Genomic DNA, 141,664 nt, shown 5'->3' with positions numbered 1-141,664 from the left:
CTGCCAGAGCATGACAGAGCCTTTCTACTGGATGACATTCAAATTTCTTACATAGGCATTTTCGTTCAAAAGTAATACTTTTCTAATAAACACTTTGAATCAGTCTGTAGCTCTCACTGCTGAATGCCATCCTGGAGACATTGGGGTGGTCTGGAGATAAACAATGAATATTCAAAACTTCAAATCTAGCTTAAATTATGTTTTTTTCTCCATGTTAGCTCATACCTCCTTTCTAGAAGTGAATGCACTAACATGAAAAGCTGCTAAGTGTAATAGTACTTCAAAGAGCTTTAAAATCATGTCAAGAAGATGTCAACCACAGCCCTTGGCAAGCATTTGCCAATCCCCCCATACCCGGTGAAGAGGCTGGGCTGAGGCAGCTCCCACTCCCTGGCCCAGGTGTGGTCCCTCCCCATGCTCTGTCCTGCCCATCTGCTGCTGGAGCTGCTCCGGATCAGCCACTGACCTCAGGGTGCGAGCAGCGTGGCTCTTGGAGCTCAGAAATGTTAACCAGGTGGGTTTGTATTCTCCTCCAGAAACATGACTGTCTTATGAAATCGGCTTCCTCTACCAAAGGTTGTATGCTACATCAGAGGAATATAAAGTTGGCTTTGATACTGTTATCTGCATGTTTGCCTGTTTCTCAAATGCTTTGAAATACGCGAGATCTCCTTTTACAGACTGCATCAAAACACTCCCTTTTCTACAGGGCTCAGCAATTAATACTAATCTGAACTCTCTGACAAGTATCGAACATAAAAGGGAACGAGAAGACACAGGGCAGCTCTTCACAGGCTGTGAAAGTGCTTTTGGAGTTGCTGCGAGTAAAGTCTTCCTGGGTGCTTAGGCAGCTTTTCTACCAAAGAGATTTCCTGGGAACATCCCCAGATAGCCTGAGGATTTGTTTAAGATGCCAGAAAAACACCATGCCAGCTCTCACACTCTTCTGCCTTGAGCTCTATAGAAGGACTGTCCATTTCTTCCCAAACCAGGAAAGACAGAAACGAGTTTTCTTGAAAAAATTATTAAAAATGTATGAGAAGTTCACAAGGATGACCAAACAGGCATTGTTAGTGATGCTGACCTCCTGAGCAGATGTGATGCAGGAAGGGAGGAGGAACCCTCACCGGTGATGGGGTGTGCTGCTCCTTTGGCCCTTTCCTTCAAGCTCAGCCTCGTTTGCTTTGTGCCCTTTAACATAACCCAGTCCCCATGTTTTTGTTTTTCCATCTCTGAGCACATGCTTTGCTTTTAATGCTCTTAGCATTAAAAACTGCACACAGACATTTGTGACCACAACCTCAAAAATCAAGAGTGAAGGTAACTACAGATGAGCTAATCTGTGTATTCATCAAGATGCCTTTTGAGATAGCAGACTGCATGTCATTTCCTTTAAAGGGTGCTAGAAAGCAGGATCTTTTCCGAGAATTTAATTGTCTTTTAGGGCTCTAGGCAATGGATTGCAACAAATTGTTAAATTCGTACCTCTGTTTGCAGGCTATTTCACTCCTGAAGTGAGATCATTGCAGAAACAAAAGTAATACCAACATAGAATGATATTGAATTTTTTTTTAACACAGATCAACATCTTTAATGCTGGATTACTCAGTTAGACAGCAGATGTCTTTCATTTTGCTCTTTTGGTGATGTCCAAGTAATTCCTCTCCCTTCCAATAGTTCTCTGCTGCCCTGCGTTATCGCCCATCATCTGACCAAGCCATGATGTTCTGCTATCCTCTGCTCAAAATAGTATGGTCCTGACGTGGGAGAAAACAGGAAATGGATGATCTAACTCAGTGCATTACTCTGCTCCTGGCCAACGTAGAGGCTCAGAGAAAGAATGATGAGTACAGATAAAGGGGAAAAACACATTTTGGAGCTGTTAAGTGGAGAAGCAGTTTAGAGTCTACTCAATTCTCAGAGAAAGCAAAATTGCTCGCTCTGTTTAGAGAACCTCTTGTTGTCTTCTCCTGAACCAAACAGGCTTGTCTGAGTGGCTGCTGTTTAAAGCCTGAAGCTCCAGACACAAGGAGCGGGTCTCAGAAGCCAGGGTGGTTCCTCCCCACCACAGGGAGCTGGGGAATACGTGAAGGGCTGAATTTTCATGAGTTCTGAATCGGCATTTTCAAGCATCACAAAATAGCATCTTTCTGGGCATTGCAGATCATTTATTTGGATAATTAGTGAGGCTAGCAGAGACAAAAAGGGCAGTTTCAGCTGCCACAGGATAATCTCATGCCACTGAATTCTCACAGTACCAGAGCTATGCTCAGAGAAGCGAGAGTTGTGAAACAGCCTTACCAACAACATAGCAGAGTGGTATTATGGACAGATTCACAGGAGGGAGAAACCACTACATGGCTTTGAAAAGCAGACAAGAATAGGCAATTATAGTTCTATGGCTAGCAAAGGCGGCTTTTAGCTGCAAAGTGACATCTAAACTCCTACTGAAACTCTGAAGTGCTTCAAGATGCAGGGACTGAAACTTTAGCTGCACCTCTCCGAAAAGCAGAGCCACTCGCAAGGCATGGACACTGAACTGGAGGAAGCCAGAAACACACATCAAGCACAACCAGACCTCACTCTGCCTCCCCAAGGCCCACCAGCCCCAGCTCTCCGCAGCCAGGGAGGACTCTGTCTCACAGTGTTTCTCCTGATCGCACGCACACCAGGCTCCGCCACCCGCAGAGCCAGGACGCAGCCTCAGCCCTTCCATAAACCTCCAGGGCTCGGGTGCCAAAAAAGCCACTCTGAGGCATGATTCCCCTGGGAAATCTCCCCCGTTTACCAGCAGCTATGGGAGGCAGGGGCAGAAATAGTCCCTGCAGGAAATTATTAAATACCCAACAGCTCATGCACAAACCCTGGCATAGCCAACGCAGCAGGGAGCACCGTGGAGATTTGCTTCCCTTCAAGTACCATTTTCCAGTGATGTAAATCAGACTCCACTGATCTCCAGGCAGCTTTATTTGAGCGCCTCCTGGTATTGAAGCTTACGAAAGACAAGGAGAAATCTCTTTATTCTACACTATCTTGTGCAGCATAAACCTACTCACAGATTTTAAGACTGTGAAGAAATTAGACACCCAGGAAATGTTGGATAATCTGTACCTATTCTCATTTTCTATGCCCCTCTGGCAAGTCACCCTGCAGTTTCCTGCTGGTATGGTGCTAAAATAGCAGGGAAATTGTTTCCTTATGAATCAGCACAACCAGTATCTTTTGCTTGTTTTATCTGGCTGAATAATTTGTTCTTGGGAGGGAGAAAATTGTGCCCATAATCCCATGAAACATCCATGGTCAAACACCCACAGACCCAAGGGAAGGCAAGTAATTCTGGGCTGGGAAGCCAAATAGAGACAAATTTCTAATTATTCCTTGATTATATTATTATAATATAATATATTATTATATTATATTCTTCTTTCTGATTATTCTTTGATTAGGCCCTGCAGGCTTTGCTGAGGTACACAGGCAGCATCTCCACAGTCTTAAGGGGAACAAAGCACGGAGGATTGCCTGGATACCACCCTGTCATTTTGTCATGCCGCTGCTGTTCTGTATGCTCCCGTTCCTGGAACGGGGCCTGCTGGGTGCCACGGGTACAAAGCCGGGATGGCGAGCAGGGCTAATTTATTGCAGAGAGACCATTGCTGCTCTGCCTGTTTGGAAAGTTAAGAGTTGCTGCGGAGGCATAAAAAGCAGGATGTGACATGACAACTCCTCTGACCATGACCTTAAGAAAAGACTTATTTTTATTAGAGAATGAATGCAGACAAATATTTCTCTCCTGCTGGCAGCCATCTGTATGGTTTGCAGGCATCGCGTGCATAGGCCAGGTGGCTTTCTGCCCAGCTCCCTGGGAAGCAGGAAGGCAAGGTGACGGACAAACCTCTGCAGGGTTCACAGCTTCGGGCCCTGCGTACAAGGCACAAAAGCTCTCACCCCCATCGTGAGCCAGGAGGCCAGCGGAGCCACCGCAGGCAGGGAGCCCCAAGGGAGACAAGTCCCCCGAGGTGCCTGGGTGCCCTCCTGGGTGCTCTGCCACACACCCCGGGGAGTCCCACTGCAGCAGCTTCTCCAAAAGAAGCCTCGGGACAGTGTGTGAAGAAGCATCCCACAGACCTCTGCTTGGGGCAAAAGTGGGGCTTTTCCTCCCTGCCTCTGCATAGGATCTCACAGTGACTGGATGAGGGAGGCTGTGTACATTGTATGTATGATGGCATGAAAGCAAATGTTTTCCTATAGCAGAAGGGATAAGGTCAGCAGCTCGGGCAATTAACAAGCCTGGGATCTCATTCCTGGTCTGTTGCAGCCCCAGGAGCAGTGCCCACCACATCACTCTGAGCTGTAGGACCCGCTTTCCCCACGGTGCTGGCAGGGAAAGCACAGCAGAGCCCCACAGCACACACCGCTCCTGTGGTGCCCTTGGGTGGTGATAACTGGCACGGAGCAAAACCAGGGGTAAAGAAGAAGTACAAATTTGAGAAAAACACAGGCTGAAGGTTAAACTTCTGTTACATCTTTGTTTGCTGAGCAGCAGGTGATTCTGCGCTCCCTACGGCCTAAGCCATAAGCCAGTCTAGTGTGTTCTGACTTCGGTGAAAGCCTGGATCCTGAGCCAAAATTAGGAAGAAACCCACACTGACATTGGCAGTATTTTGTTCCTATCAAGCATGTCTCTTGCCTTAGTTTCTGCTACTTGTTCCTGGACACCAGCACAGCCCGCCTGGCCATGTCACCACTGCGGCACCGGGGAGGGACATGCCAAGCAGCTGGTGAGGGGCAGACCCATGCCACCACCCAGACGAGTCTCTCCCTGCAGAGCTGGGGATGAGCACTCCCAAGTCACAGATCAGCCACACGTCAGGGTTCCCGTCTCCTGGTGATTCCCCACAGCAGGCTCCCCAGGCACTCGGCCAGATCCTGCTCTCAGCATCCCCAGGCTTCACCCGCTGCCGGTGGTCCCAAAGTGCAAACAGACCGATGGCCGGGCCCCTCCGCCCCTGGGGCAGCTGAGCCTCTCGGGCTGCTTGTAATGCTCCACATACGGGGTGTCAGGGGCAGCACGGGGCACCGGTGGCTCCCGAGCAGCATCCGAGCAGCCCGGGGAGGCCAGCGCCTGCCCCAGCAGCAGCTTGGGTTTTTAAAACCCACGACACGGAGCCTCCCCCCAGCCCTGCAGAACTGTCACTGCAGAGCCAGCTTTTGAGTTTTATAGCAAGCCTCACAACAGGCACTTTCTTTGAAATCTGTCTCTTGCAGTCCTATCATTTCACAAAGAATTGTGGATTTCATAAAAAGTGAGTTTATAATAGTCCTCTTGCCTGAGAAAATGTGCCTTGACACAAGCTTAAAGGGCTTTTAAAATGCTAATCAAGAGGAAGCTGGAATTTATTACTGTTTATGATCGCATTAAACAGGGGATGCACATTCTTTACAAGGAGCTGATCAGAAGTACCACCTTGCAAAGCACTGAAGCGATCCTTTCCTTTGGGAAGACCACAGGGGACAGGCCCATCTGAAGGGCAGCACTGCTGTCCCCAGCCCCTCGTGCCCTTTAGATGCTGGTGTCCCTGTGGGATGACCCCAGTTTCCCCCCCTTATTAAAAGCTGGCCACACTGAGCTGTCCTGTTACTCTCACCTGGATCACTGGGATCCCATCCACATGAGCTCAGTCTCTCTGGTGCTTATTTGAAAGGTCAGGATCTGACTCATGACTCTAGTATGGCAGTATTTTTGGCTCCATTTTAATCATTTTCTCCTGTATGTCTCATGCACTGCCTGCCAGAACTTCTTGTCCTCCCTATTATGGTGAAAATAGATTATTAGTAATAGACTAATTCAGGAACTACTTTGGAATTATTGACGAACACAGAACCTAGTCCAACAATATGAATTTCTCATTTATCTTCCTCAGTCCAGTGCTGGTATGGAGATAAATGTTGGACCAGCCTTTCCACATTAGCTGAAGGGTAGAAAGCAAGGGAGATCACTTTTGTCTGCTGCTACAGAAGTTTATCTTAAAATCCTGATGTTTAATGTCAACTTGCCAATGCAAAAAGGAAGACAAAAACATCACTAAGATTTTTGCCATTAACTTGGGGTCTCCTTTCCATTTCCAGTGACAAAATTAACACTTTTCCATACTCTACAGTAAACCAGTGCCCTTCTCCTTAAACCCCACAGTCTCCCTGCTTCAGCTGTAGGTATTCCGGTCCAGATCGCATGAACTCCCAAATCTTTTTGACACTAATTTGTATTCCTCAGTCTAGACACATCATGCCCAGCTATTTCACTCCTGAGATCCCAACAATTTTAAAACTGCATTTCCTCTGCAGCAATTTTATTCCACATTATATTAATGTCTTTTATGTCTCATATTATTTGGCAAATGTTAATTCATACCCAGCCCTCCTGTAAAGCAGAGAAATTGCTATCATTAACCTTATTTTATGGAAAGGAGAGAGTGGAGAAATTAAGTGATTTGCTGAGGGCAAAGAGGGAGAATCAGTATTAACATGGGAGTAAGAACTCAAAGGCCCTGTCTCCGAACCATCCCTCTCCTCCGCATCCTGAGTGCCAGGCATCCTTTTTTGGGTAGCCAGAGAGACCTACATTGCACTTTGCTGACATCTTCTCTTCTGTTTTATTCCACATAACCTTTTTAATAAACACCAGGGTTGCCCAGGCATTAGAACAACAAGGAAAGTCTGCCTTGCCTTCCCTTCCTCTTCTCTCTGGCAGACCAGCAGCAACGTCCCTTCAAAGTTTCTGCATTCAGTGCCCCTTTTCTTCAGCCTGAAGACAACACCATGCCGCTTTGCAGCGGGAGAGTGCTCCGTCCATTGCCTGTAGCCAGTCGCTGGTCTTTGCGGTGGGACCGGCTGCGGCAGCACTGGACAGCCCAGGCACTGCCTGCACATGCTACCAGCACCGCACAGCTCTGCCTTCGGCAAGGGTTTACCATGTCCGTGGGAGCACACCGATACAGACCCCGCACATCATGCCAAGGTGAGATGATAGTGTTGTTCCCCGACACAGTCACAGCTCTGACACGCAGTGATGGTATCTCTGGTTTCCCAGAAGGCAGGGCTTTCTCAGCTGTTTTTATTTTTGCCAAGTGACACATTTGACACACAGGACCACTTAGCTGGTTCCCAGCTGTCACAGGGCTGAGCCGCAGCGAACGTGCCGACAATACTTGACACTGGAACAAAACAAGCGCTCTTCTCAGCAATCACTGGGTATCCTTTTTTAATGCTACATGTACTGGAAACTCGTATCTCGGCTGGCAGAAGCATGGATTGCCAAAAACTACTTCTCAGTTTGGGGAGGTGTCAGGAAAGATATTTTTGAAGTTCTGGACAAGCTCAGTCAGTGAAGTGCAATTACTATGAAAAGCTGTTTGTACAGAGGAATGACTCTTGCACACACACAGGATGCTGCACTCCTCAAAAGACAAAGTGTGCACAGCAATTTAGGGGACACACTTTCCTGTTACTAGTGCCTCAGATATTTATTCAGACTTGAGAGAGAGGAATATTATCTCACTGTACAATTAAGACACTTAGTTGTCCTTTTCTGTTTCTCTCTCATTTTATTTTGGAGGGGATTTCATTTCTCTACTGTTTTTCCTATTCTTTTGGGTATGTCTTTAGTTTTCCAAGAAATGCATCCATTAAATGAGTTTTCTTGTAGCCTGAGGTATGACTCTGGACAACCAGAACAGGGACTCTGGAGCTGGGTTTAGAAAGGCATACAAGTTTTTATCCTTGCCAAGGTCCCAGGGATGTGGTACCATGCACAATCTGGTGCAAGATCCTGTATTTCTTCCTGCAGCAGCAATGCACCACCTCCTGTGGGGTGCTCACGGGGCCGTGAATGTCTGCTCAACCCCACCAGATTGCGGCTGATGTGTCTTTTCCTACTTAGGTGATCATGGTGAAAAATGAGTTTATTAGTTTACTGCAGAGTAACTAACCGTTTTCTTAGACAATTTTTCATTTCCACATGGCTATGAAGTAGAACAGCTTTCCAGAGGAAGGCCTGTGTTTCAAACACAGTCCTCTGTGTGGGCATCTGTTGGAGGCAAGAGCATTCTCCAAAGAGGGGAGGTACACAGGCCAAAGCCCCCTCTGGCTTGGGAGATTTTCCCCCTGAGGAGGAAGGCTTCCCCCTTGCTGGGCAAGTGATTTAATTGCCTAGTTTCAGCACAAGTGTAGCTGTGAGGATCACCCCAGTTCTGCCTATGTGTATCTGGCATGCCTTGTAAGAGCTTGCCTGACCAAGCCCCTCAGAAGACACTGGTGGGAGGAATCTCTTTTCCATGTCCTATCCAAATTACCAGCTTCCTAAGCATACTGCTTCTTTCCAAAGCATGTGGCTTTCATGGGAAAACAAAGGAAACTGAGGTTATTAGGAGCAACCAGAGAGGCACCTTCAACAGCTAGAGCTTTTTGAGGCTGCTCCTGCTGCTGCAATATTCCCTCAAGATGGATGGTGACACATGCATAAGGGTGTCAGCCAGCTATGCTCCTGGCCCTTTAAGCCTTGATCTGAAATGTAATACTTCAGGAATATGATGGTTTAAACAATTTTAGTCAGTGAGTCAGTTCCGGATTATCAGGCTACAGCAGGAGGGTAGTGACTCTCCCTTATAAATTAGCAACCAACAAGCTCTTCCCTTTGATGAATGTTATTTTAAAGACTCATCTCACCTATTAGCTCCAAGTACACTGCCCATTAATCACTGCAAAGGAACACTGCACCCTCGTCCTCTTCCAACAGCTTTATTCCTGGGATGACTAGTTCAGCATCACCAGAAAAGAAGAAAGAGGGAGAAAGAAACAGAAAAGATGAGGTCCCACCAGACATGTGGGGAAGTAGGTGTCATTATGGGAAAGTCACCTCAAGTGATGGGAAGGATGGGAAGTAGCTTGCAAGGCTTTGAAAAACAGCTAAAGCTATGCCTGCCAAAGTTTTGCCTGGCTTGGGAAAAAGGAGTGGGAAAGGTCCTGTGCCAAAATGTGAGCAGTTCAGAGCCTGGGTAGAGTAGGCTCTGGTTGCCTCATCTGACAGCATCTTACCAATTGCCACCCACCTCTAAGTTTTTAGATGAGCTATGCTTATTTCCATTGACTGTTGCTGTCTCACCAGTATTTAACTCTTCCACTACTAAAGTAAGCTCCTCAGTTTGGCCGTGAGTCTTTAGCTCTTGTTCTCCACAAGCTGTGATTTACTGAGGAGGAATATCAGTTAAACAGGTGGTGACAGTAGATGAAGCTGCTGAGAAACAAGTGGCTTGGATTTCATATCTCAGTTTCTAGAAACTGAGAGAATCTGTGATCATCCCTAAAGTAAACTTAGTGATAGCAGTGAAGCGCCTCTGGGTATGACTGAGTAGAAAAAAGTCCCAGAAGTATCAGTTCAGCGAATATTTATTCTAACTCGCAAGGCATCATGGAAGGGTGGTGACTGCAACAACTGCCAAGATGTGATCTGATCTCCTAAGATCTCAGACCACATTTATTTGTGGTCTAATTCCACTAGTTTCTGTGAAGATAGAAAAGGTCTACCCTTCACATTCAGTATCTATGAAGGGGATTATATTTCAAATGAGGCTTGTATATTCACATACATATGTATGTATATATACACACACACATTTTCAAGGGTGAAGGGGAAACCGTGCTCTCTGACACTATGGAACCAGAGACTGATGTTGCTTCATATTTGATTCAGAGCACAGGGAGGGATTCACCCCTGGTTTAAAAGGACTCATGAAGCAATGGTTTTTGCCCATCTGGCAGATGCTAGGCCTTTTCAAGAACAACGCTGCCCAGATGCTCTGCTCCCTTTATGACGTGGTAGCAGAGGAATGCTGATGGCTTGTAGCTGATTGCATGCTCACAGCATCATTTCTATTTATTCCTCACAGGCTTCATGCCACCCTAATGTTGGCTCAGCTAGACAAGCTAAAGCATATGCTTATTTGGAACAGTGTTTTAAACTCTTAACTCTTCCAGGTGAAACCCATCTTTCCAGAAAACCCTTCTTCTGTCTTCCCAGGAGTCTCTCCAAACTTGAACCCATTCTCCTCCACTGAGACCCCTTCCTATACTGGAGTCTTGTTTGGAGATTGGTCATTTGAGGAGCTAGGCAAGATTTAAGAGTCACAGTCAGTGCTGGTCTCATAGACTTGCCCATTTACTCCATGGTTTGAGGACCCCATGGGCAGCGCTGCTCCTGGCACCACTTATTGTTGCTTTAAACTGTTAACTTCTTCATACTGGAATTTAATGATTGGCAAATCAGTAAAATAGATTGACAAGAGAAAGTAAATCTTCACTTGGCTTGTGTTCCACTACTGACTATCAGCAGAGAAAGTATTTCAGTTATAAACCTTACATGATTGTGAGATACTGCTGCAGCATCTCCCTCTGAAAAGGGCCCAAAGCACATTACCCAAGGGGAATTAGTCCAGCATGCCTTGGTCAAAATGAAGCATCTGACACCTACGGACACTCATGGGACGGTGAATTCTCTTCCCTGATCCCACAGGCCCAGGAAAAGTTTCATAAGGATTTTTAAAGCCCTGATCAGAGCTCAGAAATTTGTTTCAATAGGCTTTAAAATCAAGTAATAAAAGGCCATGGGGATCCTCCCATGAACTCCACTTGGGCTAGCAAAACACCACCATTAATTTTACAATTCTTTCTTCCCATTGTTTCCATATTTCACCTCCCAGATCTTTCTTTTTTCTGTGGCTTACATTGTATTACCAAGTGCTCCCTGAAGAAGTAAAAGGAGACTGTTACTAGGTTGGCAGGCTCATTAGCAAAGGCATTAAAATCAAATTTGAATGTTTTCGAATTAATAAAGCCAAATTGTGGTGTATCCAACACCTTTAAAATTGTACAGGCTACAGGAGGAAAATGCAGCAAGTGCCTGCCTGGCAGCACCGGAGGAAGTGATTTTCCAGAGAAAGAGAACTGCTGAGCAGGGCCATCTGAAGCAGAGGGAACAGTTTCTTTCATCACAGACTTGCTAACTTAGTAAGGAAACCTTTAAACTAAGATTGATGAGGTTGGTGACATGAGCCTACAGGTGGGTCCAAGCCACAGAGACCTGGAAGGAAGCCTAAGCACGGGTAGTCAGAGTAGGGACAAGAAGGAAAATAATGGCTCATTTTTGTTCACCCTCTTTGATGTCTGTGTCCTAATGAAAGAAATGCACAAGTAAGCTCTTTGCCAAGAACAGCAGAAGATTCCTATACAAAAAGTTTTCAAGCAGAAAATTAGTTGTCTGCAATAGGAAAATATTATAAAATAAGATTTTTTTTAAAGTCACTGCAGTAATATATTTTTTCCCAAAAATTTTTTTTTCACTTTAAGATTGATAGTGCTAGTTTGTATTTGAAGCTAAAGAGATTTGACTTTTCCATGGCAATTGGCAACCCCTTTTGCTGGCTAGGTCTCCTGTGGAACTAGTCTTTCATAAAAGATTTTGAAAGTCTTGTGCGACTGACAGCTCTCATACTGCCTTCGTGTACTCTTTTATCCCTTTCATCTCCTTCCTTAGATCACAGTGTCTCTGAAGTATCCCAGGGATTTTTGGGAAACTGGCAAAGAGCCTCCAGCAGAGGAACAGCAGAAACCCCTGGGATCCCTTCTTTTGCCCTGTGCAGTGGTTACAGATCAGGATCTTCACCTCCAGCAAATGAGGCTGAAATCACCAGGTCCACAAGCAGCACGGATGAGTCCGGTCACTGTTTTGCAAAGGAACCCGCAGAGGTACCGGCCGGTGGCAGGGTGCAGTGCCACGTCCAGCACATTAGTGAGGTGGATTCCACATCTCAAGTGCCTAAGGTCTTTCCTGCATGGGAAGCGGTGGGGAAGCTTTGCAAGCCCAGCAGGATGCGGCCAGGGACCCCCCAAGACACCCCTCACACCGACCACTCTCTGCAGTCCCCTCCTGGCAGGTTATTACACACCCAACAGCCCCTAATCTCCAAGCTGAAAGTTGAAAGTAATAGTCTGCTAAAGGGAACATATGAAAGGCTTTCCTTCAAAAACAGCACCTTCATGGGCTTTCCTCTGTTATTGTGGGTTTGCTTGGTTTTAAGGCAGGTAGATAATTCGCAAACAAATTTATAGTTAGAATTCCTCTTTACCCAGAGGCAGAAGTTTATATTTTTCACTTAATTATTTCTAGAAACAGCAGAAACAGTTGCTTGAGAAAACTGTACATGTTTTCAGAAAAAAGAGGAAAGCTTTCATGGTTCAGATTTGAAGTGATTTATGCTTTCTTTAAACATACATGCCAAAGTTTAACTTTTCTTTCTTTTCAACTGTTTTATACAGGGAACAAAAATAGAGATTTTCACATTTCAAATGCTCTATTTTAAAGTGTCCAACAGTCCAGGGTGAGACTTGCCAGCTGGATGTTAGTGACAGCCCCGGTGGAAGAGTGAGCAGGAGGATGATTGCATCCACACCAGCAGAGGCACAGGGGATCAGGACAAGCTCCTCCTGCTTCCTGATGTACAGCAAAGCACCGAGGTCAGGATTGCACCCTCCGCTCCCCAGACCTGCCCGGAGCCCAGGGCAGGATAAAGCTCTAAGTTGATTTAGCTGCACAACACCACTAACAGCACCCCAACAAGCACAATTGTTTAAGGATTTCAGGCAAGCAGTGCATAAGAGCCTAACACAAACATGATGGGGCTGTACAGGGAAACAAGAATCTCCGGCTACACAGAACCTGAGTGGAAAGGCCAAACGGACACCAGCATTGTTTGTCTCTTCAGGTAGACACAAAGGCATGGTAATGGGGACAAGAAGTGTTCTAATAGACCGGCAGACATCTGCTATCATAGGAAAGAACAAGATGATGCAGTTCATCTAAAAGTCTCAGACTACAAAGAAAATTGAGCCAACATTTATATGCACACACACGCTAATTACCAGGGACATTAGTACATCACATGAGTTTCCTAGACTGAAAATATCACAAACTGCATGTTGCTAGGTACCTTGCTTTGGGAACTGCTGCCTGAAAGCCCAGTCAGCTTCAGCAAGTTAAAGAAAGGCAAAATCCTATTCAATCACAGTGGTGACCGAGTTCACGGTCAGGATCCAAAACAACAAAGGCTAAAATATAGACTGAAAAAATCTTCCAAGAGAGAACAAACATTCTGGGGCAAGACTTAAGTGGTTTTTCCTGCTCAAAAGAAGAACCACAACTGAAGCAAAATTATCATATCAACTTTCAGCCCTAGCAGTGAGCCCTAGGGTAGAAGCCAGCTCTTCTCAGCAGAGAGAGCAAGAAACCAAAGCACACCCCCTAATCCCAAGAAGAGGCCTCCAGAACACATCTGAAACCTGTTCTTGGAGACACAGGGGAAGGCAAATAGTCCTTGAATTTCTGTTACCCAGTTCTACCTGGACTTACACTTCGCAGTGCCTAGTTCTCTCTAAATCAAAGATATTTCCCCAGAATACCTTTTGGTACATATTGCGACAAGAAGACACAGAGGAATCTGGCTTAAGATATTAATATCTATTCTCTTAAGTTTCCTAAGGGAAACTCATTATCTGTCCTGCAGGGCAAGAGACCAACTCAGTAAATTAGGGAAGAGGCATGAAAAAAACCAACAGAATTGTAGCAATGAACTCACCCTTCCCTGGGAGCTGAATGCGCTGGATCCGGCTGTCTCTGGGAGCAGTGGGAAGAGAGCAGGGTGCTGAGGAATCAGAGCCAAAGGAGCTGTGGGGAGTGGGCTTCTAGAAATAAGCCTTGGGTGATAAGGCGATGAGCTGCAGCTTGCTTGGGGACACACATCGCCAACACCTGAAGGGGATTGCCACCATCACACCTGGCAGGGTCATTGTCTTCAATAAGCTTTGATTCTTTTTCTCACATTACTCAACAGCATCCGCAGTGTCCTGTGGCATCCCTGTCATCTATCAGCATTTTGTAACCTAAAGCATGTGTATACTTCTTAAAAAAAGTCCTGATTTTTTTAAGCAGTGAGCCCTAATTAGCCGTCTCATCCACTGTCATCCGTCCTGACGGTAATGATGCTGTGCTGTCCCCAAGCTACATGCACGGTTAGCCTGCTAAACCAAGGGAGGGTTTCTATGTGTTTAAGCAACATATAATGCACTGTCATCGGCTTCATCTCATACAGGATAAAAATCTTTGGGGGTCACCTCTTGCCAGAAGTTCACTGTAACTCTGGAGTGTGTTGGAGAGAGGAGAAAAGGAACAATTCTGGGATTTGGGCAAAGTTGTTCCTTCCTGCAAAGCCCTGGCTTTAGCCTCTGAGCCCTGCAGCATCTCTCCAAACACAAGGAGTGCAGCCTGGGTAAGTGGCTGTGAGTAATATTGTTTGGCTGATATTTTTCTGAATTTATCGACTTTTAACTTTTTGATGACCTTCCTGAGTAAGTACAAACACTGTAAATTATATAACTCTTGAAAGCAGGAGCTGGCAATGTGCGATAAAGCAGCTGTCAGGAGTGTCATTCCAACTCGAGATGACAGCAGATTCAAAGCATTTTTAATAATGCTTCTGATTGTTATTTCTATCTAAAAGAAAAAAGGAGAAAAAAAGAAATACATAGCAAGAATTATGTGGTTTGCTTTTACAACACACTTTACTTGAAAGCTTTGTAGCTTTTCATACAAACTGAAATGATGAAACCTTTTTCCCATTGGTGTTCATGTAACAAGAAGGAAGCACTCGCCCGAAAGATTAACAGAAAGACCTGATCCCACATCTGGAAACTCAGAAAATACCCTGGAGACACATAAAATAGGGTAATATGCTGTAGGCATTAACGCAGACAATAACTTTTAGTCCAGGACCACTGGTATTCGGTACATGATGTTCTGCAAGATTGGGCTAAAAGATTATCCCCTGTGGGTCTCTCATTCTCGGGCAGTGAGAGGCAGAGCTGATACCCTGTGAACGGCAGGTTACAGCAGCAGCTGACAGGCAGGCTGCCCGGTCCCATCAGGCTGACCTGCTGCACGGCAGGCTCCCGTGCATCTCCAGAAACCTCTCTGTGACCTGTGTTTAGCTGTGGTACAACAGGCTACAGCACAGACTGTTAATTCAGCTCCACAGCCAAAGACATGTTTTGTTCCTTTCCTGAAAGCTGCGGAAACAAGTGATGATTTATAGTAATTTATTTATGGCCTGATTCTGCCACCTCTCCATACACACTGAGCCGTGCCTTGTTCCCCTTGCAGGGCTTTTGTGCTGGGGTACTAACTCCCTGGGAGTGAGTGGTTGAACCTGACCCTTGTCACTAAACACAGCAGGAGCTTTAGGTAGAAGAAAGAGAAGAAAAGTTAATGGCAAGTAATAGTGGCATTCATCTCTTAAAGCATTCACAGAACTTTTGCAAATATTAAGTAATTATTCACAATATCGAAGGTGAGTAGGTGTTAGTGAGGTGTGGGTTTGAGCTGTACCCTACTCCTTCAGAAAAGCTTTACCAAGACATTCATATGAAAAAGCTGACTGAAGTTTATGTCTTCAGCTTTCAGATGCTAAAACAGGGGTGAGAAAATGGGATTGTGATTGATGTGACAAGGGAAAGGAGCGAGGTGAGGAAGCGAGTGAAGTTTTAGCGTGGGAGCCGGCACTGCTTCCCTTGCGGTGTGCCATGGGGCTGACACACAGGGAGAGCTGAGCCCCGCTGCCGGCAGCGGCTGGGCCCTGTCCTTTCCCGGCGCCTCAATTTCCCTCTCTCTACTGTGACCTGTGCAGAGACTTAGGGCACATCTTGCCTTCAGCTCTTTCCCCCATCCTGTGCTCACGCTTTTTTCCAAAATAAACCCGAGTGAGCGCCGGGCCGGTTGCACCCAGGCAGGTGTCCTGCAGTGAGGCAGGAGATGGGCAGAGCAGTCCTGGCTCTCCGAGCAGCCCTTGATGCCCAATCCCCGCTGGGGCAGGCTTTCGTAGGGCATGTGGCTGCGGATGGCGACAGCTCTGCCGAGCCGGGGAGTGAGGGGAGATGACCTGGGGGTGCTTCGCAGCCTGCCAGCACCAGCCAGCACCAACCCGGGGGCCAGACACGAGCAGTGCTCTCCTGAAAGGCTTCTGCCCACCTGCCGCTGTGCGGCTGGGAGGAGGGAGAGAGGCAGGGCTTCTCCCATCAGCTCACTGTCACAGGTCCCACAGCCCTCAGCGTGGTCTGATTCCCCTCAGGAACATCATCAGCTTTTGCTTGCATTAGAGATGTCAAAAGGCAATAGCCAGCCTTGGCCTCACAGCACCATTGATTCATTTTCCTCCATGACCAACAGAAGCTGCTTACCTGGTGTCTTCTCTCCACAAAGCACTGTGAAAACAAGCACTGCTGCCGTCATTTCACACATGGGAAAAGAGCTCCCCCGGCACAGAAAGTGCCAGCGTGGGGTCATGGTTGTAAGATGACGTGTTGATGTTGTGTCCCCCCTCCCGTGCCTGTCAGCGTGCTGGCTGGGGGTGGAGGAGCAGCTTTACAGCCCTGATGCCCGCTGCACGGGAGCGTGCTGTGCCCCTCGCCCAGGCTGCGGCGGTGGGGCTCGCTGCCGCGCGGGTCTAGCTGGGCACCCGGAGGGACACTCCCCAAGGGCAGCGCAGCACGGCGGCAGACCTGCAGCGAAGGCACTTACAGCTCCTGCAAGGACAGGGAGACGGACAGGAAACCCGGAGAGCTGGCACGGTCCGGGCTGTAGAAGGATAGGGAAGAAAGCGTTTTCCTAAGAGATGGTGTGATGTTAGCTAAAGCCAGCAGGAGACTGCTGGACTGCAGCCCAGTGCCTGCCACGACGCAACAGGCAGAAAGAATCCATGACTCCTTTTATTTCTGTTACATCTCTTTTGGAGTTGTTACTCTTCTAAAAAGCACCTTGGTGTGTTTTTTCTTCAGAGATTTGCCCAGGGCTGTGCAGGGCCCTGATACTGTTTTTGAGGTGCTCCCTTTTAGGATCTCAAAGCTCAGGAGGATTCAGGACCTTGTCAAGTTTTTTTTTCAGCTGCAAGATTAGATGGCTGCTCTAGTTGCACCTCACTGCTCACCCTGGGGGGGAACAGTTTTCCAGAAACATGCAGGGCAATGAGCTTCGGGAAGAGCAATTTCAGCCTAGACATGGGAGGCTGCGTCCCCTACATGTTCAGGTTTAGCATCACTGAACCACATCCCTCCGTTCTCGAGGCAGCATTAAGGTAAATGACCCCTGTGCCAGGAGAGCGCAGAACAGCAGAGACATGCACACGAGCGCCTGTGAAAGTGTCACAGAAGAGCGAGTCTGTTGGAGGCGCTGAAAATCCCACCGGGGACCCCCGGCGGGCTTTCTGCCAGACGTGTTGCACTGACAGGAGAAGTTTTACTTCTTTTCTCGGAACGTTTTTGAAGTGAAGCAGCCTGTGTGGGGTGCCTTTCTGAAGCTGCTGCGGGCCCCTGGGGCGACGGTCGCTGCTCCAGGACAGGCTGACCCCACCACGGTGGCGGTCTCACTGCCAGCTGCCTTTGTGCCACAGTGGGCAAGTCTCGCTGCCTTCGTTTTTCCATCTCTTCACGGGCGTTAACGGCGTGACTCAGCCACCCCGAGTGCTGGGAGAAAAGCTGGAATGAGGCACACAAGCCTCTTTCTCCTGTGGTCCCATACAGCCACACGCACTTTCTCTTCATTCTGATCCTCCCAAATTAGTCCAACCTCCCTATCTCAGCATCGTTCAGTCACTCCTTTGGCAAAGAGGGACATTACTCTACTTTTTTATTCCTCCATAGACTTTTTAAAGTTGTCACTTTTAAAATCATTCTCACAAGACTAAGCCAACACCTCCTTTTCTGCTATTTTCTGCATAGCACTATGATCTTAGCATCCTTTCTTCCATCAGCTGATGGAAACAAACCTTGCATACATTGCGCTTTCCATATAAAAAAATACCGATTCTTGTGATTTTGTGACTGATGTAGAGGACTTAGGAGAAGAGTGGACAAAAGACAGGATGCCCACTCATGAGAAGAAATGGAGAAAAAAGATGGCACGTTGTTCAAAACAGCCTTCAGAGTGGCGATGAAACTCTGGAAGACATGTTAATTACAGGGGAAAATATCCGTGGGACTCCTCTGTTTGTTTTAACTTCCCCAGGGCCAGTGTTTTCCAGTCGTGGGCTTTTGTGTATATTTAGGTACAATATTATTACTCACAAATCATAACCTGGAAAGGAGAGATGTTATGGCAGAGGGCGAAAACTGATACCATCAACGTTTGGTTCAACTTCACCAGAAATTTGTCACCTACCTTGTCCTTTTTGGAAGAGTCCAAAGTTTTAAGTTCAGTGTATCAGTGGTATTTGGCTACTCTCCGCTTTGGCTGACCATTGCAATTTAGCCGTCAAGACCTATTTTTAGTCATATGAATAATGAAGAACTTTTGGAGTGGATCCTGAAATGTCCTGAGACTCAACAAGAATGTGATAGTGGCACTCAGCGGAGCGTACTTGCAAGTGTTTTATTTGTTCATTTGCACAGTGCCTTTTTATCCCAGTGTTTGTAGTGAGTCACATTTCCTCTGCCCACGGCTTCCTTGTAAAAAGTAGTATAATAATGAGGTACTCTTTTGCTAACTTAGTATTCAGCGTAGGTCCAGGAAGTTAAGCTTTTCTATTGATTGTTTTCTATGGTTGTGAGTACAAAAGCCTCTGCCAAAGTCCTCTCTGCCAGGCTGGCTGGTTAAGATCTGTCAGTGAAGTGTTTTGAACATAATTGCTCCACTTCCTTTGCTGATCTGTGCTATCACTTCTGGGAACTCAGGGCTCAGTGTAGTTATCCAGCTGGGCTGCATTAGGAGCTCGAGGTCAGGCTACCTTATCTTATTTATTTTAATGTGTTCTTTTAACTCAGATACAGAACTCCTCAGATGTGTGTTATGACTGAGGCCCAAGAGATCTCTGCCAAGGCAGTAAGCAAAGCTCCACAACTACAGCACTGGCATTAGCAACGAGTGGTTTAAACTGAGGCACATCCCTGAAGAAGGATGGTTGTCTGGTTTATCAGGAACTTGGGTTTCTTGAATTGCAGGTGAACTTCCAGGGACATGCATGCACACGCACAAATAATCTCTTATCGTGTATCGATAATCTCATCTCCTATTGTAGATGACTAAAATGCTCCGAACAGGTGCCCAAGTTGATCCTGTATTTCTCAAGTCTTAAGTTGTATTTTGATATGATTTTTCAAATTCTCCGAGAAATCCCTCTTCACTCATACCGCCACAGCACTGCTGAAAACCAGCGGTTTAATAAGAGGGCTGCGTGTATGATAACCTTCATCCTACTTTCCACTGCCAAAGCGGCTTGCAAGCTAATAAAGCTGCCCATCTCGGGTCACGATTTGGAGGCCTGGCTTGTTTCCAGCATGTGACATCCCTTGCTGGCTATTTCTGCTCTCGTACCAGACACCTCGGAGGAAGGCAGCAATGGGACCACTTCTCCTAGGTGGGGGTAGCACCAGGTCAACTACTCGAACACCTCGCTGGTCCCGTGCTCTGCTGCCAGGTGGAAGATGTAATGCTTGACATTTATTCTGACTTCTCCTGACTTTGCAGTGTTGTTTCAGTCTTGCCCACGTCTAACCTCAGCCAGCACCGCCTCGTCAAATGCCATCTCAGTCAGGCTCTAGGTAGTACTTCCAGTACCACTCGATGAGTGCCGTGCGGCAGAGCTGCAACGACGGGTTATTCCAAAGCGCACTGCCTCTGCGCGGCCCTCCGATCAAGCAGGCAGGTTCAGCGCTGCTGTCCAGCCGGCGCGTTGATAATTCTGCCACCGGACCCCGCGGAAATGCCATTTTGAGGGGCTCGGGGGCACGGGACCTGTCCACAGCTTCCCTGGGAGGAGCAGGGGCCGAGGTAAGAGGTACAGCGGGACCCGCGCTCCCGCAGCCGCCCCGCGCACCCGCCGCGGGGCCGGGGCCGCAGCGCCCCCTGGCGCCTCCAGCAGCGCGGGGGCGGGGCGGGCTGGGGTTGGGGCGGGGCGGGGCGGGGCCGGGTGGGGCCGGGCGGGGCGGGGCGGGGCCGGGCGGGGCGGGGCGGGGCGGGGCGGGCTGGGTTTGGGGCGGGGCCGGGCGGGGCGGGGCGGGGCGCAGGGCAGCGCTGACCCGGCGCCGGTTGCCGCGGTGCTTGGGGAAGTCGGTGGCTGGCTGACGGGCAGCGGCGGATCCCCGCTTGCTTTTCGCATTTTGGGTGTAGGTTTCCTTTACTCGCTCTCGCTCCTTCCTCCGTTGAAAAGTAAGAGGGGTGACAACCAATAATACCTGCTGAGGAAAGAAAATCCGGTCGCTTCAAGTGCAGCTCTTGCAACAACATACCTGTCAAAGCAACACACTGGCACAGAGACCAGATGGCCCATAGTTTAATTTTAACCTGTGATGGGATCAGGGCTAGTTCTAAACTTGTTGCTAAAATTACCAGAAATCTGCCCCTCATACTGTGGAAATCCAGGCGAGCTGTTTTCCCCCGGTGTATTTATTCTTTACCTGAGGAAACTCTTCTCATCCAACCTCTCTGTTTCTTCTTGCCGGTCGTTGCAGTGTCCTCTGGCTCTGCCAGCCATGGGCTGCAGCTGCACGACTCGGAGGTTCCTCCTGCCGATGCCAGTGGCGGGTGAGGCAGGAGTCGGAGTTACCGCAGTGCTCGCGGCACGTGCATGGTGAACCCCAGCAGATCTAGGGCAGTGCTGGAGTGGGCCGCCCACCCTTTTGACATTTGTGCGGAGGGAGCGGAGGAAAGCAAGCGCTGATGGTTGGGCCCTCACCCCCCTGCCACCGAGAGCGCTTCCAGCGACTGCCACAAAGCTGAAGGTGTAAATGTTATTCCAGGCCTTGCTCTTCTGTCTAAAAAGCATCTTTCACCCCAGCCCACAGTTGTGGCTCAGTGTCCACAGGTGCTGGAAGGTGGGATAGGTGCAGGTTGTGAAATTCCCCCCCACACCGAGGCGGAGAGCGGCCAAGACCTCCCCGACGCAGGGAGCGCAGGCGGGGACCGCATCGCCCTGTCCTGCAGGCAGCCACTCGCACCGCAAAGGCTTCCAAGGCTCAACATCTATTCCCTTTGCTTCTGGAGGAGCAGCAAATGGCACTTACTACAACAGACTTGAAGCCGAGCAGGAAGCCACAGGAATAACGAAAATCTTGAATGCTTTTTCATTAACAGTGAGTTCTCAAAGCCGCTTTGATCTGATCCTTGGAGCATTTTTCCTCCCCTTTGGACTCCATGCACTTTAAACACAAATATGTTTTCATGGAACAACGTTTTTATTACCTCCTTGCCACTGACACTTTTTGCTTTTCCTCATTGCCATGATGCTCTGGAACGCTCAACACAACAGTGGGTGGGGCCACGCACAAAGCCGGACACCGGACACTGAGAGGGACCCGCACTTTTCCCTGCCGAGTCATTCACAGTCCCGGGACACTCCAGGGATTTTTCTCCACCCTAAAAACAAATAGAACATTTGAACCAAGCTGAAAAGTTAAAATGTAACACAAACATTTGTCTGAAGTAGGGATAATGGAAAAAGAAGACAGCAGCTTCTTTCTCTCTCAACATGCTACAAGAAAACTTTATTAATATGGTTCTTTAGTAGGAGTACTGCAGTAAGTGGACGGGAGTATTACCAGGAACATCCTGAAACTCATTGTCATTCTGTTTAACGATGCTGGCTGTTGTGTTTCTAGGTGGCTCCAATTCAGAACCAGTCATTAATTATTAGCTCAGCTCTGGGTTTCATGGAAGCTCTTATGTAGATGAGACCTGCTATATTTTCATGCTTATTTAATGCAAAACTTCCTTTGGGAAATAAGGTGCTAAGTGAGCTTTGAATCAGCAAGGTAAAACCTACAGAAGTTACTTCCAAGTTACTGCAGGTCGGTCAGTAACGTTTGAATTGGCGGTGATGGGGCAATAAGTTTTTCTCACTTGCAAAGTCTGTTCCACACCTCATTGAAATATTCTGGAATAAAGCAAAGCAAACCACAAGAGAGATCAACCACTGCACTTCAGCAAACGAATGGAGGTGAAACAGCTGAAACAGCAAAGTGCAGTTTTAGAAGTAAAATAAATGAGCAGTGTTGGTAACACTAACCTTGCAAAGAATTACAAGACCTTCAATAGTGTCAGGATCTCAGTGTGACACATTCCAGCTGAAAAATAGACTCTGATCTTCCAGGCCTTTGGAGTTAGAGTGGGGGAGAGGTGAGACGTGTTGTGTGCCACCCTCCGGGTCCTCAGACCTTTCACGAGTTGCCAGCAGCTCAGTCCCCTCCTGGCTCTCCATCATGCCTCTCCTTGCAGTGTCTCCCTTTTTGAAGATGTGCTTTCACATCTTTCTTGGTGGTGGCACACCCAGGAACAACACCTTGCCAGTAAACAGCCTGTGGGATTTTAAGCGATCAACGGGACAGCTTTACACCAGATTTCTACAAGATGAATGTCAATACAAAGCCCATTTACTCTTGTCCACTTCTTGTCAGGTGAATATTAAAAATGAAAATTAATCAGGAACAGTTTAAGGGTCAGCGCAGATGCCACAGATGAAGATTTGCTACTTGATAAAGCTGAGAATTTTGTTCTCCTAGGAAAAAAAGAATGACTTCTCATTTTGTCATGTAAAATATGGCGTTCAGTCTTCCTCACCTTACCGGACACCAATCTCTGTGCAAATGATGGCATTGTGAGAGTTAACGCCTTTCTTGTAAAGAAAAAAATCATCAACAAGGAGCAACTCTTGAATCTGAGTCAGTGATCAAAAATTCAAAAAATGGACAAAGTCCACAGTAGAAGTAGAGTTGCTGTTAGTTTTACCAGCTTAATAATTATACAATTAGCTAATAATTACTCCACTGGCTAGCTTATCTCCTGCACAATGAGCACTGGATTATTTAGTAATAGCAATAACCCTAAACTGAGTCTAAATTTAGGCTACCAGTCTGACGTGTTTATAGTGTTTGGGAGGTAGAAAGCCTTACAAGTGGATCTTCAGAATTCTACTTATCGCAGTTAAAGACAAAATGAGAATGACCCTCTATGGATGGGTATATTTCCCCATTCCTCTCGCTTACGTATACCTCTCTCTTTCTACATCTCCCTGTTTTCAAATAAAGGCATTTGGTCTTGATTAAGAGAGAGACACAATGCTTTGCAGTTTGATGGAACTGTGAAGTGATCCAATTGACTGGTGCAGTTCTGATAGCTCGGGATGTGACTAATTCCCCCCTAGCCTGTGGCGTTGCGTCCTGCACCAGGAGGATGTGAGGACACCTACTCCGCCTTTCCCTCCGATGCTGGGGGCAAGTCTCAGAGCAAACACATTGTCTTCTGTGCCAGATGCTTGATGCAGACCTGCCTGAAATCAGTGAGGGAGGGCTCTTCCGTTGAATTTAAGGACCTCTGAGTCAGGTTACGGAGGAAGGAAAAGAAACAGATTCTGGACAATCACCTCAAGGACATAATACTTTTTTAAGGCAGGTCAGCATTGCCAGACTGCAGATTCTTACTGAAGAAAGCACTGCTTGTGTAAGGATTAGCATAGGATGTGCAGTTAGGAAGCCAATGTCAGCTTCCATCTGGGAGCAAACTGTCCCTTAGAGAAACCTTGCCAGATGAGGGACGTCTCTGCATGCCTGCCTTCAGACAGGCAGACTGTGGATTTGACCTTGGTGTACACCATGCATCCCTCCGTGCAAAGGCTGAAGGAAGCCGGACCCAGCTTGCTGTCCTGCTAAAAAGATGAGTAGAAAGAACAGACGCTGTTTGCTTTATTTGTTCCAGAGTAATGAGTTCTAGCAGTTCTCTGGGAGTGCATTGGGATACATGCAAACTGCATTATTTAATTTCATTGAATCTTTCCAATGTAAAAAGAAGAACGTTTGAATGAGAAGACATTTCATTAAATTACTCACCTCAACAATGTTGTATTTGGGTTTGTGGTTTGTTTGTTTTTTTAAACAAGAGACATTTTGTTTACAGAAACCCTCCAGACACTTACATTATGGAAATGCCATTTGCAGTGGTATGAATTCCAAGTTTTCCAGACAGTAAAAAACCCAGCTTAGTAGTAATATCAGGTTTATGCTGTGATTTACTTGTAACATAAAATGAAAGACTCAGAAGTCTGCCTCCACTGTGCCAGCTCCATTCAGATCTCCACTTATGCTTCTTTATTAGTGTAAATAAAATAAAGGCTCACATGATAGAGCCCATAGGAGAAAGTCTGTTGAACACATTTCTTGTAGGTGAATCAGGGAAGACATCTGAGTCTTGGGTGCTTGTTCTCCGAGGAGATTTTTCTAATTCAGTTTCCTCCCCTAAGCACATGCTTCTGCAGAGTAATTTCTGCAGACGTGCAGTAGGGATGAGAGATCACCGTTTGTATGAGGGGAGCATTGACTTGAAGCGCTAGCATTGGTAATGCCGGTGTGTTTTGCAGTATCTCAAGCCACATGAGGTCTCTGTTCCTTGTCCTCTCCCCTTCCCACAATTATCTTAGGAAGAAGCAAGATTCATGTTATGCTTACTCTTTCCTCAGATTCACAGTTTCTTTTTTAGGCGCAAATACATTCTCAGGTCACACCTCAATATTTTTGTACCTATCAAAGCATCTGGATTGCCAAATTTAAATAGTCTTTCACTCAGATTTGCAACTGTAGCAAACTGCCAGTCTTCAATGGAAATGCGAAGCTGTAGAAGCGTAATTAGTAGTATTTTGCACAGGAAGGACAAAACTCATTTTCCTTTCACTGTTGTTCAAGGCTAAAACCTTCACAGTCACGAAGGCTGAGCCAGCACTGAATGGACACAAGTCAGGAAACTGGTTATTCTTTCTGAGGAAGAGAAAAATGCAACTTTGGTGAATTTTCACAGCCATTAGTTTGAAGCTGGGCACACGCTCGCACTTGATATTTCTCACTGCTGCTCCAAATCCAGCCCTGAAATGCCAGGACTGGCTCCCACCATGACCTGTCAGACCAGCAGCTGCCTGCACCGGCTGTCCCGGCACCACCGGCCGGCGTGCCCACGTGCCGAAGAATCTCAGCTATTTCATTACGTATGGGGAGCCACTGCTCAGAACAGGGTAAACGCTGCTGAAAGCGCTCGATCACCACCCAGAGCAGCAGGAATGCAAGTATCAGTATTTGGGGCAAGTGCTGTGGCACATTATCAGATGCTCAGTTCCATTGAGCAGGGGAGTGTATAAAGGTTTACAAATGAACTCGTTTCATCTAGTGCCAACTTTTCCTGTCTCCTGCCTTTTGGTCTTAAAACCTGCCGATCTCTTCCCAGCAGGTTACAAAGAGGTCCCAGCAGAGTTACAAAGCAGGTTCCACCTCATGCAAAGCAGGGTGCCCTGTTCAGCAGCTGCCAAGCAGTTATCGCTGCTGCCCGGCGGGTTAACTCCAGGACAGACAGACAGGCTCACATGCTGGGGAAGGGCTGCCAGTCTGACAAGGAAGCCACAAAGGACACAGTTCTTGAGGGCTGGTAAAAAATAAGACATTATTGAAACTGAAAATAATTTAGACTTTAAAGACATGTTAATTAACAATGTTAAAACATGGCAATATAGAGTTTTCTTAGGAAACATAATGATGTGAGACATTCTTGAGGGAAAGCCTAGAGACTACAATGAAACCCTACATGTATCAGCAGAACAGGCACCTACTGGCCACTGCCCCTCTTGCTTCCACATACAGCCTGGCAAGGCAATTCAGACTTCACCGCCTCTGACTGCTTGCATACTGTTTTTATTCTTAACCATGAAGTTTTTCACGGAATAGGTAAAGAGCTGTATTTGTGTAGCATATTTGTGTGGACCTTACAGCCCTTACGTGAGTCTGCCGTCCACCCTCCCTCGCACACGGAGTGATACCCCCAGTTTGCTTGCCTACAGTGAGCCTGTGCTCCCAGTGCTAGAGGAACGGGTCACAGCCCAGTTCTCATCCCTGGCCTGCCAACTGACAGCCCCTGATTTGGAAGGTGAGGGAAGGAGGTTGGTCTCTGAGGTCCATAGTCCCTGAGGGCCTCCTCTGAATGTACCCAACGGGCCGTTGTCATCCAGCCTGGGGAGCTGCCCTGAAGTCAACCAGCTTAACTTGCTGGGACCAGCGGACATGACTGTCATGCTATTAGACTCAAACTGGTGTCTCCACTGGTACAAGCTCCATAAAATTATTTTGACTGTCAACATTTGAGTTCCAATTTAGTATGTCCTATGGTGATAACAGAAAGACGTCAAAAAAGAAACATGTAGAAAGTGCAAAAATGAAAAATTCCTCCAGAACCATTTCTATTTATTTATTGGGTGGCTGGTGATGTTTGTTGAGTGGGCATTAGTTTAGTCCTTAGCAAAATGACAGGTGGTGTATGTTTTAAGAAAGGGTTTGTTCCTCAGCTAGCTACTGCTTGAGAATAAGCTCACTTGCATAATTTCTTCCTGGAGCACAGGTTGCAGTGTAAACGGTGTTTTCGGGTGACTACTAGTAATCCTTACAGAACAAAACAAGTCACTGAAAGAAGAACACCTGCAAAAATGGAGTGAGTTTTTGCTGTCCTGTGTCTAAGCTGTGTTCCCGTTGTGATTTTGAGACATTTCCCCCTCCACCAGCAGGCACGGCCATCTGTGGGGCTGGAAGGAACACGCCTGGGTCGCAGTGAGGTGGATGGGCAAAGCTGCGGCATTTCTGTAACAGCAGAGTAAGCGGCTGAGGTGTGCTGGGTGTAAATATGAGAATGGCTGTAAATGTTGTTCATCTTGAACAAGCTACAAATAAATAAAAAGAAGGAATCAATATAGTGTTTCTATATGCCTAAACAGTCATCTACTTTAAAACAGTGTGCATCAGTTGGCGTGTGTATCATCAGTGTCGGTTCCCACATTTGCTTTGGCTATGAAAGATTTTGTGTGCTGTTAAGGAATTCTCTTAACTTTTGCTGACTGTTCCAATGAAAAATTCACTCAGCACCCCTCATTCTGCAGCCCACGTGGGCAGTCCATCCCTGGAGATTTCTGAAAACCTGACCGGACAAGGTCCTGAACAGGCCAATCAAATGTTGGTTAGCTTGCTTTGGGCAGAAGGTCGGACTAGATGGCCTCCAGCAGCCCTTTCCAACTCATTTTTTCCCACGATTCTGCAGTTACAACATGATGCTGCCTGGCCATCAGATGAAGGGTTTAGCTTTCTGCCACAATTGGCTGAACACTGGATATGTCTGTCTTTGCAGAGTTCCTCTGGGATGATGCCCTAGCCTTCTGGCAGGCGCTGCCTCTTTTATAATGGCAGTTTTCAACCCAGGCATGCCTGAAAGGGGGGGAGATGGACTGCAGAGCATGGCTCTGGGCTGCACTCCTTCGCCGGCACACACATAGCAAGGACTTCAACTCAGATCTGAAGCTCTCATTCAGCCAACAGTAAATGAAGGGGTTGTAGCAAGTGCTGCTCATGGCAAACCAGTGAAAAGCAAAGTACAGAGCATTGCTACTGTGGATGGCCCTACAGGAGATCAACACCACATAGCAGTTCAGGGGGAACCAGCATACTGCAAAAACAATCACCACCACCATCAGCATCTTCAGCGTCATCTTCTTTTTCCGTTGATGGGCATAGTATTGCTCCATGGTGAGGTCCCCGATGGCATTTCTCAGCCAGAGCTTCTTGGCCACCATGGTGTATGTGATGGAGATCACAAGCAAGGGCAGGACATATAAGAGAACAAAAGTAGTCAAGTCCAAATACTTCCAGAAAAGATCAGCAGGAGGAGGGAAGCTGGGGAGGCAGACCATTCGTATTGTTCTGTTCCTGCAGATCAAAGAGAGAAAGAACTGTCAATTCCAGTACCAGATGCACACGACACCTGGAGGACAAACATCTCAGATGTTCTTAAAAGTTTCAGTAAAGGTACAGATAGCAGAAGTCATTCAGTAACATGGGCAAGTGCCACTTTCAAGAGAATAATTTGCTTTAAGTTTGACCTTTGGCCTCAGTGAAGATATCTTAAATACAACCCCAGGAAAAGAAAAAAAAAAAAAATCCATATTGACATCTGTGCCCTCTAATGACAAAGAGCATCTCTCTTCTGTGCCTGCCTCAAATTACAGGGCTGAATCTCTGAGCCAAAATCAACTACAAACAAGCCTGAAAGCAATTCCACTGATTTTCATTGTCGTTTTGTGAGAAACACACTGCCTAGTCAAGGAGAGGGAAGACTTCTCTGTTTCACCATACTTTCTGTTTTAATAACACAGATGGAGAGATGTGTGCCTTAGAATCTGTGGGACTTTGATTAAGCTGCATATGTCATATTAAAAAAGCACTGTGTAAAGGTCTTACCCAATATAAAATCTTGTCAAAGTCTGATAAATGGCATGAGGCAGTGAGAAGCAGCTGGCCATAACCCAGATGATAATGATGCAAATCCCTCCTTTCACCATGGACATGCGCGGCTTGAGAGGGTGCATGATAACCTGCAGAGAACACCAATCCTGAGGATTTACAACGTCCTCAATTGATAAAAACGAGCTGCAAGCTTTAGGAAAAAAAGAGTGCATCTTTGCTTCATCCATGTCCAGGAGCAAACGTTTCATGCTGATCACTGAATAAGAAGCAGGCAGCATGTGTGCTTTCCAAGACAGCAAGGAATACTCAGCATGGACGTCAAGTGTGGCACAAGTTGAAAGCCAAGAGGCTGTTCTGGCTTGTACTATAGGGAGTGCAAAAAGTCTCCTAATTACTACAGACAAGTCTCCAATACAGATGGCAGCCACAGTGCTCACAACATTTGGCATTTGGTGGACTCGCAAGACAGAGTGACAAGATGCTTGAGAACCACAGTTGACTGTAATCTTTGGCCAACATAGCACGAACAAGCTTGAAGGTCTCTTTTACCCTGTGCAGTACTGGCTACAGCATGGTGTAGTCCAGGTGTGTTTGCTGCTAAGGAGGGCCACTTTATCTGACAATGTCTTGATCACTCTTTCAGCCTCACATTGCAGTTTGAAGCGCTGCAGCAGCTCTGCATCCCTCCAGTATTAAAAGACAGAAAGGAAAGACTCATTTTACAGGACTTTGGAGAGTGTAAGGGCTGGAAAATGCAGAGCTCTGCAAGTATTAAGTGTTACTGCTGGCCCAGTGCCCTGAGCAGAGAAACATGCTCGTGTAACCCATCAGCTTGGCTTCAGACATCACGATGGTTAGATATCTGTTGAGCTGCGTGCACTATGGATGTTTATATTAGGCAATGAAACAGTAATTAAAAATAGACCTATCGTCATCCAAATGATCTCATGGCTGATGAAGCCTTTGGTATTTTATTCATGCCTTTTCTAGCCTCATTATAAATATCTACTTAATCGAGCTTCTACAACTCCCCTGGAGCACCTGTCTGCTCTGGTACCTCTCAGGACTATCAATATTTTTAGAGGCAAGTGTTGATTTCTCTTTGCTCAGTGACATCTCCTTATTTCTATTTTTACCTACTTGGGCCCTACTAGCTAATTCCAGTTCTGAGGAATCTACTCCACTGAATTGAAAGGCAGGCATTGTGTTTGCCCGTAATTAAACAAACACTTCTTGATACCTAGCCATGCTTTGCAATCAACCCAGGATCTACTGATTAAAATGAATCATTATCAAAATGCTTTGCTTTCAGGAGCTGCAATGTCACACATAGAATGGGCAGACTACCCAACTTTTTGTGGTAAAAAAGACAGAAATGGATGATCTATACTCTGGCAGTCACTGTAATTTTCTGACACCAGATGGAACACATCTCTGATGATCAGAGTAGAATCCGTTATTGGTTTGAACTTCATCTAGCCATGTCATTTATCACGTGAAATTGCTTTTCAGTAACAACTGTTTCTGTGATTCCAGCACTGCAAGAAAAATACACAGTCTGCCTGAGAGCGCGCCTTGCAGGATTTGCTCTGCCAGTGCACAGCATTTATCAGCTTAAGCAAAATTACAAACTGTATTATACTTCAAGGAAACCCTTCGGTTTGCACTCATTGCTTGATCTGTAAGGTTTTCCTGGTTGGTATTTGCCAAAAAAGTATCGGGGTGGGGGGAGGAAAGGAGAATTTCTCACCTTGAACTGAAAGTGCCAACACAGTTCTCACTACTTCCAGTCTTAGCATCCCAAAATAATGGGGCAAGCCTAAAAATTGTAAGACTCTTTATAAATAAATGCTGAGAAAATGCATTGGCTTGCTGGTGTTCGAACGTCAGAATATATCTAGGGCTGTACTCCACAGAGTGGCTGGGGTGGGCAGGGACCCCTGGAGATCATCTAGTCCAGCTCCCTGTGCAAAGCGGGGCCAGCTAGAACAGGCTGCCCAGGACTGTTTCTGGTTTGGTTTTGAGTATCTCCAAGGACAGAGACTCCACAACCTCTCTGGGCAGCCTCTTCCAGTGTTTGATCACCCTCCCTGTAAGAAAACGTGGGGGTTTTGTCCACTGCCGTGAAAGCTAGAGTTCTCCCTTCTATTGCTTGATTCGCAAGACAATGCACATTTCCGGGTACTGGGATTTGAAGGGAAAAATCCATGTATTTAGCGCCTTATTTTATAGCAAACATAGGGGTGATGTATATCGCATACCTGACGCCGATCCAGAGCGATGGCAGCAAGGGTCAGCACAGACACGTGAACGGAGCAGTACTGAACAAACCGGCTTATGTGACACATCAGCTTTCCGAAAACCCAGGTACTGCTTACAAACCGCACCTGAAGAACAGACAAAATTGGATTAAAACAGTGTGCATTATCTGAAGAGTAGCAAATAGGCTTCCCTGGAGTACGGTAAGGAAGAAATGCTGTAATATAGTTTTCTTATGCTTTGTAGATGCATTATACTCAGTTTATCTGGGGAAACAGTGCAAGAGGCTTTGAAACAGAGGTGAGATTTATTATACTGAGCAAATGAATCCACCTAAGTGGTGCTCTGTGTATGTGTGTTTGGGTGTACATGTGTACATGTAATGTGGTTCTTCTGAAAAATGTAAAGAAAGCTTAGCTCAACTCCTGGATGAGGCTCTGTAGGAAAAAACAATAGCTTGCCTCCTTAAAAACAGCTGCACGTCTGTCATTGTTAAAATGTTTGAATTTGTGGATGCTTAAAGTTGCATGGGTTCAAAACTTAGTGAGATAAATTCATGAAAGAAAAAATCATTGAAATAGCGAGGTAACACCTCTGAGTTAGGGACTGCCTGTCCGTGGAGCATCCCTGCCTACCTGCCCTGTGGGGTCTGCAGCTACCAGCCACGCTCAGGAACAGGACACAGAGCTGGGTGGCAGAGCTCCAAGCCCCACTCTCCTCTTGTCACATTGTGTGAGACACATCAACAGCAATTTCAGAGGTGTCAATTAAGCTACACAAACAGAGAGGAAGATTTTACCCTCCGATTGAAAAAGCAACTCACACTTCACAAGCTGGGTTGTCTTCCTCATCGATCTGACCTGCAAGACCCGGAGCCATCTCCATCTAGGCATGAAATCCAGCCGCTCTTGGGGAGGGGAGGGAGGCAGGGGGAGTTTAAAGCCTCCCCGAGACTGCAGTGGCAAGAGCAGAGTGGCATTTCTTACGCATTCCCAGAGGGGTGTTACTTATTGTGGCTTTTCTGCAGAGGAGATTATTCCAAATAACGATTGTTGTCGTACTCCCTTGTTATTCCTAACCATGCAATATTTATTCCAAATTAACGTAGCTCACTCTGGAAGCAGATTAAGCTAATTTGAAATAAAGCACATTTGCTACAGAACATCTATCCACACATAAAATTAGTCAAGACTAGCTAATCTGTTTTCAAATAATTTAATAATTCCCCCATAAAGACAACTCTAGTAGTAATGACTCTGTCACTGAAACGGTAGCAATTTGCTGTGTCTTTGAAGTTGATGTAAAGCTGTTTCCTAACAGAGATTACAGTTATTTAATTACTTGTGCCTAATGTGCGACTGTTGTGCAAACACACGAGGGCACTATCCTTTCTCTGAACAGATTAAGGGATGCAAATCCCATCAGAGCAAGGCAGAGAAATCCCACCAGAGAAGCAGGATCAATTTAAGAAAAGGTGAATTCAAATTGATAATTCAGGAACTGCTTTTGGAAGGCAGAAGAACACTATGGACAGTGCACAACTGCAGCTCGTCCAGGAGGCAAAAGGAGAGGGGTGGAAGCCAAAAAGAAACTCTGCGCCTTAGCGTGCTGCTGGCCCATTCGATACACGCGTACACGGCTCTGACAGGCACACAGACACCAGCAAAACACAGACAAGCCGGATGCTCACCAGCGTGAAGGGGGTGTTCAAAATGGTGATCATCACGTCGGCCACAGCCAGGTTGACGATGAAGAGGCTGGTGGCGGAGTGCATTCTTTTGTTCTTGATCACCACGTGGCACACCAGGATGTTGCCGAAGAGCGAGATGCAGATGATCACGGAGTAGGCTACTATCAGCAGCGCCTTCACCGTCCGGCTCTGGGACTCGCCCTCATACTTCGTCCCACTGTCAAAGTCCCCCAGGTCCTCCAGGTCCAAATCGCTGTGGAAGAAGGATTGGTTAGGGAAGCCATACAGTGCAGAGAAGAAATTGGTCATGTTGTGCTTCTCTGCTCTCCAGAAGGGCTTGGAGATATACTGCAAAGGGAGCCATGTGTGCCTGCTCATGGCTTGGGAAGCAAAGTTCCAGCACTGCCCGTGCTCCCGGGCAGGCTCCGTGTTCTTCTCTGCCCTCCTGCCTGGCAGCTCAGGTGCTAAAGTCAGTGGCTGCAGGAGGGAACACATGCGCTTGCATTTTAAAAATCTGCCCCCTGGTTGCAAACTACATAAAAGAGTTGATAAATGGGTCCTTCTTCCTGTGCTGATTACACGTGGGCTTTGCTTCAGGGACTCTCCAGCTGCTGTTCTGTTTCAATCCCCTATGTCCTATACACAGAAGCTGATTTAGATGCTGAAATGTCAGAGATCCCCAAACACTTTCTCTCTGCACCTAGGAAGAAATCCTAGTGAATATTTCCTTCTGGGCACTCTTCTGCTTCTTTTCCACAACTTCTTCTTGGAAATCCGCTTTATTGGTTTGCCACACAGTCCTTCATCTGTCAGGTCTCTCTTTCCCAAGAGTTTGCAGAGCTTGTCAGAATCAAAAAAAGCAAGGGCAGCCTTTCCCTTTTCTTTCCATCCTCAAAGTGTGTCTGAGCTATACGCTGAAGCAGCTTTGCTCAGAGACTGAGTGGTCCCTGCTTTCCCTGTGATATATACAGCCTGCCAGATGACACATAGCGTATGAAATAGCCAATAGTGTATCTCTTCCTAGTTTACCCTGAGGTGTATTGCAACCCCACACATAGACGATGGGAGAGTCTGACATGTGCAGATCTAGCAGAGAAGCAAAATAGAGAGAGTGGATGTGCCCTGATCTTCCCTGCCTCCTCTCTCCTCCTCCTCCTTTCTGGGTACCCAGCACAACAGCTATGTGGGGTGAAGCATCTTTACTAATTTGCAGCATTTTTCTTTCTCTCCATTCCAGAGTTTTAGCACACAGAGAACATCCGAGGATTTCTGCCTCCGGAGAGCTCCCAGCTTTGTGCCTAGCATTGTCCCTTCTCGCTCTCCCATGGCATGGAGGACAGTGTAAAAAGTGAAACGCAACCTGAAAATGAGAACAGAAGTTTTAGCGTGCTGCTCCGTGTCCAGGGAGAGTCCTGCTGCAGCTTGGCCCTCTGTGCACTGAGCCAGGAGGTGAGGGAGAGCAGGAGCAAACAGCAGCAACATGGGCGGCAATACCTTCCCTTCTCCTTCCCGTCCTTAGCAGACACTGTCATTCGCAGAGCAGCCTCAGGATCCAAGCTCAGAAATTCAGATGCGAAGAGCCTTTCTGTGCTGCCTTCCTGCAGTGGGGCCCTGCGCCCCAGAGAGGGGTCTGGCAGCACCGGGCTGCTGGGCTGGCAGAAGGGGCTGCGCGGGGAGCAGGTAGGTTTTCATACAGGATTGGAGACAAAAGCCAACTTCTCATTTTTGACAGACTCGGCAGCCTGGCATTCATTGGGCAACACAGGATGTCTTTTACCATAAGTGTTTTTGTCATATGTGTCTTCAGAGACGTCACCAGGCTTCTCCGCCCTTCTTCACCGTCCCCAGACCTTTTTTCTCCTGGCCCACAGCTGGCCCATACCTGCACCCCAGTCAGGGGCTGAACCAGGCACATGGCTGGTCAGGGCACAAACCAGCAAGTGGGCAGTTTCATCTTTTTCTTCATAGTTTCTGTTGTGTAAGGATACTAATCAACTCGGTCAGGATTTTATTTGGAGGATGGTAAATCATGCATACGTCGCTTAGAGCCGTAAAGGTGGAGGGCTGTGGTGCACATAAGATCAGAAACGCGGCTCTTGCTACCAAAGGAGAAATGGCAACCATTTCCCTGCACGTGTCTTCTGGAGACACAGGCTGTCAGGAATTGCTGCTGATGGTTTGGTGGTGAATGCCACCATGTGTATATATGTACCTATACACACACATGCCCCGTCTTACGCCACGCTCCGTCTTACGCGTGTGGCGGGCGGGTGCCTGTGCCGCAGATGCAGCCAGGGTGGCCAGCCCCACTCGCTGCAGCCCCAGCGTGGCTGGGCGCCTGCGCTGACCGGCTCTGGGGTGGGCGAGCACCCACCGGCACCTCCACAGTGGCTTTACAGAGGCTGTGGAAACACGCAGGGCTCCATCCTTGGGCTCCTGCGCTGTGTGGTTACATGCTCGTTTCCCGGTGTTCCCTTTCGTTTCTTTGTCATGCATTAGAAGGACGACTTGCCAGAACAGCATTTAGATGCATATGCTTAAACCCAATCGTCGTGAAATGCCCCCTGTGCCAAAGGCATACTATTCTCGTACTACAGTATTCTTTGCAGAACTAATTTATTCTGTCAAAGGTTCAAACACTTAAGCAATCACATGCTGTTTTGCTGCAGTTATTATCCACTTACAAACACTCTGAGCTGCTTCAGCAGACTTCAGTGTTCGTTATGCATCATAACTTAACGTTTTTGCAGGGTCCTCTAAGTCAAACAGAGAAAGCAAGGGAGAAATATACTTTTTCAAACACATCCATTTGAATTGTGTAGAGTCAAACTTTGTTTCTATAGAATATTTTTGGCTTTCTCACTTTGACACCTCTTGAGTCAAAAATTTCTGGAAATTTTCATTCTCATGAGATTATTTCACATTTTCATTTTTGGTGCTTTTTTGAGACAAAAAGAAATGTCAAATTCCTGAAATTTCAATTGAGGTGAAGATTCATTTTCTGAACAGATCTAATGTAGACTAAGTGTTGATGAGGACGAAAGAAATCAGAGCTGTATTATAAAAATTCAGGTCCTTGTTTGGTCAGTAGTCTAGAAAATCTAAATATCAAAGAATCAAAGCACTTATATTAAAAAAATAAAATACATACATTTGTTGGAGTTTGACAGGTAAAATAAGGGAAGGTCTGAATTTCTCAGTTAAAATTTTCCAACACTATCACCAGATGCTGGTCACAGGACTAATGTTGTCAGCATACGTAATCTGACTCAACTCCTGTCCCTGGTTTTGTCATCTACCTGGGAGCTGATGTGTGCATTTTTTAAATATGAACTCGCATCTCACCAATCTGTTAGGAGAGTAGCTACATCTGGATCTGTCTGGATCTGTAAGCTCTTAGGGATTTCATCCCACTTGGGAACATTAAACCACCAGATTATGAACATTTTCACAGGTCATTGCTACGGTTCATTTTTAGACGGTGTTTCGCTTGCTCTTAACTTTTCTCACTCAGTACAGTCTCTGATGACAAGTAACACGGGACAGCATGATCTTTCCGACAAAAGCATGGACTGCGTTGTCTTTGCTCAAGGACACCAAGTCGGCTGTTAGGGATGAGTCACTGGACTTCGCGGGGTTCATGGTATCTTCCCAGTACTTGCCTGCAGGGACTTTTTCCTGTCTGACAAAGATAAGCCAGATAATTCAGCAGCCAGTTTCATTGTGCAGTATGTAAAAGTGTCCAGGGTCAAGGCTGCTCGCTCTTGCACCTGAATTTAAGCTAATTTTAAAGAAATGGCTTCTAAAGACATGATTCATTTTCATTACTGGACAGTACTTAACGATGAGCCAAATCATGATAGTAATGAAGTCTGTCCCCCCAGGCTGTGTTACCAGAGTTAGTAGGTATACATATTAAAATGCTTGTCCCTGTCTGCTCCCATGAAGATGTGAAGAAAATGCTTTCATTACTGGAGTATGGAGCTTGCAGAGATGAATAAAATTGTCCCTACAGGTCCCTGCAAATTATTTTATTTCATATTTATGAGGTATGTAAAGACCTCATAAGAGAAATACTGAGAATTCAAGGCCATTACATTAAATATTTTCCTAATGCAAAAGTTCCCATCACACTCCAAAGGTGCATATTTTGGCTTCTTGCCTGCATCTCTGTCCGTCCTTCTCCGAGCTCCGTTGTTGGTGCCAAGCATGGGCCTCCCACACCGGTGGGGAAGGGTCATGGGAGCAGCTTGAGAAAAAGCTGCTGCTCCAAGCTGCTCCCACTTTGGAGACATTTCTGCCTCAGAACACTCAATGAAGATCCACAGAGCAACCCGCAGAGAAACCTCCAAGAGCATCCTCTGTCCTCCCAGGCAAGGGTTCCCAGGGGACCACGCCGCAGAGAGGAGGGAGTGCACAAATGATGGCCAGACCTAAAACACGTCTTCCGGTGCAGTAATGAGATTTCTGCCTTGAAAAAGAAAATGTCTCTGCTTTGCCATTCAGAGTTGAAAGCAGCTGGAGTAGATGGGAAGTTTCAGTGCTTGAGTCTTGTCCAGAGGGAGAAAATTCAACAGCTGAAATTCCCAAGTCTAAATCAGCAAAAGTTCATTCAATGTGCCTGCTGCATCAGGCAGCTTTTTGAAAGATTCCTGTTCCCTAGAGAACTAATAGCTTACACTTTTCTGTTTTAAATACAGGCTTGATAAACAACAGAAACAATGAGAGCTATATATCAACACCTAGATTTTTTTCTTTCACTTGAAAGGTGTGTTATAACTAAGAGTTTGGACAGTCCTTGAAAACCATGATCTGGGAACTTTTTCTTTTTTTATATATTTGCTTTAATGCACTGAGGACACTGTATTCCTCTTCATTTGCAATGACTAGAACTGCTTTTGTGACTCAGAAAATGTGGGATGAACAGGCACAGAAATCTTGCAGGACTTTTCATGGGCTTGATAATAAGACAATAAATAAACCATGTTTAGCGATAATGGAGTGAATACCTCAGTCAGTAATGAATTAAATAAAGCAGCTCTGCAGTTCAGACAGATGCTAACAATTCAAAATCACAAATATCTTTAACTTAGGGCCTATTTACCATGCAGAACAGCTTAATGTCATGGCAATAGTAAAGCCTACCACAGACCGCGTCTGAAGACGGGGAAAGGCAGGTGACCTTTGGGAAGTCCAGACCAGCCGAGCTGCAGCATCCCGCTGTAGTGCCCAGTGCGAGGAGGGCCAGGAGGCACCGCAGCCTGCCTCGGTGCGCCAGCACCCGCCCAGAGCAGCCCCCTGGCATTGCTGCAGCTGCACCCACAGGTGGAAGCAATACTCCAAAATGCATTTACTTTAAAAGGCATTCAGAGCCCTTTTGCACCATGAGGGTGTTCTGGGGTGTAAGGACACCGAGTGCTTTGGAGGATGCAGGTGCATCAAGGTTTGGCTTCTGGGGAGGAAAAGCTCTGCTCAGCCCACAGCACCTGGCAACACAAGTTTTATCTGTGTGTTCCTTCATCCCCATTAACATTATTCACCATGGGCTTTCTCTTGCATTCCCCTCTAGATTAGTGAAAGCCATTGCAGATATAGTCCAGCTTTTACAAACTGTTTTAATTTACTGAGAGCAGACTTTTAGGCAAAATCATAAAATTTGCCACTCTGAAATAATATCAGCTGCTAACAAATTAGAAACATTCCCTGACAACTAATTCCTTCAATATCTGCTTGATGGCAACAAAATTGTTGGGCGTGTTTGGTGCAGATAAGGTTTATTTAGGGAGTCTAGTAAGTCTGCAGTTTGATCTTTGCATTGTGAACACTTAAATGATTCAGTGCAGCCCAAAAATAGGAGCCCTTTCTGCTAAGTGCAGCAGCCCATACCTCTTGTCAAAGTGATTAAATTCAGACCCAAACAGAATCCCTGCAGGTGTGACCTGCAAATGATTACACATCCGACCTGACATCTGCCGATCTGTCTCAGCATCCAGTTAATGCCACGTTTAATGATGTGAACACTGAACTAAAGCTCATCAATCATTTAGCATCAGCCAACAGAGCTGCTGGCAATGTCTCTGGCTTTCAGGACTACAGACAGGCAGTCTGGAGCTGGGAGATGTGGAGAAGACGGGCTCTGACCTGCAGAACCACATCCTCTCCAGGCATAGCAACGCTGCTCCAGAGAAGGGCAGCCTAATAAGCAATGTCAGAAAATCTGGTGGAGAGGTGCTCTCAAGAAGGGAAAGTGTACTAACTACAGAGCATTGTGCTTCAGGGCTGCTGTTGCCTGTGGTAACATACCATGACCCATTACCAGTGTTACACCCAGCACCATCAAGGACCTGCTAAGAATCAAGTGTCGCAGGTGAACAACTTTGCTGTCTGACATCAGCAATCTGCAGTAAAGAATAGCGGCTTTTGGTAGGCAGCCCCTTACAGCATTTCTTCTTTGTTTCAGGTTCTTTCAGCCCTCACTCTCAGAGTGAAAGGTTTTAGTCATTGGTTTTACTAATTCTCTCTTAAATATGCTGAAATAAATGGCTACACGGTTCTGTTCTCCCACTTCCCTTTTCATGCTCCTGCGCTCAGGGTCACTCTGCTGCCTTCAGCGCAACCCGGGCACGACACAAGAAGTTCATATGCAGGGACAGTCCATCAGTATTGGCCTACGACTCAGTTTGGATGTCTGCAAAATGGAGGAAAATTATTTAAGACAGTTGAGCCCTTTGGGCCTTCACTTCTGAGGCAGCTGGTAGGAGGTAAAGCCCTGTATCTCTCCCAGTAACCTACTCTTCCTACTATGGGATTCTTGAACAGGAGAAGCCAAATCCTAGCTCAGCATGTGAGTGCACAAACTGCTTTCCCGAAATCCTTATGCCCATTCACTCCCTCTGGGAGACCCATCACATCACTTGGGAAAAAGACCCTCCAAGGTGGGGACTTATTGCAGAACACCCTTCTCCAGGAGCTTGTGCCAAGTGACTGCAAATCTGCTGCAAAACTTTCCTCCCAGCTAATAGAGCTGATGGGGAGACGAATTAATTTCTTTGCACCATCTGTCAATGTACGTGAAATTGCCAGTTCCTTCTATTGCCAGGCTTGTCGATGGTTTTAGATGGAGAAGAGTCCATTATTAAGAGAATGTATTATGCGGAACGAGCTCCAAAGAAAAGACAAACCTATTCCAGCCAATTATCTTGAACTGAAACAGGATTCTGCTTCCGTGAAGAACGAGCTGAGTGGAGCTGGGCCCACGATCTTCACTGACACCTGGCTGAACGTGCTCAGGCTGAGCTCCCAGAAACGATGAAGCGCTCCTTTTATATTCACTTGCATCTGCTCTCCCACCACGTTTTGCCTCCACGTTTCTGAGAATTACAATGTGTAATGCTCCGCGTGCTCATAATTGTGCCCAAGGGCCAATTTCAGCCTACAAATCCTGTGTGCCACTTGGAGAGATCATAATTTTCCCTTTGGTCTGAATCGGAGACGTGATGCGGGCTGCCAGCTCTGCTGAGAGCACAGATGGTGGCTTCAGCACGGGCGGTTTGCTTGGCATTTGGGGTGGGCTGGGGGCAGGCGGCTGCCCTCGCTCAGCCGGCACCGCGGCGATGCGGCCGCTGCACCAGCACCTGCAGCCCATCTGTGAAAGCAAGGCTGCAAGGCAGGGCTTCGGTAGCAGCAGTTTATACCTGCTTACTTCTGTGGAGAAACAGCATCAGTAAACAAAGAGCTAAATGAATCATGCAATGAGAAGATGCTCAGCCAAGAAGGCAGTGGGTGGAGCACACTTTATTTAGTCTGCCAAAGTAAACATCATAATTACTTTCAGGTCTCCTTGAAGTACTGTGATTTCTTTCCAGTGGAATGTATTGCTTTGAGGTAAACAGACACTGTAGAGTCTTAGTGTCTTTTTTTCACAGAGAAAAAAATTCCTCTTTGTGGGGAAAAACGTGAAAGAAAGGTGCTGGGTACGGACTGTCTATCTGCCGAGGTACTTAATTAAATCTCCCGGAGATAGTAATTGAGCTTTTATTCTCATAGCTTTCCTGGGAGGTAGTGAAATATGATTCCCATTTTGCAGACAGATGACAAGGACAGATGATCAGACAATCTGTATGGGATTACCCAGGTCGCTGAATGCTTGAGTTGGGAGCTGAAAATGACTTCTTGGATACATTGGACCAGCCTTTCTGTTGCGCAGACTGGCATATAAGCATCCTGTAAAAATATCCACAGCGAACTGATGGCGTGCTGAGGAACTGCATGACCTTGTGATCCAAATGCTCTATTATCAGGGACCAGATTTTGCAAATGTAACTAGAAGGAGCCATGCACAGCACCTCATATGTTTATCCTGAAACACCTAATATACCCAGTTCCACAGCCTGGAACCGGTGCAAATCTTTCTGATATTCTGCGCTAAGAGATATTTGAGCATGTTTGCTGCTTTCTTTTTGCAACAGCAATTTAATTCAGCACAACCCTTTGTCATTTAAGAGGAGCGTGACCCTTTGCCGCCCAGAGCCTCTCTGCAAGCGGATTCCCTGCAGGCCATCGGAGCTGGACCACGGCCACTCTCCACCCTCAGAGGGGCCAAGGGAGGCTGAACCCATCAGCCACTGTTCATCTCGGTCGCTTGCAGCCTTCCTCATCTCAGCAGGACTATTTGTGAAAGCAAAAGTCTCTCCATTGAACTTCTTCTCAGAAGAGTTTACATTTGTTCATACCAGCTCACTTATTCGGGGGTCTTTGGAGAAGGGGATGTGTATAAGTCATCACGTTTTATTGCCAAATAAACACTTTTGTGCTAGATATGCAGCACCATTTCTGAGAGGGGACTCAGCTCCAAGGGACCCCCTTTTGCTCCTTTCCTAGGCAGCAGTCTTGGTTATGTGCATCCCTTGCTGGGAGAGGGAGAACTTCCCAAGTCAGGAGTGGGAGTCAGCTCTGGCCAGCAGCCTTTACAAAGCTTGGTACAAATGTACCTGACAGGTTTTCCGTGACTTCTCTAATGTATCTGCAATTATTTCCAATTCAGTGTGCCAGACACACAGCAGAGATCAGCTGTAGTACACATAGGTTATCCACAGCAAAATGCTCAAGTGGATTATAGGCACATAATTCTAAGCAGTGAGAAAGTACAAAATTATATTCTAAAATTTCATGTTATTTCCTATTTCCCGTGACTATCAAATGGCTGTAAAGTAAAACCAAGGTGAAGTAACCAAGGGACATGCTATCAATTCAGGACATGAAATTTGACATATGCTAATCCTGAAGATTTGCTCTTGACAAGGAAGGCTTGAGGTAGTGGAGACAAGACATACAGAGGAGACAGTCATCAGCAATGCAGCAGCTGCTGATCATAGTCCATCAGTAAGTGGAAATGAGCACTGCCAGGTTCAGGTAATGTTGTGGGTTTTTCCCTTTGCAGAGGATTCAACACCAGGAGAAAAAGCCTGACAGGCTGTTCTGGAGCCAGGTCCCACTGTCAGGCTGGCGAGTTGCTGTGGAAGCTTCTGTCACGCCTTTTTTTCCTGAGTTTGAAGAAAACCCCTCTGGTAGGATTGGGAAGATGCACTAAACCAAAAACTGCTCTGAAGTTTCTGAAAAATAACCAAAAAAATCCTTAGTCTGATTTTACTGGCAGCTACAAATGTGCAAATGGGAACCGAGAGTCCTGTTCCTTTAGTAAGTGATGCAGAAGACAAAATATTTGAAAGAAAAAGTGGAATAAGAAGCCTTGAAACACTTCCGAAGACTCCCTGGAGGCAGGGATGACACGAGCCTTGAAATACACAGTTGCAAAACCCCTCCTTGAACAACAGCTTTCTTTTTCAGAAAGTGACCAGAGAATAGGTGGTATTCTGCAGGTTATATTTGTGCTCTGAAAATGCTGTTTTTTCACTGAAAATCTGAATGAAAGGCAGGACATAAATGTATTCAATGCCAATCTGAAATTTTAGCTATGGACAATAGATTTCACGCCATTCAATTAAAAAAATAAATTTAAAAAATCTTTTTTTCCTTAGGAAGCCAATCTTTCTCTACAAAACCAAAATTCTCAACTTTGGTCTCTCAAGCCAGATTACAGTTACTGAGTGTGGCTGCTGCCGACTCACGGGGGTCTTGCCACAGAGCTGGAGGAGGCAAACAACTTCAGAGGACGCAGCCCTGTGCAGGGAGCACATCTTTCAGGGAGGAAAGTCATGGTAGAATAACAGTGGAAGCAGAAAACTGCCTCGTCTCAGGTATGTGGAAGTTAGCTCTGGAAGAAGCTCACTCTGAGGTAGCATTCCTTACCTTCACCTGCCCAGCACTCACCTACTCTACAGGGCCCTTTTACATCTCTTCTAGCCCAGGCGTCTCCAACTGGATTCTTTTGTCCTTATAATACTCACAGTCTCTTTCAATAGCTCTTACTCATTCTGGGACATTATTTTTTTTCTCTTCAAATATCTCAGTGTTTCAGGGGCTAAGTTTTTGAAACCCTGATTACTATTCCAGTTTGGATTAGCTCGCATTCATATTACAAAAAATATTTCTTGCATTCAGTCCCTTCTCTCTTTTCAACTGCACTTCATTCAACTCTGCTCCAGGAAAAGCAGAATTATCCAGTGCTTTATTTTATCTCCTTAACATTATTGCCACATCCCCAGCTACACCCACTAAAATTCCTGGCTTTCAAGAAAATAGAAAAATTCTACATCCCCCATTTCCTTTAAAGGCTAGTTACTGCATTCACATTCCAGAACGATCTGTGAACCCCCACATCTCTTTTCAACATCCAAAAATCCAGGGACAGAGACACCACACGCTCCAGAAGGCAAACCTCACTTCTGCAAACAGCTGTACGGAGATGGGGGCACCATCGGTAGGAAGAGCCCTTTCCTGAGAGCCGTCTCTGGCTCTCTGTGCTCCAAACGGCTCGTTGGCAAGCTTTATGTCAGTGTTTTTCACTTCAGAGCTCAAACACTGAGCACCAAAAAAGGGCCTGTTAGCTGGAGAAAAATTTGGCAGAATGTTTTCATAAGCACCCTTTTGCCTGCCCCTGCAGTGGGGAGCACAGGGGCTGCCAAGGGGCGCAGCTGGTTTTAAGAGGTTGTTGACCATCTCCCAGCTAAATTTTACCACCTTCTGCCCTGTGCCTGGACATCTCTTTATGGAGATGTAAACCAACTGCAGGAATTAGTAAGACCCATGGCTCCACTGCTGCACCGGCTCGAAGGGTTATGGTTTTAACTACCCATTTCTCACACCAATCCATTTCAGAGTGCAGCCCAACTGTAGCTGCATCAGACACACAAAAAAAGATGTTACTATGGTACAAGAATGAGCTGAAATCTCCTAAAATTGCTTTGTTATGTAAAATTACACAGCTGCTACCTTCTCTCTACAATATCTTAGCTTTCCTCTCCTTTGCCTCCAGGAGCCTGCTGCCTCTTTTTCCTCATTCTGGGGGGAAAGCCAGGTGGGTCACATCAGCAGTTAGCTCAGAGAAACTGCGAGTTAGGAAAAGCTAAAATGCAGAGCCTAAAATGCATTTACTTGGTTTTGGCTTTTGATAGTATCTCAGGAGGTTATTTTCAGAGCAGTTCTCCCTGGGTGATAGCAGGGAGGAGGTATTTCCCACGCATCTCAGGGGACGGGAGCCTGCAGCCCCCCTGCCCCACGGCACAGGGCTCATCCCACGGCACAGGGCTCATCCCACAGCACAGGGCTCATAGAATCACAGAATCACTAAGGTTGGAAAAGACCTGTAAGATCATCAAGTCCAACCTAAACAAAAAAAAAACCACACAAAAACAAAACAAAAAAAACCCCAAACAAACAAAAAACCTGCCCTCCTGGCAGTTCCCATGCAGAACCATCCAGGCTTCCCTGGAGCGATACTCCTGCCCGGGAGCCACTGCAGGCTCCTTGCGCTGTGCAGCAAAGCACAGGTCGCAGCAAGTGTTTGTCTTGCGGGACTTCAGGTGAAACTTGGATTTGAGAGAAGATTGGGGAAAAAAGAAGCAGAGTCTGTGTCCAGGAAAAGAAGTTTGATTTAGCTAGTCCTAAAGAACAAAAGATGTTACAAAAAAGACAAAACCCTCTCAAAGTATAATTTTTCCTTTTCAGTCTCGGGTTTCTTTTCTTGGTCTGTCTCCTGCCGTAGAGGTCTGGTGTGTGGCACAAGGACACGGGGCTGTGGCACTGTCCCCCGACCTGGGATAGCCCCGGTGGCACACACACACTCCCCCCCCAGCCCTGGCCCTGCCCGCAGGGGAAAGGGGAGGCCAAAGCCAGAATTAGCTCAGAACTGACAGAGTGGGTTTTCAAGGGTAGTGACTGAGCTAAGGCAGTTCTTAAAAACAGGCATATTTTCAAAGCGTGCAGAAAGCAGCAAAGTCTTTCACCTGGGAGTTCCGAGCTTAGGTTCCAAATTAGTTCGTATAAGTGACCTCTGGGAGTTTCTCTTCAAACAGAGATTTTCTCAGCCACAGTCCCTGCTCTTCAACGGGCAAGTTATTCCAGCAGCCCTCCTCGCTCCCTCATCCTCAGAGCTGGCTCAGGCAGGCAGGACAAACCAAACCCTGCGCTGCCGGCATCGTACCCCCAGAGGAGGGGGCAGCCTGTGCCAAGGGGGGGGGTAACCCATGCCAAGGGGAGCCGGGGTCCGAGAGCCCCCAACAGCAGCTGTCACCTGGGGAGCAGCAGGAAGGAGGTGACTCCCAGCTCATCAGCAGGGTCAGTTCCCATTACCTGGGCTGTGATGATTTCATTACTGTTTTCAATAATCTTGGTTAAATGCTAAGTGATAACTTAAGTACACTGCGATAAATTAGCCTCTCTTTGTTTACCACTCATTACTTCAGGGTGGAGCCTGAAGCCCTGAACACAGCAGCCCCATCCTTCCCACCGAAGGCAGGAGATGCTTCGGTGCTGCCCTGAATTTGGGAGCTCAAGAAGAAGGGCTGGGTAAGCAGCAACTCGTTCTGTAGGAGGAACTTCAGGCAGACCAACATTCACAACCAGCCTTGAACCTGTTTTTTCTGCCCCCGGGCAAGACCAGAAATGTCACTGGCAGGACACAGAGCAGGGGGAACAACGCACAGATCTAGAAGTGCCGCCTGTGGCAGCTCCTCCACCTTCACCCTGAGGAGCAGCCGTGCCGTGGCCTGCGCAGTCCACAGCTCTGCTCCTACCAGATGTGGGGCCTGACGGCCAAACCAAAGAGCAGCTGTTCGGCCACAGGCAGGGTTGCTGCAGGAGCAGCAAGGCTGGAGCTTTGACACGGCAGACGTACACATCCCTGCTAGCTGAAATGGAGGAACAGCTCTATTTTCAAAGTACCACCAGTAATTTGATGTGGTGACTAGGCACAGGCATGATTACAGGGTGAACACAGGGTGTGTTTAAAAAAATTACTGTATAAAAGTATTTTCAAGGGAAGACTGTGAATGGTTGGGCCTGATCCAGCTCTCCATTGTGCCGCTTCCACGTTGGGGAAAGCCTTCCCTCGGTTTTTCACCCCGTAGGGTGTTTCTGCCAGCCCAGTGCATGCTTGGGAAATTATCCCTTTTCCAAAGAGCTATGTGGATGTTTTCTTCTAGATAACGGGCTGGTGTGTTGCCACAGCTTTAAACTAGATAACACCTTCATGAAAAAAAGAAATTCTACTTCTGGTTCTTGTCTCTTTGCCCACAGGTGAGTTCATTTTTCCCCAACATGGTGGCACTGGGTTTTAACAGCACGGATCCCTGAGCAATCGGACTCGTGGCTGTGATTTGCTGGACCCCACAGGACACCTGCACCACAGGAGGGGCATCCAGGCAGGGCTGCTGCCGCAGCCTGGAGCCAGGCAGCCTGTTAAGCGCAGGAGATGTCAGCACACAGAGAAGCCCTCTCCCCCACAGCACGGCCCCCGGTCTGCGCTCCAGGCACTCTGCCCGCAGAAAGCAGAAGAGACGTTACCTTCACAGCACAACCGAGCCACACCAGGGGTCTCAGTGTGGGGCCAGAGGCCCGCAGGGACACGAGGAGGAGTGGGCGCTCCGGGGCAAGCCAGCGCTGGGGGTGTTAGCTGCTCCTGCTGTAATGCACCGAGCCTCGTGCCCACCGCCTGCCCCACGCCGGCTCTGAGCAGCTGGGGGAGCTCGGGACACCCCAGGCTGAATTCTCCACCCACTGCATTCAATGGACTGTAGGCACCAAAATGCTTTCAAGGAATGGGGCTTACCTGACCCATCCAGTAGCACAGGGGAAGCCTGACCACAAAATCGGTGTCCTGTCTCCATGCTGCTACTCCCAAGCATCATCCTCACCTCCAGCACTGCTCTGCCTTTGAGTCAGTGATAGCACCAGGCAGGTCTGTATCCCCCATCAATGCCATCTATCTCAAACTTTTCCCCAGTAAATCACTTTCCCCTTTAAAACCTTTCTTGAAACTCTTTAATTCCAAGTAACTTGTATTTTAAAGTTCTTGGCGATACTGTAAATTACTAGTGATCAGCAGAGAAATCATTTGGTCTTTTTCTCCCCAGCATGCAAGTATTTGAGAAGAGTTACTTGGGAGTGAGTGAAAGAGTAACAGGTTAAGCATCTGTGCTTATCTATTTCTCTGCAATGGGATCTACAAGAGTGAGTGGAAAAAAAAAATAATTCAAAGAGGCTCCCTCGTACCTTGTCCAGCTAAAATAAGTAAGGGACGAGAAGAAAATTTTCATGTTGTGTTCCCTGTGAATCAGAAGGAAGACAGCTCAGGAAGACCCATTTACAAGCTCTGAACTGTTCACTGTCCTGGAAGTAACTAATGTAACGATAAAGACAAAAATGTTCTGAAAGATAGATAAAGCTGTTGTTTTTCTTTATTGGGCTGTTGTAAAAGACTAAGGATTGAGTCACTGAAAACAGAAGTCCATTGGTGCAGGGAAGCACATGTTAGGGAAAGAAAAAAGCAACTGAGTCAAACTATCCTAAAGGTTTTGCTTTATGATGCAGTCTGACGAGACCTCATAAGCCTCCAGAAAACATTTTTTAAGATAGCGTCATTCATTTCTTTAATACCAGTTAATCTGAAGCAGGAATGATGCCATTGGGGCTGCAGTCATCATCATAACTGATTTCCTACAAAGACTACGATTGTGCCTAGGAGTTTAGGAGGCTCTCAGCTTGGAAGAAATGCTTGAAAGGAGGGAACTGCAGAAGAGAAAGAAATAAAGTTTGAGATTGTACTACCTCTTTCCTAACAGAATTTGAAAAGAAATACAAAAATCTGTGGGAGTGTTCTTCTGTGGGAGGCTTCCAACACAGACTACAGCTTCCCACATTTTTTCTTTTCTGCTGCTGGTTACTTAAATCAAGGAACTTCTCTTCAGGTTGGACAGGCTCAGGCATTAAACAAATGCAGACAGTTTGAAGGTTTATATTTCCTTTGTTCATCGACAGATCATACAGCAGTTGCAGCTGTCCTGAAATCAGCAGGGGGAGAAGCAGTGTTGGGGAGTCAAACGATCTAAGCTAGAAATGTTTCTCCCCATACACTTTTTAGTTATTTGGTTTGACTCATTACAACTTTACTTTGCAGGTCTGTGGTGACTTTGGAGGGGGCACACAAGGGAAATAAGGGAGGAACAAGAGCAGAGCTGGCCAAAGTCACAAGCCACTCACCTTCCAGAGAAGCTCCCAGGCTCCAGGTCTCTTCAAGCTCACAGAAGAGAGAAGAATTTGCTTTCAAACAAACAGGAACCATGTAATTTTATTCTGAAAGAGCTCTCCTGCAGCTTGGGTACTTGAGGAACTGCTTGCTATCAAGCAAGGCTTCTTTTATAAAATTGCCAGTTAATTATTCATCTCTATAAAACGAGCACCTGGGACTCTCTTTAATGTCTTAGGCCAGGAACAGCTGTGACTACATTAACGATAGTATAAGTGGCAGTCCTAGCAACAAAAAGGTGGCTTTTGAAAGGCATGATAGTCTGCCCTCAGCCTTAGAGCTGCTCATCCAGCTGGCCATGGGTCTGCCTCACTGGGCACTGTCAGGATGCTGCCACCGAGTTGGGCATCTGAGTGTGCTGCTTTAATGCTCTGCTGCTGCTGGCACCGAGGAGATGGTGACTAGAAGAAGGAGGATCACCTGGAGGAAGGTGATTTATGTACTTGCCATCCTGCATTGCTTTCCTTTAGCTCAGCTAAGTTGAACGCTGTTTGGAAGCCCAAGTCTAGCTTAAATAATATCCCAGCAGCTCAAAAGGTGCTGAACGCAGACTAAGCCAAAATAGAGAGATGCATCTAATTTCACAAAAATAGCTTAGAAGTGAAAATTGTTATTCCTGCCTTTAGCTCTAATCCTGATCCCTTTGAAATGAATGGCATTCTTATTGTCTGTGTTTTCCTAAAAATTCCCAGAATTTAGTTCCATGAAAGATCAAAAATAATAATCTGGTTGGGAACAGGGTGTCTCATTTCATACACTCAAAACAACAGCACCTTTAATGCTGGCCAAAAAAGGTTTTATGTGGCTGGCCACCAGCGTGTATCTGATTTGCACATAAATCTTACCTCCAGAAGGTATTATGAATTTTTGATTATAGACAATCTGAAGCAAAGTAGCCCTGGGTTACATCCAAACTTCTCCCAAGCTGGGCAGAGGGTTCTGCAGCTGGCAGTCTTTTAAACCCCTTCAGCCAACTTAACAGGATAATGCTCAAACAACCTTGAGAGTCTCGAATGGAAGTGGCTATTAGTGCAAAGTTGTTATTATCAGCAACAGCATCTTAAGTTGCTGAACCTCAAATGCTAGTACAGAATGTCTCCATAATTAAATATCGTCTCTTTCTGAGTCATTGGAACATTTGCTGTGAGTCAACCTGAAGCAAAACAACAAGCCCTGCAAACAAAGGATGCCTTTTTATCCCGTGATCCATGGTTGTGCCTTGACATGTATTGGGCAGTACACTTCTGGAGCAAATGCTCAGCAGCTAGAATTGCTGGAAAGTAAAGCAGTGATAATCACAAGCAGCTGGCCAAATTTTCAAGAACATTGGAAAACATCCCTATGCGTGTGAAAAAAAATTCAAAGAAAGTACTTCTGCATCAACATTTGGTTTAGGATTTCTATTTGTATTAGCACCTTTTTCTATGGAAAAAGCAGGCCAAGTGAACACAAAACCAGCCGTGAATTTCTAGTCTCCACCTTGGTCAGTCTGTTGCTAATACAATAACGATTTTTTTCTCTGTTTTCTATGCAGCCAGCTTCTCAGAGCTGAAACACAGGACTCGGAAGGTGTGCTGATGCCTGTGCTAAATGCTTTGACAGCAATGAAAAACATGTCTTGGCGTGTTAGTGAGGAATATCAGCACAAACCAAGATGTTTTGATAGCATATTGGAAAGGTCAGGAGAGGGGTTATCCAGGACTGGAAGCCATAGCACTAGACAGAGGTGATCTGCTGCAAACTTCAGACAGAGAGGAGGTTAATGCTTCCAGGCCTGCAGATGTTCTCTCTGGGTGCAGAAAATCAGGAGTGAGGAGCCTTGGAAGAGCTTTTGTGGATCAGGCTGTGACAGGGAGTGGTGGCTCCTCCTGGTCAGGGTGGTCTCTACCTGGCAGAGCTGTGACATGGACCAGAGTCATCTATTACAGATGCCTTTGGATGACTTTCCCTAAGTGTTATTTGGAGGGTTAGTGATTACTTTAAACATTATGCTATCCGGCTGAACATCTGGGGTGAACTGTAACCTGCTTTTCCCTTCTGGCTGCTTGACTGAAATAATGGATATGATGTTTATATGCTTATGAAAAAAAACCTGTGTTAAAAGAAAACTGCCAGTCTAGAAAGTTAGGGCTTTTATTTGATGGTGCTCAGAGAATGGTGCTCATGCTATTCCAGCTCTGAAGTTATCAGCCTTGTGGGCTTGTCTGGGACATTTGACACTGTGTACGAAGCGCAGCGCTCATCGTCTCGGGCTGCAGCTGTGAGCCCTGAGCATGCCTGGGTAACAGCCCCAGCACCAGACACTTGCAGAGAAGACAGGGCTGATGACAACCTGCGGGGAGATAGAGAGCCCTGGCAGGAGTGGGGCTGAGTCCAGCTCCCCAGGCAGCAGTGGGGACCTGCTCCGTCAGGCGGCTGCGGCTTCAGCTGAGACCTCAGCCCTCTCCCTCCCTCCCCTGGCACCAGGCCAGTCCTGGCACAGGTACCCAGAAGAGAGCTGCCACCTCCAGCACCAGTCAGGAGTCAGTGGGGAGCTGTGTCTATGCTAGGGATGCGAGTGGAGGGAGTGCTGCAGAAACCAAGAGCTGACATGGACATTGCCAGTTCTTCTGTTTTTTAAAGCATGCTAGAAATGGGAAACACTTCATTGTAAACAACAAATTAATACTATCCAGGTTCATTTGGCATGGGGACCTTTCCCTTCCAAACCTGCCTTCCTGCAGCTGAGCTACCTCCTCACCAATATACGATTGTGCCTAATAACACACGCTTGCCAGCAAATATCTTGCACTTGCCTGTATGAGACATCTTACCTCTGCCTGCCTTGATATTTATTTAAATATTAGAGAAGATAGATAGAAAATACATGTAGGAAGGAGATAACACAGCAGTCTGTAAGACTGTGGGATATGTCATAAAGTTTACACCTTATCTAAGCTATGTTTTTACTTCTTGAGTGATCTTTGTCAAGATACTGCCACTCATCATGACATGCGGAATCAGTGCTTGGGTTTCACTTGGCGCTGCAAGAAACGCAAGTCCGGGAGTTCAGCAATCACTCTTATCTCTGCTCTGACACAGCTGCCTGTAGCCCAGAAAAGGGATAAACCAGTTTTTCTAGAGCACATTCCTCAATACTTTAGTTAATATGATGCTAAATTTTATTCTGTTCCTTGACAACCAGAAACAAAACATATATTTGTAAATTGATGGCATGTTTTGACCAGCTGCAAAACTCTGTAAGTTATTCTCTCTTAAAACATGATCTTCCTTAAGTAGCAGCAATCTACTCTTAATAACTGTAAGGAATCAGTCATTCCCTCCCCCCCCCCCCCCCCCCCCCCCCCCCCCCAGACCTGGAAGACTCCTCAGGAGTAGGTCAAACACCAAGCCATGATGACAGGTGAGGAACCTGCCTTTCCTGAGCCATTCACGGGTGTCTAATCTCTAGGAGTCTTTACTTATGTTTTGAAGAGGAATCCTTGGCTTTCTCTGCATATGGCTTGTTAGAAGTTTTGGGCACTTGCATCTGGTAGCTCACGACATCTTGCCAGCAGACAATGGAGCAAGTCGTCACATAGGTCTCTCATGGAGGCATGAGATAAATTAAAATCACTCCCTAAGAGAAGTCTACTTGGAAGCCATGCGGACAAACTGCAATTCATATTCCTGACTAAAGCTCCTCTGGGAGCCTACTTCCCTTCCAAAGCCCCTGCAGACTTTCCCTCAATTAATTCTCTACATTCTGCCTCTCTGAACTGTGCTCTGCAGACTTAGCTAATCACATTTTGCCACAGCGAACTGACTATGCTGTAATACATAACTAAGGAATGCCAGGGACGAGCTCACTCAGCAGCAATGAAACAAACTATTTTTGTATCTTCACAGTGTTTTAGCATCAAAATGCCAAATGCACAGGTAGATGACCTACTGAAAAGATTCTTTTGTATCACCTAAAGCAAACAAGAATCTCACAGAAGCCCAGCTGAGCTCCGACACTTGCAGGATCGTGCCCTGCAGTAGGGAGTTCATTGTGCTGGGCGGCCCAGTGCAATGAACCCAGTTAACATTTGTTGCCTTTCCATTCCACAGAATAAATTTATTTTCCATTACCTTAAGACAAAGCATACAGGAATTCACTGACTCTCCTCCATTCAGTTTAGTAATTCGTATATCTTTAGCCTACAGAAAGCTGGGCAATCACCTTCATCTTGTAGTCTAAGGATAGACCCCAGAAAGGTGCAGATGAACATATGTAAACCCTTAGGCGGGGTTCATCAGGCTTTAAAAAGCCTTATTTCCATCTCCCCCGAACTGCTCACCCAGACGTATCTCAAAGTGTAACCTCCCGAGTGAGCTTTCAATCACTATTTTGGGTAGAACATTCAAGTCCATAGCTGGTCTCCCAGGCCGTGCGTACGGGCTGGTTTGTGCAAGTAAGATGTATCCAGGTAGGCTTTAGCATTAGGATTGTTTTCATGTAATGGAACAGAAAATTCTAACTCCATGGTAACCTTTTTGGTAGCAAGTACTTTGCACTCTTACAGTCTTACTGTCAAGCAGCATGAAATCTCAGCCGCTGCCAGATCCTGGAAGTCTGCGTAGTGCTTGTCAGAACATGTGCTTTGCAATCACAGCCCCATTACACAGCAACACCCCGGCAGCACCTGGAAGTGGCATGGGCTGAGCTGACAGGAGAGAGCCTCATAAGCCATTGCGCTTTGAACTTTTAAAAGGCTTCTTAAGAGCAAAGAAAGCTCATAGCTTGTTGCGTAGCTCTTAGCAAAAGGAATTATTTTTGACATGCTCATTTGCAGAGTCATCCATGGGCTGAAATGGCTGAGAAGAAACTGCAGGTTCCCTGTCTTCTCTGAACGTTTATAAATTACACCGGTTTCTGCATGAAGTGAAAGTAATCTAAAAGCAAGTGCCAGAATAAATATATATGGCTTCCAGGTGAGCCGACAAACTCTCGCTGTGTTTGCAAAGTAGTAAGGAACATGTGAGGGAAATGCCTGATTATCCACACTGTACTGTGGGATAGAGATAAAAAACGGGTGAGTGAATGAACCTGGGGCTTCATCAATCCAATCTAGATTTAAAACTTTCAATTTAAGTGACAGCTAGATAAGGTCTGAGACCTTAGCCATCAAGAGGCAACAAATTGTCTCCTTTTCAGACATGGGAGGGAGAATCCGTATCAGCAGTTGTTTCAGAGCTGTTAGAGGAGTTAGTCTTGTAGGCAGAAAGTGGGTTTTTTAACCGAATTAACTTGGTTCCTCAAGAGCTGGGCAATATTCACGGCATAAATCACCAACCCTGGTTTCTCTGAACATGTGCTTTAATAACTTATTTGACACCATGAGAGCACACATACATGCCCTGTTCCATCATCCACTCTACTGACTCCAGACTCTCTCAGTTATATGAAGGTGTCCAGTTATGAATAGGCACCTAATGCATAAATGAGTCTCATCTTCCCCTGATTAACAATATACATTTCCCAAATATTTGCGATCCAGACGTGGCATTGTCATGGCAACACACTTTTAAAACAAATATGCTATTTTTCTAAGATTCACAATTTAGAATGAACAGGCAGTAAAGCTTGACATTAGAAAGGATCCAAAGAACCAGTTCAATGAGAGTGTGTAGAGCATGAGGAGACCCTGGGAGAGGCAGTCAGTGAGACGGAACCTAGTGGGTACACAGGGATGGAACCCATAAAACTGTCACTGTCGCGAAGCAGTACTGAGGCAGTGAGGTTATAGAGAGACGGTTAAATATAGCAGTAGAAAGCAGCCTAAAAGAAAAGGATTAATAGGAAAGTCATAATGGACCATGCTTGCACAACTATAGAGCTGAGAGAAATCACAGACCTACTGCAGTGAGTGTATGGCTCAGGACACAGGTATTTGATGATTACTGAATTATTGTTTGCAAGACTGATTGAACATAGCCAAAATCTGAGAAGGTGTTTGGTTTGATGAGGTTTTATTTGGGCAAAATGGAATGAGAAGAATTTTAAATCTTGGTTCTATTTCACCTGACTACTCAAAATCCACCAAATTATGATATGGTTTCTGTATCAGCAATACTGATGTTCCCCTGGGTAAGAATGAAATTGCTGTTTGTAACACAGCATGAAATGCCAACATCGCCTATTTCTATTTAAATTCTTAGAAAATAAAGAAACTAGTAGCAATTTATTCCTGAAGCCTTGTGTAAGCTCTCAAGATGCCAGCTGCTTCCTTATAGTCCCTTAGGTTATAGCACATAGGCATTAATCATTATTTTAACTAAACTGGTGCCCCTGAGCATTTCCACCCCTTGCATTACCGCGGCTGAGCTGAATCATTCAAGACTCCTTTCCCACAACCCCTCCACTTCTGTTGTGAGCCTTGTAACCAGTCTTCAGGCTTCTAACACTATTGAACACAATGACTTACCTTTCCCATGATTTATCCGAGTTTCTCAAAGAGGTGAAAGATGTGGCCTTGCCTCACATCCTGAATCATTGCTGACAGTGATTGGATGCTATGATGGATGACCAGCCTTTTGGGAATTCGCTGGCTAATGAAACACTGCAATCAGTTTTATCAAACCTTTGTACAGCTTCACCCAAGGGAAATCGCATAACTCAGCCATGACACCACCAGCAGCTTTCCCAGAAGGTTCCTTATAAAGCAGCAGAAAACCCTGGTATTTATTACACCTACAATTTGCAATTTCACAGCGAACCCTCCAGCCTGCAGGTCCCATTCATTCTAGGAAGAAACCAGCACCCGTGAGGAAGCTATTTCTGAGCTATGCATCTGGAACATTAACAAAGGCATGACAGTCACGACCACAATACCCAGAGGTGGTTCATCACACACTGGTCTTCTCAGGCTGGCAATTAGCAACACCAAGAGATCCTGGCTGGTTCTTCTAGCCTAATTCATGAAACACCTCCAAGCTGAGGATCTCTAAAGGCTGCAGAGAGAAAACCAAGAGCCATGAGCTATTCCAACAAGACTTGCAGCCAAATCTCTAGACAGACTGTGGATGGAGAGGGAGGTGGTGGGAGGAGTGTGGGCTCATGAGGAAGGGGCAGCCGATGTGCTCAGATGACAGCTTTGCTTCAGGATGTTCCTTGGCACTTCCCAGGCGGCTACTATTGTTTTGTGCCAATGGCTGCAGAAAGGAACAAACTCAAAATCAAGTCGCTGTAGGCTCTGGTCCTAGCCTAACCAGTTTACTACCCCTTTGACCTTGAGCAAGTCAGGTATTTGTTCCTTAAGTAATTTTCAGTATGAAAACAAAGAACTGTATTTCTCCTGTCTTACAATTTATTTAGATGGGTAGCATTTTTAATAATAGATATGCTTACTCTCTAAGTTTCAGATGACAGGAGGGATTGGGTAAACCTCTTGAAATGCAAAAAGTTAAGAGACGGTGGGAAGGACTTGTGTCAAGACTTTATTATATAGATATGTATTTTTTTGAATAGTTTCAGTAATACCTTGTAAAAATCAAATTAAACATTCCAGTAGCATCAAAACATCTTTGTAAACTGAAGAGATAATTTCAATTTTCCATTGTGAACACCTTTTGAAAGAGAGTTCATAGTTTTGACATAAATCTCCCTTAGGTTTTTAGAAATCAGAGCTGGAATGCCTGTTTCAGTTTTATTGAAGCAAAACCTTTCAGTCAGGAAATGTGCGTTGGCTTTTCTTGTGAAACAAAAAGAGATTACAACTTAAAAGCATGACAAGCCTTGAGAAATGGAAAATGGTCACCCCTGCTCAGCTTTACACAGACCTGCATGTATAAAAGCATGGCAAGACAGGAGATTCCCCACCGGCCATGGGGCTGCCAGAGGACGATGAGGACCCTCCTGTGGCTATACAACCATTTTAATAAGATCCTGTACATGGGGCCAGTGCAAAAATGTGTGTGTGTCCATAAGTATCTGTACATAGATTTATAGGCACGATGTTGAACATCTAGGCCAAAGTGCAGATTAAATGAAACAGCTCTCTCCCCAAGAAGAATTATTTCTTTTGCACTGAAAAAAGGAAGCAGAAAGGAAGTTTTCTGGGGTCACATGCCAGCTGTAACCTACTGAACTGTATATTCACAAAAGTATTGATGAAAGAAGGTTGAAGAATATTTCAGCTCAATGCACCACTAACAAGTTCCTCCAGACGAGCCAAAGCACTGCAGTGCTTTCAGTTAACTGTAATCCAGCTAACCAGCCACCTGTCTTAAAACCCGCATTGCTGTTACACATTGGGGTTTTTTGATATTTAACAAATTGAGAGTCTGTAAATTGGACTAGTTGCAATCCTTACGCTCAGTCTTGTTCAACAGGTTAGGTTTTGAAAAGCCCACCCAAACCTAACTGTAAATCACTCAGCCCACTATCTCCCAACCGTGGCAATAGCAGAGATCGGTAAATGGCAGACAGGTAAACACCAAACCTGGAGTGCCCGAAGCTGTGAGAGAGCGCCCACACCAGTGGCCTCTTCCCCATGTTATGTTTGGCTTAGGACCTTTCCATGTTTTGCACTGACAAGTGGAGAAGGAACCTCCTCACTGACAACCTGAACCTCCTTCCTGCGGCACAGCAACTGCTGTTTTGGACATGGCCTCTGGCAAAAGGAGCACAGGGGCAGGCAGGGACACACCGTGTCCCTCTTGCCATCCTGAGCTTTGTTTTCTGCTTGTTTGTTTCTCACAAAGCAAGTCAGCCCAACTGAAAGCAGATGGCTGTTCTTTGCTTACCTCTAAAGTGAAAGCTTTCATTTGAAGAAAATAATCCCTAAATATGAAAAGGATCTGATAGGAAGGTCCTACAGGCAGGGTTTTCTGTAAGCTCCTTACAGTGACAGATTCTAAAACTTCCCACTGCATCAACACCCTTCTGTACCCAAAGATAAGACATAATTTCTTTGTTATTCTTGATGACACTGAGTAACAGAGAGAACTTTTTTCTCCTGCCCCCACCAGACATGCTGCCAGCAGCAGCAGCATCACACCTATTTAACTGTCCCTTATGCAGCAGGATTGTTGCCCCAACCTTCTCCCAATAGACTGAATTACTCCCTTACTCTTCCTCTAGGGCTCATCAGGGATAGGTGACTGTTTTGTCTCTCCCGTCCTTCCCACGGTTTCAGAATGCAGAATGAAACCTGTCTTTCAAGAACACTAAAGGGTATGAGGTTTATAAAGAACACCTGCTGAGTAATAGATTTACTTTCCCCAAAATAGGAGCAAATTAACAAACAAATTGATTTCCAAGACAGGCTGTCTTTGAATTTTAACACCATAAATGCTAATTTCCAGTAATAGCTGTTTCATCAATCACATGCCCAGTCCTGCTGTTCTCACATCACCAGAATAGTCTGTGACTAAATTAACCAATTGTTTCTGAGACTAATGCTTTGGCAAGTTTGGTGCCTTGCGTATGCGTATTACCTTGTTCCATATAGGAACAAGGTAGAGGCCAGCTTTTACTTCTGCTCAGATCCATACTCTGATTGAGACCTTGCAGATCACCTTGTTTTGGCAGCTATTGTGCCCAAATTCCTCTCCCCAGGCAGTATATACGCACATCGCTCCAGATTTATAATCACTCCTATAATTTGCTGTGCCAACAAAATTGTAACAACTGTAAACAGTCCACATGGTGATTATATATTACAAAGCAAGTTGCATGTTAAGCCATGCATTTAATTCGGAACCAAAGACTGTGTTACACCTGAAAGACATTCAAATCCTTTTGCTGACAATTACCAGCGTCAGTCTTTTTATGGTGTGCCTCAGGTTATTTTGACATTAACTTTCAGGTTTTGAGGAAAAAAATCAAGACAGCATTTTATACTTCCATGTGCACATCCAAAAGTCACCCTGCTTTTGACACGCACATCTCTCACATCCATAGCACGAGTGGGAGTATAAAGGAGTATCAGCTGGACACTGGCCCGGCACTGGCATGGAGTAAGGATGTGATTGTCTGCCTGCTAAAGTAATGTAGTGGTGATTTGTGCCCATTACTGAGCAAGATGACAGCACTAATAAAGGGATTTTCATCTCAGCCCTGCTGCAAACATCTAGCTGCTGCCACGTAAGTAACTCCGCTTTGCAGTCACCTAAGACAGCCTGGAAGAGTGTGGGTAACTTTAACTAAGTGAGTGATCATCTAGGTAAAGTTCTGAAAAGTTTAGCACATCTAACTGGGGCCTAGGAAGGGTAATATTAGAACTGCAGACAAAAAGCAGTACCTAAAGTGAATACAACAGGAAATATCAGCTGCCTCTTATGTTTATCCCATACAAAAGCTGAGAGACCAGTTCTTCCATGAAGATAAACCTGTTCTGGACTTATACTGACAGCATGTATTAAAGTGGGGTGGAATTTTTTGTGGAGGTTTTTTTTTAAATTTCCTATAGCAAACTATCTAAAAGCATGTATTCATGTATTTCTAGCCTTCTGTCCCTATGAGCTGAGCCATGCTAATGGATTACCTGAGCACTTCTAATCCTTCTCAGTGTGTATTATTGCAAACCGTTTATCTTGAACCACTACAGAACAGAGTTTTACCTTGGCTAGTTTATTTTGCACTGGCAAAAGAAGCAGGAGCGCTCACATGATCTACTGCTTCAGCTCAGCGTGGGAGCAATTGCCATCCCAGTGTCTCCCTGTGGAGCAGCAGCGCAGAGACCCTGATCCTGTCCACCTTGCTGTCTTCTAGAGAAGGCGACTCCTTGGTAGCCATAGGTGCACCAGGGACAAGCACAAACAAGACACTATAGGATGCTCAGACAGAAGGCTTGCTGCCAAAGCAAACATGCATTTGTTCACAGGCTCCAGCTCAGAGTCACCAGAACTGTGAAACATCTCTCCTACTCCTCCTCATACACCCACAGGCTGGGAGAGCCAACTTCTGATTAGAGGCAGTTGTGAAGTTGCTGATAAACCGTTCTTCATCACAGTTTGTTGTAACAGAAAGTTTTAGCAAAACGATCTGTTTTGTCCAAAGCTTTCCCTTGAGTTTTCTCAGTCTGGGGTGGAATTGCTGACCAGAGGACATAGTCCCCTCCAGAACAGCCACTTCAGCTGAGGCCTCCTCTAGGGTGTGGGCTCAAGAGTGTCCTAACTACCAACGCTGGAGAAGAGACCTCCACCACTGATGCTCCAGTTGGCCCAAAAAACCCATTACATTGGAGGAATTTTGGCAGCCTGCTGTTTAAGGAATGCATGCAAATCTGGAGACCCAGCTCCAGTTCCTGTGCTGGCCTGCTTCAGAGCTGGCGCTGAAACCCAAGTCCACTGTCGCCCAGCTTAGTGCCCTGGCTACTGGCTGAAGAACTGAAGAAAGGGCAACTCCCCTCTTTCTGCTTTCTTGAAGAAAGTAAATACATTTACAATAACTCCTTTGTCTCAGTGTGGGCTGAGAACATTTTTTGATCTATTTTTTAACAAGCCAAAGGCAGGGAGGGGGAAGTTTCCTGCTTGGTTCTTACTTCTGATGACACGGCTTCTAAAATTCACCCAGGACTGATGGGCTTGTAAACCCCTGGTTTGCAACAGCAGCTGAACCAGGATTGACAATGAGCAAAGAGCATCCACGTTCAGAGCATTCAACAGCCCTCTAGCTCCTCACCAGGCTTAATGAAGTGTAATGAAAGGAAATTTATGAGCTTTGTCCCCCTTGCCAAAGCAAAGGGCAGCTGGAAATATGCAGGGACCCAATATGAATTGAGCATGATTAAGTATGTTATAACTATTGTTCTGAATAAGATGGTGCTGTTACACCTCAATAGCCTACAGCAGTCCCTTGTCATTACAGCCATTTAGCTGGCTCTGCTTTAATTGCCTCTGAAAGCCACCCAGAAAGGATTTCTTTTACGCCCTTTCCAATTTAAAACCAGGGGCAGAAATATGTAAGCACTAACTTGCATCCATTTAGATAATGGGGATTCAGTGGGTGAGGCAGGTAGATAGATATTTTATAGGGAACTTCTTGGTATTTGACATGCAGGTCAATGCGACTGATGCATGTGGGCATGGCTGCCACTGGCAAACAGCTACCACAGCCTGCGGGGTGGGCTACAGAGCTCTCGGGTGGGCTACAGAGCTCTGGGGTTCTCACAGGCTACACCACCCACCCGCACAGTTTGGCTCCTGGCAGTCCGCTGTAGCGGAGAGAGCAGGCACCAGGAGGTGCCAGACCCCAACCCAAAGGCACCCCTGGGGCCAGAGGGGAGGCACTGTATCCCCGACCCCTCCTGGCTCCAAGCAGCTCCTCTCCCCCTGGGGACTGTCATTAGCCACAGAGGGTTCAGTAGACAGCAAGGCTCCATAAGTATTTATTTTATCAGGACAGGCCTCTCCATCTCTAACACCTGTGATTCTGTGCTGTCTAAAAGGCAAGGGTCCCCATAGTACAACCCCTCGTTGCAAATAGCATTCCCTTATCTCGGGCTGCACTACCTCACACTCCACAGACTGCAGCTTATTGGCTCCACACTGCTAAGTTCCACTGGCACTTTAGCTTTCTCCTTCACTGCTGCCACATTTGCCTGGACAAAACTGCCATTGCACCATGATGGGGGAAGCACTCCCTGACTTTTTCTGTCCCAAGCATAAACTCCAGCTCACACAGGACTGAATCTTTGGCTTGGCTCACAGCAGTAATGCAGCAACAGCTCAACTCTGGAGATAACTTCAGTAAAATGTATTTAAAAGAAAGAGAGCAAACCATTCACAGAACATCACAGCATCCTTGACCCTGTTTGCACAAGGAGCTGCACAGGTGCTGAGGTACAGCCCTACATGCACACAGACCAACAGAACTGCAATGCAGGGAAGTCGCCAGGACACTCTGTAGCACTTGGAAAAGCTTCTTCTCCCAGCACAAGACACAGGATGCCCAATATCAAAGCACAATGCCTGGGGTGCTGAGAGCGGAAGGATGTGTCACAGCAAGGCTGCTGGTGAGGCACAGCTCTTGTCACGGTCCTTGATGGAGCTCTCTCATGACATGATATGTACTGCCCTGAATTTGCATCTGTCCAATTACTCATCAAAAAACCAGCAATCCAAATCTAAATTAACATTGTCTCTTCTGTATTCTTAATTGATTCACAAAAAATGAAAAGATTATCTTCCCCCTTCAGATTAATTACTTTAAAGGCTCACAGTTTCTTGGGAGACAATTCCCAACTCAGCTCTGGCAATGGAGCAAGACTGGAATCTGGCCTAAGCTAGTCTACTGAGAAAGACCAAGTGGATTTCTTCTGGAGAGAAGAAAATAGGGGAAATGTCTCATCTCTTTCTTGGGAAAGGGGAGTATTTTAGAAGCTTTTTTTTTTTTTATTCTTCTTACTTGTCTTCAGTCAGTTCAAAGCGTCCTCAGATCTCTCCTGGACAGACTTTTGCTTTACAGAGTGCTGAGGAGGATACATGAAGAGGTCAGGGCTCCAGCTTTCCCTCCTTAGCTTCTAAAAGTACAGTGCACAATTGAAATGATGCCCCAAAATCTTTGCTGTGGACAACGATCCCACCTCTGCTCCAAGCACACAGCGCCCAAAGTTTGTCCATGGCTTTTATAGCCCCGAATTCTTTTTAGACATGAGTTTGAATCCGTCATCCAGGATGGACCTCCGATTGCGTCTTAACCTCTTTTGTCTCTCAAGATAGATGACCACTCCTAGGAGGAAGCAGGTGACCAGGAAGAGCACCATTCCTGCAATGGCTAGAGCGATAACTGTAGCCTCTATCTGCCCTTGAGCCAACTTGGCTCCAAAAAGCATGATCTTCTGGGACTCATCCTTATCCTCAGATGGCAACTCTGAGACAAACAAAAAGATAGTTCCAATGAGAGCCAGAAATACAACAACTGAAAGGTTCCAAGAAATATAAAAGGAGCAAAAGACCCAAGGCAACCAAAACAAGTCAAAGGAGAGCCAGTCACCATCCATCCAACAGACCCTCATCCCTGAGGTCACACAGAAATTTGAGAATGAATGGTTCTTTCCTTAATTGACTCCATCCCCGGACCTCACTGTGTCTCACAGCTATTCAGCCCAATCAGCTAATATTTGCCATCCCCACTCACGAGGGAGGTGATCCGGGGTTGTGTGGGGAATCAGTGGCTAGGCTAGGATGAAGAATAGAGATGAGAACGTGTGTCTGGACCAGGACTGCTGCCAGCTCCCCACCCTGCTCCAAGCTCCCCATGCATATGGCTGTTGTCCAAACCACTGCTTTTCAGAGTGCACTTGCTCAGTCATGCCAGTGGTGAGTCACTTAAGATCCGGAGCTCTCTTATGCTTCCACACAGAGGCAGCAACAACCTTTTGAGAAAAGTGGCTATTTGCACAAGTAACAACTGTGGATCAAGCTTGTTTCCCTGGTCAGCATACACAGGCTGACGCCTGAGTATGGTATAAAACCAAATTATTTAATATTGTCACTACTGCTCTTATAAGATTTCCTAGTCCTTTACACCCAATTTTGAGTGAGGAAAACATTGTTGGGAGGGAAATGAATGGAGTATCAGTAGAGAAAGACTGAAGAGTTGTAGGTAGATGCCTGTATTTTCAGCTGGTCTGAGCTGGCTCTGAAATCAGCTCAGCTGGATTTATTCACAGCAGCTGAAAAATGGAGTTGTGGAGAAAGATGACAAATCAGGGAAATCAATCATTACCATAAACTATTCAGACTTTTACCCCAGAAAATTTTAAAGGGATCTACTAGCCCCCTTCTGCCTGGTGCTGCTCAACCAAATGTCTTCTCACGTATGTTCTTTAAAATACCTCAAAGACCCAGGGCACGTGGTTAGGCTCTTTTCTTGGGGGAAGAGCAGACCAGAAGGCAGATGTGCTTGTTTGCATGCTGACTCAGTCCCTTCAGCTAGTAATGGTGAACGTGAAAATTCCCTAAACCACATAGTCATTGACAGTCCAAGAAGGGGAGACAACTAATCTAAGGCACCCCTTTGGTTTTGATTGAAAGGGATAAGAAAAAATCATCTCCTTTGTAGCACTCTCCTTTAAAACCCTTTGAATCTCTGCCAGTTTCTAAGCTTGCACTCTCCTCTGAAGATGAATCCATACATAGCAAGTACAACGGGATGTGAGGCCACTAAACTTTTTGACCTAGCATGGTCAAATAAGCCCAACAAGCCCAACTTCCTTATTTTTATCATCAGAGCACAGACATTTGGAGGACAGATAAACAAACCAACCTGGAACCCTCCCTGTTATCTATCAGCAGCCAGGCCTCAGACTAACACGCTGCCTAGCCTGACAGAGGAGAGGCTGTAAGTGGTGTTCGTTCTCCTCCCTCCTCCTCGTACAGATCTAAATCTCTGTACTGATCAGAGGTCTCCCTTCCTCCTCTGCCTCACACCCAGACAGTATTTAGCAGTGCAACATACACCATACCTTCACCGTAGTTTACGACTTCAAGCTCTGGCTCTGAAAGGAAACAAAAAGAGGGTAAGAAAGCGTTGGACTGAACACGTAGAGAGTCCAGAACATGGCATGTTTGGCAAGGATCAGACCCAGAGGCAGCATGGTTTTCCAGGGCTTGCAGGTTTTCTTTTCTCCTGTCAATGTTTTCCCTCTCTGCATCACACCAGGAGTGGTTTTGTATTACTTGCTTCAAGAGCAGACCCACTCCCACCACACAACCCTTTACAGCCTTTGAAAGAAAAGCACAAAGTCTTGAGCATGTGGTGGGTTGACCCTGGCTGGCAGGGTCACTCGCTCACCCCCCCAGAGGGATGGGGAGGGAATCGGAAGGGCAAAAGCAAGAAAAAAAACAAACTTGTGGCTTGAGGTAAAGACAATAAGTGAAGCAAGAGAAAAAAACACAAAAAACCCCAAGTGATGCAAAAGCAATCACTCGCTACCAGCACACCAATGCCCAGCCAGACCCTGAGCAATGGCTACTTTGGAAAAACTCCCCCCCCTTTTTATTGCAGAGCATGATGTCATATGGCATGGAATATCCCTTGGTCAATTTGGGTCAGCTGTGCTGGCTATGTCCCTTCCCTGCCTCTCGCCCACCCCAACCTATTGAGTGAGAAACAGAAGACCTTGACACTGTGCAAGCACTGTTCAGCACAGCTAAAATATTGTTGTGGTATCAACTCTGTTTTGGTAACAAATCCAAAACACAGCACCATATGGGCTGCTATGAAGAAAATTTAGCTCCAACGCAGCCAAACTCAGTACAGAGTATCACTCAACTTTGAGCACCTCCCAGTGTTTCCTGGCGAAATGAGAAGCCTTAGGATGTGCATTTAAATTACAGGTAATATTCTTAGTGAGAACAATTACTAGCTGATGTCTGAACATTGCTTCTTAGACACAAGCTAAAATAAAACTCATAATAACAATGTAGGCAATGCAAACCCCAGAAACCAATTTGTTATTAATTCCAGCTGCAGGTATTACCATATTCAAAGGGAACATCTTAAATTAATAGTACTTAAGTAATTATTTGCTCAATTAACTAGCTGTTTATGGTATGTAAAAAAGTTGTAAGTGCGACGCAAACACTCAGAATTTAGCAGCAGTAGTAGAAAGTGCTGTTAGATGTTTTATGGTAACAATCAGTGATAGCTCCCTACCTGGTCTGGGCAAGACTGTGAAGAGTATCTCCATACCAGCATGAATATGATCAGACACATGACAGTGAAGCAGCCATGTCCCAGGGTTCCCAACCAACATCTCCACCATTTCAAAGGTTCCAGGGAACAGATCCACAACATCTGCTCTGTAGCTTTTGCCATTCTGTCAAAGGGAAGGGCAGTTATCAGCATGCAGTGCTCTGTGCATCTTTTCAGAAAGAAAATTCTGTCAGTGTCACTGGAGGCCACTTCAGTGCTACTACAGTTTTTAAAAGCTCAAAAAAAGATTTCAAAGAGCAGCTCCAGGGCTGTAGCTTGGAAAGCAAACACAATCTGGTAATGCCTCATCCTAAGAAGGGTTAAGCTAGACATATCAGCACAATACAGAGGCTCAGTGAGTCAGATTTGGATGTGTAAAATCACATCCCTTTCCTAGCTGGGTGAAATTGCTGTGCAGTCATTCAAGAAGTTCAAGCCCATCAGAGTCAAGCAAAAGTGATGATATCAGTGGTCAGCCTCTGCTTTATCATCAGCACGATATTCTTACCTTGTATATGAAGGTCTCAGCATGAAAATGGACTGTGTGGACATCAATCTCCTGACCCATTCCCAGCAGGTACCAGTTCACCCACTCTCCCTGGAACATGGTCAGCCCAGGCAAGTTTGCATAGAGCCTCCCATTGATTGCTGTGCAGTAAATAACATACAGAGAGAGTAGAAAAGGCTGTTATTGAAATGGTAAGGATGCTGAACCATCTCAGAGGAAGAACATGCAGGGCAAGTTAGATGCTACAAAGCTCATATAGCAACCAGTGCATCAGTAGTTAGAGTCTTCCATATGACAAGCCCCCAAAAGTTTGGCAGTCTCTCTCCAGATCAACTACTTATCCACTCTGTTAACAGATAGGAAAAGTAAAGTGACTTGCATCTAAGGCCATGCTGTAAATCAGCTCAAATAAATCTCAAAAACTACCTCTTGCTGAAAACCTGCAGTCAGCCAGCAAAGATAGTTGCTTCTAGAAGTCCAGATGTGTAAAAATGGCCTTCTTAGCCCAATGATAGGGAAATACATATAGATCTAGATACACATAAATCTCCGAACAGCATGAAGGAATACTGCTTTGACTGCAAATGCAGAAAAGGGACCGAAACAGTGAGTGAGCTGAATGCGACGGCACACACATGGAAACTTTCATGCTCAGATGACAACGGAGGGAATAAGACAGAAAGAGACATGATCTGAGGGCAGGTACACCAGTGTTTTACTCCCAGATCTACCATAGACACTTTCTCTAGCCTAAATCAAGTATCCAACTTCAGTGTGCTGGTTTTGCTAGCTATAATATTAGGTTAACAATTATAACAATGGATACACATATTTGCAGATTCTTTCTATCACCTGTACAAAACCAGTCGTAATGACAGTACACATAACTCAAGTCTTCAGTATTCTTATCTCCACAACTGCCAAGGGACTTGTTTTGCTGAGAATACTTTAGATAGATCCAGATATAATATGGAGAAAACCCATCATAAATAACATGTTAATTTAGAAAAATGTGTTCATCCTACTGTGGTAGGAATAGCTTTCTGGTAATCAGCTAAAACAACTGAGCCATGTGTTGCAGCCACATAGTTCAGTCAATCAATTTGACATCTAACATATTCTAATGGTCCTGAGATGAACAGAGTGAAATTAGTCTGACATGTTAATTTCACATTTGATTTTATTTCCTTCCTAAGTCACTCAGACACAGAGATTAACCTCTCTGGACCATATCTTGCTGTTCCTCCTGACAGGGACAGCCATAATGATTAGCCTTCGTTGTTGATCAAATATTTGTACTGTTTATGTGCTGCAACATTGAGAACAGACAGTTTAATGCTGTTCGTGCCACTGACAACAGAAAAGGATGAGGGCATTTACTAGGAGTCAGGCTTTTGGGTGGCTGATTACTTATAGAGGTCACAGAATCAACATCAACTTTGCATAGCTCAGGTGCCTAGCAGGCATTATTACCATGCATTTTGTTGCTTTCCACAAATTTGTTATCCAGCAGGTTGATCTCCTTGTGATTTCCCTTACTGTAACGTTCCACATTCTCCTCCAAGTACCAGGACTGATTTTCATCAAAAACCAGGAACAGTAGAACAAACTCTCTCTTTACATCCTTCCTGATCCCATCAGACTGCAGTGCCCCTCTCCGGCAGATCTTCAGGGGTCCAATCAGACCGCTGTACATATCCTAATCAAAATGAAGGAGAAAAACCTCTGAGGCAAGGCTCTTCTCCCCCTCTCTTTTGTACACAGTTCTTTGCCTTCCAGCAACCACATTTTCTGTTCCCTGCATCACCCCACTTAAAACAAATGCTGCTACTGTGTAAGTACTCTCATTGGTGAAAATCAGCTACCAAAGCACAAGAACAGAGATTATACATGCTCTCATGAATGCAAATCTAAACATCATAAATATGAATGGTATCAAAATATTCTCCACTCTGTGGCTGAAAAAACATCTGCAACTTGAGATAAAAAGGCAATGATCTTTGGGTTGAATGTGATGGTTTATTGCAGGACCCTCCAGGCTGTTTTCCTGTGAAATCAGTGCTATGACAATTGATCCTAGCAATGCTTGAATCTTCCTGCTTTATCCATAAAGCCTAATTTTGGACAATTTCTGTCTTTCTTGATTAGCCCTATGGCTCTCGCTAACAGAAACCATGACTTACTGGGAGATGTTCTTATATCCTGCAAATAACTGAAGAAAGATTAGTGTCAAGGAGACAGTGGAACTGTTTCATGAAGGTTTGTGTTAGGAAAAAATAAGGACAAACATCAGGACAAATTTGGAGGACTTCCTCTCCCAGGAGAAGGCTGGACACATCACCAGGTGGTTCTTCTACCTCTTGGCTGGGCCGATCTCCAAATTGTATCCGGCTCACATTGTTTTCTAGAGGGGGTGAAAAATTTTTCTAACTGGGCTTTTCTGGTTCTAACTTCTGTTTTACCTTTACTGGGTCCACCATGGAGTAGTAGATCCAAGGAACACAGGCTGAATCATTTGGCCCTGGACCAGATCTCTCAGGAACTTCCCATCGGTATGTCACAATGTCGCCTGAGTGACAGAGAAGCACCATTAGCACCAATGTGATACACTCACTTGCCACTTTGCTGAGCAGCATGCAAAGCAAAGCCAAAAAGAGAAGATCCTGTCTCCAAAGTGCAAATTCAATTCTGATTTTGTCAGACATTGCATCTTCCTTCCCCAAATACTGAAAAGCAGGATGGAAGCTCCTCTCTCACAAGCAAAGCAGAGGGGTCACAGGATGCACACACTATCTGGTACCAGCACAACTCTGTTTTATCTGCTGCCTTTGAGACTGGCACCGACCAAGGAAATTCCACCTCTTCAGTACAGATGGAGCTTGAGATGACCTTTCATCTCTTTGAAGTCTATTTATGATGTACATTCAAATTCATTTTTTAAAACTACTATTTTGCATATTAGCAATATATCTCAAAGATGGGGCCTGACCAAAAACCTGTTTGTTGATTAGACAGCTTGTGCAAGTTGAAGGGGACCAAAAATTACACAAATTGGCATCTGGACCATGAAACAGATTGGTGACTTCAGTCAGCATTATGGCAAGCAATTGCACATTTCTCCTATTTCATACTATTTTGCACATCACAAAAAGTTTAGGTCTCACAGAAGAGGGGCAGGTTTCCCCCATCACAGGCCATCAGCCCAGAGCTACCAAGAACTGACTAAGCTGTGAACTGCCATCATCCTTCTCCTTCCTATAGACAGACCACACTTACTGGGGGGGACAAGGCCGCACACAGAAAAGTTTGTGCTATGCTTAACCCAGAAGTCAGAGCAGAATATGAACTCCCAGGGCTGCCATTCCCACACAAGTAATATCACTAAAACCACAGTGAACCTGAAAGACCAGTTATTGTTCAGTTCCAGTTCTCCACCATAAGAAAACAAGTACATCTAAGCCTACTTAAGGAAACCAGTCTAGCTATAGGCTAAAATTAGCTTCGTAAGCCCATACAGGAGATACAGCTTACTTACCAGGGTTTGCAACTTGCGGCTGCCCTGTCTCCCTTTCCAGCACCCCATGTGCATGAATAGAGTAGGGTCGTGTGGCATTGTTCTTAAACACGATGTTGAGAATATCTCCCACTTCTGCCCACAGAAAAGGACCTTGAGATCGGAAGAACATACTCTGAGACCAGCAAAAACTGTCAACGTATCTCCTGAGGATATTCCCACCTCTCCCTCATCATCTTCTTGCCAGACATATTCCCTTATAATATTTATGATTTTCCCCTCCCTCTTCTCTACCTTATCTCTACCTCCCAAAAAGATAATTGGAGGTCAATCCCAATTCAAGTCTTAGAAAACTAGACTGTGAGTTTCACAATGAGGGAAATGGTTGTTACACATTTTAACTGTACCCGGTAAACTAAGGCTTGATTTCTGAATACTGCTATGCTAAATTTCACACAGTGTCTTGATCACGCCTTGCTGCTGGTTTCAAGAAAAGTGGTAATATTCAATTTGGCCTGACAGTGTAATAAATCAGACCTGCAGCCTATTTTGAAGGGCATATACTGCCTTGGCCTTGCTGCTCTGGCACGACTTATAGTCCTGGGTTCATAACAGAGCTGTGTCTCCACGGACTTCCATTGAACATTGTAATGTGCTCCTCCACTTCCCAAGGCCTGCCTGCTTTTGCCCCAAAAGCATTTCTCTCACAGCTACAGTTTTTCACCTACATCTCTTAGACTGCTCTCTACAAGTAAGCAGTTATTTCTGTTCTACAGTCAGAGAAATGCAGGTGTGAAAAATGCTTTGCCTGAGACACGAAAAAAGTTGGCGCAAAGGCAGGCATGAGAACCTAGTCTTCTCTACTACAAGCTGTGTTCAGGACCCTCTTTCTCCAAAGCTGGCAGACTGGAATAGGAGACAGTCTGAATTTCTTCTCACTTGCATACACAGCAGATGCCTAAATATCTAGAAGACCTTTCAGGTTACAGCCCTTAGCCACTGAAGCTCTAGAGTCCACATCCCATTGCTGTGTGAGTGGAAGATGCACCCTCCACACATATCCTTACCGAGTATCCCTAGGTGTTCGTCACCATTTATCCTGGCCTTGGGGGTCTGGAAAGTCCCATCGGTATACTCCCTGTAAACTGCTTTCTTGTACCTGGAGCCGAGCAGTCCATTCTCGTTGCTCAAAAATACATCGGCGTAGCTGAGAAATGCAGAATGAGTGCTGAGACACCCAAAAGCTCACAGGGAATAAACAGCTAACTTGTGGCAGGGGGTTCACTAGTTAAGTGGGTTTCCCAGAGACCGGCTTTGGCTGCAAAGGTGGGCACAGTGACACCGGGGGCTGCAGCTCCCATCAGCAGCACCACCAGCAGTGACATACGCACCATGTCGCAAGATGCCCAAGACACTCAACAGGCTTCACCAATGTCTACTGAGAAACTTTGCCAAAGGCTTCCCCAGAAGATGGGCTCTACCTCTCCACCGAATGGTTGTGCCGTTCCCTCTCCCAGCTTCGCTCAGGCGCGTAGTCCCACACCACCTCCTCTGCCACGATGTAATATGTCCGCACCCCCTTGTACTGAAGGGCAGGAGCAGGATCCCTTTTTCCACACTTGGAAACAGAGTAGCGTTCCCTCATCCCAGCCTGGTAGTGATTGCTTGTCTGGCAGTAGATCTCAAAAGTCCCTGAGGGAGGCAGCACGAACAAGGAAATCAGCTACTTTTAAAGATCCCAGGAAACAGCTGCTTCCCATGCAGAGCCTGTGATGTGCCTGACATCAGTATGCGTGTTGTGTGTATCTCGGTGTTTGTTTAGGGAGCTTGGTTGCCACAGGCCGAGATTAAAAGGGGTTGTTAGAGAAACCAAGCAGGAATGGCACAACAAAGTCCTACATAAAAACAATCTCAGGAGGCTTTCTTACACAATAACCAGCTTATTAGATGTGAAGAAACCAATAAAGTGGCATAACTGAGCTACCACTGCTGAGACACTGGTTAAGTAAAAGACCTAGTCTCCTCCCCTTTGGCGTTCACAGACTAGTGGCAGCTGAGGCCATCACATTGTGTGAATGAGACACAGTATTGTGCACCTATCCCGCGAACTGGGAAGACTGGGATCTGTCAAACACAAACCTCCGCAAGCCATGGACAGAGGAGTTAAGCTCTGGCAACTGTCTGCTACTTTATTCTGAAAGACATGTTTGCATGTTTCTATGGGTCACAGGCAGCAATGTCCATTGGGGCTGTTACTACAAATATTTAATAGGAAGTGGCAGCCTAGAGAGTCAGTCTGGGACAAGATCCTGTATCTCCTGTTCTTCTCCAGAATCAGATGCAAAGACAGAAGCTGTAGCCTCATAAATGGGACCAAACAGGATCTAAAGCACAGCTCACCCTGTAAGAGTTTACACCGTGCTAAACAATCAGCCACAGGAGCAAATACTACAACAGGAGACTTTTCCTGCTGCTAAGTTAGATGTGCAGGCACTTACCCTTGTTATCAGGTTGCATGAAGGCAGTAGCAAATGTGTGGGGGAACAGATTGGTTGAATCTCTCCGCATCCCATTCATCTGCAGGGTGTTTCCCTGAAACACAGCTCCATGTACATCTGCTTCACTGCCCAAGCCCAGAAGGTGCCAGGACACATTGTCTCCTTCACACACATTCAGCCCAGGCAAGTTACCAAACATAAGTCCATTGATGGCTGCAAAGGAGAAAACAATTAACTCTCTGCAAGTAGTTATCTGCCAAGAGACTAATTTTGTGTATACACTTTGACAGGGCAGGCCTGCCAGTGGAAATGTAGCTTGCTTGTAATTCACCCCTGAATACGCTCAGGACACACTTCCTGAGACAGCTGTGCTTCTTGTCCCATGTACCCCCTGCTGCCTCTAGCCTCACTTGTCTTCAAGGCCCAATACAACACAGCCACTCCAGCTTCCCAGCTCAGTCTTTAGGTGAACACTGCCCCATGTTCTGCAGGTTCATTCCATCCACAAGCAGAACAGCATCAGGCCATACCATGCATCCTGTTTGATTCCTCAAAGCCATCATCCTTTTTCACAGAAGTCTCTTCCATTCTCAAATAGTACTTTATGTTTGCATTTAAATACCAGCTGAGGTTCTCGTCAAACACGCTGAAGAGAAGGTAAAATTCTTTGTCGATCCCTTTCTAAGACATAATCATAATGAAGGCTGTTAATTTTTAAAATACACCAATTAACTATCCTTACAGTTAAAGCTGTTTTGCCTGGCTCTCATGTTCCCCTTTATCTTAAAACTTGGCCCATTGAGGGCCAGGGCTCTGTCCCTTCACTCATGTTGAATGTTCCTCTTTTGCTCTATGAGAGGCACCACTGTGGATTTTCCACGGTATTTCACATGAGTAAAGTGATCAAAATTCAGCCAAGGCTATGAAGTCATTGCATCCTTCCCCCACCATCCCTATATTTAGGTGTAGGTTTCACCACCTGTCCAAATCAGACCTGAGATCAGAGCCCAGCCCACAAGGCACACTAATGACTATTTTCCACCACTCCTTTCTCCCACCACAGGCCTGGATTGGGGATTTTTTTTTTATTACCCTAAATCCCTGAAAATGTTAATTCTCTTAAGAAATGCATTCCAAAGCATGGTGTGTTTCCCCACTAAAAGAGCACCCCCATTGTCCAGATTCTCATTCTGACATCAGCTTCCTCGGCTGTACCCAGGAACACACCCTGCAGAGAGGGCTAAGTGATTCCCAGTCTGCGGCACATGAGGAGTGGCTGTGCACCTTTCCCAATTAAGCATTCATTAAAGGGTTGCCTAAGACTGTGGAGCCAGAATTGCTGCCCCACATGATTTCTCCCTGCCCCACCTTTCCAAACAAGTCTGTCTGTTTCGTTTACACCCTTTCAATACCTGCAAATGTTTTATTATCACAGCCCCTTCACATAGTGGGCTGTATATATTCATGATCCTCTCTGCTCAGAAGATTCACATTTCCACCCTGTGTAACATGCTGATCTCTTCTGCACTCCTAATGTAGCCACATCGTGCCACCACTGAAAGCAAACAAAAAGCAAACTCCTCTAGGGAGGCTCTCGTGGCAGCTGTTTTCCGATGTGCCAGCCACTCCCTGATCTATACCGCAAGGTAGGCAGGATGGCACTAGGTTGGTTTTCTGCCGCCTACTGTTTTTCATAATAAGGCTTTGCTAATCTGTCTTGCACTTCCCCAGTGTATCAATTCACTGCCTTCCCTAGACTTACTGCCATGAGTAGACTATCCCTGAGTGAAATACCAAGAATAAATTCTGGTAACCCTTCAGATTTCACCTCTCTTTCATTGAAAGCATGAAGACTGACATGGATTTGCACATGCTTTTTTGTAGTCAGCTCTGCTTGAAAATGAACTCATCTTGAAGAAAAAATGCCGTTCACCCAAACCTCAAAGCGTTATATCATTCTAGCAAACCACCTGTAAGTAAGTGAAAATGTCTTTTCAACGTTTCTGAGACTGCAATGAATAGTCCACGTGCCTCTGAAAGCAGCCTCCTACGCAAGTCTCAGGACAAAAGTTACCTATAAAGTCACATCCAAGGTATACTTGTTCAGCCAAGTTTATCTATGAGTTTTAAAGCAGAGCCCAGAAACCACTTCAAGGGCAGCCCTTGGGAGCCCAGAACACTAGCCGTTCCCACCTGAGACCTGGGCACCAGCTGCCCCGATGTTAACCTGCCTCGGGGCTTTGATTCGACTCCCCTGGACTCACACTATTGTACATTCATTTTTACTACATTCCCTAATGTTTTGCTGCTGCTTCTTTCTTTACAAGAAAACAAAGAACCTAGTAAGAGCATGGCAGGAAAACCTCTTTTACCTGTTTGTTGTTGCCATCCAAAGTGCCCGGCTTGCAGATGACCAGAGGCCCTACTAAGCCTGAACTGGGGTCTTTGATGGGATTCGCAGCAGAGCTGTACATCCAGGTCAGGCAGGGAGGGTCACTGGACGTGGGCCCAACATGCTTCGGCACAGTCCAGCGGTACGTAAAGTTGTGCAGCGGCGCAACAGAAACCCCATTCTGGAACAGACCTTTAAAAACAGAGATTGGCATGGTTATTCCCAAGGTCCCTGTACAAACTTGGTTACATCTTCTCACTGGCTACATTCATACTGGGCCTTACTTCATTCATGTCACTAAAACACCCCGCATCTCTAGGGTGTGATATGGGCATGTTCAAGGCACATGGGGAGCTGCTCTCAGTACCGTGTAAATTCCCTCTGGTGCCATGGCAGAGACTGGCATGGTGAGGGGAAATAACGAAGTGGATCCCGCTGCATCTGGGGAGATGAATGTTGGAAGCACGTGGTTATCTAAACTGGAGTGCACTGGGCACGTTCCTCTGCTCATGGGGTCTCAAGCAGCTAGAAATGGTCTGAGCTTTGGTTTACAACTTTCATCTGAAAAATAGCACCTCTGGAACCGTGCTCCCTCTGGTACCCTCCCTGGGCAACCGTTCAGTGGAAAGTCTCCTTCGGGGAGGCCTCAGGCAGGCTCAGAGGACCAGGCTGGCTTCCACCCAGTTTCTGAGCACATCCAGTCCTTCCCAGCTGCAGAAACTCCCTGGGACAGAGGAGGTACAGACTGTGGAGCTCCACCACCAGCATTATCATTGAATTACTCAAGAAACGGGAGCCACAAACCATCATGGTACCGCATCCCTTCCCACGCCTTCCCATAGGACACTCCGTGAGGCTGGATGCTGAAAGGCCAGGAGGCTTTGTTAACAAACATCACCAGGATGGTGTCTCCAACTTCAGCTTTGATCACTGGACCTACACAAATAGCAGAGAGAGCATGTCAGCAACGGAGCAGCTCCCCGGGTGACCAGGCAAACCGAAGAAGCCAGGGCCACCTTTCACCCAGGCTGAGGGGAGCAGAAGATGCAGAAGAAAGGTGGAAGCCCCCACACATCGGCACCACCTAAGGCCATTCAGCCCTGACAGCAGGAGCAGGGGGCTGACAAGAATTATCTTAAAGCCTTTTGGGTCTGCAGGAGAACTCAGAGAAGAGGCTTCAGGCCTTCACAGACAGAGGAACAAAACGGCCAAATGTGCTGAAATGCCCTCGGGAAAGGCCTTTGTCTCTCGCCCACCTACATAAGGTCCCTTCAGCCTTCCAAGATGGGCACCTCGGACCTGAGGTCCGGTGTGTAAAGAGAGCGAGATGCTTTAAGCCCACCGCTGTCTCTGTGAGCCATGGCCCCAGCCAGTTAGAAAGAAACCATGAGTCTTTAATATGCCTATCGGTTCCCACCAGCTTGCAGACCCCGGGGTCCACAGCCCCCACTCCAGACAGCTGCGGGAGGGCATGAGGAAAGCCAGGCTGCTGCCCGGAGAAACCGGCAGAGACTCGTGCCTCAATGTGCACGCCTCAACGTGCCTCCATGTGCTCCGGTCCCCCAGCGAGAACGTCTGAAAGCCACGGGTAACCATGACCTCCCCAGGCTCTGCTCTGCGCCCCAGCAGACTGCCGCCTCGGGGCTCAACACCTCCTTTGGGTGGCACCCCAGTTCCTCAGAGGAACCCCAAGCCGAGCCCTTTGTAAACACACCACTTGCCCTCCTGACGTGTGAGAGGGCTCATCTCAGGCCTGGAGCTGCGTCCCTCTCCCCTCCATCAATTAAGACTTAGGGTGGGACTGCTCCTTGCAGTTCAGAGGGACCACATTAGCATGCTGATCCACAACAGGGCAATCCCACTGCAACTCTTCCACCGATGAGGCTCCCTCTTCCTCTTCCCCACCCCTCCCCTCCTGGATGGCCCAGACTCCCTCCCCACTGTTCATGAAACGCCTCAAGCAACTGATGTAGGCCATAAAACCAACAGACTCAGAACAAAAAGCAAGCAACCTGCTGCATGGTTAGCAACCTCGATAGGCTACCTGCAGGGTCTGGTAAGCACATGGGACTTTGGGCAGCACCACAGCCAGCCACTGCAAGGGAAAGCACGTGGAGGGCAGCAGGAGCAAGCTGTGGGGTGCAGAACTTCCAGGTGCCCACAGCTGGTGTGCCTAACAGCCCCATGAAAAAAAATAGTGCTAACAACCAACCACCCAGCCTTCCTCACAGCACAGCTTTGTGTACTTTAGGGCAAGAACAGGCAGCATAAGCCACCAGCACACGCCCTGCAGCGTGGGTTGTCTGCACTGCACCACATCACATTCAGCAGCTCCCTGTTCTGGAGCTCAGTCCCTCATGGCCCCATATCTCTTCTAGACAGCCCAACCACTTTATCGAGTTGGCTTTAATTAGCCAGTTCAAATGAGTTCATGTAACTCCCCCCGTGGATGTCACTTGTTTATCTGACAGGATATTTTCATCAATTAATCCTTCAGTGGTTTTAGTTTACCAGTAGAAAATACCTGTAATTTCTTTCTAAAAAGTGATATCTGAGTTTTCCCTGAGTCACTTATCTTTCTAGAGGAATGTGGCTGTTGCTGGTAATGCTAACCCTTTTTTTCCCCCCTGGTTCCCAAAGTTGAGCAAGACGCTGTCAGCTCCTGACAGTTACAGTGCATCTCTCCTATGCATAACTCCACCATTTAACTTCTATTCAGCTGCTTACATGTCTTTTTTGCCTCTCTCCACTATTCTCTCCACCCCTCCCAATCCATATTTTACTCTATGTGCTCTTTCCTTCTGTGGCCTCTGCTGGGATTGCTGTTGCTAATTTCTGGTGTCATTAAATTATTAGTCACTGCTGATGCAGGAAATTGGACCACACCTATATGCTTCTACCACGTACGTCACAGCCTCCACGTGTGATTCATTTGCCTCTGCAGACTGCCTATTTTCTTCTCTCATCTTTCCTCACCACCCTCACTGTTACCTGGCTATAACAGAGAAAGCACCCACTCAGGAGAGGAAGCTTTCTGTGAGAAAGTGGGGTTTGTAGCATGCCTTGAAGATGCTCAGTCAAAACCACATAACACATAACCAGGGGCTATTACTGTGACCTGTTTAGCTCTATTTACGAATACTATACTGCATCCCTCAGCCCTTACTACTAACCTCTAGACTGCCCCGACAGAAAAGTGATTCTGTCTATTCCACCATTCCACATCCTCGGTCTGTCCCCTCGCTCTTAGATGTAACTGCTGTGAAACACCTCCTCTGTGCCACTCACTGCACCACGAAACAAGAGGACAGTTACAGCCAGCTGGTACTCCCGACATCAGCATCATTCTCAGTGGCACTGAAAGAGGATTTGTGTTGCTGAATGAGTCCTACCGAGTATCCCAAGGTGTTTCTCTTCTTCTGATTGCTGCTTTTCCTCACGGAAGCTCTCATCAGTATATTCCACATACTTTGCTTTCCAATAGACTCCCCCAATTCGGTAGGTGCTCCGCTTGAAAAACTGCTCAGCAGGGCTAAATGCAAAAAGCAAATGGTCAGGTCATTTCTACAAAAATCAGTCCTGTTCTCCTGCTCCCTTCCCCACACCCCTCTGGCAATGCCAGCAGCATCTCCAAATCAAGCAGCTTTTCAGACAAGGACAGCATCTCTGGTTTGGAACAAGCACAGCTTGTCTCCGTGAAACTTCTTCGTCCTACAGACTCATCTACCCGCTGTGTTGAGGGAGCACCTCTGGCACTCAGCACTCTCCCAGCTGAAACAGCCGTCCGTGTTCGATGGCACAGGTCCGAACAGCATCTCCATACAAGGTGTGCAAAAGAGGGCAGTGAACAAAACTGCAGTACAGTAAATAGAAAGGCAGCGCTAAAACACAGAGCTCTTCAGAGGCCAGGGGACAGCCCAGGGGACAACTGCAATCATAACTGAAAAACCCTCACACAACAGCTGTAAAGAGAGATTATTTCCTCCGCCACCACCCTCTCCAAACACGCAGACAGATGTAACATGCCTTGCGGGAGAGGCAGCTTAGTTACAAGGCCAGCTCTCAGGTCTAAGGAGCTTTCAGTTCTAAGGTCTGTAAGAGCACTGCTGTGTGGCTTTGGGTAAATCATTAACTGCCCCGCATTTCTACTTCTCCATCTGAAAGAGGTATATCCTTTTCAACAGCTTCCCAGGGAAGGGAATGCAGGGGGAGGAATGTCTTTGTTTCAGCTGACCAAAGTCTGAACAGGAAACCACTCACCAGCTGCCATCACAACCATCTGACGTGTGGGATGGAAGGCTGTCATCGAGGTCACTGCATTTGATTTCCTAGAAATTGCTTGCTGCAGCAAGGCTACACTGAAGCACATCTGCAAGCTAGCTCTGCCACCCTGTGTCTGCTGCAAGATGTGCTTTCTTAATAGTTCATCAAATATATGGATCTGTTCCTAGGTCAGACACAGCAAGCAGAAATGAAGCCCAGAGACAAATGTGGCAGCTCATGATCTACATAAGCTGGGACTCCTGGAGTCTGTGGGTAAGGCTATGAACCTAGTACTGCTCTCAGTACAGTCTAGCTACAACAGCCTACATTTCCAGATGGGGTGATCTGCCTTCCCCGGAAATGTGCTCCACATGAATTGCAGGCATGTATTTTGATAAGAAAAATATTCCACATTTTCCTTAGCAGCCTCCCTGACACACACCAGAGACCCTCAAACACTGACCTCGCCCATCAGCTTCTTGCTTACCTGCCTGCCTCACTCAGCCGTTTCCCACTGCTTTGGTCGAGTCCTGAAGGTCCGTAGTCCCACTGCACTTCCTTTGCAGCTATGTAGTATTTCCGAACTCTCCCTTCCAGGGTGGATGACGGAGCTTGCCAAGAACAGGGCCGGACTTCATAGAGTGCCCCCATCCCAGCTGTCCAAGACATGGTGGAGGACACACATGCTTAACCCCCTCTCAGCCAGTTTGACCAGGCAATGAAGACAGTCCCATGTTCCTACCACAAATTGGCCATTCCTCCTCTGTTGTCCCAAAAGGCACATGGCTAGGTGATTAGGTGGTTCCCACTGCAAGGAGTTTGTGTTAGTGAGCAGAGCTTCTTACCTTAGCTATTGGATGCTATGGAAGTATGGACAGAGAGCAAAGAGAGCCTTTGCTATCCTCAGGTGTACCACACAAGTGCATCTTACAGGGGCTAGAGCTCTTAAGGCAGTGCCTCATCTTAGCTTTCAGCTGTACCAAACTTACTGTCTTCACCACTGATCAATGTGGAACATCGTACAGTGGTACAAGTCATCCCCAGTAAGTCTGGTCTGCACATGAATAAGCAATCCACCCCAATTTATACAAGACAAGGAATCACCCCATTCATCTAGGGACATTTTTAGTGGGAATGCTGCCCAAGGCACTGTCCCCTACCACACTGTACATCATGGGACCACACTGGAAGAAAAAGCGGAGGCTGCACAGTGCAGGAGGTATTCCAACCTCTGCCTTACCTTGTATGTGATCATTGATCTGACAGCTCAGTAGCCATCTCCCAGGGTTACTGGGGATCATGTCTGCTGTAACAAAAGTGGCTGGGAAGAGGCTGGCCACATCTGTCCTATGGCCTCGAATCTTGAGCATTTCTCCATGAAAGTAGGCTGTATGAACATCAATTTCATTGCCCATCCCGAAGAGGTGCCATGAAACATAATCCCCAGCACACATCGTCACCTCAGGGAGGTTCCCAAACACATAACCATTAATAGCTGCAAAACCAAGCAAGCCAAAATCAGATTAGAAAAGGGGCTTTCAGAGCTTCTACCAGCAGGTCACAGTACAGATATGTTTGGAGGATGGACCTAACCAGAACTCATCCTCCTCTTCTTGTTCTGGAGAGCCCAGCTCCACAACTCATTCCAAAAGTGAAGTGAATTCAAAAATCTCCAAACAACTAACAAAGGCTTGCTCAAGCCAAAGATTAAATTAAAATAACACTTTTTTTTTCTGGAGTTGTTGCACTGTCCCTGGGATATTGTTTACCTAGCACATGATCTCAGAGCTTGCTGTCTCCCTTCTCTCCTCTACCCACACCCTGGCAATACAACAGCAGAAAGCGCATTTCAAGATACCAGAGCACCGACACCCCTGGACTGTCTGGGCAGAGTCAGTGGCTTCACAAAGGTGACACTGACCATGCATTTTGTTGCTCTCTTGGAATTCCTCCTCTTCTTTGTCTACAGAGCCTGGATCTGTGCAGAATGATGCTATGTTCTCATCCAGGTACCAGCTTAGGTTCTCATCCACCACACTGAACATCAGAAAGAAATCAATGTCCACATCCTGGCGTCTTTGAGAACTGCCAGTCATTATTCCTAGGGTGAAAGAAAAGATGAATGAATACCCACCCATGCAGAAAAGCAGACATCAGTCAAGGGATTAACACCCCAATAGAAGAGTAACTCTTATCACACAAATTAGACAGATGCTTTCCCCATCATCCTAGCACAGCTCATTGCAGAGTTCTAGTAAGCTCACTCTTTCCTAATACATCTCTGCTAATATGTTTCTCACTCCCAAGCAGCTCTGCCACTGCATGGCTGAACTGCAACATCTTCAGTGTTCTTACTCCTGCTGAAATCAAGCAGTCCCCCTTTTTTTTTATTAATACACAAACTAGGTCTTGGACAAGATTCCTGCTTTTAACATGGATTCAAACAGCTCTCAGATCAAGAGGCCTACAAGCTCACCTGTCCAGCCACTAAGGGATAAAGACAACGTAATGACCAGAACCCAGCGAGAACACAGGTACTGCCTTCTCCAGTCATGCTGCATTTTCCTGTGAAGCTGGGAGCTGCCCACTGGAGTACCTTCTCATCCTATCCTTGTTCAAGTCACCACAAAATCTTCACAGTATGAAACTGCAGCCTTCAGCTGCTTTCTCTTGGAGTTTTTACCTTTTTTGCATGTAAGCAATGGCCCAATTAATCCAGATGCAATGTCCTTTGGTGCATCAATATGAGAGTGGTAGATCCAGGTCAAGCAGTTTGGGTCATCAGCAGTTGGGCTGTGATCTTCAGGGACAGTCCAAGTATAGGTGTAATTCCCTCCTGGGAAAACAGCATCATCCTTCTTCTGATCCTGGGGGGACATATCGGGATACAGGGATCCTAGAACAATTGAGCAATCACAACATCCATTCAAGAAGAGCAGAGATGTCCACACATGTAACCTCATACTGAGCCACTCTCACTCAGTAGAGTGCTGCACGTATATACTTGGGTAGCAGATTTCAAAGCGAGACTCACCATCCCAAGGCCGAAGTAGTGTTTAATCATAATTCTCTCAAAGAGAAACTGAGGCACAGAGCCATTGTAAGGCAACTTGCCCAGTAAACAGGTCAGCACAGAGTCAGAAAGATGATTCCCATTCCGCCTATTGCTACTTTGCCTTCAACGCGCCACAGTCAGCCCCTCTACAATCTCTAGGGTTGCTTCAAATAGCCGTTCTTTGGTCCCATGCTTCACCGTTCTTGTGAACTCCCTGAAGCTCATCACACTCATGACTCATACTACTGCACTTCAAATAATGAATACAGCTCTCTTTCTTCTATACCACTCTCCCACTAGCAAGCTTTGAAGGTTCTTCTATAATCAAGAAATCTGGACACTGTACTGTAATGCCCAGGTCAGGAAACTACTCCCAGACCCATGAACCTGCTAACCCAACGTCAGGTGACTTCACTAAACACCTAAGTGCAGTTGCTTTCCAGCAATATAGCTTTGGGCTAACCAAGACTGCAGCTTTACACTCATCTCAGTGCATACTCCTAAGTTCCCAGTGAAAAAAAAAGTCTCCTTTATGGCAGTGGCTCATTTACCTTCAGAGTCCTTTTCGTAGAAGACACCGTGAGGATGGATTGTATACGGTCGACTAGCAAAATTTTTTAGGTGTACTTTAATGGTATCCCCCACTTCTGCTCGGATGATGGGCCCAAGGAACCCCAGCCAGACAGGTTTGGGAATCTCAGTGGTGTACGTGGAGTCTGTGTATTGCTTATAGACAGCTTTCTTGTACGTGCTTCCCACCCTGTCTTTGCCAGGCTGGAGGAATGTTGAGGCCTTGCTGTTAAATTGAGAAAAGGGAAAGGCACCATGAGTCATGCATTATATAAAACAGTTGGTCGATAAGACAGTAGAGTGCCAACAACACACAGCTTTCCCAGGTAAGCCCAAATGCTTTGGCATTACAAAGGACCGCCCGTGCTCTACCCTAACATACTCTAAGCCATCCATGAACTTCCTCCTCCCACACCTCTGACAGCCCTTCTCATGCCTTCATTGGGCTTTTAGAAACTCACTTCAATGCCTTTGTGGCATTTGCAGCTAAATCACAAGAGGGGGGGAAAAAAACCCAGAAAATCTCCTGAGCTCTCTGGCCAGAATTCACAGTCTAAAAAATTATTTTCTACTCAAAAGATTAGGATTTACTTATAGAATGGCAGACAAGTCAGGCAGGTATGTACCCAGCACGTAACCAGCTTCCAGAGTTAAAACCTCATACAGGTACTAAAGTTCAACTCATGAGTATATTTGCTCTTTATGGCTAATTCGTAGTAGATAAGAGATGAATCATGGTCCAGGTATTAGTGGGACAGGCCTAAATGAGAGCTGAGGTTACTCCCACCACTTCCCTCTTAGTATCAATCACCCTGCAGTAATATAAGTAGCCCTGAAATACATGCAAACTCTAATGCATCTCTCCAGAAGATGAACAGTTGAGACCAAAACATTAAGCATTGCCCTTGTCATTCAAAATTGTGAAGGGCTGGGCTCTAGCTCTACAATCTACAGCTCATCCCTTTGCAAAGTAAACCCTGCAGTCACTATTAGCAAAGACTGTACAGATAGTTCATACTTCATTTTGCAGACCTGCCTCTTTTCCCGCCCCCCATAGTCCATTTCTTCCCAACAAAAAAAATTCTTCAAGCATTTTTCTACCTCTATCATTCATACCAATATCACATCTTTTTCTTATTGCTAGCAATTTGATTTCTGCAATCATTGTACAAATAAGTCCCATTAGCTAATTGTTTGCAGTGACAAAACAGTTTTTAAATTGCTTTTAAGTTTAATGGCCTTGAATTTAATTTCCTTATCTTCATGTATTATGACAGAAAGCAAACAAAAACCACTGCATTCGTTATCACTGCAGGAGTCAGCGACAACATCTTTATTAATCCTGAATTTTGGGGGGGTTTCCTTTTCTGTGAACTAATTTAAGTCTATTCAGCATCTCCAGAGAACAGGGACTTTTCCACGCTAAACTGACAGACCTTGATGTTTTTCTGTGAACCCCTCCTATTCCCGCTGTGCTGTTTCTGAAAGGTATGTATAAACCTGAGTGTTATTTATTATGGAGGGGTAAATGACTGAGAGCAGGTCAAGAAATGCAGGTTATTTGCTACAGAAAATGATGGGGTGCGGGGGCGGGAAGGACCAATGCTTTTAAAATGCTGTGGAAAGCTATGAAAAAAAACCCCAAACAAAAAGCCACCAAAGAAAAAGGTTTGGTGTTTTGAAAACTAAAACCAAAACCTGTTTTTGTAGTGACTCAAAGTAATTATTGCAGTTTCCAGATTTACTTTTGTGACAAAAACATTTTTCAGACAACCCCTAAAATTTCCTGCAGAAAGTTCCATTAAGTCTAAGGCTTCAAATTCCATTTAAACAAGAACAAGCTGGTTCTGTGAAGTCATTTACATCAAGGTGAAAAGTCATCATGCCTCAGGATACACAAGCTGATCACCAGCTGGAACTAAGAAAAATGAAACCCCAGGGCAGGGTATTGCACAATCTGTTCTATTATAGAGTGTTTGTACTTCCCTCTAGTGTACGGGCACTGGTCACTGGAGGCTCCATTAAACTGACCATTCATTTTCCTACTGATACCGTTTCTATGTTCCTACAATAAAACAAGTTAAACATTAAGCTCATAAAGACCAGACACCTATCAGATCGTGCCTCTTGCTTGCTTAGATGCCCCAGAATACTTGCATGAAATTACTCATAAAATTACTATTTTAAGCCAGTACCAGACTAAATTCTTATAGAACTAAACATACAGGTTATGTGCAATGCTTTGGTTAGCGAGTACGTTCTTTCCTGTTGGAGCATAATTCCAGTCCACCTCGCGGACCCCCAGGTAATAGACTCGGGTGACACCTCCAGCAAACGCAGGTGATAGCATGTGGACATAAAGCAGCAACAACCAAAACAATCCCATCATAGCCTGAAGTGAAGGGACTTTTGGAGGTTACACCTATTTGGGAGAAAAGAAAAACAAAGGTAAGGAAACAGAAGTAGAATATGACCACAGGGTTTGAAGGTACTAGCCATTTTGAGAGGGTATGAAAAAATCAGACAGAAGTCCTACTGGGATCATTATTCAAATATCCAAGAAGGAAATCACTCCCATAGCAAAATTAATGCACAAGGTGGATGGAGATTATGCCTTGCTGATCAGTCCCCAGCACCAAACGTGCTTCTCTCGTAACAGTTTGATTAACCTTTTTTCCATCTGTAGTTTTCTTCCAAATGCTTTGTTCCATACTGTTGAGAAAATACTGCTAATTTTTTAAGCTTCACAGAGCAGGAGATGAGGAGAACAGATTCACAGCGAGCGCTATGTTAACAGAAAGGGCAGCTGTAATTCCAATATGCCGTGTAACTGTTGTCTGAGGGCAGCGGGGTCCTGAGCAGAAAGTGCCACATGCACCCGAATTTCAAGTGACTGTTTTTTCAGCACCTCTGATGTCCCAAATCATCTTATGGGACCACATACAAAGCTCAGGAAAATAATCCTGAGCAAGAATCTTTAAACTGTGGCCAAGTTCTGTCTATTCTACTAAGCCACCTGAGGAAGTATGATTTAGGCACTATGAAGTAATTTTAAACATCTTTAAAGATTGCTCTTAAAGAGCAGTTCTCTGTAATCCAGGGAGTACATCTCAAATGGGCTGCACAAGGCTTTTTGCTTATTCTAGTGCCATTAATTTTTTTTCCCCATGATTTAGATCACGAAGTAAGGAGCTTACTCATAAAACTTCCAATTGACACCAAGCTTGGTGTGAATAAGCACCAGAAATACTCTGAAAAGAGATCAGGGCAAGTTGCAGAAATTGTCTGAAATCACCAAAAAACAATTCTGTGAATACAAAGTTCAAAGAACTACCTGTATGAAGGAGAAACTGATGCAATATGGGGCAGCAGAATTACACCAAAGGATAAGAAAATAGCTCAGGGTTAAAATGGATGACAAACTAAATAAAAACCCTCATGAAAACGCTTAAGAAAGATCTCATCCAGTGATAGCATTAACAAAGCTGGATATAACCAATAATCAAACTGCCATCTAGAACAGATGTCCAGCTCTTGAGACACATAACAGCAACTTAGAAAACATTCAGCAGAGAGAAACAGAAAGCAAGAGAATTAGAAAAATGTGACCTAGCAAGAAAGCTTAAAGGAATCCATTTTTTTTTAACTTCAAAAAGAAGGGAATGGTGACATAACACCATGTCAAGCACAGAAAGGTTTTTTATAAAGCAGTTGTCATTATTTACTCTCTCCTGTCTTTGGTAATAGCCACAGGAATATATCAGGTTTATCTGCAGCAAAGCTGGATATTCTGTGAGATTTCAGCTAGCACGGCATCACACTAGAACAGCATTCCCAGAGCAGCTGTGAAATCTCTTACCACATCTGATACCCAATATAAGGGATTCAACTCCAGTACATGGCGAGGGACTAGATACCTTACAAACCTGTATTTCTGATTTCCAAACATGCTGTACTATCCTCAGAAGCTAATGATAATCAAGTATTACTGATTCCAAAGAGTCATTAAATCGAGAAGTTGAGAGAAAGCAACTCTCAACTTGGAAAAACCTTCTTTCCCTCCTTTCTCAGAAGAGGGCTGTAGGGATCTCCCCAAATCCAAGATGTTTTTGATCCATCGACACAGTATAGCTCTGCTCCAGCAGCTCCATCAGCAAGCCCTTCAGAAGCTCCTGGTCACACAACTGAAGAAGCTCAGGTAGAGAACAGCCCCTTCCCCATGGCCCTAGCAGAGCAGGGGTGATGGCAGAGCACTTGCTCAATCCCGCTGCTGCACCCCATCCACTAACCCACCGACCTTATTCCCTGCTACTGCGGCTCCAGTAACCAGTGCTGTTCACAGGGAGGTGAAATACCTGCACTGACCCACTCATTCTGTACCAATAAAGAGGTTTCAAAGCAAGGAGTTCGGAAAGCTGTACCCATGCTGTTTCACACACGCGTGCCACACTAGGCAGTGGTGACAGCAACGAGGAAAGACAAAGTCGGCGGCACCAGCCCTCAACCCGAAACCACCCATCCTGTCGGCACATATCCTGCTGGGAAGGGCAAGGGGATGCTTTTGACTTAACCGAAGAAGTGGCCTTCTTGTCAACATGGGTCAAAATACGTAGGAGCAGCTTTCTGGGGAAAGCGCGCCCAGTGCGTGGGGTGGCCATCCTTGAGGACTGGGAGCAGCTGAGCCCAGGGAGTCAGTGTGGGCTAATCTTCATGTCCTCTCACGTTAATGGTTTTTGCAAGCAATATCAAATCCTAGCAAAGGGCAAAGCTTAGACTTTACACCAAGGACGAACAGAGACTTTTAAAGCTGGTTGTGAAAACTGCCTACTGCGCCAAATCCCCACTGCGTCAGCTCACTGTTTCTACGCAGCAGAGTCCCGGCTTACCACATTAAAGCTTCCATACTGCAGCATCAGCAAACTTACCTGATAACTCAGACTTGACCAGAAATCATGGCAATCTAAATGCCTTATGAATGTGCTCTGGCATTCAAAAAAATCAAAGACAAAGTATTTGGGACAGCCTTACTGAGGCTTTACAAAAGCCCTGTCTGGACCTCAGGTTGGAGTTTGATCACGACATTGCACATACCTCTGTGGCAATTTTAAGAAACAGCAAAACATAACCACTCAATGAAGATTCAGCAGGCTAGACTGATTCTGTTCTCACATTCTCTTTACAGTGACTAATCACCATTTATTTATTCTACTAGTGCAAGGTGAAGGAAACAGACAACCTTAAATTCTTTTAAAAAAATTAATTCTTCCTTGAAACATATGCCTTGATTAAGAAAACAAAAAAAGCCCAACCCGAAACTTGTATTACATTCATCCCTGAAGCTTGATACTTTATAGCAGAACCGTTACCCCCAGGACTTCCCTTTGCTGATTCACTAATAGAACAGAAATTTTGAATGAACACAAAATTAGATTTCAGTCTATCTGGTTGCTAACCAAATTCCATTTTATCAAGGCAGACAGGCTGACCGCAGGGTTCTTTCCCTACACTTGACTGCAGAGAAACCGTTGCCCAAGAAAGAGGGGGAAAAAAGTGTTAAATGAAGGAAAGAAACCATTTCATCCCTTACTTGCGGAGCAGGGCTGGACAGGGCTCTGCGGGAAGGGCGAGAGCGTCAGCTGGGAGACATCTCCCGCGGCGGGAGCCTGCAGAGTGAAGATGCACCAGCGCTGGAGGGGACAAAGTCTGGGCTGTAAAAGGGGCGCTCCCTCCCTCCCTCCCTCGGGCAGGCCGAGCCCCGGCCCGGCCGGCAGCGCCGCCCGCTCCCGCAGGCACGCCCCGCAGGGTGCCGGCCGCCCAGGGCCGCGCCGCCGGACCCCGCTCCCCCGTAGACCCGACGGCGGCTTCTCCGCCGCCCGCGGGGGCCGGGCCGGGCCGCTCTGCTCCTCGCCGCCCCGCACCGCACCTGCGGGCCGCGCCTCAGCCCCGGCCCCGGCCCCGGGCGGCCTGGCCGTGCTCCCCGGCGCTCCGTCCGCGCACAGGGAGGCCGGGCCGCGGGGCTCCACCAGACGGCCGCCCCACCGCCGCTGCACCTGCCTGCCCGACCCTGAGCTCGGCGCCCCGCGGCCCGGCCGGGTGGGGGTCGGCCCCCCAGCGTGGCGAGCCCCGGGAACGCGGGGCGCGTGGGGCGGGGCAGGGCCGGAGCTGCGGCAGGTGGGCGCTGGCACCTACCTGCCGGGCGGGGCGGGGCGGGACGCGGCTGGACACGGCCCGGCCCCGCGCCCGGCGGCGGCCCCGCCAGCAGGCCCTCCCCGGGGACGCGGCGGGGCGGCGCCTTTAAAGGCGCCCAGTGATGTCACGGGGCCGCGCGCCGCGCTCCCTCGGGAGCACAACAAGAGTCACGCTCGCAGCCGCCGGGCTGGGCGGGCGAGGGGGCGGTGCCAGGCGGCACGCACCAGTGAACGGGCTCCCCGGGCCGGCGGCAACGCCCCGCGCAGCGTCACGGCTGCCGTTGGCCGCCCCGCCCTCCCCGGCCCGTTGCACGAGAGCGCGGCCCGGCCCGAGGATGCGGGAAGCGTCGGCGCTGCCCGGCGCCCCCGGCGCCGCCCCGGTGCCCGGCTTCCTGGCCAAGCTCTGGGCGCTGGTGGAGGACCCGCAGAGCGACGATGTCATCTGCTGGAGCAGGGTGAGGGCGGCCCGCGGGGCCCTGGCCCGGCCGGGCGCTGCCGCCCGCGGGGCGGGGAGTCGGGGCCGGCCGCGAGGGGCGGTGGGGCCGGGGCGGCAGAGGCGGGTGGCGGGCCGGGGCTGGGGGGCGTGGTGGGGCCGGCGGGCCGGGGCTGCGGGGCCCTGAGGGCAGGGCGGGGAGCGGCGGCGGCCCCGCTGCGGGGGGCGGGAGCAGGGGCGGGGGCGGTGGGGCCTGGCGGGTCGCTGGGGGCCGCGAGCGGCGGCTGGGGAGGGCCCCTTCTCTCCGCCGGGGAGCCGGCGGGTCGGGGCCTCCCGAGACCTCCCCCCGGCCGCGGGCAGCTGCCGCCCCCGGGGCGGGGGTTGGTGTGCGCGGTGGGTGCAGGGGTGGGGGCGCGGCCTGGCGCTTTAACGGGGAGAGCTCCGCTGTGGGCAGAGGCCGGTGAGAGGTGGGTGGAATAGGCACGCGTGGAAGCCGGTCTGCGCGGCGGCGGAGGGCGCGGGGCAGCGCCCTGGTACCCCCGCTGCAGGGGGATGCCGGTGCGGTCAACAGCGAGCAGGCGTGATGGTTCCAAGTGACCTGGCGCTGCCCAGGGGAGCCCGCCTGAGTATTAAAATCTCAAATTACATGTAACTGGCTCAAAATGGTGACGCTCGGTAGGAAAAACACTTTAATAAGAACTAATTGACTTTTAATTTTTTCTTCCCGAGATTAGGAAGATAGGCCTTGTTGGTCCCACGTGCCTTCAGGCATAGGACATTACAAACACGCACAGACTAGTAAGACATCTGACACCAATAGGGTATTTATTTTGTCCCCTGCGATTTTTAAATCCGTAGGTTTTTCTCCGTTTTTTTCAGCGGTTTGGCCTTTACAAAGACGAAAAGAAACGTAATATTTTTGTTCTCTTTGTGAACAGCGCAAAAATGGTACAAAGACCTGCCCGCTTTCAGGAAGTTTGAACTTCAGAATATGATGAATCTGAAACTGCTTGTGTCACAGTTACCCTTTTTCACCGCTGGGTTGTGTTGTCTGAACTTTTAGTAACTCTGAAATGTTCCTTGGTTATTTTTAGCACTGACATGGTACATACAGTGGAAGAATCTCGTCAGGAGCTGGGCAGCTCTGATCAAGGGAGATAAAAGCCCTCTAGTGGCATGAATTCCATTGTGCTTGAGCAATATTTATGTTTCCTGTGGATGAAGAGAGCAGCCAATATGTGGGTTTTCAGAATGATTTTTCTTTGGATTAAGATCAAAACTTCAGGGCTTTAAAAAATCCCCCATTCAATAGGAGTGTTCCATGTAACTATCTTTTTGGATTCAGACTTTTTAGTGCAGTCCCAAGTACTTGTAAGTGCTCACACAGACAATTCCCTTTGCTAAGTATTTTGCCCTTCCATGTTGTAGGAACTGTCTCTGTTGATTTATGGTCTTGACTTATGAGCAACACCTTAGAAAAACTGTGCTTGTCTCTAACTGTTACTTTTGCTTATTTCCTAGAATGGTGAGAACTTCTGCATTCTGGATGAGCAGAGGTTTGCCAAGGAGCTACTCCCCAAGTACTTCAAACACAACAATATCTCCAGCTTCATACGACAGCTTAACATGTGTAAGCATCAGCTGTTCTTACATGTTCTTTCTGTCAAGTTCATTGCTACTTGGCATCGATTGAATTTCTTTAAACAAATCAATTGACTTGGCAGGTCTTTCATCCCTGAAAACCTGAATTCTGTTCTTGAGTTTGCTTTGCAAAAGAAAAGAAGAACAGTAGAGCTTGGCTTAGTCTTTGTTTTCTGCATTTCAGCTCTGAGTCCTTTTGAGCAACAACCGTAAAAATACTGTTTCGTGCGCTAGTACCTAAAACTTGGGTAGTGTTCACTTGGCTCCAGTGGTAGTGTTAATGGTGATGGTAACAGCAAACTTAACGCATACCTAGAGGAACAAAGGCTGCATCTACACCCATGCATCTAGTATATGAAGAAAATTGCCTGGATCATGCCGTTGCCTGCATTGCTGGGTTGAAACAAGATTAGTCACACTGATGGATCAAGCTGGACTAAGTTTCTCATTAAGTTTTCTGTGCTCGACTTGTGAGCATCATGTAGCATCCGCTATATAACACATGTGCGACTTGTATGGGCAAAGAAGCTGGAGTGAGGTAGTAATTCAAAGATACAATACGATGTGTGGGGCTGCAACACACAGCAGGAATAGTTGCTTTGCAGTAGATAGCTTATGGGCTGAGTGAAGGTACGAACTGCATAGAAGATGGCCACCTTATTTAGAACTTCCGTTCGGAGTAAGAGGGAGGAAGTCTCTGTCCTTGCCCAGTAGGTTTGCCTGGTCTCTCTAGCTGATGCCTGTTTAGATTTTGTCAGACATGAGAGAGAAAGCAAACATTTAGCCTCTTGACACAGGGTGGATGCTGCTGTTTGTGTCAAGTGTTGAGACTCCATCACTTGAGTGCCAAAGGATAATGCAGACAAACAATTATCAGTTGCCTTGTAGTAAGAGTAAATGCTAAAATGCAAATACTCCTATGAAAACATGCACTGCGATGGCAGCGTCCTTTCCTGCTGGACCTATACTAGCTTCGAGTAAAGTTTTCTAATGATAGTGCTGTGGGGCACAGTGAAACTGGAATACAGTAACTGTGTTAAAAACTTGAACGAGGAGAGATATGGATTGGTCTGTCAACTGTATTTTGCATCTACCCTGTGGTCCTTGAAGCAGTGGTGGAAATAGAGCTGGCAATGGCTTATTTCATGCAGGCAGTCTGGTATGGAGAAAGTACTCTGCATGCATGTGTTTGCGTAGGCCGAGAACTAATTTCTCTTCCTTACTTTATTCTGTAGACCCTGGTGGTACATGACAGCATTTGTTTTGATAAGTAGTTGTCTGGGCCTATAGGCATGAAGGGGAAGGTGCAGTGTTCTGCTGCTTCCACTGGGACAAGATTGTATTCAAGATGTCCTAATAAATCTCATTTCTCACTAACTTCTGTGATTATTTGGACATCACTGTCTTGCCTGCAGACACTAGCTGGCCTCCCATGTTTGCTGTTTGTACAGCCTGCAAGGTCATTTGGTGGTATTGTGGACCTGTTCTCTAGCTGCAAACATCGGGGCAGTCAAATCATTGAGCACCAAAGAAAAGCTGCTTCGGCTGTTTTGCATAGTTTCTGCTCCCAGTAACTGTAGTGCTGTAGGTGTTTCAGTAGCAGTGGCGTTTTCTTAGGCTATGTGTTGTTAACAGTCAGCTTTGCACTGAAAGAAATGACTTTGTTAATCCCTCTCCGCAGATGGTTTCAGGAAGGTGATTGCTCTGGAGAGTGGCATGATTACAGCAGAGAAAAGCTCAGTCATTGAGTTCCAGCATACTTTCTTCAAGCAAGGGAAGGCACATTTATTGGAAAACATCAAGCGCAAGGTACAGTCCAAGCATGTATTTATTTTGCTTTTTTTGTTATGAGAACTAGCTTATCAAGAGCAAGTGTGGGGGTTTCATACACTTTACATCCAACTAATTCCATGTGAACCAAGGTTTGGCATCAGCAAGCCTTTGTAACTCCCTCCTGAATGCCAGCTCTTAGATGAAACACACCCTGCTGTTGTTTAGCAATGCAGTGGGCCAGGACCACAGCCTTCGTAGCTGTCAGACTAGAGCCCTTTTTCCATAGAGAGTTCATACACACGATTACAGCTTACCATGGTCTTCGATGCTGCCAGCATAGCAGAGTTGGAAGGAGTATCAAAATAAAAGAAGTAAAAGAAAATACATTCCCATTTGGTGCTAACTGAAAATTAGCAAGGGCATCAGTAATCAGTTTATTTGGGCGAGTTTGCATAAATTACATTGTTCCTCCAAAACCATTTTGCCACTAAGCTACACCTTTATTAGGGCTTTCCAGTTTTCTTTTGTACATTCAGGCCTTATCTGACCTGTTTCTGCACAGATACTTATCCTCTATTGGCACATTACAGCCCATAATATCCTGGCTGCCAGAGAAAGAGAGTATCGTGATACATCATGTTGACATTTGAACTGCAGAATCTTTTCTTTAGAATGTCATAATGTGGTAGCAACATTGCCCAAGTTAATAAAAGCACAGGGTAGGCTTGAGAGTCACAATTGTGTTTTGATTGATTCTTCACTGAGCTGTCTCTGCTCAAAATCGCAATTGATTACATATAATTGTACAGTTGCTTCTCTGACTCAGGCCTGTGCTCTTCCCAGATGCTGTAATCGCTAACTTGTCTTGGCTTGCACACCTTGCTTGCTGGTATGTTGGGGCAGTCAGCTGATGACGTTATGTATGGCACCATGTATCCCAGGAGTGTTGCACTGGGTGGAGTATTCTAGATGGAAAGACAAAAGCTTTAGTTAGTGCCAAGGGCATTCATATGAAACTATTGAATAGGTTGGTGAAACATATTCTTTGTTGCGTACGAAATGTTAGTGATTTTTTGCAAAACGTCCATTAGTTTTTCTTGCTCTTTTACTGTCTGGAATGGAGTCATATTTCAGTACTTGCTATAAACTGGATTTCAAGCCTCTAACAGGAATGCAAGTTTGAATGCAGGACTTTCTTGACAGTCTTGACATCCTTATCTAGTTTAGAGACTCTGAAGAGAGCAATTCCTTGCACTTGGGCAGAATGTTCTGGTTTGGCCCTGTTATTAGGGGCAGGCTGACTGCATTTGAAATTTCCACCTGCTGTCTGCATCCTGTGGGTGTCTACCCCATGGAGAGGTGGTATGCTGAAGAGAAATCAGATGGCCATGAATTTCATTTGGGATACAACTCGTGTACCTTAGCATAAGATATTATCCGCAACAAATAGCAAAGCATCTAAAAATGTAGACAGAGAGGAGAACTGTCAGGCCACTCGGTCCATCCTTTGTAACACTGGATTATGTTAAGAATGTGGTTAGTTACTTCTGTGGAGTGATTACATAACAATTATGTTCCGTTTCATCATGAAGTGATGGGATGTTCTTTTATAACACTGTAGGTCGATTTATGAGCACCCCATTCTTCTTTGAAAAAAAAAAAGGGATCTGTGAGCCAACCTGCATGGAAGTTATCTGGCACTTCAGCAGGCTAATCCCAGATGCTTTCGCCTCCCTCTTGGAAGTTAGTAGAATAATAAGAAAAATCATGCTGTAGGTTATGAAGGGACATCTGGTGGTTATCTGGTGCAACTCCATTTGGTTAATTATGGTCAGTATTCAGCTACATGATTTTTAAAATTATGCCCACAAAACCTGGACATGTCATTCAGACATGTGATGCACCAGACCTGTCTTTTTCAAAATTCTGAATTCTGTGTTAGCCATCAATGCCACCGCCGCAGAGACAGTTGCTGAAGGAATTGGAAAATTTTGAATATGGAAGTGTGGGGAGGAGGGAGTGAGCTTTTTGCTTTCTGATGACTCTTCTGCCATCATTTGATGAGGTGGCATTCATGGATTCTGCTGTGGGCAGAAAAGCAGTTTGGACTCTGACTTTCTGGAGACAAGTCTCCATGATTTTGGACTGTCACTGAGTGGAAACGTAATAGAGGAAACACCAGTATAGGAATCTGCGATTCAGGTGGTGTGGGGCAAATTTTCAAATTGAGTAGGATGCATCTAATTAGACTCCTTTTTTTTTTTTTTTTTCCCCTTTCCTTCTTCCCCAAACCCTGATACACACCACCACACACACACATACCCACCCCCCTGTAACTTAATGGAAATTTGTTACTCCTGTGCTGGCAGATTTGCCAACACCTAAAAGGAATATGATCATCTCGTTCTTACTCCACCACGAATTCTGTTTTGGTTTTGGCTGGTGTCTTACTCTTTGACACTAGAGGGCAAGCTGTCACCAGACCTGTCAGAGAACCCCCTAAGGAAGGCCATTTTCAATCAGCGGTAGGATTTTATCATGAATTACAATGGTGAATCTACTGTCTACACGTACAAAGTGCTAATCTCACATTTTCATTGACATCTTGCTTTTTTCATGCCGTGTAGACTGTCCTAAGGACTGCCATCTATAGCAATTGTGGTGTTCTGTGATGTGTAAGAATTATAGTGTTACCTAATCTTTTAATGGAGTTTGTACCTGTTCTTCTACAGGCTAACTACACTGTTCCTATAGAAAGGAGTATGCAAGGCACTGTTCATACTAAAGCATGTGTAACCTGGTCCTATTTTAGGTATCTGCAGTAAGAACTGAGGATCTCAAGGTCTGTACGGAGGATTTGCACAAAGTCCTCTCTGAAGTCCAGGAAATGAGAGAGCAGCAGAACAACATGGATGTCAGACTGGCTAACATGAAGAGGTAGACTCCGTCTGTTTCAGAGGCACTTACACATTGAATGTTGCTTATATCTAATGGAGCTTGACTCTCAATGTGGGTTTCATTTGAACTGGAAACATGTGAAGCTGTATTTTTTTCTAAGAATCCCCATTCCACCCCACACAACATTCTAAATCTTGCTTGTTTTCATAATTCAGTAACAGACCAGAGATTAAGACTGGGAGTTTGTTGACTATCTTGAGGTTTCGTTTTGGTTGCCATCACCTTTCATAGTTTTTTAGGGCAATCAAAGCACTTCTTTCTAAACACGGAACAGGGTTAGAGGCAGTGAGGGAGAGAGAATAAGTGTTTGGTTTTCTTTCTAATTGGAAGTGGACTTTGCACGTCCTCATCTGTGTTCCCTCAGATCCTTTTTGCGTACGCACTGCTAATTCATTCAGATCACTGGCAAGCAGGTATCAACCAAAGTTCAGGAGATACCTTCACTCCACTCCCTCTGTTCCTTTAAAAAAAAACCCAAACAAACTAAAAAAAAACCCCAAACCCAAACAGAAACTTTGCAACTGTTCTAAGGTGGTCTGTGTTACGCTCAGCCTGTTTCCACACACCAAGTCTTTATTCTAAGGCTTTGAGGCTTTGAAGGAATACCTCAGATCAAGATTATTGGTGGAGCAGCAGAGGATAAGAATGTCCTTATTAGTGAGTGTTTGGTCCTGCCTGATGGAAAACAGAGTTAATTTAACCCAGAGTTTATGCTAGTGGATTGGATTAACCAATTGTTAGTTATCCACGGAAGGGATGTTGCCATTGGTCCTGCAAGGTACTGTGAAAGTTTGAAAGCTGTAAAACTAAAGCGTATAAAGTAAACTCTGTTCATCCTCTGTCTTCTGATTTATTCTGCATTGCAGAGAAAATAAGGCCCTGTGGAAAGAAGTGGCAGTTCTAAGGCAGAAGCACAGTCAACAACAGAAGCTGCTGTCTAAGGTACCATTGCAGCATCTTCAGTGCTACCATCCTTATTCCTGCCTCTGTGATACTTGATGGCATTCTTTGCTTATGTAGAATGACAAATGACACAGAGCTGAACAGGCTATATTAATACAGCATAAAGAAAATGTTCACAGTTCCTGAGTGTCCCAGAAGTAGCACAGCAAAGAACCACAAGCAAAATACTAAGGAAAAGTTGTAGTAAAAAGGATTTCAGTGTGTTTGAAATCTCAGTGAATCTTATTTGGAGAGACATCGGTAGATCAAGCTGACCTGGGGTAAACGTGGGGCTGGAGGCAGCGCATGGTAACAGGAGCCTAAAACAAGAGATTGCAGGCACATGGAATGGAGTCTGGGAAAGATCTTGGACCAAGACAGACTTAGACCGCTCAAGAAGTCAACTTGGAACCCAGAAACTATAGGAGCTTCTGTACTGGAACAAATTTTCTCTGGTTTATCCCTCAGCTGTTTCTGGTCTGGAATCATCTGGTGACTTGTGGTGTTGTATTACATTAAAAAAAAAACCCAAACGACTGTCCAAGTGGGATAATTTTTCAATGCCGTTTGTAACTATCATTTTGCTTTTTAACACATGAACACAAGTGGATTTTTAATTTACCTATTAATTTCAATCACATAACTACATAACTTTGTAGTAAAATCTGAATTAATAATTTAATGTTAGGATTGCTATGCTGACCACTTGTTTTTGGTTTTTTGTTTTTCCTTTTTAGATTCTTCAATTTATACTAAGTTTGATGCGAGGAAATTATATCGTTGGGGTCAAAAGAAAAAGGTAATTACTGGATAGGTCACAAATCAGTGTCGGATGTGAATTACAGGGATAAATCAGCTTCTAGAAGCAAGATACTTTTCCTAAAATGTATGAAGAGGTTTTTTTATCACTTGTATATTCAAACTTGAGAAAGCCGATGGAAGTTGAATAAAGCATGAAATAAATATTTTATTTTCTTTATCACTAAAAAAAATGGGTGGGAAGAGAACATACTATACATTTTAAATTTCAAAGAGCACAGTTATCAGAAATGGTAACTCTTTCAAAATGTGCAAATGTGACTGACTTACTCAAAACAAAAAGCATGTTTAGAATGCAACCTGTCTTCAATACACTTATTAAAAAACATTTTCAAAATCCAGTTTTCTTAGAGGTGGAAGAATGATTATTCTTACCATTGCTGCACATGCTGCAGCTTTTTACTGCAGAACTGTGTACTAAAGCCGTATTTTGTCTCAGGTCTCTAACAGATGCTGCAGGTGCTTCACCTTCCAAATACAGTCGTCAGTATGTTCGCATACCTGTGGAGAGTGGCCAAGCAGTAAGTCTTCCCAGGGAAAGAGACAATGGGTTGGACAGGATGATACACAGTGATCTCGAAGGGTTCCTTATAACTATTAATACCCTAATCTTACAATGAAATGTACTCCTTTTTGAAATGGGCAGCTTTAAAGCATTGCTCTGTCTGTAAAATCCTGCAAATCAGTACAACTAGTCAAAGATGAAATCTGAACAGGAAAGAGAAGCTGCAAGAAGAATGGAGCTTCAACATCAAAAAAAGTCAGACCTTTTGGTTTACTCATTCTGTTTACTGTATCCTGCAGATGGCTTTTTCTGAACATAATGCAGATGAGGAGGATGGAAATGGTACAGGTCTCATCATTCGAGATATCACTGATACCCTGGAAAATGCCACCGATGGTGGTCTTGCTGTGGCACACACAAGTGGCAGAGCCAGGTACGTTTAAAGGATGTGGAAGCATTTATGCTTAGGTTGTTGACTGGGTAGTTATGTTAGTGTTAAGTGATCCATATGAATTCTGGGAAACAGCCTTTCTGAATTTTTGATCTATTTGTGCATGACAGGCCTGTTTGTAGGCTGTCCGTTTTACAGCATGTACCATTGGTCGTGGTCAGCAAAGCTTTTTAGGAGCTTTTGTCTCTTCAGGAGTGCCTGAAGGCCTATCAAGCTGATTGGCACTTGAAGTTTAATTTGCTGAGGCTTTTCTGTCTATTCAACAAATAAGCATATACATAACTTTTCGACTAAACCGGGACCTGAATGCATATATAGCTTACTAATAAATGATCCAAAATGTATATAGGTTACTAATAAACAAACCAAGATGTATAGTTTTATCTCCAGTTTCTGTACTACTCTCGCTAATATTATGTTAAGCATAACTGAAGGGAAGGCATTCTTTTGTGTGGCATCAGATTCTTGTGAAAACCCATTTAGTTGTTAACATCCAGAGTGCAATACAGACCAGTTTGGAATCTTTTATTTCCAGAGACACAATGTTAGGAGTTTCCCTCCTGCATAATTTCCATATACTATTTTGCCACTTTTGGCCTGGCAAAATGGGGTGTTTTGCTCTGATACATGCTATCTGTATAAGCTGTAGTAAGAGATTCTTCATCTGCCTTTAGGAAGGCACTTTCCTTTTTCTAAAGACCAGTTGGTTGTTTGAACCCTTGACTGGCTTGACCTTATTAGGTATTAAGATTTGAGATACTAAACTTGAAATGAGTAGTAATACAGTTGATGAATTCTTCTGTGTGTTGTTTCTCTTTGGGCCATATTTTAGAGAGACACAGGCAGCTCTGGATCCTGGCTTACCTATTTGTCAAGTATCGCAGCCAAATGAGTTAAATTGTGCAGAACCTATCCCACCAGTTCATATAAATGATGTCAACAAAGCCAGTGAAGTGGGAAATGTTGCTGTGGAACTCCATACTGCACAACCTAATGCTCCAGAAGACCCTGTGTCAGTGATTGACTCCATCTTGAATGAGAACAACTCTGGAAATCAAAATGATTCTCTCCTGGACAGGTATTAACTTGTTTGTGGAAACTGTTATGCTGTCATCATCTTGTGGGATCTTGTCAAAGTTTTAGAGGATGTGTTTCGCAGAACGTAGCTTTTTAAATGTCGCCGATGAACTGAATTTTCTGCCCCTTTGTTAGTAGGTCTTGAAAAAGACAAGTGTTAGCATCATACACTAAAAACAGGGCAAGTTCATCTGTCGCAAGTCTGATAATGAGTGTGCCTGACTTCTGATGTGTCAGTCTGAGGACTGGTGAGGTCGGTCTATCACATCAGCCCTTGTATCACCATCTGCTGGCACAGCCAAGTGCCAGCAAACAGCAGATCGAGGGTAGTGATTTCAGGAGGGCACCATGTGCGGCTTCGTTTCTGAGAACTGGATATGGATTTGTATCAGTGGTAGTCTGATGTTTTGCTGTTGCTTCCTTTCTTTGCCCCTCATTTTTGCAAAGGTTTGTTTCCCTTGTGCGTTGTCAGATCAGACTCACCCCTGGGATCAAAATCACACAGGCTGTGGTTTCACACGCAGCAGCACTGGTGCTTAAGCAGTTCCCAGCTCTGCACTGGCCCCTGAGCTTTAACAGTGCAATCATTTGTGTGGCTGCAGGGGGAGCTGGAGCAAGGAACAAACTTTAGTTGTTCTCCTGACAGCTCTTCTCCTGTGGTTAACTTCAGGTAGGAAGTACTGAGATGATGTGTCACAGCGCTCAGTGTAATCTGAAGGCCCTACAATATCTTAACCTCATTGGCACTGCAAGATGTGGGGCAATGCCTTGGAACTGTCTGTTGCTTGTAACTAAATATTCCAGCATAGGAGGTAGCTTGCAGCACAGTGTCAAGTTCAGTACTGGCACCGTGCATGCAGCTTCCTTTCCACTTCATTCACTTGTCCTGCCCACTGTCCTTGGAAATGCATACAATTTGGCAACAATCTGATGTTTCCAAATAGGTAGTGTTTCTTCAGATCCAGATTATTTCCAGCCCTTTGCTTATCATTTATTTTCCCCATGTGAAAGCCATCAGACTGTAGTTTAAATAGATATTGATACATAGGCTGGGATCTGAGAACATTCAAAAGCTATTAAAATGAAGGAGGAAGTAGCTATGGAAGGAGGAACTGCTTTTTGATATGATAGCTATTATTATACTTGCTGTTCAGACAGTCTTCCTTGTACCTGTCCTTCAAAGAGTTGGACAGTGAAAAGTCATACAGGAATGCAGTTTCACTCATTTGGCAATAAGCTATTCTGGATTGTGAGCAACCTAGTCTGGCTCTCATCTTGCCCCACAGCTGTAGTAACTGAGAGGTTAGCAGATCGTTTCTAAGAGTTTTTCCTGCCTTGTGGTGCAAAAGAAGGCCCTATCTGCCAACTGTTTCTTACAGTACTATATCATTTTGTCTTTTTAGAGAAGAAATTCAGGATTTTCTTAATTGCATTGATGCTAGCCTTGAAGAGCTTCAAGCAATGTTATCTGGGAAGCAATATAACTTTGGTTCTGAAGCTTTCAGCGATGTGAGTGTCTTTTCACTTTGTCTGATTTCTGAAAAATACCGATAAGGTTGCATTATGAAATTTTACTGTTTGCTTCTGTGCTGTAATGGGCAAGAGGGGGGACAATCCTGAAAAGCAAATAGTTGTGGATAGAATGATACATAGTCATTCTAGGAGTCTAACAGTGTACAAGGTGACATTGAGAGCCTTTTTCAGTTCATACAGTATTTCTGTTATACATAACTCAAGAGGGGGAAAAAAAAAAGGAAAAAAAACTGGACTCTTTTCTCCCTCTCAAGCCTTTGTCACATATCATCACATCCTGATCATGTGTTTGAGTCTGCATTATGATATGGAATGAAACTCAACCATATACCTGGAATCACTGAGAAATATGGTGTCCTTTTCTCCTGTGACCTCAGTTTACTGCCACAGGTTGAAAGTGTATTGCTGTGGAAGAGCCACCTTCCTTGTGCTTCAGCGGACGGAGTGCTGTGCTGGATCCTGCTGTCCTTTCAGGAGCTCTCTGAAGTTTTGTTTTAAGAACAATATTATATGACATATGGTCTGTTTTTATTTTCAGACATTTAATCCTGAGCTGCCAGCCCTGGATATGAGCTTGATGGAAACTTCCCCTGGTATGGAAAATGTAAGAGTAAGAGTTGCTTCTATGATGGGGAGGGTTAATATGATATTAAGAGCTAAATTTTGACTGATGCAGTTTGGGGGTAGGGACTGGATTGATAGCACAGGATGAAACTGCCATTTTATCAAGTCCTGCTGACTTAACGTTTTCGGTTATCACTATTGGCATATATGAATTTAAGAGGGTTCTCAAGATAATTTCAAGTCTTATGTTCCTAGCTGCAGTAGGCTCAGTGGGCTGATTTAAACTGTCACTTTGAATAACATGTTCTTTGCTTTCTGAATACACCTGAGAACATAAAGAAGAGGGAAGCAAACTGGTGTTTGTTGAATCAGCTGTCTGTATTGAAGAATATTTTTCTTCCTATCTATTACTTCTGTACTTTCTGTTTAGAATGAGGAGGGTAGAAAAATCTAGTCTTTTTTGGTCTAAGTGTGCGAGAACAGTTTCTTGGCTTGTTTTTCCTACCCTCAGGGGTTCCCGTGATGTCTTTTAGCCAAGTAATAACTAGGTCTGGGGTTATAGTTCAGATGAGATTGCATGTCTTCAGTCTTCAGACTGAAGGAAAAGTACTAAATGAAAAATATAATTCAATATACTGTATTTATTCTGAACATGGCTATATGGAATTTCCTCAGAGGACATACAAAAGTTCAGTGCAAATTTACTTCTCTTGGTCCAGTTCCTAAAATTGACTCATGTTAAAAAAAAGAACAAAGCCCTTGCAAGTGTCATTTATTTTGTAGTCCTGAAATAATACTTAAACTAGGACTTCCCAGTCATAAGAGCTTAGACCACAACTGAGGTACAATGCAGCTGTGTTCAAGCAGTGCTTGCAAAATTCAATTGTATTGATGAAATCATGTTTAACAGTGTTATTCAAACAAGACGGACTATAATAAAGCTTCTGGTTTGGAAGGTAAAATAAATATTTGCTAGTCAGAAGCTTGTTTGGCTTTAGTAAGTTAAGTTTGTCTGTATTTCACCGTGCCTTCTTCTGAGAGCTCCTGTTTGCTGGCCCTCATGTGCAACAATGGGCTTATTGGTCATCTGTTTAGTTTCTCTTCGCTCCTCCTTTCACCTTTAATTTTGGTAACCAGTCAGTGAAGGCTTGGATTTTCTTGTTGTTGTTATTAAGCATTCTGTCTTATTCTCTGTGCATTTTGCTTCAGATTGCAAACTTGGCAGAGAGCACTGAAGATCTGGGAGCGAGTGAGAGAGAAACAGCAGGAAGCAAAGGTGGGCAGGAAGGAACACTGAGAGCTGTGACAGTTCCAGACTCTTCCAAAACTGTGGGTTGAAATGTAATTTTTATAGCCTGTAATATGGTTTATCTCCTTCTTTGGTCTGGGCTTAAAATTTTTGTGAAGACTGGAATGTTTCACTGATCTTGATGAAGCTGTGCCTTAGTCTGAAGGAGCCCCATCCTATGCCCCGTGCTGGTGTTCACTGTTTCCTTTTTCTTATACGTAACAGTGTCACAATAGGGAACAGAACTGCAAATGTCCTTGTGGAAGTATCTCCTATATGGGCTACGACCCTCACAAATGCAGTGCTACTTGTTTTACTACTTCAGTGCTGCCAGTGCATGCTGTATGTATTAGGGGCTTGAAGCGTGCTTCAGATACTGATCTTAACAGTCACAGGAGCCTTAGCTCCCCTTTTGCAGCTGTGGATGTAGTCTGTCGGAGCTCAGCTGTGTGGTTTTCTTTAGTGAAGCAAGTTTTGAAGCAGCCTCTCCAGTTTTCCTTGTCTCGAAACAAGTGATCATCCCCCTGTACTCGGCACTGGTGAGGCCGCACCTCGAATACTGTGTTCAGTTTTGGGCCCCTCACTACAAGAAGGACATGGAGGTGCTGGAGCGTGTCCAGAGAAGGGTGACGAAGCTGGTGAGGGGTCTGGAGCACAAGTCTGATGAGGAGCGGCTGAGGGAACTGGGGTTGTTTAGCCTGGAGAAGAGGAGGCTGAGGGGAGACCTTATCGCTCTCTATAACTACCTGAAAGGGGGTTGCAGAGAGGTGGGTGTTGGCCTCTTCTCCCAAGTGACTAGTGACAGGACAAGAGGAAATGGCCTCAAGTTGCGCCAGGGGAGGTTTAGATTGGATATTAGGTAAAATTTATTCACTGAAAGGGTTGTCAGACATTGGAACAGGCTGCCCAGGGGGGTGGTTGAGTCACCATCCCTGGAGGTATTTAAAAGACGTGTAGATATGGTGCTTAGGGACATGGTTTAGTGGTGGACTTGGCAGTGTTAGGTTTGCAGTTGGATTTGATGATCTTAAAGGTCTTTTCCAACCTAAACGGTTCTATGATTCTATGAATAAGAGCCTTCAGTTACATGACACAGGAGCCTGGAGTTTATTCTGTTTGTTTTCCCTCAGATATGCAGCTGATACAGTACCGGGCCAATCCTCTGCTTTCATTATTTGAAGAACTACCTTCAAGTGAAGCTGCAGGGAAGATAGAGGATCCGAAAGACCTCCTACTGCCCGCCCTGGAGGAGAAACCTGTTCTTCATCCTCCCTCAGGTAGTGAAACTGTCTTGCCACTAGCAGCCCCAGCAAGCCAGGCTGAGCCTCTGGATGCTCTGGGAATGGGTGATCCACCTCTCCTCTCGGAAGATGGGAATGGAGAGTATAAACTGTTTCCACTCTTGCTCCTCAGTCCTGTTGCTAACTTCATAGAAGAGGCCTCTGAGATAGAAACTTCTTGAACTCACATAACATCTATAACTGGCTTAGTGATGTGAAATAGACAACAAAGAAATGGATCAGCAAGAAGTTTGACCTCTCTCCTCACCTGCTTCCTGGGTGTCATACTCTGTATAGAAACAGGAAAGTTCTCTTTCTACAAGCAAAGAGCACATCTGGAAAAACTGAAAACAAACTCAAAACAAGAGCTAGTGGGAGTGAAGGCACTGGGTGGAGGAGAAGAACAACCTCCCTGTAAACATACCGCAATGTATTCCATAACTTTTTATCCGATATCCTTATTGCAAAAGGAAATCTGTTTGTATCCTGTTTGTAAAGTTTGGCTGGGTTTTTTTGTTGGTTTTTTTATCAGCTGGATAGTAATGTGGTGTGTAATATTTTAAACATGGGTTTTACTCTTTCTGAGAGCCTGTTTCAATAGGTGGCTTGTTTACTCTTTGGAATTAAGATTTTTTTTTTTTTTAAATTTTGTTTTTAATTGGAGATTTCTTTTTTGATAGTTTGTGGCTACAGTTACTTGCATCTGCTTAGATCACTTTCGTACTCCTAGATTTGCTCCTAGGTACAGGGCACGTTTTTTCCTATGGAAAATTACATTTTAACTGTGGAATATTACTTTTTAACATGCTAACACACATCCATTGCCACGGATTGTAGGTGTTGTGGTAGGAAGTGCTCGCCACTCTGCATAATGCTAATTTCTCATGCACATTGCATGGCAGTTCTTCTAGGGTAATTTGCACCTAGCTCACAGGTTATGTGTCCTCAGAAATTTTGAGTAGAACTGATTCACGTCTAGCAAAGTCCAGCAGCTGCCCTTAAAATCAGAGGGGGTGGGGGAAAGAAGGAATCATGGGGTAACTTGTGTTGACATAGGACATTACGTTAAGATTTCTCTTCTGCTTGCAGCAGCTACTTGTTTACCTGACCCTATATGAACACTGGACTTCTTCCTGCGTTTTCTGGTTGTGGAGTCTTAAAGCTAAATTAACTAGATGCATTTGAGTCCTTTGGCAGCAAATTACAAAAACTAGTGTCTGCTTAATCAAAAAAACTTTCCCCAAAAGCCCTTCTATACTGTTTTCCTAACTAACTTCTTTGAGCAGCTGTAATGTCTACATCAGCCCCTGATGTCAGTGGAATAGCAAGTTCTCCTCTGCTGATACCAAGTTTGTTACAGTCTACTACTAGCCCACACAAACCTGAAATTTGCTGTAGTGATACAGCACTGTTGGGGCTAGAATAGGCCTGGAGGCAGGTAGAAAACACGTTGTATAATATCATGTGATATTTCTTACCAGTGCAGTTACTTGAAAATTTTTCAGTTTTAGGAATTCAGGCTACCTACAGTTCTCTCCGAAGTTTCTGAACTAGTAAGTTTTGAGATCTTTCCTATTCAAGAATCCAAGGTAATCTGATATTATAAAGCCTACTAGATAACACACATTATCTATGCTGGCTTTGCTTAATTGCATTTGTGCTTCATGATCAAATCTTTTAAGTTGCAGAGGAGGATATTGCTACTGAGTGTGTGTGTGTATATATGTGTAATGCCTTCACAGTGTCGTTTTAGTCCCATGCTTCTGTAACTGTTCTTTTCCTTGTGACCCTTCATGTTTGTATCTTTTGAACTGCCTTTTGTCCAGTATGTCTTATTCTAGCCTTTTCTAGTCTTTCTTTTGCTTACTTCTTGAGACAAAGCACTGAATAGTCTCAAGTTTTCATGAGCTAAAGGGAGAGGGGGAAATGAGTGAATTGGATATCTGTCTTGGGTTCTGCTTTTTTTGCAGTTCTTCCCAAAGGCCTCTATTTTGCCAAGAGTGAAACAGTAAAAAACAGACTTTTCCGTGCTGTTTTGTCTGCACAGTGCAGACAATGAAGTTCTTTGAGAGGCTGATCTTCTGTAACTCTGACTTCCTGAACAGGTTAGACTGAAGTGTAGTTCCTGTTATGGATTACTGTCATGTTCTTCCATCCTGGAGTACTCTGATCTCAGTACATCTCACCATCAGATTGCCTAATAGTTTTTTAATACACTTTCTCTCTTAAGAAGTTAAGACACCAAGGCTTAAGAAAACTGCAAGTAAGAACTTGTGCATCTGTGTCTGGTTTGTGTACTGGTCTAGGAAAAGTGTTTATGCAAGTTTCCTAAGAAAGATTGCAATGGAAAGGGGAAGGCTGAATAGCAAGAAAAAAACACATGCTGAAGTAATTAAACTCAAGAATTGCAAAACCATGACTGTGCTTCTTGTACATTCTTTTTCTGTGTGTGCCAATACTTCTCAAACCTGTTTACTGAATTTTCTAGAAAGGAGAGCTTTAATGCTCTTTGGGGGATCTCATTAGGCAGCTGCTGCTGGTTCAAAAATAACTGAAATGCTAAGGTTAGCCTGGCACCTGTTTTCAGAGCTGTCAGCCTGAGAAAGAAGGAAGCCGATATTCAGCATACCATGGATCAAAGCTTGTGGGAATTGGACTGACCACTACTGACAGTGTAGGGCCGGGTTGGCTTTGGGCATTTATTCATTGCCTATATGTGGGTAGCTTGCTGGGACCCAGCCTTCACATCTACGCAGTGAGGGAACATGGTATTAAGTGTTTTTTCATAGGTGGTGATGTAAAAGTTCAAAATACTGTGTTGGGTGCTAGTGAGAAATGGATTGTGGTGGAAAGCTCCCCAGTTGACAACTGAAAGTCATGATGGATTGCGTGCTGTGAAACGGCAACTTCAGGAACCTGTTGCGCAAACAGGTGCTGTTGTGAAGATCGCCACTGTGCCCCAAGCTCAGCAAAACAACTGCTACTGCTGTTTCAAAAGAACAAGTATCCTTGAATCTTCGTATATTACTGAGAGGAGCAGAGGTATCCTCTGAGTAATATGAGAGGTCTATGTGAACACAAATCAACTGAAGTGAATTCATGGAAAGTGAAAGGGAGAGGAAGATGAAAGACAGGACAAAAACAATTAGGACAAAGTTAATGGAAAACTCTGGATGCCCTCAGCTGCACTGCCAAGGTGTAGGAACCATCTGTCCCCTTTAATAACCTGGAGCACTCAATGGGGCTCTGTGCGAAAGTCCTGGAGGATGAAATGGCATTAAGTTAGTAAGAGTCCAGAAGTTTTTGGGAGAGTCAGTTCCTCTGTAACCTGTTGAAAATAAGATTAACAAAACCTTTTCATTAGTAGTTACCTTTGTTCCCAGAGCTGGAGTATTTTCCTTAATAGGAGCACCCAATATACTCACTCACCTTTCCCTCCCCTTCCATTTTTCCATCTCTCTCTATAATAAACAGACAAACTTTACATTTTAGCTTAAATCAGCAGTTGGTATACTTATGCATGGACTTAGCATTGTCTCTTTCTTTCCTTTAAAAGGAAGGTGTTAGCACCTTAAGATCATGTACCATACAGGGTTAACTTAGATTCACCAGACTGCAGCTGTTAAGGTTGGTTATCAGACAGGTCTGAGTATCCTCTAATACTTCTCTATGCCTTCTTCCTTTAACGTTACTTCTGTTCTGATTTCTAGATTCGTTCTGTTACTTATGTGTTTGTTTAAAAAAGAAAAAATATGACTGAAACCAACAATTCTATTCTAGAGCCATTGCCCTAGTTTCTCCCCTGGTTTTTTGCCAGGAAGTTTTAACCATGGTCTGCAATTCTCCCTGGGTGTGATCTCACACAGAGACAGTGTGAAAGGTTGTCCAGGGTCCCTGCTGCTTAGCTGTAACTCATGATCCCACGTTGCAGGATCCCTGCCTCAGCCTTGCACCTGCTGCTACGACCGCGGCTGGCCCCCCAGCTGGAACGGCAGCTCTTGGCTCTTTCATCAGTTGCCTTTGTTGCTGGGGCACCCATGCCAGCTCTTCCTGTATCTCAGCCTTTTGTAACTCTCTGCCTGATCAAAACTTCCCAGCACTCCTTGGAAAGCGTGTTAATAACAACCAACTACAATGTAAATTCTGCTGGGTTTTTTTACCACCCTTATCCTTTCCTTTTCCTTTTGGAGACAAGTTAATATTTCAGCTGGGATGGGACACCCATGTTACTCTTTCCCTGTTTGCCAGCTCACGGGGCAGTCACTCAGCCTGAAGACTGCTGAAGTGCCCCCGTGCCTGCGTGTGGGGCCAGCTGGGTACCTGCCCTGTCCTTGCCTCACTATCCTTTCCCAAAAAGCCATTTCTCACCAGGACTCTGACAGCTACGCCAGATGTAATGCACCAGCACAAGTGCTCTTTATAGACTCCAGTAAGAAAGGCCCTCAGCTCCATAAGGTATTGATTAAAATACCACTTACTGGAGATAACATGAGAAGGAAACAGGAAACAGCATAGATAGGTAACCTTAGCATCACGCAGACCTCTGATCCGGGCATGGCACATCGTGCAGAGCCCGTGCCGAGGTTAACTGGCACTGTGGGCTTTAGAGTTTTTGTAGGATTTTCCTAGAAGTAAAGAACTCTCTTCATCGTTTCCACTGCCAAGAAAAAGGATGTTTATATGAAAACGTGCTGCTCCGCTTCCAGACAAGGACAAGGATGCAGCAGCGGCGGCAGCGCTGGGAGCCGCAGACAGGCTCCTCTGTTCGGATTAGCCAGGCAAGTCTGTCTGCGGCCAAGCGGTACCTGCAGCGCAGCGCAGCACAGGCCCGAAGGCCAAACAGCACAGCAGGCCAGGTGGCAGCGGATCACTAACCCCTTGATGTACAACAGCCTGCTGGTTAGGACTGCAACTTGATGCATAACAAGTTTGCGTTACCCATGAACACAGTTGCTTCACTCTAATGCAAGTTTCCTTCCTCCTCCAGCAACAACGCACATGGCTGCTGCTTTTACTTCTCGGTTTTAATGTCCCGTATCTGGGGAAGGAAAGGTTGCTTTTCCTTGACTTACATGTGCTGAGAATTTACAGAACACACCCAGGCATGGCAAGCACAGTGTGAGAAAGCGAAAAGTGTGCTCTTTTGATAATTATTTTTCATAGTTTCAGACTAGCCGTCCCCACACAGACCACATCAGCCTAGCCATCGATTTTTTATCTCATACTGCTTTGCGCTTGCTAACACAGAGCTTTACAGAATATGAGATAAACTTATTTTGAGCTGTCTCTCCCAGACTGTGTGACGCCACCTCATCCAGTCCATGCTCAAAATGTTTTGCTGTCTCCTAAAACAAGATTGCGATTTTGAAAAGTAGTATCCATGTTATCATAGTTCCCCGAAGCAGAAGCAAGCGATTGCTACCAAGGGTTGTCTTAGCATACAGGCGTCTGTACTTGCATCATATAAAGGACAAGAGATTTCTCCTGCCACTGTCCCCCCAACCAAAAAGGTAAATGTAAATATATACACTTTTTTTTTTTTTCAAGCAGTTTGAGTTTTAGCTTCCTGGTTGGTACGTACCCTGCTAGTGGTAGGTTCCCTTATGACTTAGTCCAAGTCAGTTTAGGCTTCTGCCCTCCTGTCCAGCCAGCCATGTTCCCCAGGAAGGAGTTTCACTAATTTGAACTTAACATGTTCTTTTCGCTTCCTTTTTTGAGCCAAGAAGTGTGAGAACACTGCAGCCCACACAAGCTTTCCCTGCTTCTCCCCATCCCAGTGACTGCAGATTGGAGTTGCATCTCATGGAAAAATTCTGCCAGAGGAATACAGGGCTACATGGGAGGGGCATGTGAAATCAGGTCCCAAAATCTCTTGAATGTGTCTTGAAAGTTTTTTTCAGCTTTATCAAGTAGGATATTTTCAGAATCATTTAGACCTTAGCTGGTTAGATGCGCTCTTTAATTACAGGTATTACTGCAAATGTAGTAGATGGTAAGAAATTAACTGAACAGATGATTCTCTAGGCCGAGACTGATAAACAACCACAAAGACATAGAGATTTTCTAACCAAATAAAGGCATGAAAATTGTGTGTAATAAAATCACCAGATTCAGGGAAACAGACATCAGAATGTTATAACCTGAAAAGAACAAAATTAAAACTCATACCAATAACATTGTCATTAGATCAATGTTAGTAACATGTTATCAAAAAAAAAAATCACACTTCTATATGCATATACGCTTTCAAGCACCATTGCTTTGCAGAATGAACTATCAATGACTGTAAAATAAGTATATATGTAAAAACAAGCAATCACAATGAAAGCAAAGACGTCAAAAGAAAAGGAACAAGATCGTATCAGAGCTCCCAGGGCTGTATACACAAATCTCCTGGTTTTAATGTTAAATTACATAACAACCTAATGAAGCTGCCTACAAATGATAATGTAGGTGGAGCCGTCTTTAAGCCATATACAAGACTGTAAGAAATATTTTGTTCCCCACATTGCCACTGCTTCAGAATCAGGTATGCAGCATTGATTGCTCGGGTGTGCTGTACCTTGCTTCTACGGATGCAAACATTGTCTCACTATCATTAAAGGAGGGTTGTATTTTAGAATATGGTCTAGGATTTTGTTGATTGTGTTCAATTATTCTGGTTACTTGCATTTGAGGACTGGATGTTGAATTTGGATGTAACAACAGCAAAGTGCTCATATCAGTTTAGCTGAATACAATGAAGCAGAAAAGATTTCTGTCATTAGGGTGTAAGAAAAATTAAGAGCTACAGAAGACAGAAAAAGGCATGTAAAATCTCTTGAGGATAATGTTTCAGCAAAGAACAGATACTTCTCCTAGACGGGTCTAGTGCTCAATTACTTAATAATACAGATTAACTATAACTAATATTACCTTTAATTAATAAGAACACATCTCATTACAGTTAAGAAGCCATGATTTCATAGCCTCCAAGATTTTCTACTTTGGTAAGTTCCTTTTTTTTCTCTCTAAGCCTGTAATTGTTTACCTGTTTCCAAAGTAGTCTACAGGGAAATGCAGGTGCACATGGTCCTAATCCATGTTTTTAATTGTATGCAATTAATCAATTCAACGAAGCAGCTAAATTGCCATGTGAGAAAGGAGGATCAATCTGTGATACAGAGTGGGGTGGTCAAACCAGGTGCCTGCAGCTCTTGGAAATTATTTGTTTTCAGATTTGTATACCTAAACTGTCCACCTCTTAAATGGGATATAATGATACAGAATAGACTAGAACAGAATATTTCAGTTGGAAGGGACCTACAGTGATCCTCTGTCTCACACTGGTAATGTAAAGATTTAGGGTGTTTCATGAATCTTAATTTAAAACACAGTGGTGAGCTCCATAGAAAAGCTAGCAAGAAAATTAATAGTAAGGACCTTGGTTGTTTAGCTCCTTAAGAATACTCTCTCAGATCTTCTTGTATGTAACATGCATGTGAAAATTTATTATTTAGAAAGCAATGCAAGGAGGAAAAGAGGAAGAAATAGGTGTTTAGGAATAAAAAGAAACAAAGGAAACATTTTTTTAAAGTTGAATTAAAAAACAGAAGGGGAAAAAAGTGTGCTCAGCAGAAAATATGAAATAGAGTAGAAGTAATTCTTAAACTTTCCTCTTTTCACCCTCCCTTAGGACTGCTGTTCTGCCCACACCTCTGACAGTCATCACTGAGACACTTTTTTTCTGAAAAAGAGGAAGGAAAAACCATCAGCAGCTGTCCTGGGTTCTCGATGACAAAGTGAGCGAAGAAAGGGAAGTGTTTCTGATTTACCCCTGTCATGTTAAAAGGAATGTAGTTTTGAAATTTGTCTGTCAGAGTCCCAGGACTTTCACCAAGTCATTTATCAGAGCCCCAGCAAAAGGACTTGCACTGAGCAGATGCCCAAAAATTGAAATTAGTTGTTTTATTGAGAGCGACAAAGCAGATTCAAGATTGCTGTTGATAAATTCGCTAACTACATTAGTGCTACTAATTAAGGTTAATATTGCTAGCAAACTTGATAGTAATACAAGAACCCGGGGATAACTTTCACCCAGAGGGTGAGAGGTGCAGCGCGAGCCCAGAGAGGCGTCCCTGCCTGGGGTGGAGGAAGAGAACGCAGCCCATCGACTGGTCCATCAGGTATCGAGGTTCTTCTCTTCCCTTTTAACAATCATTTTCTCCGTCTTTTATCCCCAAAAACTACGAGGTTCCCCCCCCCATATGTGACGTGTAGCATGATTTGGGTGAAGAAACGAGTGCTATAGTCATATATGTTTAGCATGATCGCTATAATCTTCATTAGCATATGCAGGGTGTCAGTTGTAATATGCATTTCACAGGTAACGAGGCAAAGGTCAGTTACTGGACACGAAGCCTTTTGAAGAAACAAAGAACCCTTCAGGTTCCTGTTATTTTACTGTCTTTGCTGACCACAAGCAGGGCTGTCCTGCTTCCACAGGACCTCCTCCTTATCTGCACCCTGTGATAGCCAGGCGAGTCCCCTGGGTTGCACAAGAGAGAGCAAGGTCAGTCTTAACGGTTCTTTGAGCACAGGGAGCCCACCTCATTATCCAAATTCCACAACAGCCCTGACTTGGAGAGAGCAGGTCTGTTCTACTCAAGAGGGAGAAGCTGCAGCCCTGGGAAGGATGGGAGTGCTGGTGAGAGCAGCTGTGCTTATGAGTCCTCTTCTTTTCTGCAATGGTGAGTATACAGAGAGGTCTCCTATCGGGGCAGTTCCTTCCCTGCCACTGGTGTGTCTGTGCGTGTTTGTACAGGGATAGTTCTGTTTTGGGAATAGAAATACGGCAAAAAGGCCAATGGCTTTGCATGCTGCTGGCTCGGTGTTCAGTTGTTTCAAATCTAGTGGCTGCAGAGCGCAGCGGTGCATGAAGGCTACGGAAACACTGCCTACATAGAGTACAAAGATCCCATATAGTTGTGACAGTTATTTCATCGAGCACAGCGAGCAGCCCAGCGCAAAGGGTCTGGTTAGTTCTTGTGTTTCCAGGGAAGGGGAGGTTTGGAAACCAGGAGAAAAGGGTAAAGAAGTGTCTATGGAAGCATAGGTTCAGCCCTGAGTGACAAAAATGTACTGGGACAAAGTCAACAGACCTCATTTTTATAGGAAAATTTAAAGCGGTTTAGATTTCTTTGATCCATTGCCTAGGTTGCTTGAATTCAGCTTAGTCTGAAAAAAGCAGTGTCTTTCAGAAGAACAAACAGGCAGCAGAGGAGGGAAAACCATAAAAACTGTGGTTTGCTGTTAATGTGCAGTGCTTTCCAGGAAAGCCCTGAGAGTGGCACTGGGTGGCAGGGGCCGATGCCAGGTGTGACCAGAGAGCTGTGCAACTCAGGCTTGAGACAAATTCCCTCCCTCAGGTCTAAATCCTCCTCTAATTCTGATCCTGTGCTCTGCCTGGTGTTCACTTGCTTGCAGGTAAGCACCAGGCAGACATGAGAGCCAAACTGCACACGTGGCAAGTGTCAGTGCCCCTGGCAATCAGATGTCTCCCGTCTGTCTTCCTGATGCCATGTTGCTTTTTTGTTACCCCATCCCTGAACAGACTGTCCCTCATCATCTACACTGACTGACCGTGCTTTTGATTTGGTGGATTCCACTTGCTCATGCTCTCACCACCCGCTTCATCACCCAGCAGCTGCCTTCACCATGATTGCTTTTTTTAAATTTTCTTTCTCCATTCTTCCTGCAGCTTTTCTGGACCTGACTGGCCCCAATGAGATTGAAGGCATATGGAAGGGATCTACCACCTTGCCATGTGCCTATGCGCCTGTGGAGGACTTTGTGCAGCAAACACTTACGTGGATGGTGGTACATGACCAGAGCTCTGGCACCATCTTTCGGAGGGATGGCTCTGGCGACCACATTCTCCTGTCTGAGTACAGAGGCAGGGTCAGCGTCCTGAAGGACACCCCAGGAAATGTGTCTCTCCACATCCTGAACCTGGAAGTCTCTGACAGGGGAACCTACACCTGTCAGGTCACCTGGAGAGCCAGCAACAACAGCCTGATAGCAAAAGAGATCACCACTAAAGTGGAGGTTGTTAAAGGTAAACCCAGCAAGGAAGCTGCACAAGAGTGGGAGGCTTGGCTCGGGAAGGCTTTTAGGAATTGAATAGACCAGATAGGCAGTGACCACCAGCTTCCGATGTAGGAGCATTTTGCTGAGAGGTGTCAGACTCTGGCAAGAAGCAGCAAATAGGTCAGAGAGAGGAATTCTGACTGCAATACTGTGCCCTGCAGTTTGGGGGCTGGGGGAGGATTTGTGGTCTCTCGCTTACCAATTTGTCCCTGGCTCTACCTGTATCTGATGGCCCAATATTTCCACGGGACACACACCAGAGGGGGAGTACCTGGGATACTGCATTGCTCTTCTTTGACCAAACATCTTCACCATGTGCCCGATCTCCCTTTGCCTGGGCAGTGGTGGTTTATAGAGGAACAGAGTTGGCATCAACCCAGCAGAGCAGGCCTTTGTGTAGGAGGTAGTAGCAATGGTGGCATAGCTGGTACAGGCACAGCTAAGCCAAGCTTAACCTCTGCAGAGAGGTGATGTGAGAGCAGTGCCCCTCTGCCTCCTGGGAAAGCACTGAAAGCCAGAGTGTGAACCCTCCCCACCATAACCAGGGCCAGTGTGACGTGGGCCCAGTCTGCTTTGTCTTCCAGTTGCAGCGACCAAGCCCGTCATCAGGGCCGGCGAGCTGGGGCTGACGGTCCCGGCAGGAGCCAGGACCAGCCTGACCTGTGTGGCCAGCGGGTCCCCCCCCATCAGCTACCGCTGGTTCAGGGGCACCCCAGGAGAGCAAGCCCTGCTCCTGAGCAGCCAGGCCGAGCTGGTGTGGGACAGCCTGCAGCCCTCTGACACCGGAAAGTACTTCTGTGAGGCAGAAAACAGGGTTGGGGCTGGGGCTGTGCAGCAGAGCGACGCCGTTGAGCTGACGGTGAGAGGTGAGTCCCCAGAGCCACAGCTGGATGGAAAACATCTGGAGTCCTTCCGTACTGGAATGGAACAATGTTCCTACTTCCCTCCCCTGAAAGAAGAAAACGCAAAAAGCCTTGGCCTTCTGCAGTCTGAAGCACTTCTCGTCACTGGCTCTGGCTTTCTATCCTTTTTTATTTCCTGTATTCAACTTCCTTCCTCCTCTTTAGAGGAACTGCTCTTTTCTGATGCAAAAGAGGTTTTGTATTTAAAACACTTATATTTATTCGTCTTTGGCTTTTTTGAAATTCTTGCTGGCTGTGTAATACTGCCTATCGCAGCGTGTTACTAAGGCAAAAGCAGAGCAAGCTTAGACAAGGAATCAGGACTTTACTTTGAGTATCAGGAACGTGCGAGTGGTAATTCAGTAGATGAAAAAATCAAAACGGCCTTTGTTCCTTATGATTTGCTACGTGTTTCAGGAAAACACAGTGCACTCCACACACTCTGTGCTCTGATGTATCCAGGCTCTGCAAGAAGGTTGATGATGGATGCCTTGTGGAAGACTTGCTACTTTCCTTGGCTGGTAACTCAGCCATCAGAGCCGTGAAGCCTGTGATCGCAGAGCCAAGCACAGATACCACCTGGTGACCTTTGAAAGGCAAAGCTTGCTGAGCTCCCAGCAGAACAAAGGTTATGGCTGAAACAATATGTTGTTTTTCATAGAAGTTGCACGTCAGAGTGTACAGCAAGGGAACAGGAATTAATGATGGCCATGCTTGCAAATGCTGCTAGCACGCAGTCCCCCACCTGTCCTCTGGATGGTGGCTGGTTCTTCGTGTGGAGAAGTTCTGTATTGCAGCAGCATCACAAACATGGTCAAACTACTGTGCGAGCCTCTCTCTTGTTCACCTTGCAGATCTGCCCACAACAACAGTGGCTTCTCAGAGGGATGTGGGAACCTCGGTGAGAGACCACCCAACCACAAGTCTGGGTAACAGCACTTATGGCTGACAGCAGGGACGAGGAGTCAGGGCTAGGGTTTGACGCAGCACTTAGCAGTGGATTTTGTTGCTGGGGAATACAGTCTTGACAACATTATACTTTAGTCCGTACACCTCTGTTTTTAATCCATATGTTTCTGAATGTAGAACATCCTCCTTTCCTCAATCTCCAGTCCACAGAGGGCTTTTAGCTTATGCTTAGGGAGGTTGTGCCTCTGTGTGAGAGACTCTGTTTAGAGCTGCTAGAAATACCATTTCCTAACTTGAAGACCATATAGGATATTCTGGGTTCTGTTCTTTTTAAAGGGCTTTTTTGCTTGTTTACTGGTCTTGAATGAAGGCCACTGAAGTGGGAGGCAGAGCTAGTATCACTAGTGGTAGGTACAAGTGATGCAAAAGCTGCTTCTACCTTACCAAGGACAGTTGTTTTGAGGGAGGGCTGGTGATTTCCAGTTTGTTTTTGTGGGATGTGGGAATTCGGACCTGAGCTAGAGAAGGTCTGCTTGTGGAAACTTCGTATTTTTGGGTTATGTTTAATTTGAATTTATAGTGCCCCACCAATCACACAGTAGGTTGTGGGAATCAGCATCAGTGAACAGAAGCTAAGGGAAGAGGTTGACAATTGTTGACTATTCCTACAGAAAAAAACCAAACGGAGCTGGTGTTCAGAGGTACCTCAGTAATCTCTTGGACTCCATGGGGCTCCACCACTATTACAGGGGGGGTGTGTGTATAGACATACATACATATATATATGGTTTGTGTATACATAGTATATATACTATATATATTATACACAGTACTATATATACCATATATATATTATAGTGTGTATATATAGTATTACTTTCTAGCGGTTTCCTATTTTCACTGTCTTGTAAAGGTGATGGAGACATTCTCTTTTGGTCCTACAGCTATAATCTTGGATCCCCTGGTGCTAAAATGAGGATTGGAAATGCACTGTCAGCCTTTCACTTACGTTTGTTTTGCAGATCTGTCCATAACAGTAGTGACTTCTGAGAATGGTGTGGGATATCCAGAAAAGAATTATACAACTCAGAGTAAGTGAAGAGCAAAACAAAGCTAAGAACGAGATTAGGGACCCAAACCGGCCACTCAGTAGTCAGTACCTTCAGCCTCAAAATTAGTGTCCTGCCTTTTGGGCTGCAAATTGTATTAATGGCTGTTCTCATGGGACCGAGATGATTCATGGTGACTCTTTAAAAGACTCTGGATGTTTTTTTTGGGGGGAGGGGGGAAGCTTTCATAGTTGGAGCATACAGAGCTGTTGTTGTGTTTCTGAACAATAGTCCACTTCAATCTTTTCTTTGAATGTCAAACCTGGAACAGCAGAAAAGCCTCAGTGTGCAACTCAAGCAGATCTTCTATACCTCCTCTAGCTTTGCAGTGCTGTGGTAGGTTTAAACATCTTCCAAATACAACTGAACAGTATCCTTCAATGAAAAGCTGAGACCCTTTATTTCCTGACGTGTAGTGCAACTATTCTGCCCAGCTCACAGCCTCGGTTAGCCTCAGCATTAAGAAACTCTGTGTCTTTACAGCCACAGTCTCTCAGCGAGATGTATGCGCCCTAAGTCTGGCTGGCTCACACAAATGAGCAAGGTGCAGTTAGGATGGGGACAAGCAGGGACAGGCACATGTGGTACGACCCTGGTGCCCATGACAGGGCTGGCTGCTGTTGTCCTCGGGGAGGTGGTCAGCATCACGTGACTGCTGCTGCTATTGTGACCCAGGAGGGCTTCTCTGCCTGAAAGTCTTCTGCTGTATTGCTCTAGATTTCCAGAGGACTCACCTGCCCCTGTACCTGGTCATCTTGATTGCTGTGGTTTGTGGTGCTGTGGTTTTCCTTGTCATCTTTCTTATCATTTGCATTAGAAAGCCCAAAGATGGTGAGTAGAACGCTCTGGAAAACTTGAATGTGCTGTGCATGTTCAGCTTGGTTTTACCTTTGAGGGCTTTTGGGGCTGGGGCTGGTACTGTGCTCGCAGCTACCGGTAGCAGCTCTGGCACCTGCATCATACAGGCAGTTGATCAAAATGTGCACGGACCAAAATAGGTGGTGGAAGACCAAAAGAGGTGGAGAAGCCCCCTTCTCCTCAGGGAAAACCAGTTGCAGCAGTCGGGGAGGGCCTGCCAGGTGGCAGCCGGAGAGGACGCCCAGCGGGCAGCAACCGCCCCGGTGCTCCCGAGCCGCCCTCCAGGCCCGGCGGCCGAGGCTGGGCCCAGGCTGGGCCAGCCCTGCTCCCGCCTGCCCCAGCCCTGCTCCTCCGCCGCGGGAAGGGCTGGCACGGTAATGAAGCAGCCTCTGCAGCGCTCACCCCCGTGCTGGTTCCAGGGGGGATCTCGGTCTTTGCTCCCCCCGGGCCATCCTGCCGCACTCGGCTTCTCTGCCACGTTGTCCTCCGCTCTGCCGCGGTTATTTGGGGACAGTTGTTTCCCTCTGGTCCTCATGGGCATCCCATGGCTCTCAAGCTTACATCCGTGACCGCGTTTGTTGATCAGATCTTTTAAGGTATCTGGTAGCAAGTTAATCTTGCCCTGCTGCTTTAAAATACCTGTTTGCACTGGCTGCTGTTTAATAGTTCCCTTAGTCAGTACCTGGAGGAAAAGAGGTCATCATTAATTCTCCCTCTTCAGTACGGATTCATTTCCTTTCTAGTCTTCAGATGTAGGATATATTTACTGAATACTTCCGTCTTTTCTGTGCTCTAGAAAACTCCTGACCAAATGCTTTCTTAGAGGTCCCTTTCTCACTAATAGCACTCGGCAGTATACAGAGAACACAACGGGGTTTTGGTTTGGGTGTTTTTAGTACTGATGGCCATAGTTTTCTCCTTGTCCCTTTGTTTCTTTAATTACCTTTCTACAACTCCATGCAACCAATTAATAATAATTATTATCAAATACTCGGTTTGCCTTTTTTTTTTTTTTTTAAGGAATCCAGAATAACCTCTTTCTAAACTGGTCTTTATTGAACGTCTAATGAATAGGAAAATTGTGGGAACCAGGAACTTCTAGTTTCTAAACTCAGCTTTTCCTTTGACCTTGGGCCAGTTATTTTGACCCAGTTGTGCTACAGCTGGGATATGGGTGGTTTTCATTTTTTTGGACTGAATCCTGGGAATAGGAGTCATCACCCACCTAACATGATCTCTAAGGTTCCTATTTTTATTCTGTCTTCAGAGGTCACTTTCTTATATCAAGAAGAGACATGGTAGAAATTCTTTTTTGAGAATATAAATGCAAATTATTGACACACTTTTCTGATTATTCTTTTCCAGCTGAAGTCTATGAAGTAAAATTGTGAGTATAACCCTTTATCTAACATACTGATGAGTCTTTGGGGACTGTATCAGAGCAGAACAAAAAAAAAGGTGCTACTTCGCTGTCAAGATGAAAAGCCTCTAAAGCAATATGGATGAAGAGGTTCAAAGTTAGCTCAGTAGTCCATTGTACTGATGATCTGTGGTCTTTCCACATCAACACATACTGTAGGAAGAAAGATCTTTTCCTTTGCAATATTAGAATCATAAAAATGAGCAAGAGCTGTTTATTAACTCCTCAGCCCAATGAGGCCTATTGAAGATCACTGCCAAGGATAAATTCTCAGTGTTTTTTCAAATGAAAAGAACAAGAAGTTCCCTTCTAGAGACCTACGGCTCCTGATGCACAGATTATACTCTGATTTATCCCTGAAATATCCTTGGCTGAACTTGCCTCTTTTAATCATAGCTGTGGCAGGAAGTTATAGCTATTTCTAAACTCAAGTTGAGGCATACCTATGGAAGCTATACTGAAAAGCCTAATAATCTAGTCAAAATATACAAGGAGAACCACTTATCTAGATATAAATTAAAGTGCTGATGATTTGAGTGCCATGGTAGAATATGCCAGCAGCATTTGCCCAGGTGCTGTGCTTCCCAATCAGTTTATGAAGCAGCATTTTAAGTAACAGTTGAACCCTGAGCAACTGAACAAATGGTGTGATGGCATTTCTCCTCAGAGGATTTACCTTCATTTTAAAGATATTGGATGCCATAAGCCACATGGTGGATGTGGGTTGCATTCAGTTCATCATTTACCATTCCTCCACCACTTTTTTTAAGATACATATATTTTTATCTTGCAAAGAGCAGTTGTCTGGTTGTGCCATTCCAAGAGATGGTGGTAATCCTTGTGTTGCTTACATACCTTTTGCTGCCTCAGAAATTCTCCCTGGATTGGAGACAATGCTGCTATAATGTCCAAGGTTCTCCTGCCACTTGGAAGCAAAGGACAAGATTCTCTCCTTCAGAATATTGTCATAATCCAATGGCCCAGGTTTACATGGGTTTGAATCAGGCCGCAATATCTTGCTTAAAATCTTGATGGTTGGGAGATGCTTTGCCTACTCTGGTTGCAACTCTTCTTTCATAGTGTATTTTGATTTCAGCCATAACTCGAGAGCAGCAGCTTCTTCAAGGTATGAAAGTACGGGTCATTATGAGGAACCCATCTCCTCCACTGAAAACAACTATGTGATGGAGACCACGAAAAATGAAAGATCTGAAGAAATAAATATGAAAAAGAATGAATATGACTGTGTTGGAAACATGCAGGAATCGGAATATGAAGTAGGTGACACTATGTGAGAACCAACAGTGCTCTACAGGTAGCAGTCTTGAAGAATACCTTCATCCAGGCAAAATTTATCTTCCTATTCACCTTTGCCTCTGAAAAATAGGTTGGGCAAGCAGTTTTTGCTCCTCTACGATTTGTGGAACCTTAATACCCTCTGCAGTGAAAATGCAAACCTCTTTAGGAACTTCAGTTACAGACTGCTGTATAGATATTCTGATTTTGCTTTTCTTGGTTCCCTTTCACCACCTCTGCAGAAGAAAGCCCTTTGAAAGCTAGCATATGCAGATCCCAGGCCAAGAAACTTACTGCTTTATATGACCAAAAGGATCTGCATTCACAGTCTTCGTCTGGTGGGAGTAGAACCAGCACCGAGGGCTGCTCAACATCCCCATCATCTTTGGGTAAGAAGCGCAGAATGAGGATGGACTGGGAATCAGTGTTTCTCCTCCCATCCACCTGAAGTGCTGCATAGGTGGTAGAATGTCCTTTTAAATGTGAGATAGCCCTTAAAGAAACACTGAAAGACAGATTAAAGCCAGGATAAAACAAAGAACCTTACCACACTAGGAGCAGCAGTACAAAAAGAAGAAATGTCTTGTGCACCCATCGTGCTGTACTCAATATGCCTTTCTGCAGCACTCACAATAAGGTGCAGACACACTTTCTATAGTTTTGTGCTGGACAGCTTGGGGGATTCTGATACTGCAACAAGGCACGTTCTCTCTGAGTTCACCTTCTCTATTCTCTCTTTTAATGCATGTTTAATATTTGAAAGAAATTAGATACTTTTCCGTAAGTTTGTGGATAGGATTTTTTATGCATGCCTAAATTGTTTTGATATGAAAATTTTTGCACAACCGGCTCATCTTTAAAATGCCAGCAAGCACTCACAATTACAGGTCCTCAGTAGATGATACCCATGACATACTTTCCTCCTGGCTTAGAAGTCCTGAAGGGTAAGTAGGGAGCTGAAAAGCTTTGTTATTCATAATTTCTACTCCCCTGAGTGAACCTATAACATGGATATTGCAGAGCTATGGAAGAACCTTTTTATAATGAACAATAGGGCAGTACCGTGTCCGATTAAAAGCCATGCGGACAGATGTAAAACAAAACGAGTGATCTGAGGGGTGAGGGGGATATCAGTGACACAGGTACAGGGTTAGTGGGCCCCCAGATTGGCTGTTCACACTCACAAAGATCTGCATCTGCAGCTCTCTGCGAGCATCAGCTCAAAATTCACCAGCATTCAAGAAGAGTGTTAAGTGCTATTAGGAAGGGCATTACAATGCAATAGGAAACAGGACTGTGATACTGTAAAAACCCGTGGAATGCTTCCACCTTATGTATGCGTGTAGGTCTTTCATCTTGAAAGGGTTTAGCAGAGCAAGAAAAGTTGCTGAGAATGATAACAAAGGATTGTTAGTGGCATGAAATCACTTCTGCGCAAATGCGTTATACTTTCTCAGCTTGGAAAAGAGAGAAGAACGAGGCAAAATGAGCAAAGTCATCATAACCAGTGTGGAGAAGGTGAATAAGGACTATTTGTTTACTGTTTCTCCAAAGAGAAAAGGAAGCAGACATTAGCTAAAATTATCTGGTAGCACTTTTAAAGGGAGAGGAAAGTACTTCTTTTATGCAATACAGAAATAAGTGTGGAACGCAATGCTACTCATCCAGTGCTATGAAAACCCAAAGTACACAGAGGTCCAATGAGAAATTAGGGCAATGAATGACATAAAAGTTCATCAGAATTCACAAACCACCAGACACACTTCACAGGTACTTATCAATGACCTTATACTTTCTCCCCAAATTTCCTGCACCACAAGTTTTACTTCTCTTTGTTAAGAATGTACTTAAAAATCAAGGACTGAGAAACCTTGATTTCAAAATGGAAAGGGAACAAACAGCAGCTTTTGTTGGTGATGATGTCTTGGAAAAAATTGTCAACATGTACATGCAGCTTATTGCAAATGTGGAGAAGCAAATGAAAGTCATTAAACTTGAGGACTGCAAAGTTAGTCGATTTTGTTATACTTCTCTTTATTTTGCCTATAAAAGTGGGTGCACGTGAATGTCTGTGTGTGCCCAGGAATTACGCTCCTAGGAGCATATTAGGTTCCTCTACTTGAAAGCAGAGGAATTATTGTGAACCTGCTGGAGTTTGGGATATGTCTTGGATGTTGTGTCAGGTGATGTTTGCAGCCACAGTTTAGGGAACAGAAGATGCAAGAGTTGCTGCTAGTCCAATTTGAGGTTCAGAGCTAATGAAATGAGATGTTTAGGATGTGAAAGAAAATAAGTTCTATTATGAAGAGTGTAAAAAGCCAGGGAAGTCTGACAGTCTTTCTTCCTAAGCAGGAAGGTGAGTAGGGGAGGAAAACTGTTGCAATAGTATTGCAAGGCACACAGTTATCTCTAAAAGGGTTTTGCAGAGAACAACAGAAAAATCATGACTGGATAGTGTGTTAATGTGAGGACAAATGGACAGTGTTGAAATTTTCTGGGAAACTGTCGTGTTTTCTTAATCTTTCAATTCTAGATGAGGTTGCAGTTTTTGGAGCCCTGCAGTAATGTTCTCATTCCTTAAAAAGGGGTTTTAAAAAAAGTCTCTGTGTGTGCATGTGTTTGGTAGGGACAGGGTGGGAAGAGAATGTCACTGTTACCGGAAAGCAGCCCACCCATCTGAGCTGCATCCCAGAAACAAACTTATTGCAATAGGAATATGGGCCTTCAGTGCTATATGGAGCAACTGGAAAACAGAGGTACTACAAAGTCAAGCAACAGGGCGAACATCTAAGCAAAGAGGTGGATATGACACGACACGTGCTGCTTGGAGAACGAGGAGAAAAGAGCTTGTCCTTTCTGTAAGTAAGTGGTGTGATGGGTACAGCCATACTGACCAGTAGACTTGGCTCTTCGGGAGACAGCTGACCTCTGTATGAACAAAAGAATGGCAATGCAGCTGGCACCATGGGCTCTTCCCTCCCTGCCTGTATTTCCACCACTGCTGGTCTTGACCTAGCTGGGAAAGACCCTCTGAAAACTAGCAGCTACGTCTGTGTCCCACAGAGAGAAAGATGTCATGTACATCACGTTTGAGGAACTACCGTTCTTTGTGTGTGTTTTAGCTAAACAGTAATTTTTTATCCTGTATAATTACAGCTTCAGGAAGTCTTGCATGTCCGGTTCAGAAAGTAGACACATCAGCAGTTTTAGCTTGGGTTTTCAGCTTGTTCCAGGGCATGTTCCCCAAAATCCAGCTTCTTTTAGAGTCCTTTGCATAGGAGATGATAGTTTGTTGGGACAAGCTTCTATCACCAGTCATGGGCCAGGGTGTGCAAAAGGCTGGTTTTAAATCATCTCTCTGAAAATGGACTCATATTCACTCTTTCGGTGACATTGCTTGAATTTTAACAAGTGCCTTTTTGTTTGATTGCTTTTAGGCAGGACTCAAACACAGCTAATGGCTTCTTGGTGGCAGAGTGGGCAGATAGGGTATAGGCAGTATGAACTGGTACCACACTGGTAGCTTCAGCAAAGTCAAGAAGAAAAGGCAGCAATAATCAAGTTTCCACCGCACCAGCAAGGCTATGCTCTGCAAGAACGGGTGGTGCTGCTGCCTCCATTGTCTTCCTCGGCAGGATGACAGCTGGTGGTAGCTCTTAGCCTGGAACCCCGTATGAATTTGTTGCTCCATGTCTTGCCACACCACATTCAGCTTTTTGCTCCAGGCTGCCCATGCCTGCCACAGGCAAGTTTTACTGCAGCAATAAGCAGAGCTCAGCTGAAATGACATTCAGCAAGCCATCCAAGTGTGGATATGCCTCCACCCGAAGACTGAAATGAGACCTGCACAGTTCTCGACAGTTTCCCGACCTTGGGAAAATGAAGATAGTCTCCAGTTTTCATTGCCCTGTGCAGAGAGGGAACAAGCCATCTTTGACAAATGGCAGCACTTCCAGTGAACAGTCTGAGCTCAGCTACAATGTAAGCAAACAGATATCTGTCGTGATGGGATGTAACTGTGGCAAAACTACACCAATTACCTTTCCCTCCCAGCTCCAACAGAAGATGGCTCCCTATATTTCAGATACGTCTGCCTCCTGCGCAAAGATACTATTCTCCTGGTGCAGTTGTTACAACTATAAGCTAAGGCATGTCTATTGAATAAATGCCAAAAAGTTGCTCTAGTGAATGGTTAAAAGCCTGTAACAAAATTCACTAGGTCAGTAGATTTGCTTTATACATGGTTCTTATCTTCTGTAATTCCTTCTCCTTCTGGTAATAATTAGCAGACACATACTAATGCTGGGCCTAACACCTATTGATAACTTTTGGATGTACTTGTAAAGGTACTTCTACAGAGCATACCCAGAATGTCTCCTGGATTAAAGTCCCTCTGATGTCAGTCATGTCACCTCCTTAGAAAACATGACAACTTTTGCCCATGAACTGGACTATTGCAGCAGAAATATGTACCAAGATAGTCTGTGATCCTGTGAAAATGAGAGCACCAGGCAGTGACCATCTGGTCACCAGCAGATGGTAAAAGCTTGTGTTAATATTAAATGCGGATGACTCTAACTTGTTAACTTTTCGTTTCCCCATGCACCTTCTCCATGGCCCTGGTAGGTATAACTGCATCTGTAGCTGCACTGCAATAGGGCACAGTTTCTGGGCAGGTGGTAGAAAATGGAGCTTTTGCAGGGAAATTCCTATCATAGTAAAGAGCAGGATGTTGGTTTTTTAATACTGCTTCTCTGCACGTTTTCTGTTAAAGCAGAAAAAAGCAGCAAAAGTGGCAGTAAAAGTTTTCTGGTCTAAAAGGCTTGGACCATTTGGCAAAGAAACTAGAGGTGGTTGTCTTCCTCACTCAGGTCACAGACTGACCTACTCAGAAGGTGAACAGGGTTGCCTTCAGAGAGTCTGTTGCTGCAGAAGTTGGTACATGCATGTGGTGGAAAAGCTGAGTAACATCAGCAGGAGAAGACACTGAGAAAATGGCACTGAGCATCAACAAGTTGGTCTCTGCCTCATGCTGCTGCATGGTGTTAGGTGAGTCAGTGCACTCAGACCTGTGCTTTTCCATTTCTGGATGCCCAGTTTTGAGCCCTCATGCTATGATGGAGAGAGATGCTGAGCACTCTGCTGTGCAATATCATCACACACAAATCAGAGGGAACTGAATTCATGCTTCACAAGCATCCTCAAATTTGCTTTTCCTTGCTCCTGAGCGCTTGACTGTGTAGTCATCATAAAGCTCTTTCATTGTGAAGTGAATGCGAATGTGGAAGAAAAAAAGAAAGAAAAAAGAAGCACATAATTATGATGAATAATAAAAAAAGAGCACTAGTCAGAAAAGCCAAGAGAATGGTAAGAGAAGTGGGTGGGGACAGGGGAATATGAAAGGGAACTTGAAAGATCCTTCTAGTCTTTGTCCATCCTTTACCCTTCACCTAAGTCAGCAGTGAAATGGACTCGTGATACTTCAGAAAGAGGATCCTCGATGACAAAGGACAGAAGAAAGGGAACTGTTCTTCACTTGCATTCTGGTCCCAGGAGTGCGGGGGTCTCTCACAAAGTGCAGGGAAAGGAGGACGGACCTGCAGTGCTGGGAGAATGGGAGAAGTTCTGCGGATAGTGGTGTTTGTGATGGCTTTCATCAGCTGCAACGGTGAGTAAATGCTTCAGTGTATACGAACAAAGAGTACTAAGAGGGTAGGGAAAAATCTTTTGAATTATAGTGTCTTAATTTTTAAAAATTGCCAAGTGTGGAAAGTCTTCATTTTCTTATATGAAAAATAGAGCCTGAGAATTCACATGAGTCTCCTTTGGTATGAGATACAATAAGGTGCTTTTAAGAGTGGAGCAACCGGGACAGTATTGGGCAAAAGGTCAGCTCCCATGCCCCAAAGCATGAACAAAACAGGATTGTTCAGGAATCTTGGAGAGGATCTGCTCTGGTGTGTTAGCTTCCAAAACAGTCTTTGTGAAGCTGGAATATGCATTCTTCTAGAATTTAAAAATGCATCACCGTTGTTATGCTAGCATGGTTCTGGGAAGAAGATGAGCTGTAATTGTGAGACTAAATGCAGGCACACACATGAATCCCTTTGGTCTCTCCTGATCTGCTGACTCTCTAGGTGCATTAGGAGAGGTAATAATGGAACCTTTGCTTCAATTCGTATGCCCATGAGCCACATATGACACTGATACCAGCAGAGGAAGGTTTTGGGAAACAGGAGAAAGGTTCTTTAACAAGTTGTATACAGAAGCACAGAATTGATCCTGAAATTTAGAAAAACAGGTTGAAGTATGTTCCCCATTTCATCATAAAAAAACAGCTTTGCAGATTTCTGGGATCTGCCTCTCAAACGACTCATTGTGAGTTAATGCAACTGAACATAACCAGTGCCTCTCTGGGGAGGAGGGGAAAGGGGGAGTGGGGTAAGGGGTTATGGGTAGAGGTTAGCCAAGTCTAGCTAGATTCAGGTAATTTGCTACTTACTAGAGGCACTTCCCAGAGGAGCTGTGGTCTCAGTGGGCAGACAGCTGTAGCGACTGGGAGAATGAGCCAGGTACCACGAAATCTGCCCCTTCTTCTCCTGTGCCCACTTGAGCGCTTGGCAGGGTGCTTATCTGGTTAAAGCAGGTATGATCCAAGAAATCTAGGTCAGATCTGAAGTTCTCTAAGGCTAAAGCAAAAAAGATCGGGTTTGGTCCACCATTCCTGTTCCAGGTCCAGTACTTCAGAACAGAATCCTAAAGGCTCCTGCTTGCATGGCGCTTCCATGCCACCGGGACAGCTGGTGCTGGCAGGCTAGGAAGGAAGATGCTCAACTGTTTTAGAAAATGGGCCAGAAGATGAGAGTTCAATATTTTTTTTTCCATTATCATGCATTATAGATAATACAAATCCCTCTGATCAGCCTTCTAATCTCTAACATAGCCCTTCAGGTTTTCTTCTGGTCCAGCTCTATTTCCCTCTGGTGGGAGAATTCACATTGTTTGTCTGGAAGACTACATCCCAGTTTAAGAAGTGTCACTGGGATGAAATACTTATTTTAAAAATGCCATCTCAGGGATTTTTATTTTGCTGAGTTTCTCCCACCTTCCAATCAGCTCTCCTTTGGAGTTGTCCCTGGTAATGTTGAAATTGGTCATACACAGAGTGCAGCTGCTCTGCAGGGAATCAGTGGATGCTGCCACCTATTTCATGGCACACAGCAATGCAAAACAATACGGGAGAGATGTTTAAAGAAAATTTTGTCCAGACGAATACACTGGATAGCAAACATACTTGAACTTGAGTGCCCCAAATGCCTTGAGGGTATTTCTGAGCAGTTTTCTAAATAGCCACCACCCTTCTTAGTTTTTCTTGGTGGGAGTCTGTGAAAAGAGGAAGAAGAGAAATAGAAAACCTTTATAAACTGATACATCAAGGAGCTGCATTTGACTGGGATGTGAGATTTGAAGAATGGAGGTGTGCCTACCCTCTCAAAGTCATCTGGTAAAGGAAAACCAAAGCTCCACATCAGAAACAAACTTCCGCTATGCTCAGGCCCAGCAGTCCCCTCAGCTGTCCCCATGGACACAGATCCACAGATGCTTGCCTTCCCCCAACTGGCACCTCCTGTTAGCTCTGGGACAGGCTGTTACACAGAGAAGTGCTTCTCCCTGCACAGCTATACTGCTGGGCCCTGTGAGCACGAGGGAAGTTGCATAAAAAAATAGTAACATTAATGAATGTGAACCTGTTGCATTCATTGTTAATTGCAGTGAAGCAGTAAACTTGCTTTGTTCATCCTTCCTCCCATATAGAAGGTAGAAGTCAGCACTGCAAGTGGTGTTGTCAGAGCATCCCGTGTCAGTGGGGGGAGGCCACTGCTGTTTGACTCATCATGTGCAAGTGTAAGCAGAAATCCAAGCAGCAGAAGTAGGGTGTAAAGGCTGGGGCTAGAGAGCAGGAATAAGAGATGCTCCTTAAGGTCTTGTGAAGACTGTAGCTGTGATGCTGCCACCAGGAGCAGGATGTGTGCCTGTCTGTACCAAGAAGGAATTGAGAACTGGCAAGTGTCGAGAGAGAAACAATAAAAATAGCCATGAGGTTGAAGCAACTGTTCACTTCCCTATGCTCAGTGAGCTGGGGACAGGCCCTGGTTTAGCTGGCTGTGGTCTACAGCACATCTAAGACGTGACCGCATGCTGGCTTCCACCACCTAGTGATTTCCATCTGTCCTAAGGATGTTCTCCTCTTCTGCTGTGTTCTTATTTCTTCCCTTCAACTGTTGTTCCCTGCAGCCCTCCTGGATCTGTCTAGTGTCCACCAGGTCAAGGGCACATGGATGGGATCCACCACTTTACCGTGTACCTACACACCCTCAGAAGGTTTCACACAGCAAACACTCATCTGGAGCATGGAGCGAGACTATAGCACCTCTACCATCTTTCGGAGAGACGATTCTGGTGACCATGTTTTGTTGTCTCAGTTCCGAGACCGGGTCAGTGTCCCAAAGCACAGCCCAGGGGACGCCTCACTCCTAATCGAGAACCTTGAAATCCCTGACAGCGGACACTACACCTGTCAAGTCACATGGAGGTCTGAAAATAACAACTTGATAACAAAGGAGGTGACCACAACGGTTAAAGTTGTCAAAGGTAAACCCAGCAATAAAGCCCTGCTCTTATGTAGCCAGTCTAATCCACAGAGCATGAAGGAGAAGAAGCAGTTGGTGGGAATAGTCTTTCACACCGTATTGTCTACCCACATCTAGGCTGGGTGTTGAGGCATCCTCATCCCTTGCTGGGTTAGCCCTTCTTCTCCACTCGTGGAGGTGTAGGGATGGACTGGGGAAGGGGGATCAGTTAATATATACCCCAATCTGGATCTACCGATGGGCCACTTGAACCCCTGGTGCTTGAGATAACGTCCAGGTACAGTTTTGGTTCTGTGCAGGTGGCCAGCATCTCTGCGGTTCTTGTAGCAAGTGGGACAGCAAGTGGGTGTTGTGCTAGCCAAATCTGCCTTCTCCCCTTCCCAAGCATCCTCAGTGTGTGCTAGAAAGAACTGTCTTTCTGCAAGGGGGGCACCCACTCAACAGAGCAGGACTTGTGTGATATGGCAGTAGCAATGGTGGCATGGCTGGTGTAAACCTTGTTTTAGGCATAGGTGACCTGAGCTTAACCTCTGCAGAGAGGTGATGTGAGAGCAGTGCCCCTCTGCCTCCTGGGAAAGCACTGAAAGCCAGAGTGTGAACCCTCCCCACCATAACCAGGGCCAGTGTGACGTGGGCCCAGTCTGCTTTGTCTTCCAGTTGCAGCGACCAAGCCCGTCATCAGGGCCGGCGAGCTGGGGCTGACGGTCCCGGCAGGAGCCAGGACCAGCCTGACCTGTGTGGCCAGCGGGTCCCCCCCCATCAGCTACCGCTGGTTCAGGGGCACCCCAGGAGAGCAAGCCCTGCTCCTGAGCAGCCAGGCCGAGCTGGTGTGGGACAGCCTGCAGCCCTCTGACACCGGAAAGTACTTCTGTGAGGCAGAAAACAGGGTTGGGGCTGGGGCTGTGCAGCAGAGCGACGCCGTTGAGCTGACGGTGAGAGGTGAGTCCCCAGCCTAGAGCTCCTCATCTCCACTGCACAAGACTGAAGCAGGGAGTTTCCTCTTTCACAGCGGGATGAGGCACGTAATGCTGAATATGAATTGCGTTTTGATTGCCACCCAGAGAGGAAACCACGGGGGCTGGCATCCTCCCTGCTTCAGAGTGTGCCTGATCCGAGCAGGGGTCAGGAAAATGTCCCCTGCGTCCCTCTGGGACCAGGACTGTGCAGGATGGGAGCCTGGCTCCTGCCCTTGGCATGTCTTGCTCTTACCTGCCCTGTACTGCAGACAGGGCGTGGGGGAAACAGCCTGACCACCAGTCTCTCCCGCAGAGTCCCCAGTCACACAGCAGCCCAGCCCTGGGGCCGGCAGGCACAACAGACCCCTGCTCACCCCCCGAGGCGGTGCGCCCCAGCACGTGCCCACAGGTAAGTGACCTGGGCTGCAGGGGAAGGGCTGCTTTCACCAGGGTGCTCTGCGAGTGATGGAGAAGGTGAGTGGGACAAAGCCACTTGACACTCCTTTTGGGCTGCAGATCCTCTTTGCAGGTGGGATAGAAATGGTCCGCCCTGTCCCCCAGGCACAGGTGCTCAGCTGTGGGTAGCTGGGTTGGAGCCCCCCAGGACAGCAGCAGAGCCAGTGCTGGAATGACCACGGCCTGGGAAACCAGGGGGTTGCACATCTTCAGTGGGAGGTCACCTGGGGCAAGAAACCTGGCTTGGGGCTCCGTGCATTAGGGAGCCTTAAAATGCAGCTGGTGATGGTAAACCACCCCAGACCAGCCAGGGAGTCACCACAGGAGAGGTGAAGTGAGAAAGTCCTGTGGAAACCGGGTGAGCCCCAGTGAGACAAAGCTGAAGCATACCCTGGCCATGCTGAAGCCAGCCACAAGTGCTGGTGCCTAGAGATGCACCATGTCGGCCAGGGCTGCCAGGGACCCCTGGGGCGATGGCTGGGGAGAGGGGGAAGCAAGTGCCACATGCTGCCTGCAAGCCTGTTGGCAGAACACACACAGGATGACACATCAGGGATAAAAAGCCCTTGATTTGTCGCTCCGAGAGCAGGTTGAATGGGTGTTTTCTTTCCGTCCACCTCAGATGTATTAGCCTGAGAGAATCAAAGCAGCGTGCTCATCAAAATGGGGCAGGCAGCTTCAGGGCAGCAGTTACGTCTAGCCCAGGAGAGCTGTGCCAGCACTGGGCAGCGGGGTGGGCTCACTGGCAAGCGGAGATCGCTGCCCGCCCCGCTGCTGCTTTGCAGAGCAAACCCAACTCTCCCGACGCCGCAGGGCAGCTCCGGGAAGGGTTATAACGCATTCACCCTTATGCTTTGGCAGATCTGCCTGCAGCAACGCTGGTCTCCAGCAGGGATGACGTTTCAGAGGGGCCTCCCATTGCCACAGGTGAGTGGAGTTCCGTGCTGGAAAATGCAAGATTTGCACTGGCAAGGGCAGGTTGACGAACACTGTCTGTAGGCCAAACATCAAACCTGGCTGCTGCAGGGAACAAATCCCTGGCCCGTCAAACATCGGTTTTCACCAGGCGGGAGCTGCCCCCCGGCTGCCTGTCCGCAGGCCTGCCGGAGCGCAGCTATTGCCTGAAGTTCGCTTGCTGGTTCTGCCTGAAAAGGGCTGAAAACGCTACCGCTGACCTCAGCCCCGGCCTTCGCGGTTTGCCCGGGCTTTGGCTGCGGATGCAGGTTTCGTTCGCCTTAAGGCGCTTCAAAAGCGTGTTTCACGGCGACCCCAGCCCCGTGGCTCTGCTAACGGCGGGCGGGGGGCACGGGCGCTCGGCTGGCGCAGCCCGCGCCGGGTCTCCCCCCCCGCCGCTGCCACAGCGCTCTCGCCCCCGCCCGCAGGTCCCCGGCGGGCCGTGCCGCCCCCGCTCCTCCACGGGCTGGCGGCCGCGCTGGGCGCCGCCGCGCTCGGGGCGCTCCTGGCCGCGCTGCTGCGCCGGCGGCGGAACAACGAGGGTGAGCGGCGGGGGCGGGCCGGGGGCGGGCCGGGCCCGGCGGGGCGATGCGGGGACGGCGGCGGGCGGGGCCCGGCGGGGCGGTGGGGGGACGGGGACGGGGCGGGACGGGCCCGGCGGGGCGACGCGGGGACGGGGACGGGACGGGACGGGCCCGGCGGGGCGACGCGGGGACGGGGACGGGACGGGCCCGGCGGGGCGATGCGGGGACGGGGACGGCGGCGGCGTGAGCGGCGAGAAGCGCGACCCGCGCGCGGGACGGGCGGTAGAGGGCAGCCCCGCTCCGAGGGGACGGGGCGGGCGGGACGGCGTGGCGCCCGCCACGGCTCCATGCCCATCCCCGACATCCCCGTGCCCGTCACCCCATCCCCATCATCCCCACCATCCCCAGCCCCGGCCCCTGCTCCAAGCCCAGCCCCACCTGGGCCCTTCTAGGAAGAGGCAGGGTGGGAGGGTTATTCCTGAAGGCGGGAATACCTGGGAGCACCTGGGGTTTTTTTCCTGTGGCACATTAATCATAAAATATGTTGATGCACATCTTCGATTCTTCCTTTTTTCAGAACCTCTCTATGAAGTTGCTTTGTGAGTACAATTTTTCTCCTGGGACGTTAAGAAGCCTTTGAGGGCATCATACTGATGCCTGGTTCCAAAAAGCTTCTTTGCTCAGTGAAAAGCCAAAGACTTCTTTGACTTGCTGGGGGAGGATTTGAATACCTTGAGACTCCATTTAGTTAGCAGCATGAGGACATTAACATTTTAGTGCAGGAGGCAGCAAGAGAGAGTCTGTTCTTTAATATGTTAAAATGAGAGAAAGATACTCTGGGTCCTTCGCTCTGCCGCAAGGTGCCATGGGAAAACTGTTCTCTGTAGTAAATTCCCACCATTATTTCACAAAGCAAAGAACAGGAATTCTCAGCTCTTCCCTCAAGATAAATTCCTCCTGTACGTGCCTTTCTCTTACAAAACACGTCCCAGTGCTTATCCAAATATTATTTTGTGCAATCCATGTTTGCTTATAATCATACGAACATGTCTTCTGCCCTGTCCTAATCTTAACCTTTATTCCCTTCATACTACTTTCCTATTCAGAGACATACCTTAGCCATCTGTAGCCTCGCACATTGCCATTTTTCCCAATTATTACTGGTAGTTACTTTCTAAAGTCTAGACTATCTGCTGGTAACTCTTCTGAGTATAACATGATAATGACATGAGAGTTTATGGTACCAATGTTAACTGTTTATTGCTTCTTTTTGTGTATGTAATTCTTCTAATGCTACTTTCTAGTGTCTTTCAGAGCCTCCCAGGCCGTCCCTAGATTAATATAAATTTTGCTGTTCCACAGATTATGTGGTAGATCTTGTCTTTGACTAAGATGTAAATCAAATGACTTCTGATTTAGTCGTCCTTCTCAATAATGTCTCTCTCTTGTTTCAGCCATAGCACTGCAGATGTCATGAGATTGGAGACTGATGTGGAAGTCCCTGTTAAGTGCCTACACATGGAAGCAAATTCTAAGACTGAAACATCCAATGACATTTTCACCATGACAGACAATGGCTATGACAACATATGCATAAGGAAAAATCCTGAGTATGAGAACCTTCTGAATGCAATGGAATCAGAATATGAAATAGAAAAAAAATAGTAAAGTACCAGCTTTTCCACATGAGCAGCCATGCAGGGCTGCAGATATTGAGTGGTAAACTTTACCAAAGGAAACTCTTCTTCCTGTCTGCCTTCTGCTCTGATAAATATACCAGTCTCGCTGCTTTCTTTAACCCAGGGGAACTGCATAACCTTCTTGGGCTTTGGCAAATGAGGCCCTCCCTGCCTGTTGGTGCAGAAACCCTCAGCCAAGTGGGTTTTATAGAGTGAATGATTTCTGAGCAGCCTGAAGGACCAAGGTGAGGAAGAGAGGATCTGAAGGAGTGGAAACACAAATGTCTTTAGCCTGCAAATTGAGGTGTAGCTGGGTGCAATGCTGCTAACCAATAACAGCGGCAAGGTGTACTCTCAAATGCATGTTCCCCTGTCAGGACATCCCAGACTGCGAGGAGCCAGGGACTGTGCTGGAAATGGACATCCTCTGGCTTTTACAGCTCAACGAATGCTGGTTGTACATCCTGCTTGTCCTTGAGTCTTTTTTGTTAGAGCATGGTAAAGGGACCACAGAGTGGGGGTTGATGTCCCAGGAATGTCATTGTTGCTATCAGACTGGAGCTCATGGATAGAGGACGTGGGAATGTCCCTGTAGGTGATGAGCCTCCTAACTGCCACCCTCTGGTTTTCTCCTGGAAAAGCAGAATTGGTGTTGAAGGAAATGCTAGCATTTTATTTCTACAGCATGGGGGACAGAGGCATAATAAAATAGAGATAAATTTGAGGCATTTGGAATAATGATTGAGCAAGGGACCTCCCTGGACACAGCAGACTGACACTGATTCAGTCTGTGGGACATGAGTCAATCTGTCCGATTACAACAGAGATATTAGTGCTGACCTGTGTTATGGAGATACTGTGAGTGCTCATGTTTGTAAAATGCCTTGAATAGTGCGTGATTAGTGCAACATATTTTCTTTCACAGGGAAAATAAAACAGGCTTCAAAGGATTTTGTTGCATAGGAATTCTGACTTCCTTGGTATTTCACTATCCAGTGCCATAATTTTTCTGTTGCCTGCAAATTTGTGCCTTTTCTTGGTCTTCTGATTTAATTCTGAAGAACAGGCAGGGTACACTCATGACCACGGTTTGAATTGGAAGTTTGACTTGGGTTCCCTTTTAAAGAAGAGAAGACAGGAGGGGGGCATCAAGTCAGCCCACGCCAGACTCCTCGCATGACTAGACCTCACCACAGCCCCCAAAGATGGTTGTCAGGGTCTTGGTGCTGCCTCCACATGCAAAGTCACAAACCTGCAGCCACCTACTACTGCAGTGAGAGCGCAGTGAGAGCACAGTAAGACACAGCACTCCACACAGTGACAACATCAGGCTGCAGCCTGGAGTCAATGGAATAACACTCATTTCAGTGAGCTGGTCAGAAGCATCAATGCTTGAGCTGGGCACATTTAGGGCTGAAGGTTTGCCATTAGCACCTTTCTTCCAGATGCTTCAGCTAGTTCTAGGGGTTTTTTTAGGAATTTATCACTCACAGCAGGGTGTAAAGTGTTATACTACTAAATCACTCTCAGAAGTTAGAAGGAATCTGAGGATGCTTAATACCAAGTCTTCCTTCACTGCCAGTGGAAGGCTAAAGTGTGCTCAAGAGCCTGAGAAGAGAGGTCATCTAAACAATATTACAAACTTGCCTGTGATTTAGCTCAGGAGTTAAAGTCCTTGACTTTAATTTCAAGCCATTGCTCAACACATTGGTTTGCTCTAAGAAGCAGTTATTTTAAAAAAATGTTCTGCACCTCCCTATATTTTGGTTCTTGGTGACAAATCAGATGATATTCTCTTCCAAGTGGAAAATAGCTTGGTGGCCAATCTGAGCGTGCCACAGTCGCAGCCTCACAGGAAGGTGATGGCTGTGTTGGCTCCGCAGGGCTGACGGGAGCGCATGAAGCCTTACGAGTGCACTGCTACCCCAGTGAACTGATGCCCAGACCACTGAATCTGATCCCAGGGAGCCATGGTGAGGAAAGGTAGCTCTGCACACTGAAAAAACATTTCCTATCCATTTTTTGAGCACAAAGAAGCTAGGAGGATAAGACACAGAGCAAAGCAGAAGACATTGACAGTAAGACACAGGAATTCACTCGCTCCTGAGAGACCGTTTCCTACACACATCTTCCATGCCAGACACAGGCCAGGAGAAGTTGCTGCAAAGCACCATGACTGTGGCTTTGGAAATGCCTTGGCAGCAAATGCACGAGCACTGCTGGGAGGAGGGCAGAGCAGGTCCCACACCACCACCCTGGACACCTTTCAGGAGGGGGCATGGCTGACCTGGCCCAGCTCTGGGCCAGCAAAAGGCTGTACAGGGTCCACACGCAAGCCCTGGCATTTCTGGAGGGCGAAATGGGTAGGCAGCCAGGCTGCTCTGCAGGGAATGCAGAGTTGTTGCGATGGTGCTCTGGGCGTGCGTTCACTGTCCTGCTGCTGCTGGCGTCTCCTTGGACCTCGTCGGAAGTACCACAGCTCCTGCCTGAGCCCAGGAGGGCAGGAGAGAGGGCTACCAGCTGCTGCAGGAAGAAGCGACTGGGACCCAAGCAGCCTTACAGCAGGGCGAGAGGAGGAGGCTAATCCTCCAGGAGCAATGGGGGGTGCTTTGCGGACATGGGGGGGCGAGAGATGGGGTCCAGCTCCATTAGTGGCACTGGAGCTCCTGTGGGGAAGAAATACCCTTGTGTGTCAGGGCTCAGAGAGAGACACCGACTCCCAGGGAGGATGCCTGAAGCTGAGGGAGCTCTCTGTAAGGCAGACGTGAGGAAGCACTGCAGATGTGTGCTCAAGCAATTGGGGAGGGGGCATTATTTTCCTCCTATTCTGGTGCTTGCAGGCTTTGGAGCTGTTTGGCCTGTGTCTCTTCTAGATCAGCCATACATCTGCTGCTGACTGCTCTAAAATCACAAGATCAGCTTAAAAATAAGAAGCCCACATGCCCTACATTAGGTTTAAGACTCTTCTTGGAATGTGCATTTTGGCTTTTCCTTTTTGCCAGCTGGTTCCTGAGCTACAAGGCTATACTTTGCATTTCCAAGGTCTTCCTCTCAAGCAGGAGGGCCAAACTGTGCAGTCTGTAATGAAAAAACCCATCACTTTCGTTAACCCTGAATTTTGTGCAGTCCTAATGAGGAGCCCCCAGACTGTGAGCCCCGTGCTAATGGGGTGCAGGCTTTGCTGTGGGGTGTGCAGTCTGTCACTGCTGCTTAAACTCACTCCAAGGCATTCCTAGATCTCTGGAAAAAATAAATAGAAGAAAAGTTCCTTTTTAAAAAAGCAGCAAGGCTGTGTGCTTAGCTGTTCCTGCCTTCAGCTGAAGTATGTTTCCTCCAATACGCTCAGTCACGCAACAGCCTGGTTTGCTTCCTCATTGTTAATTGTTTGCATCTTGTATGTACTGGTGGTGCTGGGTGCTGCTGTGGTGCTCTGCCCTCCCTGTCTGTCAGAAACCTCCAGGCAGCGTCCCTCTGTCCTACAGGCTTGGCAAGCAGACCAGGGGCAGGGAGGGGGAATGCTACCTGGCTTTAGCAAAGAAAATTTGTAGGGAGAGTTATTGGCTTTTATTAAATCAGTCAGCACAGCTGGGGGAGCATGGGGAAGCAGATGAGCGCTGGGTCACGCAAGCCTTCCTTCTTGGCACTGGCTTGGACCCACATAGCTGTTGTCTCTGCTGCTGTGGATCTTCCCTTCCCAGGTCAGCAGCCTAATAGCTTTTTATGGCCTGAATGCCGGGAAGAAGAGCCTCACTTTTACCTTTAGTGCTCTGAATTACAATGACACTTCTTCAGGTCATCAGGTGATTATCAGGCAAGATCAGGGAGAAAAGTCTCCTGCCCGTATTATGGTTTCATAAACACAGCAATGGACACGCAGGGCTGGTTGTGCTGCAGTGTCAGGCTGCTGCAATTCCCAGGGGAGGAAGGCAGCAGCCGTCAGGGCCTGCCTGTCCTTGCAGGGGCTATGGCAGTGCCAGGCCCCACTCCAAGCACTGGTCTCTTAGCTCTCAGACCTGGCCAGCTCCCCTATCCCAGCTGGAGGGGAGGGGAGCTGTGCCCTGACCAAGGGCAAGAAGTGTGGGGACCATTAGAAATGTGTGTGAGGGTCTCTCGTGCTTTGCACCTGGGGTGAGGTAATTCACCCCACGCAGCAGTGTTTGCTGTAGCTGGTGCATGCGCTCCCAGAAGCTGGCCTTGGAGACACCAGGCTGGAGCAGCAGCTGCTGGTGTCAGCAGTCCCAGGGGTGGTGCAGAACAAAAGAAATGAGGGGAATGGGGACCTGCAGCTGTGCTTACGTGGGGCAGAACTGTTGGTGCAAGGTCGATGCTGTGTGGGAAGGGAACTGAAAACTTCTCAGCTTCCCCATCCTCACCTCAGCAGATCCAGGCCCAAAACACAGGACATGGTGCTCTCTTTTACTGCCCCCCCCCCGCCCCAAGTGCCATCCTCATTAATTTTCAATTAGCCTAGTGTTTTATGCAAGATTTGCTGCCATTATAAGCTCCCAGCTCCCAAGCTCCACTGACAATGTAACACCACAATTTTTCCAACTTTCGATTCCTCCCAGCACTGATCTGCTCTGAGGAGGTCTGGGCGACTTCCTCAGAAGACGTGAAGCCTGGGAGAAGCTGCAGAGGAAGAAGGCAACAGGAGTTAAGACAAGGGTAGCAGATGCCCCAGCTGGAGCAGACACTATGTACCTCATGTTAGCACTGCCTCTAGTTTGGGCAGCAAAACGGCTTTGGTCATAAGCAGCATAACAGCGGAAACACAAAAAAACCTCTCTCCAGGGCTGAGGTTGTTGTTTCTCCCTATGCAGCAAGTGTGTGATTATTTTTTTATTTATATTTTTGGCATGTTTGGTAGTAAAAACCCGTTGGAAATAGAACATTTTCTTCTGACGGTCACGGAGGGCTTTGCTGTGGCCTATCACCGTCAAATGAAAGAACTTCTCCTTTCCTTGCGCTGGTCACTCACCCAGTGACATGACTCATCTGCTGAGGACCAACTCTGCTCTAGCACAGAAGGGAAACCTCAGCTTCCGCTCTGAACCTACACTGCCTCCAAAAAACCTCACTATTTCTAGTGGCCAGCACAATGTCATGAGACTTGCAGCTCCCCTCGCTTCAGAGCAACTGAAGTGTGCGTACAACGGAGGGAACCTGTTGGCTTTACACTTGCTGGGTTTGCCCTGGCCTTCAGAGCCCTTCTGAACCTGCCGTTCTCAGCAGGGAGAAGGGAGAGGAACTCTCAGAGAAATTTGTCCCACCGTTTGTTCATGTAAAAGAGGAAGGGGTTAACTTTCTTCCCCTTCCCCCCCAGCCATCTAGAAGGAACTGGGGGCTGATGGGGTGGGTGTTATTTAAAAAGCAGAGGGGCAAAATCTACTGAAAGTAAAAGCTGGAAATGCATGAAAAAACAATGATGAAAAGCATAAAGGAACACTTGGCTAGCTATGGCGCAGAAGAGTTTGGGTCTGTTGAAACCTTGAGGTCTGTGATGGCAGAAAGGGTTGGGGCTGACACAGCTGCCTGCTACATTAAGGATCCACTAAACAAACCCTGAAATGATAGACTTTGTTCTCTTTTGAAGCTGACCTCAGTGATAAAGATCAGGGTGATGTCTGTGAGTCATGAGTAGGTGCTTGAGAGAGACCACGGGAGTGTGAGTCATAAGGAGTAGGACCGTGCTTGTCCAGCAGTGTACAATAAGCCCTACTGATAGGACCTATTTGAAAAGCAGAACACAATTTGCTTAGGCAATGATATACATTCATTGGTCCCAGCTTTGTACAAATTTCAACTTCTTCAAAATATTTAGCAAGAAATAGCTGCAACAAAAACCTCAAAAGCTTACTATTAAAGTTTATTGATATTCTCAAATATTGCCAAAATTTGCTGGTGGTACTGTCCTAAAACAAGTCAGTAGGGTCTTGGGATTTTTTCTTAGTTTCTGAGTTTTCAATGTTAAATGCTTTTAGAGAGTTTGATTTGTCAAACTGGGCTGGGCACTTCCCCTCTGTCATTCCCCCCACCCTGAGATATCTCAAGCTGCAGATCTGATAAGTCAGTTAATAAAAATGCTTACCAATCATTAGATCTTCAAGTGGGATGACTTAGAGGGAATTACTTTAACTAAATAGCAGAAATGCAAGAAAAGCAATAGGCAACCTTGCTGCAAGTGCTGACTAGGAATAACCATCTGAAAACAAGGAGTCTTCTCCAAACAGCAAGGTTTCAAGGAGAAGCGATGGACTCCATGGCCTAATTTAAAAACAGATTGAGCAAACATGCATTTTTTTCATTGACTAATAGGATAGAGGGAAGATAATCGGCAGCCTCATTAGTACTCCAACTTCAGACAAAAAAAGATTCCTACGTGTCCAAAGGAAAGATTCTGTATTATGGATAACGCTGCCCTTACCCATGATATTGTGATTATAGTTGCCAGAATCCTTGTTAACTGAGCAGGATTATTAACAGCTGGCTAGTTAATGCTGTGGAAGAGAACAGCATTGTCTTTGGCTGCAAAGAATAAGGAGCCAGGGCCCAATTCTCTGCCTTCACAATGCAGAGGAACTGTACCAGCACCACTTCCGTACAGATTTGCTGTTAGGTGGAGAACCCCGACAGGCACTTCTGAAATTGGGGTGGAAGGGAAACCTGACAGCACAGGATCAGAGTCAAGCATTCAGTAACGATGGGATGGGTTGTTCAATACCTCGCTGGGTTTTTGGAGAGGAGCAGAATATGGACATGAAGGCTCCCGCCTGAGCAGGAGGAAGGAGCCGGTCGCCTCAGTGTGCCGCTGTGTTGCTCAGCAAATGCCTCACTTGGGGTATTTGACAAACTGACACTCTGCACACTGAGTGTCAAACTCAGCTTGTCAAATACACGCAGTGCTGCACTGCAGCTCGTGGTGCGGATTGCAGAGGTCTTCGCTGGGGTGCCATCCTGGGCAAATGGAGAGGAAAAAGAAGGGCTGAAGCTGCTGTTAACTTCAGAGGCTTCTTCCAGTTAGCAAAAAACATCATTAACCCTCCCGTATTTCCCCCTCCAATGCTTTTCTTTGGGTGAGAGAGAACCACACAAGCAGACATTGCCTTCTGCTGAGGAAAACGCCACTGTATTAATTCAAAGGCTGAAGCTCTGTGGAGCTGAAAATGATGCTGAGAGCTCCAGACTAACCTTCTGCCTTAGCTATACGGCTACACTAGTAACATGAAATATTGACAAAATGTCCATGCAAACACTCAGCCATGTCATTTGGGTACAACATAATGAAGACCAATGTCTCTCCAGACACACAAAGTCTAGACAAAGATCCAGAGAACATATTGCGAGGGAGCAATTTTGCATTGGACAGAGATAAGGGCATGATAATTTCACAGACTTTTCACAGCTTTCATTTTTAACCTCCTAAATTTGAACAAGTTGTTCACGCTTCTCACATTTAATTCCTTCTATTTGGGTCCCTGTGGTAATTTTGCATTTAAGTGGTCATGTACGCTCGAGTGTCCTTGTATCGTAAAGTACTGCAGCTAAATGCCTAATTCTAGGTATGTGACTATTTCAGTTGTAACCAGTCTGACAGATCCCAAAGAACATGGGATGGCACCTCTGGAGTTAACACAGGTGGTGGCTCCATGCATGCCAAAGGCAAAATTTCTGTTGGCAGGAATAGGCTCAGGGTTTTACCTCTTACTGTACCACTGATAGCTAAAATAATTTTTTTTTACCTAGACCTAAGATCTGAAGATTCACCGCTTCAAGCTTGTCTGAAAAAGAGGTACAGCTCTGCCCCTGGACATACACACAGGAGTTCATCCTTGACTCTGTTGGAGGCAAGGTCAGCTGCCAGCACTGGCTCAAAGTCCAGTGCCATATGTGTTCGCTTTTGCAAAAAAAAGCAGCCATAGCAGCCTCTCGTCCCCACAAACTTCAGTCCCCATCTCTGCCTGCCAGCAGGACGCTCCACTGGTAGGCAGAATCACTGTAAAGATCGTGATACTAAATAAAAACCAAACTCCACATGGGGAAACAATTAACTTCTTCGGGAATGAAGTGAAACTTTCTCTTCCATTGTCAAACTAACCCCGTCTGCTTCATTTCCAGCAGACAGAAAAAGCCCCTCCTGCAATAAATGGAGCTTTCCATCCCCACACGCTGACATAATCCAGCCTTTAAGGGTGAACATATCCCCACATGTGCTCTTCTTTTGCACAAAGACTAAAAGATGCCATTGGTTCCCCTATTCTTTTAACAAGAGTGTGCATTAAATGCAGAAATTCACTTAAAGAAAATTACATAACAAAACATACACGAGAGACGATATTGCTAAGTATTACTGTGCTCTGTGTCCTTCTCGGATGTTGACCGTTCAGAATTTCAGTCTAAAAACAGATTTGAAATTCTGATACCACGCAACTCTCCCGGAAAAATTCATCATGGATTCTAAATCACACCCATTCTGCATAACACTGTTTTAATGTAATTCATATTCTCTGCAGCCAGGCCCAGACATAGCTGAGTTTTAAGCACAGTGCCTTTAGCTTCCTTCCCAGTCCCCTGATTTTAATTTCACATGACCAGCAGCACCAGTTTGTGAGGAAGCAGCTGCGCTATTTTCAGTATCAAAATGAAAAACTAAAATGGATATGTTAATTATATTTTGGGAGGTAGGCTATTAAAGACACAAAAGTAGAATTCAGCTGACATATATTAACAGCATCATAGAGTGGGCAATTTATTAACCCTTTTCTATCTCTAACTTCTGGGACTTTATTTTATACAAATGATCATAGGATCTGATCTAATATCACACACACGGAAATATACCCGGAAAGGGCAA

At 46.0% G+C, this 141,664-nt stretch overlaps 5 protein-coding genes across 5 annotated transcripts; 3 read left to right on the top strand and 2 right to left on the bottom strand.

Annotated features, from left to right (window-relative positions):
* Positions 1 to 27,236: 27,236 nt before the first annotated feature.
* LOC104258730 (G-protein coupled receptor 83) lies at positions 27,237 to 32,725 on the bottom strand. Its single transcript, XM_009813914.2, has 4 exons — positions 32,348 to 32,725; positions 30,660 to 30,785; positions 28,393 to 28,526; positions 27,237 to 27,861 (listed from the first exon to the last, which is right to left on the bottom strand). Exons 1-4 carry the CDS (start codon positions 32,723 to 32,725, stop codon positions 27,237 to 27,239), a joined length of 1,263 nt encoding a protein of 420 aa, XP_009812216.1.
* A 28,034-nt stretch (positions 32,726 to 60,759) lies between these two features.
* On the bottom strand, positions 60,760 to 87,136 carry HEPH (hephaestin). The gene is made up of 21 exons (XM_059824617.1): positions 87,107 to 87,136; positions 83,745 to 83,941; positions 81,501 to 81,745; positions 80,578 to 80,790; positions 79,816 to 79,995; positions 79,135 to 79,389; positions 78,382 to 78,550; positions 77,024 to 77,163; positions 74,436 to 74,567; positions 73,612 to 73,823; positions 71,770 to 71,920; positions 71,240 to 71,452; positions 70,223 to 70,433; positions 69,809 to 69,948; positions 68,763 to 68,894; positions 67,690 to 67,796; positions 66,701 to 66,926; positions 65,228 to 65,367; positions 64,681 to 64,843; positions 63,488 to 63,520; positions 60,760 to 61,890 (listed from the first exon to the last, which is right to left on the bottom strand). Exons 2-21 carry the CDS (start codon positions 83,906 to 83,908, stop codon positions 61,646 to 61,648), a joined length of 3,471 nt encoding a protein of 1,156 aa, XP_059680600.1. The 5' UTR covers positions 83,909 to 83,941; positions 87,107 to 87,136; the 3' UTR covers positions 60,760 to 61,645.
* A 906-nt stretch (positions 87,137 to 88,042) lies between these two features.
* Positions 88,043 to 105,387, top strand: LOC104260624 (heat shock factor protein 3). The gene is made up of 13 exons (XM_059824384.1): positions 88,043 to 88,162; positions 89,662 to 89,770; positions 91,463 to 91,590; positions 94,367 to 94,491; positions 95,379 to 95,454; positions 96,192 to 96,253; positions 96,713 to 96,794; positions 97,078 to 97,211; positions 98,062 to 98,307; positions 99,710 to 99,815; positions 100,378 to 100,443; positions 101,613 to 101,679; positions 102,822 to 105,387. Exons 1-13 carry the CDS (start codon positions 88,043 to 88,045, stop codon positions 103,151 to 103,153), a joined length of 1,653 nt encoding a protein of 550 aa, XP_059680367.1. The 3' UTR covers positions 103,154 to 105,387.
* Positions 105,388 to 111,537: 6,150 nt separating this feature from the next.
* LOC132318147 (V-set and immunoglobulin domain-containing protein 4-like) lies at positions 111,538 to 121,581 on the top strand. Its single transcript, XM_059824409.1, has 9 exons — positions 111,538 to 111,700; positions 112,711 to 113,067; positions 113,684 to 113,965; positions 114,856 to 114,930; positions 115,582 to 115,653; positions 115,927 to 116,001; positions 116,737 to 116,850; positions 118,243 to 118,264; positions 119,394 to 121,581. Exons 1-9 carry the CDS (start codon positions 111,646 to 111,648, stop codon positions 119,590 to 119,592), a joined length of 1,251 nt encoding a protein of 416 aa, XP_059680392.1. The 5' UTR covers positions 111,538 to 111,645; the 3' UTR covers positions 119,593 to 121,581.
* Positions 121,582 to 125,074: 3,493 nt separating this feature from the next.
* On the top strand, positions 125,075 to 132,799 carry LOC104260819 (V-set and immunoglobulin domain-containing protein 4). Its single transcript, XM_059824558.1, has 8 exons — positions 125,075 to 125,261; positions 127,889 to 128,245; positions 128,902 to 129,183; positions 129,514 to 129,609; positions 130,518 to 130,634; positions 131,039 to 131,152; positions 131,712 to 131,733; positions 132,589 to 132,799. Exons 1-8 carry the CDS (start codon positions 125,207 to 125,209, stop codon positions 132,797 to 132,799), a joined length of 1,254 nt encoding a protein of 417 aa, XP_059680541.1. The 5' UTR covers positions 125,075 to 125,206.
* Positions 132,800 to 141,664: the final 8,865 nt, after the last annotated feature.

This window comes from Gavia stellata, chromosome 14 (assembly GCF_030936135.1).
Source record: "Gavia stellata isolate bGavSte3 chromosome 14, bGavSte3.hap2, whole genome shotgun sequence".
Lineage (NCBI taxonomy): Eukaryota > Metazoa > Chordata > Aves > Gaviiformes > Gaviidae > Gavia > Gavia stellata.
The sequence above is the reverse complement of the archived record's forward strand: the minus strand, read 5'-3'. Positions and strand labels throughout refer to the sequence as shown.

Excerpts from the sequence above, each read along its gene's own strand:
- LOC104258730 (XM_009813914.2), bottom strand. The coding sequence starts at position 32,725 with ATGAGCAGGCACACATGGCTCCCTTTGCAGTATATCTCCAAGCCCTTC. Across the intron at positions 30,786-32,347 it reads TGAACACCCCCTTCACGCTG|GTGCGGTTTGTAAGCAGTAC; the intron begins GTGAGCATCCGG and ends TCTGTTCTTCAG. Across the intron at positions 28,527-30,659 it reads TCGCTCTGGATCGGCGTCAG|GTTATCATGCACCCTCTCAA; the intron begins GTATGCGATATA and ends TGTTCTCTGCAG.
- HEPH (XM_059824617.1), bottom strand. The coding sequence starts at position 83,908 with ATGATGGGATTGTTTTGGTTGTTGCTGCTTTATGTCCACATGCTATCA. Across the intron at positions 77,164-78,381 it reads CGGCTGAGTGAGGCAGGCAG|CCCTGCTGAGCAGTTTTTCA; the intron begins GTAAGCAAGAAG and ends TTTTGCATTTAG. Across the intron at positions 63,521-64,680 it reads CACAGTCTTGCCCAGACCAG|AGCCAGAGCTTGAAGTCGTA; the intron begins GTAGGGAGCTAT and ends GTTTCCTTTCAG.
- LOC104260624 (XM_059824384.1), top strand. The coding sequence starts at position 88,043 with ATGCGGGAAGCGTCGGCGCTGCCCGGCGCCCCCGGCGCCGCCCCGGTG. Across the intron at positions 96,795-97,077 it reads CTGTGGAGAGTGGCCAAGCA|ATGGCTTTTTCTGAACATAA; the intron begins GTAAGTCTTCCC and ends TGTATCCTGCAG. Across the intron at positions 100,444-101,612 it reads CTTCCCCTGGTATGGAAAAT|ATTGCAAACTTGGCAGAGAG; the intron begins GTAAGAGTAAGA and ends ATTTTGCTTCAG.
- LOC132318147 (XM_059824409.1), top strand. The coding sequence starts at position 111,646 with ATGGGAGTGCTGGTGAGAGCAGCTGTGCTTATGAGTCCTCTTCTTTTC. Across the intron at positions 111,701-112,710 it reads TCCTCTTCTTTTCTGCAATG|CTTTTCTGGACCTGACTGGC; the intron begins GTGAGTATACAG and ends TTCTTCCTGCAG. Across the intron at positions 115,654-115,926 it reads TCCATGGGGCTCCACCACTA|TTGCAGATCTGTCCATAACA; the intron begins TTACAGGGGGGG and ends CTTACGTTTGTT.
- LOC104260819 (XM_059824558.1), top strand. The coding sequence starts at position 125,207 with ATGGGAGAAGTTCTGCGGATAGTGGTGTTTGTGATGGCTTTCATCAGC. Across the intron at positions 129,184-129,513 it reads CGTTGAGCTGACGGTGAGAG|AGTCCCCAGTCACACAGCAG; the intron begins GTGAGTCCCCAG and ends TCTCTCCCGCAG. Across the intron at positions 130,635-131,038 it reads ATTTGCACTGGCAAGGGCAG|GTCCCCGGCGGGCCGTGCCG; the intron begins GTTGACGAACAC and ends CCCCGCCCGCAG.